The sequence below is a fragment of the Emys orbicularis genome, chromosome 8 (genome assembly GCF_028017835.1).
Source record: "Emys orbicularis isolate rEmyOrb1 chromosome 8, rEmyOrb1.hap1, whole genome shotgun sequence".
Classification (NCBI taxonomy): Eukaryota; Metazoa; Chordata; order Testudines; family Emydidae; genus Emys; species Emys orbicularis.
In genome coordinates this window covers 98,837,363-98,969,526 of record NC_088690.1, presented here as the reverse complement: position 1 = coordinate 98,969,526, position 132,164 = coordinate 98,837,363, and the positions used below count along the sequence as shown (strand labels likewise).

The 132,164-nt window shown below is 45.8% G+C and overlaps 1 protein-coding gene and 1 long non-coding RNA gene across 3 annotated transcripts; one reads left to right on the top strand and one right to left on the bottom strand.

Annotated features, from left to right (window-relative positions):
• The first annotated feature begins 10,805 nt into the window (after positions 1-10,805).
• On the top strand, positions 10,806-88,996 carry LOC135882372 (uncharacterized). Of its 2 annotated transcripts, XR_010561593.1 has the most exons (5): positions 10,806-11,093; positions 58,491-58,593; positions 66,481-66,558; positions 85,306-87,270; positions 88,388-88,996. It is a non-coding gene; the product is annotated as an uncharacterized LOC135882372 (long non-coding RNA). The 2 variants fall into 2 exon arrangements; XR_010561594.1 differs by lacking the exon at positions 66,481-66,558.
• A 29,638-nt stretch (positions 88,997-118,634) lies between these two features.
• On the bottom strand, positions 118,635-128,281 carry IRF1 (interferon regulatory factor 1). Its single transcript, XM_065409218.1, has 10 exons — positions 128,164-128,281; positions 124,973-125,064; positions 123,915-124,014; positions 123,554-123,730; positions 123,033-123,082; positions 122,776-122,911; positions 122,422-122,544; positions 121,420-121,463; positions 120,485-120,614; positions 118,635-119,870 (listed from the first exon to the last, which is right to left on the bottom strand). The coding sequence occupies exons 2-10, from the start codon at positions 125,057-125,059 to the stop codon at positions 119,764-119,766; spliced, it is 954 nt and encodes a 317-aa protein (XP_065265290.1). The 5' UTR covers positions 125,060-125,064; positions 128,164-128,281; the 3' UTR covers positions 118,635-119,763.
• Between the last annotated feature and the right edge of the window lie 3,883 nt (positions 128,282-132,164).

Here is a 132,164-nt window from a genome sequence, read left to right as displayed (position 1 = left end):
GTGGCAGAATCTACCCCTGAATGAGGGGTTGTGCTAAGATGGTAAATTCACTGTAATATTTACACCAGGGTAGCATGCAAAATGGATTCAGACTGTCTTAAATCTACAAAAGCTGGAAAATTCAGAATGGCTCATGCATTCTTTTCCTCATCTGCTAAGAATCGCTGCCTGTATGGTACATAAGATTCCTTGCTGATAGACAACCCCCATCATCGTTATGAGAGACATGGCGTAGTGGTCATGAGCACAGGGCTAGGATCCAGGAACACCCAAGTTCTAATCCTAGCTCTGAGATTGACTCCCTTTATCATTTTGGACACAAGTCACTTTGGGCTTGGTACCTCAATTTCCCAGTATCTCCAGTAAAATGGAGATAATACCACCTCTCAAGGGTGTTGGAATTAATGAATGTTTGTGAAGAGTTATGTAAATGCTCAGGATGATTATCTGCCATTTCTGAGCACTAGTTAGAATTTTTAGCTTTACTTCTGAATCTGGCTATGAATTTACCATTATAATATAGTGTTAATTTTAATTGGTTATTGTTTTGTAGCACCTGCTGCCAGCTGATCTCAGAGCACTTGTGACGTTAGCTTCACCAGTGCTGGTACACCACCCCCTTTCGAACTCCTAAATTACAGATTGGGAAAGAGAGGCACAAAGAGGAGGTGGCCAGGGCCCCATAGAAAGTCTGTTACAGAGCCAGGTGTAGAACCTGGGTTTTCTAGTCCCCAATCCTGTGCTTTCACTCACAAACTCCTTCCCTGGTGAAATGTAAAACTGCACTTTTGAGAGTGCTTCCTTTTGAATGTAGGGCACATTTAAAATTTACGTTAGTCTCACCATGCACTTGGGAGACTATCGTCTTTCAATAGCTTTTCATTTGTTCAGAGGATCCATAATAATACTGCCATGGTGTAGAAGATGTCTTGGAAACTGCTTGCCATTGGTGCGGTAGACGCCTGGCTTGACACCACAGCTGTGCCATTTATGTCCTGGCTCCAAGTGGCTCATCCATTATTATAAATTGCTCTCTAAGGCCCTAAGCCTGCAAGCACTTAAGTAGCTTCACTCACTGGAGTAGTCCTATTGCACTCAGTGAGACTCCTCCTGTGAATAAAGTTGTCTGTGTTACTATTTGTAGGATTGGGGCCCTAAACTTGGACAGCTGGAAATGATTTGATTACAACATGAAATCAGCTTACATACCGTAGTGCCTTGCTTGCAAATACATCCTGGGGCACTTTATGATAGCCTTGTATATAGAAAGCCAAATATTTTCAAAATCAAAGAGTGGTTTCTTCTGGTGAATGTAAATACTCTTTAAGTATAACAAGGTTGATTTAAAATAGTTGATTCTTAAAGCATTTTCCTGTAAAAATTGTGATATGATTATTTGTAATATTCTGAATAAAATCATTCTAAAGAGAACTCCAAATATGAAGTGTTGTCCTGGTGTTCTTTTATGCCTTCATGGTTTTTTTCTTTATTCGTTAGCCAGATGAAATATGGACAGTCCAGTGCCTTTTTGGCCACCCCTCCTCCCTTTTTCAAACCTTCCAGGCCTTATCATGCTTCACCTCACATGGCACAATGCCGTTTCTCATGGATTTCAAGTCAAATTTGCTCTAAGCAAATGTCACGCTTGGGTCTTCACCAAGGGGAGCATTGTCAGTTTCCACAGCCAAATGAGTGCAGGCTGGCAAAGAGGTGACTGGGATGCAAAGGAATTATGTAACTCATGCCTGCTTGGTGTGGTTCTCTGTCCTTCTCTAGTGGCACCTTAAACCATCTAGAGCAGGGGTCAGCAACCTATGGCATGGGTGCCAAACACGGCACGCGAGCCGATTTTGAGTGGCACGCAGCTCCCTGCCACGGTCCCGGCCCCCAGCCCCACTCAGCCCCCCCGCCCACCACTCTCCCCTGCGGGGGCAGGAGGCAGAAGCTTGGTTCTGCGGCAGCCAAGCTTTCCCCCTCCCCCGCTTCTTCCCCCAGCGTGGTGCTTTCCTGCCCCTCCTCCTCTCCGTCCCTGCGCCAATCAGCTGATGGCCCTAGCGAGGGGGAGGGGGAAGAGCGGCAGCGTGCACACAGCTCCGTAGAGGACGCAGAGAGAGGTAGGGACAGAGCCTGGGGGAAGGGGGTGGAACAGGGCATATCCCTTCCAGCCCCCTGCCATGAGCCGCTCAGGGCAGGGGGCTGGGAGCACCCCCACGAGCCGAGCACCCCAGCCTTCTGCCCTGCACCCCCCCCCACACCCCAGCCCTCTGCCCTGAACCCCCCCACCCCAACACACACCCAGCCTTCTGCCCTGCACCCCCACAGCCCCATCCCTCTGCCCTGAACGCCCCCACACACACTCAACCTTCTGCCCTGCACCCCCCCATACCTCCAGCCCTCTGCCCTGAACCCCCCACACCCCAACACACACCCGGCCTTCTGCCCTGCACCCCCCACAGCCCCCAGCCCTCTGCCCTGATCCCTGAACCCCACCCCCACCCCAACCTTCTGCCCTGAACCCCCTCCCCCAGCCCTCTGCCCTGACCCCTGAAACCCCCCCCCCCCGCCTCCCAGGTCTGGGGTCCCGGCCATAGGCCCTGCTCAGCCCGCTGCCGGCCTAGGTGAACAGAACCCCAGGCTGGCAGCGAGCTGAGCAGGCTGGTGGCGTAAGATCAGCATTTTAATTTAATTTTAAATGACACTTCTTAAACATTTTGAAAACCTTGTTTACTTTACATACAATAGTTTAATTATATAATAGAAAGAGACCTTCTAAAAACGTTAAAATGTATTACCGGCACGCGAAACCTTAAATTAGAGTGAATAAATGAAGACTCAGCACTCCACTTCTGAAAGGTTGCCTAATTAATGGACACAAATCTGACATCAGGAATCATAATACTCAAAAACCAGTGGGAGAACACTTTAACCTGTCTGGCCATTCTATGGCAGACCTGCGGGTGGCTATCTTAAAACAGAAAAACTTCAAAAACAGACTCCAACGAGAGACTGCTGAGCTGGAATTGATATGCAAACTAGACACAATCAACTCAGGATTAAATAAAGACTGGGAATGGCTGAGCCATTACAAACATTGAATCTATCTCCCCTTGTAAGGATTTTCACACTTGCTTCTTATCAAACTGTCTGTACTGAGCTATCTTGATTATCACTTCAAAAGTTTTTTTCTCTTACTTAATTGGCCTCTCAGAGTTGGTAAGACAACTCCCACCTGTTCATGCTCTCTGTATGTGTGTATATATATCTCCTCAATATATGTTTCACTCTATATGCATCCGAAGAAGTGGGTTGTAGCCCACGAAAGCTTATGCTCTAATAATTTGTTAGTCTCTAAGGTGCCACAAGAACTCCTGTTCTTTTTGCGGATACAGACTAACACGGCTGCTACGCTGATACCCCTGATCTAGAGATTGATGAGTCTGCTACAGCCTTGGCTAAGAGCCATGTGGCTTTTAGCTCATGCAATAGAGGCTCATACATTAAGCTTCAGAGGTCCCAAGTTTGATCCCACCCACCCGCCAACAACTGTCTGTCAGCGTTACAATAGCAAGAAACTGAACTTTGCCAGGTAACTTCCGTACCAGCCCTTCCTCCACAGATGCTAGTTAGCGAAGAGTATGTCTATGCTTCGAGCCTGGGATGTAATTCCCAAGTCAAGGAGCCCTACCCATGCTAGCTGTGATGGAGCTAGTATGCTCAAAATAGAGTAGTTGGGCTGGTGCAAGAAATGGGAGGGGCTTGTCACTCCAAGTACATGCCTTGTGTCTCAGAAAGGTATGTCCTCCGGGCAGCTAGCCCCTTGTGCCACCGGGGCTGCCCTCTGTTTGTAACATGCTAGCTTGATCTTATCACGCTGCAAATTATACGCTGAGCTTAAAATGCAGACAAACCCTAAAAGAGGAAGGAAGTTTCTTAAGCTAGGGCATCTGGTCAGGTATGTATATTTTCCACCAACAGATGGCACCATTCGCTCAGCTCACTGTGTCTGTAACAGCAGTTGCTGATGTCTATCTCATCCATTCAGACATTCTACATATAGCACCCAATAAATCATTAAGAATTTTACTCAAGATTCACATAAGCGAGTGTACACGAGCCCATCTGTTGGCCTCACTTCCAGAGGTTCTGAGCAGCCAGAAATCCCATTTAAGTCAATGAGAGGGGCAAGTGCTCAGCACCTTTTGAGAATCCGACCATGTAACTCTCTAGTAGGACATAAATGACTCTTTAGAATTGATAAATCTGTATCTCGCGTCACCTGTCTCTCTTGCCTTTCTTTGTCTCCTGCACATACCCTTCCCAACCCCCTTTATTTCCCATTCCCACTGCCAGGTTCCTGAATGGATGCTTCCCCATTAGGCCTTTGCTATTGCCATTTGCAGCAAGAGCATCAGTAATTCTAATTTGCTTACAAACGCCATAGATCTCCTGGAAATCTTGCTCTGAGATGCACTATACAAAGTCTTCTTGAACTGCTACTGCGATAGCCTGTGGCATTAGTTCTCAACCAGGAGTACACAGGAGTCTTCCAGGGGGTACATCAACTCATCTAAATATTTGCCTAGTTTTACAACAGGCTACATAAAAAGCACAAGCGAAGTCAGTACAAACTAAAATTTCATACAGACAATGACTTGTTTATACTGCTCTATATACTAACTATACACTGAAATGTAAGTATATTCATAAGTATATTCCAATTGATTTATTTTATAATGATATGGTAAAAATGAGAGAGTCAGCAATTTTTCAGTATCGTGTGCTGTGACACTTTTGTATTTCTAGGTCTGATTTTGTAAGCAAGTAGTTTTTAAGTGAGGTGAAACTTGGGGGTACTCAAGACAAATCAGACTCCTGAAAGGGGTACAGTAGTCTGGAAAGGGTGAGAGCCACTGGTGTACAGGTCAAAACTAGATAGGTTGTTTCTTGCACAGCCTGAAATAGATGGGTCATGCAAGTTGTTCCACTGAATGGCCAAGATCCCCATCATTTGTCTTTCTGACTCATGCTGTATTATATTGTACAGTTCTTGAAAAGCAGAAATAACTACCAGAAGCAAGGTTAGCTTTTGTTATTGTCTTTCATATAATGGAGGAGACTAGGAGAGGTCAGGAAACTGTGAATAGCATCATAGGTGCTGGAACTAGATGCGCTGCCACATTCCAGGGTTTGAAGTGGTTTCCATCCTACACAGGGTTGACAGTTTGGTTCAATGGCTCTCAGCACCCCCACTATACAAATTTGTTCCAGCACCACTAACTAGCATACACTTTCACCTATATCATCACGTCACATTTGGCCCAGCTTGGTATATGACCAGAAGTTGCAATCTGATGGCTGTTAGGTGACTGCTACCTGGAAAAGGTATCCAAGCAGTTCCTAATAGATAAATGGTGTCTTCACCATTGAGGAAAAGAAAACCACTATTACAATTGATATCTCTGTTGGTAATCTAGTAGAGAGGCCAAAAATTGAAGAGACATGGAAACTGAGCAACTTTTCCCCAGAGAGGAAAAAGACATCAAAATATTAGATTTATTCACCATTAGATTCAGTGTTTTAAAGAGATGTCAGATTTGGGTCCTATAATATTTAAACTAGGGTTGGCTACCAGGTGTGTGCTTAGATGCTATCCTGTTACAACATAATTACTGTACGTTTAAACTAATCTGCATGAGTTTGGACTAAACAGCCATTCATTATTTTGCCCCATAGAGTGTGGCGGTTAATGGATTTATCTCTTTGTTTTCTTTAAATCCCACAGTCTGAATTCTCGGTCTGTTGCTAGAAACCAAGTGGTTCATACTTTTTTTTTTCTTCTGGTTTACCACTGTTTGTGTCTCTGGACCCTACTTCTTTGATCCTTACAGTCACACCACACTTAAGTTTTCTTCTCTCCAAAGTATTAAATCAGCAGATAATTTTTAAACACAGTTACCTTATTTGCCTAAGAAATTTATTTGTGATACTGTAGTTAAGTTTGGTAAACTCCTGTTTAGGTTTGAAGTATCATTATTACTTGTGTTACCATTAGTGACTAGAAGCCTTAGTCATGGGCCAGGATCCCAGTGAACTAGAGCCAGAATCTCCAGTGGTTTGTATCCAAATTAAATTCTGGTTAGAGTTCAGTCTGAGGCCAAATCAAGGCCCATCGTGTGTTATTGTGAGATTTCTGCTATCTTTAAGCAAAATCTCTCAAGAATTTAGTTCATGCAGGCAACTCAGACTATGAGATCTTTCTTCTGAAAAAGTAGAATGTTAATCTAGGCCTTGTTCCATTTTCAAAAGTGACTTAGACTTTTGGAGCCTCACAGAAGTTTCACTGAGATTTTCAGAAGTCTCACTGAGACTTAAGTGCCTAGTGCCTAAGTCGTTTTTGAAAATAGGCCTTAGGCTCCTAAGTCACTTAAGTGCTTTTGAAAATATTATCCCTTGTCTACTATCTTAACCAAAGACCATCCCTCCTCCTTACTTAGCCTGCTAATGATTTACAGTCTTTAAATAGCTTTTTGGATTTATTTTTTAAAACATTTTTCCTCTTGGATTTTATTCTGTGGTTTCAATGTTTATATCCTGACCCTGCTCTGCTCTCTGTGTTTGTACTGGACACATCTGTTGGCTGGGCAACTGTATACAGCAAAATAGCAACATTTATTTTAAAAAGGGAGTCTACAGCAGTTACAAACAGCTGCTGCAGGCAAAGTGTGAGAGCTTCGACCCAAGAGCCATGCTGTTGTAAGAGCTGCATGAACGGGCCAAAGTTGTGACTTGTAGCATTGTGGTCTGGCCCTGAAAAAAAAAAAGCCATGTTTTGGGAAAGTGATGTGGTTGGTCTCAGAACATCAGCTTACCTGCTAGGGGCTGTCTTATTGCTTTGAAATGTGGGTAATTTAAGACCAGTGAGAGGCATTCTGAAAATCCAGGTGAAGATATGATAGCCCACGAGAGAGAGAGGGAGCGAGAACAGCAGAAAACCTGCTCATCTGAGCTAGGCCAGATCCTAGAGATGAATGTACATGTCTCCAGGGAAACCACTTTCTTATCCCCGTGACCTCTTGTGCTAACAATACTTAGCTTGGTCACTTATATCTCTTTGCCTGCATATCTAAAAGCTAGACACAATCTCAGTTTGCTAATATTGTCATTGTCTCTAATTCCTCAAGTATCTTTACTTAGAGACTAGATAGATAATATGACTGATTAACAGGAAGTGCCCAGGGACACTGACTGACTGACTAATCCCTCAGACTAAATAAAATGGTTTTAAAGCACCTAGTCATTAAATGAACTCCCCGGTAATGGCACTGTGCTGCCTGGAGCAGTGCAGGAGAAGTTAAACAAAACACTACTAAGTGTGCGGTTTGCACAGGAGAAGGCTGGGTTATTGCCTAAAGTGCCAGTTTTCTTTTTTCAGACATTCCCAACTTAAGTCCGTGATCTCAGCGAGTGAGGGAGACGTTCTCTTTCTCTCTCTTCCTGCAGTTTTGAACAGTTTGGTTTCTTAAGGGATCTTAATTGCTTCCATCTGGAAATGCAGAATGGTTCTTGACCCTGGGATGAACTTAATTCATTTCCTTCTGACTTACTCATTAACTGTCTTGAACCATGAACAATCTCAAGGCTCTTAACATTGTTCTCTAAGCCACCAGGATTCAGACAGTGTCTTTCCTTCTCTTACAATTGCAGCTCAGGGTAGAAAAAATCCGCTTTTAAGCCCTGAGACTTATTTAGCACATGCTGTCTGTACTACAAGTATCTTCCAGGAGCACCCAAGAGGGACAAGCCCCATGTAGATTTATTTTTTAATTGATTGTCTCTTTAGCGTGGGGTTTGTGCCTCTTTCACTGTAAAGCTGAAAGTAATATGGGAAATTTGGCATTTATATGGCTTGGATAGGAATTAAGTCCTTTTGGTGGCACACCCAGGGTCCCAAATATGTTTTACAATGTTACCTAAGGGCTTCTGCATCATATTGAGTTACTATCTGCAGCTGTATGACATTGTGCAGATTTCAGCCATGTACAGAGCCTCCTGCTCTTGCTTGCAAGATAATTATTCTTTGGATGGGAACTTGTGTAGATGTGTTAATCAAGTTTGCAAGTAAAGAAAGCTTGGTTTTAGGAAATATAATTGGACAACGTAACTTGTGGGGTGGAACCAGAATATTCAGAGCAATCACCAGTAGGTTGCAGCTCCACAGACCTCATTTCATCAGTGTTGCGTACTAGCTTTGCTTTTAACCAGGCTTCACCCTTCGTAGGAGTCATTTTCTTCCACACTCTTTCCCCAGGGTTAGGGTTAGGCCATCGCTTTATATAGGTGTAAACAGACATCTCAGAGGAAGGTTATTGTGTTATAATTTGAAATGCATCCAAGGGTTACCCTGTCCTAAAACCACCAACCAAGATCTAGTAATGGTCTGTCATGGAGGTGATGTAATTTATCTAGCATGTGAGAGCTGGGGGAAGTGTTACACTGTGATAAAAGGTTATTTAATGGTAGCCAAGTTAATACAATTGGTTGTCAAAAAATAAGATAAAGGGGACTTTATTTAAACTGGAATAAACAGAACTGGATTCCACCTACCTCTGACAACATTAAATAGAAAATATGTATCCATAAAAAATTATAACCGTATATATACACACACATACACACACACATAGTTTACTACTAAGTACACTTAACTAAATATAACCCTCTAAATAAAGAATTATGTATATATCTATGTGTGCATAGACTATTATAGGTTGTTGTTGTTATTTATTTTATTTAGTTCAAGGTTTCCCTTTCCCCAGATCCCTCACTGGGTGCTGTCCAATGCCCAAGTCAGTCTTTGAGCCTCAAGCACCTCCCGTGACATCCTGAAGAGATAGACCTGACTCCAGTGGTGCTTGCTTGTGGGGGTGCACATTAGACCAGACCCACTGGATGTAAAGGACCTTTGGTTCTCCTGTTCCAGATCTCTGGGACCACCTGAATCAAGGATAGGAGACGACCAGTCAGGAGCACACCATCAAACATGGACTGACCAGCCAACTTTAAAGGGACTTTCTTCAGCATGTCTGTCTATCCTGCTCAACCTTAGTCTCTCTGCTTACTCTTGGTTTCTCTCAAGTCCCAGTTTCCCTCCGTCTCTCTGGCTATCCTCTCCCCTCCTCTTGTTTCTCTCTCTCTCTCTCTCTCTCTCTGCGGTTCCCCACTGCCTGCCTCTGTCGTCACTTCTCCTCCCTCTGAGGGGAGGGGCTACCTCCTCTGCATAGAAAAATGACAATGCAATTTTTCTCTAGAGCGGATTCAAAAATGGAGGGTTTTCCATAGAAAAAGTTGATTTTTTTCATCAGAAATTTGAAAGTAGAAAAATTTTAATTTTTTGACCAAAAAAAAAAAGTTTTCCAGAGAAAGCAGAGATTTGTAAAAAATTTCATTTAGTTGTGAATCCAATTTTCCATGGAAAAAACAGTTGTGAAGGAAAATGTTTGACCAGCCCTGTTTCTCACTGTTGCTGCCAATGGCGGATGCACTAAGAGAAACAGGGCTCCAGGTAGAGCCAACACAGTGCTTAAAACCCCACTGATAGCCAATTCCATGCCTACACTAGCACTCGCATTGCGGAGGATTCTCTGGCAAGAAGCCTAACGTAGACAGGGCTGTTGTTGATGTACTATTGTGACTCAATGTTTGCTGTTTAGCCATGTCTCCATACACTGGCTCCTCCATAGTTGTGAAGATGATTCTGGGAGGGATGAGCTGTGATAATCCATGATCTTCTTCAGGGCTTAAAATGGCTGCAGAGAAGTGTGGGGTCTGCATTCCTCGGCAGTGCCATGCCTTTAGCTCACAAGGAAATGTTTGGACCCAGACATCACGTATCTGTATTTATAGCACCGGTTTCCCAGTGAACATCTATCTCAGACCCACCTCGGAGGTCTGTTTTATTTTTTGGCCCTGTCCACTTCAAGACGTACTTCTCGCTCCCTGCTTGTCTCTCCCAACTGCTCCCTATCCTCTTCTGTTTTATGCCTTCTCCTTCCTTTCTAACTCATCCCACAGACCACATTTCTGTATGCAACTTGTTGATCCCTAATTTCCATGTGCTCCCAGCCAGCTGGGGGCATCAGAGCAGTTTAACATGCCCGTCCCTAAAAAAAAAAAGTTTGTGCAGTTGCTTTCAGTAATGTTTCTGTGTCATCTGTAAATGAACCGAGTAGTGTGGCAGAAAGATATTTAGAGTTATTAATAAGGACAATAAGAATTTTAATTATTGGGTGGAGATGCTTGTAAAAAAACTCTGCACTTTCTAAATAGAAAGGGAAAAGAGAGTCAGTCTGATTTTCCCAGGCTGGAAACAAGGGCCAGTCATGAGGACAGGAAACCTAGAGATATCAAAGTTGCATCAAAACCAGGCCACTGTGCACGGTGATCAATAAGGTCAAAGGCTTCATGCAACCCATCAAGAAAACATTTCTCTGACTTAGTAGAAGGGATTTTCTTCCACTACCAAGCCTGAAACTCTAATTATACCGTCTTCTACCCCCACAGAATTTGAGTTCCTCCTATCCTGTCCCTCTGACATGCTTTTGGGTTCTTTTCTCTCCTCTCCTGCCCATTCTGCCTGTCTCAGAGTCCGAAAATTGTGAAGTATAATAATCCCTGGGAACGTTCTGTGTACCAGACTGGATTAGATTCTAGGCCTTGCTCCACCTCCCTCCTCTGCACTTTCACTTTCCCTAGCCACAGCTCTCTCTTCCCTCCCCCACCTATATTTTTGGAGGATGCTGCCTAAAGGAAAAGTGAAAGTGACCAGCCTTTGTTTTGGCTGCGGAGAAAAACAGCCCAGTTGGGGTTCACAGCCTGTGGTCCGCACCTCGGGAACACAAGCGACAAGACTCAGCCTCTGAATGGGACAGTGCTAAGAAATGGGATCCTAAACACATCTGGAACTAGCAGTGAATCTGTGGGTGCAGCCTGGACCAGACTAAGAATCTGCCCCTCTGCCTGCTCTGTCCCACCCCCACCCGTTGGCCACAGTGGCTCCCTAAAGATTATGCTGAAAGGAGGAGATGCGTGTGCAGGTAAAGTGTTTCTTTGACTTGATTCCAACTGGGGGCAGCCCTGAGGAGATCTCATGCACCTGAGACAGCTCAGAGTTTGTATCCTCCATCGATCCTACAGGGGAACTGTGACAAGGAAGAAGAGGGTGCTGAGGGAAAGGAGGGGGTAGGAGGGAAGGCTGAGGGAGCAGAGGGAAAGGGTGGGGCTGGGTGGGAAGGGTCAGAGAGAAAGGACAGAGGAGTTGGAGAGGGGGCAGAGGGAAGGGATGGGGTGTGAAGGGAAGCTGGGGGGGCAAAGGAAGGGGAGGCATGGGCGGGGGACCAAAGGGGCACCAAAGAGGGCAGAGGGAAGGGACGTTGGGAGGGGATGCCAAGGGAAGGGAAGGGGCAGAGGGAAAGGAGAGGGGGAAGGGAGAGCGTATGAGGGGGGCCAAAGGGGCAGAGGGATGGGAGGGGAGGCCGAGGGAGCAGAGGGAAGGGATGGGGTGGGAAGGGAAGCTGGGGGGGCACAGGAAAGGGAGGCATGGGAGGGGGACCAAAGGGGCACCAAAGAGGGCAGAGGGAAGGGACGTTGGGAGGGGATGCCGAGGGAAGGGAAGGGGCAGAGGGAAAGGAGAGGGGGAAGGGAGAGCGTATGAGGGGGGCCAAAGGGGCAGAGGGATGGGAGGGGAGGCTGAGGGAGCAGAGGGAAGGGATGGGGTGGGAAGGGAAGCTGGGGGGGCAAAGGAAAGGGAGGGTATGAGGTGGGCCAAAGGGGCAGAGGGAAAGGAGAGGGGGTGGCGGGAGGCTGAGGGAGCAGAGGGAAAGGATGGGTAGGAAAGGAAGCTGAGGGGGCAGAGGAAAGGGAGGGTACAAGGGGGGGCAAAGGGGCAGAGGGAAAGGAGAGGGGGTGGGGAGAGGCTGAGAGAAGGGAGGGGGCGGAGGGAAAGGAGTGGTGGGGATGGTGTGGGGTAGAATTTCTATAGGGCAGCAAGTGTAAGGTGGGTTTTTGTTGTTCCTAGCAAACCGTTCCTGTAGCTAATTTCCATTGTCCATTTGAAGGCCGGGGCTGCTCGTTATTAGCCCGATAGCTTCTGTTTCTCTTCCCATGCCTTGGGCTGATACAGGTGTGGGTGAAGAGGATGTCTAGTTATCATATCACACTGTATTAGAAATCAGGATTCCCGCCCAGGGGCAGGGGTTTTGTGAAGAGAAATGAATTAGTTTGTGAAGCACTTAGGGCTTGTCTAAACGAACTTTTAGTTTGCAGCAAACTAGGGTGTGAATCTACTCTGCACTAGCTTGCCACAGACTTACTGTTCACCTGGACACTGCTGACATGGATCAACGGTTCTTTAGTGTGGGTTGATCTAGTCCTCTTTGAAATGGGACTAATCAAAGCACACTAAGGAACAGTTGATGCCTGTCAGCAGAGTCCTTGTGGACAGTTAATCTGTGGCAGGCTAGTGCAGGGTAGAATTACTCCAGTGTTCCACTTTGCTGCTGCTCAGCGATTTCTCAAGAAGCAGCATAAAACTAGCATCTCTCTCCACTTCCCTCCCCAGGATTTTGAGTAGCGGCAACGAAATTGATCATTTATATTAGTTACACTCTGCTGTTGCTTGGCAGATCTATGACTAGCAGCAGAAGCATGGGAACCAGCTGATTACAGACTCAAGAAAACACCCATTTACACTCCGTTCACATTAGAATGTCTTTGTGACCATAAGAGCCAGTAATGTGCATTTATATATATATAAAAAAAAAAGCCCTTAAATTCTGCATCAGTTTGTGGCCGCCTCCCTCCCCCCACATGAGCCAATTTTCACAATTCCTCATTAACAGGTACATTTCTAAAGCCATACTCATTGTGCGTTTGTAAAACCAGATACATTTTGCTCAGTGCAAGGACTATGGTATCGACTTTTAGGGCTTTAAGGACTGCATCAACAGAAATTAGTGAGAGAAAAGTGCCCATTATTCGATCTCTCTGGCCAGTTCAGGGCTATTGCCTACAGTAGTTTTTCTGGTGCTTTTTGTGACTTTCATTTAGCACTGAACTGTGCTGTGAAATGCATGATGCTTTCATAGGACTCTCTTTTTAAAGTCTCTGGATACACTTAGTTGCTTTGGCCTGGCAGGTTGAACAGGCTGGGCAATCTCTCTTTGAACAAAATAGGAGACCTTCAGTAATCTGGGGAAAGTTGTTGCAAGGCAGCTGGAGGCTCTCTTCCTCCAGCACATGCTTCTGGAAATACTTGTGACATGGTGCAATCTGGTGTTTTCTAAAGGGAAGAGAAAACTTCCGTTCACGAGACGCAGATATGTCATGCTTAGCAGGGTAGATTGGAGAAATCTCCCTGCCTCTGCTGGGGTTTCCCTCAACTCTGTTTCGTTCTCAAAGTCTCTTCAATTCCAAACTTAATAGAATTATAGAGAGCAGTGTCTGCTGGTGCTTGTAAGTTCCAAGCATTTCAGTTGGGGATGGTGGTGTTTTTTATTAACTTGTCTCCAAGCGCAAGGTATCTCTCACCCAGCATCTGTACACATATAACACTCTGTTTCTGTCGCTTACATCACGTCGGTGTTGTATGGATTTTATTTGTAATACACCCCCCCTTGATATAACACTGTCCTTGGGAGCCAAAAAATCTTACCGTGTTATAGGTGAAACCGTGTTATATTGAACTTGCTTTGATCCACCGGAATGTGCAGCCCCGCCCCCCTGGAGCACTGCTTTACCGCGTTATATCCAAATTCGTGTTATATCGGGTGGCGTTATATCGAGGTAGCGGTGTATTTGACATTCACTTTTCTAATAATCTTGCAATGGAATAATATCCCCTCTGCTTCTGCTGTCTCTGCGCCTCCTCTTCCACTGCACTGCTCGGCTTCTTCTCCAGGGAACCTTTTCAGTCGACCTTTTTTCTTCCCTTTCCCATTCCTCTCCCTACACTGTGTGCGCTCTGTCTCTGTCTCTGTCTCTCTCTCTCTCTCTCTCCCCTTCTTTGTGGTGTTCTACCCCCCACTTCCAGCCTCTCATCATGTCACCCCAACAATCTTCCCCTCCTTCCCCTGCCTGCCCCTGTGCCCTAGTTGCTCCTCCCAAATACTTTCCTAAGTAGCCTCTCACTCACTCTATTTCCATTTGTTAGGTATATTACATACCTCTGGGGGATTTCTGTGCCAAAAAATTAAACATTCTGCACCAAGCAATTAAAATTCTGCATATTTTATTTGTCAAAATAGCACAATATAATCACACCCGTTTCAATTATTTTGGTACTTTATTCCAAAATACCTGTCAGCAAGTATGTCTGTAACAATACAGACAACATAAAAGATTCAGGAAATATTTTTTGACAAATAGATTCCTTAATGGGCATATTAATACAGAACTCTGAGTAACAATTCATTTCAACTACAATACAGAACCGTATTTCCCATACCCCTCAGAAGCAGTGCAAAGGCTTGGTGAAGGCGGGGGTAATGGAGGAGCTGAGGGAGAGGGAAGTAATTGCTGGGACGTAGCCTGGGTTTAAACTTGGAGGGTTGTTCAGTATGGGTGGGAAAAGTATGGAACTGGGTGTTTTTGGGGAGAGGGGCAGGTACAGGGAGGGATTGTTAAAGAGCTTCCCCCATGCAGACCCTTGCTGACCCCTAGCCTCTCCCATTCAGTCAGGCACAACTGCCCCTGTCCCCATGTGTCCTTGCACCCCTTGTCCATGTATCCCCCCACCCTCACTCAGACAGCCACTCCCCGCCATTCCCATGTGGCTCTGCACTCCCTCCTCCTGTTCCCATGTGTCCCTGCACCCCCATGTGTCCTTGCACCCCTTGTCCATGTATCCCTCTACCCTCACTCAGACAGCCACTCCCCCCCATTCCCATGTGGCCCTGCACTCCCTCCCCCTGTTCCCATGTGTCTCTGTGCCCCCACTCAGCCATCCCCCGTCCCCATGTCGCCCTGCACCTCCACTCCCATTCAGCCCCTGCCCCAGTGTGTCCTCCCCCACTAGCCCTTATGAGCCCCTGTCTGTGACCCAGCCCCCGCAGCCCCACGCTCTCTGTCTCCCCATATCCCCTGTCTCCTGACCTGGCCCTACAGGCTCTGTGAAGAAGGCACAGTGCCTTCTGGTGGGCAAAAGGCAGAACTGCAACTTTCCAGCAGAAGCTATTTTCTGCACACACACAAAGCATGCACAGCAAATGAATTATGCGCACGCAGTGGCACAGAATTTCCCCAGGAAGAATTACAGTAGCCCCTACAGAGCTTGGCCAATGTTGAGCTTAGTGCTGTATCAACCCAGAGTAACTAAGCAAGACAGACGAAGGAAGAATGATTACCCCCACTTTACAGATGGTGACCTGAGACACAGAGAGGTGACGTGACTTGTCCTAGGTCAGTGGCAGAAACCGAACCCTGTGCTTCTGAACCCTAGTCTAGTACCTCCATCACAAGGCCATTCTTCACGGACTCTGACATGTCACTCACTCATTTAGTCTTTGCAAAGCAAATGAGAGTGCCACAGGAACCGTAGAAGGGCTGTTACCCCGGGCCTGGGTGCATGATGTGTGTATCAGAGAAAGGGAGGCTAATTGCACCACCTGCAGAGCAGAGACAAGACAGGTTGTGGTAGGTGAGATCATGCCAGGTGAGTGCCAAAGGAGGAGTCACTGTCTCTGGAGGCCTCTTTCAACAGCAGAACAGAGAGAGCAGCTCCTGGAGGCTGGGGGAGGCTGCTAACAGGCTAGCTAAGTGCAACAGCACCCTGAGGCAGGAGCACTGATTCAGTACTAAGTTGGTGCCACCTACTGAGTCACTGCCACTGTTAACTGCAGCACACCTCAGTTTTTCTTGGCTGCTTCCCAGCCCTGTCTTGGCCTGGCAAACCCCACTTAGCTGGAGAGCTACAACCAGCATGACAGGACTGTCGATGTCGGGGAGGGGGGCGGAGGGGAAACGGGACCAGGGAAGAGAAATCAATTCATCTGTTTCCCCAAAAACTAGGACTAAGGTGGTTAAGGCTGCATTGCCAACACTGTACACCTGTTTGTCACCTTCTATCACTGCACGGTTAGCTGGCTTCGGGATAGGAGAGAAGCAATAAGACAAACTGAAGCCAGTGGGCTTTCTCCAGGGGCTGGGATGAGCTTGGCTCAATATGTGTCTAATTCTGTATTGATCAGTGCAGTGGGTTACTGTTAGGCTCAAAATACAAACCATTAGGAGAAAACCACTCTTCCTGGCTGTTTCTGACCCCACAGGAGAATTGTATTAAGCTTTAGGGGACTTGGAGTGTTGAATGGTTTGGCTGATCATCCGTGAGCTAATACGAATTTGTCGTATTCCTGATGATGCAAGGGCAAGCTTGGGCCTGTGAGCTGCCACCCAGAGGAAGGAATGATTCAGAGCAGCAGAGTAGCAGGAGGCGGAATGTCTCCTGGAGCGTCCCTGTGTGTAGATGGAGCGTGCCCCCTTCTACGCCCCATTATAGCATGCAGCCTCTCCCAACCTCTGTGGTGTTCCTGTTCCGGGGGCTAGGCTGTGACTCTGCCTCCTCCCCACCCCTTTAGGACATTATGTGAGCCATGAGGAGTACACAAAGCAGCTTCCGCACTGGAGCACAAGAGCTGCAATGATGCATAGTCCCTACAGGGGCTTCATGAGGGAGAAAAGTCTTTGTGCTCTCCCCATCAGTAGACACCTGAGTAAGGGACCTGGCTGACACTCTAGAGGGCTTTTGAAATTGACGTATGTGCTTTCCTGATACGTCTGGACGGTTAACAAGCATCCCATCTGAGTTAGGCCGTTTCTCTCCTGGCTAGAGCAATGGATTGTGAGTCAGAGACCCTGGGTTATCACAACTTAATTTTTCATGCTGGGCCAACTCCAAAAATGGCTGGATGGATTTTCTTCAAATTTTCCAGGAATAAGAAATTTTCTCCGGGGCTTAGACTTACCATGAGGTGAGTCTGCTCAGGAGAGGATTTCTTAAGGAAAGTTATAAGCGACTGAAAATAGGGGTTAAGAGAAGACACACCATCTTGCATGATATGGTTGCAATGAGCTGTAACGTGCTCTTGTGATGACTCTCCTGGAACTGTAGAGGGCAGTAGCACCTGCAAGAATATCCATATTCAAAGGTAAAACAGGTTATGTGAAAGAAACAAAGGGCGGTTATATGAAAGAAACAAAGGGCAGTCAGGAAATATGCACACATTCTTAACTGGCACCGTGGTGTGTGGTAGGCACATGGGGGCTTGCAATGGTCTGAGCTCCAGACAGTAATGTTGGATCTCTTTTACCGGCTTTGTGTTTATTTTCTGGGTGTCCTTAATATTGAAATTGAGTGGAAATCATTGAGTGTCCTTGTTTGTGCCCTTTTTCTAATGTTAGTTTATCGATCGGTTTTCATTGTCTTGCTTTATCAGAGGTGACTTGCAAGGGAATTTTTTTTTCAAAAAACTAGTCATGTTTGTTGTTGCTTGTTTATTCTCAAAGCCTTCTGCAGCGTGCTAGGCACCATCCTGACCTAAAATAGACACAATTCCCTGCCTCAAGGAACCTACTGTCTATGTTAAACAAAACACAGTATTCCAGACTCTGTGTTCCACTGTGGATCCGTGATGCTGTTTTGGCAGCATAAAAGGGCTAACAGAATCAAACCCTGCGGGGGAATACCCTTGTATCAAGGGAATTCCCTGGCTGGTGTAGAGCTCTACACTGCCTCCCTAGCCACCTCTCATACAGGGTATGTTGGGGGGACGATGGGGGGGGGAAGCAGGGATGGGTGAGAACGGGTCTGGGTGGAGACTAGGGCTGTCGATTAATCACAGTTAACTCTCACGATTAACTCAAAAAATTACTTGTGATTAAAAAAATTACTCACGATTAATCGCAGTTTTAATTGCACTGTTAAACAGTATAATACCAATTGAAATGTATTAAATATTTTTGGATGTTTTTCTACATTTTCAAATATATTGATTTCAGTTACAACCCAGAATATAAAGTGTGCAGTGCTAGCTTTATATTATTATTTTTATTGCAAATATTTGCACTGTAAACAGGATATACAAATAGTATTTTTCAGTTCAACTCATACAAGTCCTGTAGTGCAATCTCTTTGTCATGAAAGTGCAACTTACAAATGTAGAATTTTTTTGTTACATAACTGCACGCAAATGCAAAACAATGTAAAACTTTAGAGTCTACAAGTCCACTCAGTCCTACTTCTTGTTTACATTTACAGGAGATAATGCTACCTGCTTCTTATTTACAATGTCATCTGAGAGTGAGAATAGGCATTCGCATGGCACTTTTGTAGCCTGCATTGCAAGGTATTTACATGTCAGATATGCTAAACGAGCATCATGAGCATGGACGCATGTCTTCTGGGATGGTGATTGAGGCATATGAATCTTTAGCACATAAGGCACATAAATATCTTGCAACCCTGGCTACAACAGTGCCATGTGAACTCTTGTTCTCACTTTCAGGTGACATTGTAAACAAGAAGCGGGCAGCATTATCTCCTGCAAATGTAAACAAACTTGTTTGAGCGATTGGCTGGACAAGAAGTAGGACTGAGTGGACTTCTAGGCTCTAAAGTTTTACATTGTTTTATTTTTGAATGCAGTTATTTTTTGTACATAATTCTACATTTATAAGTTCAACTTTCATGATAAAGAGATTGCACTAGACTGCTTGTACTGGGTGAATTGAAAAATACTATTTGTTTTGTTTTTTACAGTGCAAATATTTGTAATCAAAAATAAATATAAAGTGAGCACTGTACACTTTGTATTCTGTGTTGTAATTGAAATCAATATATTTGAAAATGTAGAAAACATCCAAAAATATTTAAATAAATAGTATTCTATTATTGTTTATCAGAGAGATTAATTGCTTTTAATCTTTTTAATCACTTGACAGCCCTTGTGGAGAATGCAGTTTTGAGCCAGTGTAACAGCCACTTAGGGGCTGTTATGAGTCAGCTCCACTTAGAGCAGGCACAAGGCTGCTGTAAGTTGTATCGGCCCCGGATGACTCCAGAAGGGAAGGAACAATGGTGGCTAATGGCCACCATAGCCCCACCACTCCATTCCCACCTGAAGTAAAGCTCAGATGGGATGGAGATTCTGGAGCAGCATGTCTGCCAAACTGTCTAACCAGATCCTGATCACTTACACCAGCGCCAGTATGGAGTGAATCCGTTGAGTTCAGTGGCATTACTTCAGATTTGCCCTCATGTAACCGGAATCAGAATGTGCCCCAGATGGTGATGTCCTCTGAATCTCATCTCCCCTTTCTTATCTGGGGTGCTGCAGCAGGCCCCAGAAGTGCCCCAGAGGGGAGGTTTCCCCGGCCTTTACCTTGTATTAACAGCTGTTTTACATAACAGAAACCAGCACGGCAGATTCAGTTGGGGTTGGGCTTGTCTCTGCAGCTACTGCTTAAACCACTACCAAGTCTGTCCCCACATTAACTCCTTTACCGTGTTGAGCTCTCCCTCCTGCCCTGGGGTCTGAGCATGCTACCTTCACTAGAGCTCAGCACCAGAGAGCCAAACACATTCCTGAGATAATGCCTTTGAAGCCACTGGATTTACATCAGAGATGAATTTGGTCCCAGGACTGGAGCCCAACCCCAGTTCTCCAGTATGGTGGCAAAGACCTACCAGCTAGCCACAGGACTAGCTCCCCCCCACCTCCCGCCTCATATTTCATTTCTAGGTCAAAACTCAGTTGAAATGTGCATGTTGTTTTCTGGAAAATACAATAATGGTTGCATGGTGTGTCATGCCAGGGGGAAAACAGCAAACTGCTTTAGGGCGTATGCCACTGAGAGTTCTGTAACAGCACATTCCAGTGGGTGCAATGTGGGACTGCGTTTCATACGCCGCATGGGGAGATCAGGTGCCTTTTCAGTAACTCTGAGAATTCAGGCGTTTGAGTCTCTCAACTCACATAGTTGCAACTTTTTCTCAAGCTGACACCCCACCCAACCCTTTCCTGTCTCATCACGAGCCTCTGCAGGGGAAAGAAAGCGGTAGCAGCAACACTTATCACTTCACCGCCGCTGTGGACGCTTGCCAGGCACAGGCTCTGTCCCACCGTTCTCTCGTTTGTGGCAGTTTTTCACTGAGCAATAATAGTAATCGAGAAAACATTCAAACGTTTGCTGCTTGGTTGCAAGTAGCAAGGAGAAATCCTCCAGAAAGGATGCTGTGTGTATGCAAGTCCCGTGCTCCACTAACACACAGGAGGGCTGCACTCAAAGCAAGGGAGGTTGTCCTAGGTCTCCACTAGACTCATTTGAGGGCCCATAGGTCTCTTTCTCACCTGTGTTTTCTGGCGGCAGGGCCCTGTTCTCTTTCGACCACGTTTCCCTGGCTGGCTTCATTCCACGCCTCGTGTGCCAGCTGTCAGGTACTCTTGGGAAGCCTTTGCACAAAGATGAGCTCAAATGCAATGGCTGCTGTGGTGTGTTATGGTGAAAAGTGCTCAGCATAGCAGCAGAGTGGCACAGTGTAGCCTGAGAGCCACTCCCCATGGAAAAAGGAATTCCCTGTAGGACAGAGGTGGGGTTGGAGGTGAACTTGCAATGCGGGGGAAGGAAATGGGATGTCATCGGGAAGGGGACGTGATCAGCTGTGGGGATGAGCCCTGACAGTGGAAAGGGGACTTGTTGGGGAGGGGGAGGGGAGGAGTCTTTGACTTTATGGTTGCAAGGGAGGACAAAGGAGACTTTAAGTCTACCTGGGGTCCTTTCCTGTGCCTTATCTCAAGCTCTGTGCATTCTGGCTGACACCTTGTAATGCAGGGAAGAGAGGATAGGCGCTATATCGGATATGAAGCCTTTCATTTCTAGGTCAGTGGTGGTCACTTCCTAGTGGTTGTTCACTGAGCTAATAAAATGAATAGGTTTTGTGGCCAGATCATTACCACAACCATCCCAACTCGCACTCTTGCTGGCATCCTCAACATTGAGGCTGAATGGAAGTCAGATGACCAGCATGGAGACCAAACTACCCTGGAGGTGCTTCCAACAGAGCGGTGGGCTGAGCTGCATTAGTGGGATTGCCCTCCTTCTCACGGCCAGAATCCTTCCTGTTGGGTCTGTATCTCGGCCCGCACACAGGAAGCTCATTGTAGCTGTGGAGATATGTTGCCAGGTTTTGCATCGAGTGTTGTGTCTGGTGCTACTTTGAGCCGGTGGGTCCTAGTCTGTGGGCAGCTTCCTTCTGATTATGAACTTGGCGGGCCTGTTTGAAGGTTTCCTCCAAAGTGGAGGACAGTTTGTATTCTCTGACAGTTCTTACATAGCCAGGAAGAAATCGGTGCTCATTTGACCTCTGGGAAAGCAAATGGGAATATTTTTGTAATATTTCCTGCCATAGAATCACCTGTTTTGTCTTGGCTTAGCATTAGATTTTGGATGAGGTGTACTATTTAATCCCTAATGCGGTCCTTACTTTAACTGAGTTCTCCTGGATCATTTACCACTGACTTTGTCTATGGCAGTAATGTTGGTGTCCATCTTCAGCTATGAAATGTACAGATGCAATGGGGGACAGGTGTTTTTGCTATGGTGGTGTCCTTGCCATATTGTTGTTATGGGCCAGATTCTGCCATCCTTACTCATATTAAGAAATATCTTACCCTGTGAGCTGTCTTCAGTGGGATTAGTTGCTGAGTATAAGGATCTACTCAACATTAGGAAGGGTGGTAGAAGCCAGCCTTGTATTATTTATAAAGTAGGGTTAGATTTAATGCCTTGCTTTCCAGTTAAACATCATATGGTTGCTGTTTGTCCTGCTGGTTCTGTGTCGTTGTCACACTGTACATTGTGCACACTAAATACTTGTGATATCTTTATGATAAGAGACCGCCCCAAAATAAGTGAGTTTATTAGTTTAATTACACTGCCAGCTGTCCTCAAGCCACGTAGTTGTAACCTAAAGTGCATGTAAAGTGCAGCCAAAGCTGCCAGGATGTTCTTTACCTATTCAAGCAGGTTTCCTGGATATATAATAATGGCTGACTTACGCTGGTTAGATAGATTGCACTTCTTAGGAGACTCGAAATCAGACAATAAAACAGGTAGTCAGCCTCTGTCAACTCAGAGAGAAGAGAACAAGAAAAACCTAGAATCATAAGGGCGGACTCAGGCTTTAAAGGTAGAATTAAATGTTTATAGTTCCGCAAGGTAGAGAAAGTATAATAGCCTGCCGTCTAAATCCATCATGGGGGGATGGAGAGAGAGTGAGAGAGAGAGAGATGCCTGCAGATCTATTGATGGAAAACAAAGAAGAGGCACACTGATTTCTTCCATTAGCCTGGGGCAAAAGAGAAAAATCCTGCAATGATATGAAGGCAAGAGCCCTTCTCCATTTGGGAAGCTGTCAAAGTCCCATTTAAAGTCTTTTAGTTATTTTAATGGGAGTTGGGTCAGGTCCCAATTCTTTGCCACCTTGTGCAACCTTTGTATTTATTTAGGTGATGCATTACCCACAATTTCCACCTAAATGGCTGTTCTCGTTCCCTAGGATTAGAAGCCCAAATAGGGAATCTAATGGGGGTCTGCATTCTCAAATGAACACAAGCTACTCAAGGGTGTTGATCTTAGTGGGCATGTCCCAAATAGGAACCTCATATAAGATCATAGCAGTTAGAGATAGAAAAGTCACATTAGGCCATAGAGTTCTTCCTCCAACAAGAAAAGACTTCTTAGCTATTTAAAGTGATACTACACTCCCCTAAACTAAAAGGTCTTGTGGGGGAGGGGCATGTGTTATTAAGTGAACTCTGCTTCAGACGCCTTGCTGTAGTTATATAAGTGTTCTTCCTGTATGAAAATTACTCACAATGAGACATATGATTAACCCGATTAAAGGTCTCTCCATAAGCGCTATAAACACCAGGTTTACTATCCGCCCTGGGCCACCACCAATTAGCACAGGGTAACCTGACCCGAAGTGCTGTAAAACCTATCCTGCCAGCCTGTTACGGGAAAGGTGACAATCTCTAATATGTTTCTCATAAGGCTGAATTATCTGAAAAACAACTGGCCACCCCTGCTGGATTCCATCCAGCTGCTTTGTTTGTTTCATGGTTTTACATGTCAAACAAGCTTTGCCTTTTCATCATGTCATGACTGTTAATATGTTTAGAATGTGAGAGTATTGGAGCAAAAAGCACCTTGAGACTGTGGTTTCTTTTTTCTGCATTTTTATTACTGTTCAGTAATTTGGGTAATTGTATACTGTCCACCTAAAATTTCCTCTGTAGAGGCAACTGAATGTGGTACTCTTCACTTCCTGTCCAAAGCCATTGTGTAGCATTGCTGTCAACTGTTAAAAGCTGCCATGTTTCTCCCCAGAGGTGGCTGTATTTCAGTGGAGCGTAAAGCGATTGTTGTGTGCATGTAAGTTAGAGATGCTCTGAATCTGGCAGATTCTCCCAGGCCAGTGTCCTAACCACCAGGGACTGCATGGATATGTGCGCACACGCCGGTTTCGATCCAAAAACAGGCATTTGACACAATTCTGGTTTGGTGAAAACATTCAAAAGATTAGTTTTTGTTCCAGTGGAAATTTCCACCAGAGGGAATAGTCATTGTCCGATGAGCTCTAGTTTATAGCCCTTCCAAAACTCTTGGTGATGGTGGTGGAGAGGGGAGAGCGTTGTTTGTTTTGTTTGTTTGCTTTTTCATCCTTGCTAGTGTGACTCTATCCATATTAATGTCCAGTCCTGTCTGTCACCAAATTCTGCCCTTGGGTGGACATAGTTCCCGTTGAACTCAATGGGAGGTCACACACACCTGAGTCCAGATCACCACAGAACTGCTAATGCAAATCATGCATTTGTGTGTGCAAATGGATACTTAGCCCCTCTGGCATGGACAATGACACTGAGTCGCCGTGCAACTGCATGTGCTTAAACTTACACAGACCTTAGGCTTCAACCTTCTGAGAAGTGAACTCTGGGCCTGGTCTACACTAACCCCCAAATTCGAACTAAGGTACGCAACTTCAGCTATGTGAATAACGTAGCTGAAGTCGACATACCTTAGTTCGAACTTACCGCGGTTCAGACGCGGTCCACACGCGGCAGGCAGGCTCCCCGTCGACTCCGCGGTACTCCTCTCGCCGAGCTGGAGTACCGCAGTCGACGGCGAGCGCTTCCGGGATCGATTTATCGCGTCCAGACCAGACGCGATAAATCGAACCCGGAAGTTCGATTGCCAGCCGTCGAACTACCGCGGTAGTGTAGACCTGGCCTAAGTATCTGAATGTGGGAAAAGTAGGTATTGTCTAGCTCCATTGACTACGTTCCAACCTGCATGAGGATGAACTTTCAGTTGTAGGGTTAATGATTCCCAGTTGGCGATAAGGATGATAGCTTCCCAAGAGGCTATTCGGTGGAAAGGTTACATTATTGACACTATTATCCCATTGTTTATGGAAGTGCAGTGTGTCTGCCAACTGATTTTCAAAGAATTGCCCTCTGCTCTCTCCATCTTGCACACGGTTTACAATAGATAGTTGAGGCATATATCAACCCTGTTGATTTGAACTTCAATGTACTGCTTTATGTCCTAGAAGAAATGCTGCTTCAGATCGATATTTCTGCAGCTTGCCTCGCACGAATAGACCTGCCTGGATTCGAATGTACTGGGGTTTAATAGTGAATCTGTTGCTAGAGGTCCGTTAGTATCTGTCTTCAACCAATTTTTGAGGGTCCAACTTGGCTATTTGAATTTGCATTTCCCAATTCCTCTTTATCTCATAAATTCTTATTACTGATTTAGAGGAATTTTGTGCTTTGATTTAAATCCATTCCCTTGTTGTGGGTTTAGATTTGATTTAGTTGTGCTGCTGCAATTGAAAACAATGGGTAGTTGTTAAAGGTTATGACCAGGGAGCAGGCCAGTACCAAGTACTGCCCACAAGGCTGGAACTTACGACCTTGCAAGAGGAGGTTGGTCATTGAAGCTATAAAACATAGAAGACCAAATGGTCCCTTACATGGGTTATTTCCATGGACTGGACAATTCTGTTCAATCACTTCCTGGGGGGAAGCAGTGTTACCCCCACTCCATGAAATAAGAAAATGGCTCAGTTACTGATACACAAGGCCATCCCGCCCCCTCCTGTGTCCCAGGGCAGCACAACTCCTGCAAGTTCTCCCCAACTGCTGCTACCCCAAAGCCCTTTGCAGGGGGAGGATGTTTAACTGAGGAGTGGAGGAACCAGCATTTGTTAATGCTGATTGGGTCAGAATTAGCTTATGCCAGAACCCCTGCAGGGAAAGTGCAACAGGGAAGAAATGATGCAGAGGAAAAGGACCGTCCTTTGTTCTTCCCAGAGCTCAGTCCCCATGGAAGGGCTTGCACAGGGTTAGGGACCAGGGGCGTATGCGGCAGTGATGGTTCTCCCTCCCTCTGCTGCTCCACCCAGATACACTACTTTTTGCTCCCCGATGCTTTTACACCTGAGCAGCTAACAAAAGCCACAGACCAGGGGGTTAGCCAACTGAGCAGCCAACATCAGATTTCTGAGCACCTCTTTTCAGAAGCATGTACCATGTAGCTGTTGCATCACCTTCCTCTAAACAAGCATTGCGGTTAATAAAAGTAATATGTGCACAAGTCTGCAATACAGGCATGAATGTGGGAGGCACACCCTGCCCACTCTGCAGGATGGGCTGGGTTACTTCTTCCCCAAAAGATCTCCCATCACCCCTTGAAAAGACTCTTTGCTTACTCCAGAGCTGCAGTGTAGGAATGAATTCTTAGATGCTTGCCTTTTCTCTATGTTAATAAAAACCAGCTTGTGCTGGGTAAAAATGTAACCTATTCAGTCAGTGCCACACACATGGGATGTGTGGCCAGGAATTGCTTTCGCTAAATAGACTTTAAAAGCTGCTTTAGTGGGACGCTCCTGTGTATTTACCTGGATAATAGGAATGGCTGGCAATTGATTTATGCCTGATTTGGAAAGAAAAGCCCAAGGCACTTTTTACACTGCCAGTCTGTGACATTGCTCTTTGAATCCCTTTTTTAATGTTGGGCTGTGTGAATGTTTTATACATAGCAGCTTTCACTATTTTTAAGTTTTGCCAATATATGCTAAAAAGCACACCGTTATAAACTGGTGCATAATTTCTTGTGGCTGTTTTGGTCTATTTTTACTTCCTGGGAGGTATGCAAAATCAGTGTGGGCTTAGGAGCCTAGCTCTAGAAACCTAGCTTTGGAAATGTTAGAATCTCAGCCCCCATCTCAGTTTCTGCAAGGTCACTTTTCCTTTGTTGTCCCTGTGCTGGGACCTACCAGAGTCTGCATCTTAACCCGCCGAATAACTTAACATTACAGCCTCCAAATGCATTCTAGAATGTCACTGGAGAAACTGCTGGGAAATTTTATTCCCAGGGCATGAGCGGAGGCAAGTTGTCTCAGGTCTGCAACATGTACTTCAATGTCAGCAGGCTCTACTTCCTTTTTCAATTTCCCCACTGGAGTCTGGAGCAGTCACAGCACTCTTAGGCAGCATGTTCACCGCACTGGGGCAGGGAGCATTTTAAATCAAGGAGTCCCACCTGCTAATGTGAGGCATTATTGCCACAGCTGAGTTTGGTAGCTCAGGAACGTCTCTCTCATGGAAGGGTATTAGAGCATTCCGTTCCTGGAATCTTTATAGCCTCTGGGACATCCCAGTAATAATATTCTGAGATTCCAAACTGGTTTGAGGCCCAACAAATCTGGAGTGAAATCCTGGCCTCATTGAAGTCTATGGGAGTTTTGACATCAATGGAGCCAGGATTTCTCCCACTGACTTTCATCTAAGTGTACAGTTGAATAACTCTCTATTTGACATTGTGTCCAGTTTTGGGCCCCACACTACAAGAAGGATGTGGAGAAATTGGAGAGAGTCCAGCAGAGGGTAACAAAAATGGTTAGGGGGTGGAGCACATGACTTATGAGGAGAGGCTGAGGGAACTGGGATTGTTTAGTCTGCAGAAGAGAAGAATGAGGGGGGGATTTGATAGCTGCTTTCAACTACCTGAAAGGGGGTTCCAAAGAGGATGGATCTAGACTGTTCTCAGTGGTACCAGATGACACAACAAGGAGGAATGGTCTCAAGTTGCAGTGGGGGAGGTTTAGGTTGGATATTAGGAAAAACTTTTTCACTAGGAGGGTGGTGAAGCACTGGAATGGGTTACCTAGGGAGGTGGTGGAATCTCCTTCCTTAGAGGTTTTTAAGGTCAGGCTTGACAAAGCCCTGGCTGGGATGATTTAGTTGGGAATTGGTCCTGCTTTGAGCAGGGGGTTGGACTAGATGACCTCCTGAGGTCCCTTCCAACCCTGATATTCTATGATTCTATGATCTCTAGGGCTGTTTTTGAGAGCAACAGTATTCTCGTAAATGCTGTTTGAAATAATTAATCTGTATTTACAATCCTAACTTCAGTTTAATGGAAGGTTGTTTTTTTTATTTGTTTTTGCCTGGGGATAGGATTAACCATTGCTCTTTAGGGAATGCTAGGACCAGTCTCCCTCCTATGTGCTCAGTTTGTGACCAGTACATTAGCTATAATTAGCTCAGCCTTTGCTTGGCATGTTTTGAAAAGAAAGAAGAATGTTGTGACCTAAACAGCTCAGCCACAAGTTTAAGCTGGATACTTTTTTAAAGTGTGTGTGTTTCTATTTGCTAAATTCCTTTCCAGTATCCTGCTGGCTTTGTCATGCTACAGCTTGCTATTTATTCCTGTGTAGGGACCTTTGTGCATATGGAGCTAGGGCAATATAGAGCCTCTGTGAGTCTTCGAAAACATGACTTAACTTTGATCTGTGGTTCTCTTACTCAGCAAACTGTATAGATAGGCACCGAGCTGTTCCCAAATCAGAAATGATTGCCACTGCAGCTCGATAGGGTACAGTAACTCCTCACTTAACATTGTAGTTATGTTCCTGAAAAATGCGACTTTAAGTGAAACGAAGTTAAGCGAATCCAATTTCCTCATAAGAATTAATGTAAATGAGGGGGTTAGGTTCCAGAGAAATTTTTTTCACCAGACAAAAGACTATAATATATATATATATTTAGGGTTACCATATGTCCGGATTTTCCCGGACATGTCCAGATTTTTAGATCTTAAATTGCCATCCGGGAGGAATTTTTAAATAGCTCAAAATGTCCGGCATTTTGCCGGGCGGGGAGGAAGATGCAGAACCTACGAACCCGGGCAGCAGCAGGGAGCAGAAGTCTGGAGCTTCTGGGCTGTCTCAGCTGTTGGGAGGGGGATGAGAAGGGGGAGGGGGGTGGAATTCTTGAGCCCACGCTGCCCTGGCTGCAGCCAGCAGGAGCGGAAGCCCCCAGGAGACGCAGGTTGAGGAAGCCCGGGGGGCCGCGGTAGGAGTTTGGGGCAGCAGGAGGACAGGGCTGCAGGGCAGGGCAGGGCAGAAGTCCCCATCCCGGGCTGCCTCGGCTGGGGTGGAAGACTGTCAATTCCCAGCCTAGTCGGAGCCTGGGCTGCCTCGGCCGTTGGGGAGGGGTGCGTGGAATTCCTGAGTCCCAGCTGGAGCAGGGGAGGAAGGATGGAAGTCCCCAGCCTGGGCTGCCCCAACCCCTTGCTGGAGCTGGGAGAGGCCCCAAGCCCAGGCTGCCCTGGCTGCTGCAGTGACTGGGAGCAGAAGTACCTCCTCATTGATCAGCCCCATCCACTGTGCGGCTGCTAAGGTTGCAAGCACCTTGTCCTACTACTGCCCCAATCCCCAGGTGGACTTTCCATCCCTGGGGGGGGCTCCACATCTGGGTCCCCCGGGGCAGAAGCTGCCAGGACCAGGGGATAAATCAAGGCCTGTGTCTGCAGAGTGCTTTGCAGATGAAGCCAGCTAGCCACGAGCGAAAGGTTCTGCTTAACTTCGCTGATTTGAACTTTTGCCTCTGCAACTCCTTGCACTGAAACAAAGAACCAGTTCCCATGTAAGCTGCAACTTCAGCCTGGCTGGGCATTGTCCAGAGCCAGCCCTAAACACCCTCTCCTGTCAGTTAGGGTTACCATACGTCCGGATTTTCCCAGACATGTCCGGCTTTTTGGTCCTCAAATCCCCGTCCGGGAGGAATTTCCAAAAAGCAGGATATGTCTGGGAAAATAGGGAGGCATGGTAAGGGGACCGCCTCCTCCCCGGGCTCCAACTTTCCCAGCTCCCGCCGCTCTCCACCGCGGCGGGGGTCGAAGCAACTTCCCCGCGGGGGCCAGGCTGCGGCTGTTCGTTCTCCCCACCTGGGCAGCCGGACTCGGGAGCAGCCGCTGCTGCAGCTCCCACTGCCGCGGGGGGAAGCGGCCAAGCACGTGGCGCTCGGCAGCTGCGGCTGTGGCGCCCGGGGCGTGAACCCCCTGAGCCCGGGCCTGCTGCGGGGACCCAGCTGGTGCTATCCTGCGGCGGCCCCGGAGTGGGGGCAGCAGGCCCCAGCCCTCCCGTCCCGCTCGGGTCCCGCAGGGGAACGAACGGGGCTGCCGATGCCTCCGCCCCGGGGCTGCCCGCGGGATTGCACCAGCTGGGCAGCCAGCCCAGACGCGACTGGCCAGGGGCTGGGTGCAGCGTGCGCGCTGCTGGGTCCCCGCAGCAGGCCCGGGCTCGGAGGGTTCGGGCCCGGGCGCCAGAGCCGCAGCCGTTGAGCACCACGTGCTTGGCTGCTTCCTCCCCCCGCGGCAGTGGGAGCTGCAGCAGCGGCTGCTCCCAAGTCCGGCAGCCCAGGTGGGGAGAACGAACAGCCGCCACCTGGCCCCGTGAGCCGCCCCCCTACTCTCCCTCCAGGTAACGCCTGAGTCCTGCCTGCACTCGGGGTCAGGCCGGACTCACTCACCCTGGCCCCGCACTCTCCCTGTGTCTCTCGGGCCTCCCTCCAGCACTTGCGGAGGGAGGAGGAATGGGGGGGGTTTGTTTTTTTTTGCTCTGCTCCACCCCCCCACCCCGCATCCCGATATTTGACCTGGGTGGTCTGGTCACCCTAGGGGGCGGGGACTTTGGGGAAGGGGTGGAGTTGGGGCGGGGGGCGGGGCCCATGGAGTGTCCTCTTTTTGCAGTATTGAAATATGGTAACCCTAATATATTACACACACAGTATAAGTTTTAAACAAACAATTTAATACTGGTACACAGTGATGATGATTGTGAAGCTTGGCTGAGGTGGAGGAGTCAGAGGGTGGGATATTTCCCTTACTGCTAAATGATGAACTAGCAATTGGCTGAGCCCTCAAGGGTTAACTGTCTCTCTACACAAGGCAGCAGGAATGGAGGGAGATATGCACATTTCCCTTAAGTACACTGCCTTGTTAATTAGATCAGCTTGCTGAGAGGGCAGCTGCTGCAAGCTCCCTCCATCCTGAGCCCTGCTCTATGGAAGATGGGGTAAGCGGGGTGCAGGAGCAGGAGGGAGGGGGACACCCTGACATTAGCCCCCCTCTTCCTTCCCTCCCTCTGCACAGCAAGCAGGAGTCTCGGGGAGCAGCTCCAAGGCAGAGGGCAGGAGCAGCACATGGCAGTGGTGGGAGGGACAGCTGCAATTGCTAGCCTGGTGGGCAGCTGCTGCACAGGGAACTTAGGGGAGCGGGGAGCTGATAGAGGGAGCTGATATGGGGGCTGCCGGTCCACCCTGGTTCCAAGCCCCCACCAGCTAGCTGCAACGGGCTGCTCTTCCTGCAAGCAGTGGACAAAGCAGGCGGCTGCCAAACGACGTTAGAAGGGAGCATTGCACAATTTTAAACGAGCATGTTCCCTAATTGATCAGCAATGTAACAATGAAACAATCTTAACCGGGATGACTTTAAGTGAGGAGTTACTGTACAAATAAAATCAACCTGCTCAATGGCGATCCAGATCTTCAGAGAGAAGCTGCTGGAGTGAGTGGGCCTACAGACACTGAGAAAAGGCTGGTTTGCATTGGGAAACATATGGGTTGGTGGTAACCAGGGCCGGCTCCAGGCACCAGCCCAGCAAGCAGATGCTTGGGGTGGCCAAGGGGAAGGGGCGGCACGTCGGGCTGTTCAGCGGCAATTCGGCGGCGGGTCCCTCTCGGAGGGAAGCACTTGCCACCGAATTCCTGCCGAAGAAGAAAGCGGTGCGGTGGAGCTGCCGCCGGAGTGCCGCCGATCGCAATTGCGATCGCGGCTTTTTTTTTTTTTTTTTTTTTTTTTCCCGCTGCTTGGGGTGGCAAAAACCCTGGTGGTAACAAATGGGGCTCAGCCCAGGTCAGCTTGGAGCAGGTATTAACCACAGTTACTGAAATGATGGTGAAGTCAGTTTGTCCCCAGCTGTGTTCACTGAGACTGCAAGCTCTTTGGGACAGGCATCGTCTTTCTGTTCCGTGTGTGTACAGGGCCTAGCATAACAGGGCCCCGATCCCTGCCTCTTGGTGCTGGCGCAAAACAAATAGCAATACAAAACAATACAAACCTCCGGCGCACTGGAGAACAAATTGTTTGTGCTGCTGCCATGGCTGTCAGGCCATTTTGAACTTGGGATTGGGGTGAGAGCCAGAGCGCTGCTGTGTTACGTGTCTGGCATAGAGGAAGGATCATGGCCTCCAGAGAGCACAGCTGATTGCTGCTTCTCAACTCTTGAGCTGAGTTCTGTTTGGTTTGGCTTTTATGTTGTGAACTCGCTTGGTTTCCTTTACTGGCGACCGTTTCTGAGAGCAGCTTCCATGAGAACAGGGAGATGAAGCCATAATAAGTGAATCAACCATAGAAAAGGTTCTGACTGGTGGCAGCTCTAATGTTTGGAATAATAGCTGTTTGAGAAACACTTAGTGATTGAAACACACTGTGTCCTCCAAATACAGGCCAAAGTGTGGCTGTTTGGCTACTTTTTGCTGCTAGTGCGGGGACACACGTTTCCCTAAGAGGACCTCCCAGGGCTGATGCTCCTGACCTGAGTGTGTGCCCTCAGCTGTGATGACCACAGGCCAAAGTAGCCCGTTAGGCCCTTCAAAAATGTGCAGCACCAAGCACATCTAAGCCCTGCCTGTGAGCATGCTCAGTACAAGTGTATACGTGGCTGTGGCCCCGCTCTCCTCTCCTGCCTTGAGGAGACTGACTATACTCTTGGTGGTTGTCCGTGAGCAGGCAGCCTGCCCTTGCACTACTCAAGCCAATGGGAGTTTTGTTGCTAGCTTCAGTGGGAGGAGGAGTGGCCCTGGGAAGTGTGAGGACTATAACTGTGACTAGCCCCTGACAAGGGAGGAAAGCTACAGAGTACTAGTCAAACCAGCCCTACGGGATTGGGGGGGGGGCAGGAGTGGGGAGAGAGTGAGTGTGTGTAGACGGACAGATATGTTGGGCCAGACCCTATCCCTTGTAAAGGCAGTAGTGCAGAATAGCTTAAAGCCAGCTTAACTAGCCAGGTGGGGAATTGCCCTGGTGTGGCGCTATGACATAATGGGATGCAATCCGATCAGTGAGGAGCTGTGTCACCCCCTGCCCTGCAATCTTGGGTGTCTCCCACCTGGGCTGCTCGCAAACAGCCTGCTAGCTCTCCGGTCACACTCTGGCTTCCCAGCCTTGGTGACCATATGCACGGTGACCCCAATGCACTCTCAGTCTCCGATTCTCCTGAAAAACGAGTTTAGCCCTGTCCAGCTCTCTTAGTCCAGATATATTAAATCCGTTGCCCCGCTAAGGGAATCAAGGTACTACAGCGTGCCACCTCAAATGGAATTACTCAAACAATTCACAATAGTGGATTAGTTTTGATTAAACAGTAGAACAAGTTTATTTAAATACAAAGAGATTTTAAATGAGTACAAGGCATTAAAGTCAGAAATGGTTACAAGCAAATGAAAATAAAATACTTCCTAGTACTAAACTTAACAAACTAGATTTGGTTTAAGCTGATGTTCTTACCACAGGTTTTCAGGACAATGCCGACCAAATTCTCAGGCCAGGATCTGCTCAACAGCTATTTTTTTTCGGTTGTCTTAGTAGAAAAGAGAAGGAGAGATAACTTGGGGGTTTTTTGCCCTCACTTTTATAGTTCAATCACCCTTTGAAATGCGTTGTTCTGAGAGTGACCTCTAGATAAAGTTCTTTCCAGCTGAGAGCAAGGAGACATGAAGTCTAATGAGGAAGAAGTGTTATGCTGTTTCTTTTCACCTGTGTGTGCTGAAATGCAAATATTTTTTGTCTTCTTTCTTCGTGCTCTTGCTGTTTGAGGATTCATTTCAGCTTATTTGCCAATTAAGGTAAACACACATCCCTTTGTTTAAGACAGGTTTGTTTGACCGGTTCTACCTAATTGGGGCTACATGAGTTTGAACACGCCTTTAACATCAGACATGGGCGATTTCATAACTTTACACACTATATTGCTATGTACAATGATATTCAAATGTGTTTTCATGCAGAAGTGGGATGAATAGTAGAAATATCAATCTTTGTTTTCTTTTGGAATGGAAAGTTCAGAAAAACTATGATACAGCAATGTCAAAACGTTTCATTTCGGCTTGGTTCAGTATTAATCTATGTCACCTTGAGCTGCTGTGGTTCCCCATGGGAGTTGTAGGTCAGGTGCCACATATCCCCATTCTCCTCTGTGGTCTAGACCAGTGGTTCTCAAACTAGGGCTGCCGCTTGTTCAGGGAAAACCCCTGGCGGGCCGGGCCGGTTTGTTTACCTGCCGCATCCACAGGTTTGGCCGATCGCGGCTCCCACTGGCCGCAGTTCGCTGCTCCGGGCCAATGGGGGCTGCGGGAAGCGGCGTGGACCGAGGGATGTGCTGGCTGCCCTTCCAACAGCCCCCATTGGCCTGGAGCAGTGAACCGCGGCCAGTGGGAGCCGCAATCGGCCGAACCTGCAGACGCGGCAGGTAAACAAACCGGCCCGGCCCGCCAGGGGCTTTCCTTGAACATGCGGCTCACCGGCTTTGAGAACCACTGGTCTAGACTGTACGTCTTCCATGATGCACCATGGTCCTGGGACTCCCATGAGGTCCACAGCTGTGCCCATGGAAAATGTTGATTTTGTGGAAATTGCATTTCCTGTTCAAAACGCATTTTGATGGAGAATTCCTGACCAGCTCTAATATCTATCTATGCATATGGCCCCATCTCCATAGACCAGCGGTTCTCAAACTGTGGGTTGGGACCCCAAAGTGGGTCACAACCCCATTTTAATGGGGTTGCTAGGGCTGGTGTTGGACTTGCTGAAGCCCCCCGTGCCCCACCACCCAGGGCTGAACCTTGAGCTTCAGCCCTGGGTGGAGGGGCTCAGGTTACAGGCCCCCCGCCTGGGGCTGAAGCCCTTGGGCTTCGGCTTTGGGCCCCCCCCACACTCCTGGGGTCATGTAGCAATTTCTGTTGTCAGAAGGGGGTTGTGGTGCAATGAAGTTTGGAAACCCCCGCCATAGACTCATGGTGATGAGTATCTGAGCCCTGCACAAATACCAGTGAATTTATCCCACAACACTTCTCTGAGGAAGGACAGTATTATCACCCCCACTTTACAGGCAGGGGACTGATGCACAGGAGTAGATGACTTGTCTAAGCCACTCAAGCTACCTGTTGCAGACCTAGATTTCCCAAGCCTCCTGCTTTCTCGTGTGTCCAAATGCTGCCATTGCCTTTGTCTCAAAATGCATCATCACACTGGACTCCTGCCTGGAAACAGAAATAGGAGTAATATTTAGGACTTATTTACACACATTTCTCTTTGCAACACCCTGGGTAGGCAGGCAAGAATTATTATCCCCATTTTACAGATGAATAAGCTGAGGCACACCATTGGTGACTGGCCCAAGACAACAGAACAAGCTGGTGACAATGCTGGGATTAGAACATTAGTGTTCTTGGTTCCTATTCCCAGGATAAAGCCACTTGCCCATACTATTCCTGAAATAGCTAATAATGCCACGGAGCTTTCTTTAATTATAACTTTGAAGAAATATAACTGTGACAATGGCCATGTGGAAAAATAAGCATCTTAAAATAATAACTATGAGTGGATGTGTGGCGCTCTCTCTCTCTCTCTCATACAAACGCTCTCCCTCTCTCTCTTCTGAGTTTGGCAGTATCTGGTAGAACCATGCTCCTAGTAGCTCTCTTTTTTATAACCATGACTACATGAACTTAGATAACGTGAATAAAACAGTAACTTGACACCCTGACAGCAAATCATGTGATTTCAAAGAACAAACTCAACTGTGGTGAGGCAGCAGGCAGTGACATAGTTGGCTGCCGTGAAAGGCCTTATAAAAGAAAAGTGTTTGCTGTTCCTTTAAATGTGTAAGTTAAACATTAAATTATATAGTATCGTGTTATCTTTGGAGTCAGGTAGGCTGGGTCACCTAGCCATAGATCTCCTGTAAATTTTGTATTATCAGGCTGGCAAACATAGTTTATGTTTCCAGGAAATCACAGGAAAGCAGAAAATTGGAAGGCAGAGCTAAACTACAGACCAGCTAAAGAGTTTGCCTTGGGTAGACAAGGCAAATAATTCCTGGGTTAATGAAGCTGAACATAAAAGCCCTATCCCAAACCCATAAGAGCAGTACAATTATCTGACGTGACTCCGGATGTTCTCCTGGGCTTGGCTCATCGTCCATGAACAGAGGCACATTGGTTTCAGGCTACAGCCCTGTCTGATTGGACCGCTGTTACACATCAGACTAGTTTTCTGGCCTGTATCAGCAGAATTTCCTGAGCACTCTCTAGCAGATGCAACACAGATATTCCCAAACCAGAATATAACCAGCCTCCCCAGCTGCAGTTGGCTGTGCTCTAGCTTGCTTTCTGCGTGATGCAAATGTGGCGGGCATTGAGAAGGAGTTTCAATAGGCTCTCAGTTTCTAATGGGGTTGGGGTCTCGTATTGTAAAATTTCAGAGCAGCGTGGGATTTTAACTATGTGCTTTCCATTGACTGTAGTGGGCTTCTTGCAGCCAAAACCTATACATGCAACTTATGGCCAACTAGTCTTCATGCCATTGTTCCAACTGCTTTTTCATCCAAAGGCCAAACGCTCTGCTGACACAAATGGGTGCAACTCCAAATGTGGCCCCAGGATTCTAGCTTTGTCCTGTTTCCAAACAATCGCAGCACAGAGCTGGTCAACTTAATTGGAGTTTTATTGTTGAAAAATGGCTTATTAAATAAAAATAAAATTCAGGGTTTCAACTTTTTCTATTAACATTTTTCTCAGAATTTTTCATTTATCATTGTTGAGTGTTTGGTTTTGCCTCCTTTGTTTTTCCATTTTCATCTTTCCTTTTGGGTTTTCCCCCATCATTTTTGAAAAGTTGAGGGGAAATTTCCGTTTTCAAAAAGTGACTTGAAAAATATTTCATGAGCGTTTTTTGAAAATATAAAAAACAAAGGCAGAACACACACACCTTTAAACTTTTGAAATTGAGAAATTATTATTTTATTTTTCAACCAGCCTTTTTGCCAGCCTTACAAAAGCCGTGCAAAGGTTTGTACGTCTCCATTATTTTTCGTTCCCATCCCTTTGGAAAAACTACAGATTCTGATATCATTGCTCCACTACAGTTCTCTGAGTCATCGCTCTGAGCAGGTCTAGACCACACAGTGGAAAAAGCACCTGTACCCAGTCTGTACTAACAATGGAGCTACACCAGTGGCGGGAGAGAATTCGCCAAAATTCTCAGTGTAGACATGGGAGGGCTGGCAATGGTTTAACTCTCAATGTCAGTGGATTTTGGTCAGTCTGGATTTGCGTTCCATCTTGGATGAATACCCCTAATGGTCCCAAATTTTGGACAGCTCCATTCACTGATCTGCTATTCTGAACTGAAAGAGACTGGTTAAAAAGAGGCACAAATATGGAACAACTGCAAAGCCATACAGTACATGGTCATTTAACTATGTTGGTCCCCCAGGTCTAGGTGGTGAAGAACAGAGTGCAACTCAAGATGTATATTAGGGTTACCATATTTTAAAAAAACAAAAAGAGGACACTCCACGGGGCCCCGCCCCCGCCCCAACGCCACCCCCAGCCCTGCCCCAACTCCGCCCCTTCCCCGCCCTGGCCCCACCCCAACTCCGCCCCTTCCCCAAAGTCCCCGCCCCAACTCCGCCCCCTCCCCTGAATGCTCCATCCCCTGCTCCTCCCCCTCCCCTGCTTCCCGCGAATCAAATGTTCGCGGGAAGCCTGAAACAGGCAGGCAGCAGGTAAGCTGGGGCTGGGGTGGGGGGGCGCAAGGAGGCGTGGCCCAGTCCGGCCCCACCGGCCGAGCGGCTCTGGCCCCGGTGTCTCCGGCCCGGCCTGGCTCGGCTCAGGCCCTGGGGCGCCGGCCCCAGTTCCGGCCGAGCGGCTCTGGCTCGCCCCGGCCCCGGCGACTCCAGCCAGTGACCCGGCGGCCGAGCACCCCCAGCCCCAGTCCCAGCGGCTCCGACCTGGCTTGGCTCGGCCCCCGGTTCCAGCTGAGCGGCTCTGGCCCAGCCCCGGCCCTGGGCGAGTGGCGCCGGCCAAGCACCCGCAGCCCCGGTCCCAGCGGCTCCAGCCCAGCTCAGCTCGGGCCCCGGTTCCGGCCGAGTGGCTCCGGCCTGGCCCCGGCCAAGCGGTGCCGGCTGAGCACCCTCAGCTCTGGTCCCAGCGGCTCCGGCCCGGCTCAGGCCCCGGTTCCGGCCGAGCGTCTCTGGCCCGGCCCTGGCCGAGCGGCGCTGGCCGGCAGCCAAGCACCGCCGGCCCCAGCGTCTCTGGCTCTGGCCCCAGCAGCTCCAGCCCGGATCCAAGCCCCACGACCCCTCCCTATTTTCCCGGACATGCCCGGCTTTTTGGAATTTCCTCCCGGACGGGGATTTGAGGACCAAAAAGCCGGACATGTCCGGGAAAATCCGGACGTATGGTAACCCTAATGTATATAGCTTCCTACCAGTGATGTAGCTACGAATGGAGACTTAGGTGGGCCCCAACCTATGTTGGATGGGCAATGACCTATTGTCTGACATCTCAGTAAATCATTTATATTGTAAATGATTAAAAACAATTAAAACTCCAAATACATTGAATATCACCCCTGTACATCCCTTTAATAAGTATTTATTTTTAAAACAGGCGGTTAACAAATTTATATACTTAAACAGTGGATGTAGCCCAGGCCCCACTGTGGCTACACCCTGCTTCCTACCTGGATGGCTATATAATGTGGATATAGAGAATCCTAAATTGTTACTTTCATGCTTAGCTGTAGCTCCTCTCAAAGACCTCATAGGTGATCACCCATTTAAAAATGGCTTTTGCAGACTCGAGGGGAAGATCAAAGACCATATGAAGTTCAAAGATTATTGCTGCTTACTATATGATCGCTGAATTCGCAGTCTTGTGATAGTTTGTTTGCTTTCTTTGAACAAGGACTGAAGGTCACACGAAATTCAGTCACTTTAATTCTGTCTAAATGTATCAGAGTTTGCACTAGGCAAGCTGAAAGGGGTTAAAGAGGAAAATTCCGTATCTCAGATTTTAGGGCCCATTCAGTTTAAAGAGCCATTCACCTCCAGGGCAAAAGGAAGCTGCAGTAGAAGACAGGCAATTGCTTATTTTTGTCCTGTAGATCTCTCTCCTCAGAATACCTAGTTGGCAGTGACTTGTCTGCCTCGTGTTGCATTGCAAATTTGTAATCCGGGATTTGTTCCTCTGACCTTTAGTTGAAAAGCCTGTTGGTTGGATTACTTGGATACTATTATTATTTGAACAGCCGTCTCAGGAGTTTAACCTATTAAAAATATATAGTATACATTACTGTAATAAAATGGGGGGCTTTGGGGAAGGGGTTGGAATGGGGGTGGGGGAGGGGCGGAGTTTGGGCGGGGACTTTGGGGAAGGGGTTGGAATGGGGGTGGGGGAGGGGCGGAGTTTGGGCGGGGACTTTGGGGAAGGGGTTGGAATGGGGGTGGGGGAGGGGCGGAGTTTGGGCGGGGACTTTGGGGAAGGGGTTGGAATGGGGGTGGGGGAGGGGCGGAGTTTGGGCGGGGACTTTGGGGAAGGGGTTGGAATGGGGGTGGGGGAGGGGCGGAGTTTGGGCGGGGACTTTGGGGAAGGGGTTGGAATGGGGGTGGGGGAGGGGCGGAGTTTGGGCGGGGACTTTGGGGAAGGGGTTGGAATGGGGGCGGGGAAAGGGCGGGGGTCCCCGTAGAGTGTCCTCTTTTTTCAATGTTCAAATATGGTAATCCTAGTTAAGTTGCTGTGCATTACTTAATTAAAATTGTTTCATACATAAATGATTTTCATAGTATTTTAAATACAGTAGAACCTCAGAGTTATGAACACCTTGGGAATGGAGGTTGTTCATAACCCTGAAATGTTCAGAACTCTGAACAGAATGTTATGGTTGTTCTTTAAAAAGTTTACAACTGAACGTTGCCTTTATACAGTTTTGAAACTTTACTATGCAGAAGAAAAATGTTGCATTTAATCATCTTAATTTAAATGAAACAAGTACAGAAACAATTTCCTTACCTTGTCAAATCTTTTTTTAAACTTTCCTGTTATATTTTTAGTAGTTTATGTTTCACACAGCACTGTTCTATATTTGCTTTTTTTTTTTGGTGTGTCTCTGCTGCTGCCTGATTGCATCTCTCTGATTCCAAATAAGGAGTGTGGTTGACCAGTCAGTTTGTAACTCTGAGGTTCTACCGTATGAATTTCTAGCACTGATGATATTGTTCATTTAGTGTTCTGCAGCTTTTGGCTACTTATGAAAATAACGTGTGAGGAACTGGGAGTCCCACGGTCTGCATATTTCATAGACATTCATACTACAGCTGCTGAGAAAATGTTTTATTTTCCTGAATTTTTTTTTTGACAAAAACTTTAAAAAAAAACAAAAAAACCCTGTCTTTTTTTAAATATTGAGATATACCTATCTCATAGAACTGGAAGGGACCTCGAAAGGTCATTGAGTCCAGCCCCCTGCCTTCACTAGCAGGACCAAGTACTGATTTTTGCCCCAGATCCCTAAGTGGCCCCCTCAAGGATTGAACTCACAACCCTGGGTTTAGCAGGCCAATACTCAAACCATTGAGCTATCCCTCCCCCCATCCTTAACTGTCAATATTGTATTGCAGAAAATTTCAACATTTAATTGAAAAAATATTTTGGATGAAAAGTGAAAATTTCCTTGGAAAGCAGAAACTTGCCTCAAAAAAAATTTTTTTTTAATTAAAACCTCAGTTTTCTCAGGAAAGGCAGTTTTGATGGAAAGTTTTTGACCAGCCCTAGCCCACAGCAAAGAGCAATTTTAAGAGCTATAGAGCCCAATAGCTTCCCATTCTTGGGCCCACAAAAAATGGCAGGCACAGTTAATTGGAGGCTAATAGCACTTAGCTGTTGAATGCTTGACTACATCTCTGAAAACTACTTAGATGTCTATGTGCTATAAAATACACCCAAAAATGGAGTTGAGATCTTTCCTGAATTGGACCATGTTGCTAAATCAAACCCACTTTAAGAAGCATACAAAGTTGTGAACACTATTGAAGTGGGAAGTGTTTGAATTAGAAGGGGCTATTTGCCACAGCTTTCTTAACTTGGTGCTTTATGCTTCTACTTTTTTGCTACAGCAGATATTTGCACAACTTTATTTACTATGATTTAGTTTCATTTCCCCTTTATTTATACTGATCCTGAAATGGCCTTTTTTTGTGCCTAGACTCTCTCTTCTCTTCTCTTCTCTTCTCTTCTCTTCTCTCTCAGACTCTACTAGTGTGTGTAACATTAACATGAGTGAATGTGACTCTCAGGCAGTGATGGGAAAACAGAGCCCTCCAGTTACATCACTATACAGCGCTGTAACACAGTAAACAGCAGTATATGTATTTAGTTGGGCAACCTTAAGAGTGATTAGCTGCTGCTTCCTTCCTTTTCGTGTTAATGGAACACTTGTTTCTTAAGTTGAACACTTTACCCTTCCAGTTCAAGTATGTTTCAAGTATCTGTTTAAAAGAAGGTCACACCATGAACCTTTGAGATGTGCTATGAACCTGAAAGGTGCATTGCCTACAAGGGAATCCTGCAAATAATCCTGACGGTAGCACTAGAATTAGAGCTCCGTATGATTCCCTAGTGTGTCTTTCTGTTCTAAATTGCTTATAATCTTTATTTTTTATTGTTGCATAGCTGAGGCTGCTTTTGTCTGAGGCGCTCAAGGTACTCTATAAATGGTAATGGTAAGTACAACCCTGTGAAATAGGCGAGTATTAATATTCCCATTTTACAGAGAAGGAAAGTACAGAACAGAGAAGTTAAGTGAATTGTGGCAGATTTCCTATTACCCTGTGCTTTAACCACTGCAGAAAGTTTCCTTTTCCTTCATCATTTTTAAAAATTCTTTTTCCTTTTATGCTTGCTTATTTACCCACAATAGTGCCCCCGGAAGGCAGAAGTCTTGGTCATATCTGGGATGGGCACACAGACCTCACACTGACCAGGAAGGGGTTAATGAGAGGGTGTGGTCCCAATCAGCCCCACCCTGGCCATTACACCTGTGCAAGTTGTCATGTTGGGAGAGAGATAAATGAAGAAAAGCCCAGCTCAGCCATGGCTGGTAGGAAGAGTGACTAGTTCTATGAAGGGAAGTCTGGCCCAGGCTAGAGCCTCACCAGAGACTGTCTTGATGCTGCCTGGAAGGAAGGATCAGCTGGAGCTAGAACCTAAATAGAGACGACTCAGTGTTGGAGCCTCCTTGGGGCAGTTAGGTCTGGGACAGGAGCTTTTTAGTGTCTCATAACTAGTTTGGCTCCCCTTTATTTTGGGACTGGCAGAGGAGTCAGCCAGGGCAGAGAGTGTGAGACAGGCCTAGCTGCAGGCTATGGTAAGAAGCAGCCCTGGGACACAGCTCGGGGGTCTGAACAAACAGACCTCCTCTGTTCCATGCAGGGTCCCTGGGCTGGAACCCAGAGCAGAGGGCTGGCCTGGGTTCCCCTACCGGCCCACCTAGGGTGGAGATAGGAAGACCCTAGAGCCAAGGACTGATGGGCACCAAATCCTTGAAGTTGGGACAAACCTCGGGTGTGATGCTGCCAGGCCATTGATGTGCTGGACTTGGGTTTCCCCAGAAGGGGCAGCATTAAAAGTGACCTGGCTGGTGTGGGCCAAATCACAGGAAGAGCTGGAGTGGGTGTTGGCAGGGAGCGCCATGGAGCCGGAGTGGGTGTTGGCAGGGAGCGCCAAAGGAGGAGGAGGCGGGGAGCTGCTACACCACACCTCACCACGAGGGAGAAGACTCTTTCACAGCATCATTGACTCATGAGACTGGCCTCACTGGCATCTATGTATCTAGCCGTTCAAGTGGCATAAATTGATTGCATGTTTTTTCCTCACTTTTTTTGTGTAGTTATCAGAATAACTCTAATCCTAACACATGGGATAATAAGGTGTCTGATATTAAGCAATAGCCTTCGCAAAGTCTCAGGAAACAGAATAAATGACATGTCCTGTAGGGAAAGTAGACGCTTGAGCCTTTTTGCAGAGACAGCCCTATCTCCACATTTTTCTGGATTTTCATTGAGTCTCAAAGCTATGGTTTTCAGTTGCCTTTCATCAGTTGTGTGTTGCATTGTTCTTATATGCTCTTGTGGGTGGAATTCACCCCGGGGCAGAGTTTACAAGATCTATGAACCACTTACATCCTCAAAATGAGACTTAAGAGGTGTATAAGCTTTATGTTCGTCCATGGCACAGTGGTACATTTCAGCCCTTATGTAAACCACTCCTGGAATAATGGCATTTCTAGAACTTCTGAAGCAATTCTGGCATGGTTAAAATCTTCTATTTAGACAGTCTTCCCAGAATCCGGAATGAATCCAGACTTAACAAACGGCATCCCTTTAAAAAATACAGTGATGGTAGGAATGTGTGGGTAAGGAGTATCCATTAACTATATAAAAGGAGGGACACCGTGGCCAAAGCAATGAGAACTGAAATACTAAATCCTTGGCTATTAATAGAGAACTAGATTATGGATCCTTTACTCATGGGGTGAGCACAGTGGGACTACTTTTGAGAGTAAGTACTGGCCAGGCAGGATGTTATGTAACATTGCAAAAGACACATGTATATATTGGGGGGGTGGGGGGGGGGAAGATGGATACTTAAGCATCTATCCAATTTATCTTGCAATGTGGGAATTGCCAGGCTGGATCAGAATAATGATCCTTCTTGTCCAGTATCCTATCTGTAGCAGCCAGTACCAGCTGCTTCAGGGGAAGGGGCAGGAAACCCTGCAGTAGGCAGTTATGAAATATCCTGCCTATAAGGAAAGTTTCTTCCTGACCCTTATTAGCTAGTGGTTGGCTTGTACCCTGAAGCAGGAGGGTTTCATATCCTCTAAGGGCTAGATTCCCAGAGGAACTGAGGCGCAGTGACGCTGGGCCTTGGCATGCCTAACTTTTAGGTGCTTAGAAAATCACTGTGATTCACAAAGCCTATAGCATAAATGGGGAGAGAGAGGTGCTTCTGAATGGGATTCACAAAAGCCAGCATGCTAGGCAGCTCCTCGCCTAAACCAGCCAATGGGAGAAGCCAAGTTGAGGGGGTTGTGCTAAGACCCACCCCTCTCAGAGATAGGTGCCTATCTCAGGTGTGCAGGGAGGCACCTCCCTGTGCTTGGGATTCTCAGCTGCAAACCTTCTCTTGGTGTTAAGATGCCTATGCTGTTTTAGGAAGGGGGGGGGAGGGACCCTCCTAGCTTTTAGCTCAGTGGTTAGGGTGCTCACTGTTGTCAGATGCTACCGGTGTGGTGCTCTGCTTTCTCCTATGTTGATATCACTCGGCTGCGTGCGTGTGTTCCCTCTGTGTGCTGCCCCAGCTCTGCAGCAGACCCGAAGAGAACCCCCAATAACCACAGAGTCTAGTAAGATGCAAAGTCACATCGACTAGGTTTATTGCGATCTTGGACACAATAGCAGTTCCCTGTAGGTTTCTTAGCCTAACTCAGGGCATACTACGAGAAAGTGCCTCTTGGCAGTGGACCCGGCTCAGTCAGTGGCGGGACTTTCCACTGCCCCCTCGGCCGGACAAAGATATCCACTCAGGGATGCATTCTTATACACAGATACAAACAAGTTACACATCACTCCTGACGTATTGAGGTGCAACCCCTCTACGCAGCAAGGTACAACCCCTCTACGTAGTAAGGTGCCACCTCTCAACTTGTACATGTTGGTTTGAACAAAACAACACTATCCATCATATTCCCCTTTTGTCCCTGTCATTGGGATGGGTCAGCCTGTTCCTTGTTGTGTGTGGAATGGACAAGTATGCGAATGTTCTGATATCTGGTGTCCAGTACCTTTTAGGTATGTCTCTTTTTGCAGCGTCAGCCCTTTCCTTGCCAGCTTCTGTGAGCAGGGCCTGCCTCTGGCTCACAGCTTAACTTCGCTTTATGTTAGCAAAGTCTTGACCATTACTTTAGTTCAGGCCTTAGGCCTCATACCGGGCCTCTGATACCAAGGTTTAAATCTCAGGGCCTCCTCTTACTACACTCACCTGGAATGCAGGACACCTGAGGGGGAGAAGGGATTTGAAGTGGTATCTGCCACCTCTCCGATGTGTGCCCTAATCACGGGACTACAGGATATTCTAAGGTGGGGCTTCCTCATTCTCTCCTGTGTATGCTGTTACACTGAATAAATAATTTTTAAAAGTCATTGGAACAGAGGGACTGGGTCCTGGACCACCCAGGTGAGTGCTCTAATCACCAGGTTCCAGAGTCATTATCATGCTTTCTCGCTCCCTCTGGCCTAATAATTCTTTCATTCTTTATCCAAAGTAGTTTCAACAGGAGAGACTGAGGGAGCCCCACAGAATAACCCATAGCTCAGTGTTTAGGGCACTCACCGGAGAGGTGGCAGATCCCGGGTCAAATTCCTTCTTCCCTTTGCGGGGGAGGGATAGACACTTGAACGGGTGTCTCCTGTATCCCAGGTGAGAACTAGGGTTGCCAAGTTTCTAATTCCAGAAACCAAACACCCTATCCCCGTTCACTGCCCCGCCCCTTCCCTGAGACCCTGCCCCTGCTCACTCCATCCCCCTTCCCTCCATCACTTGCTCTCCCCCACCCTCTCTTACGTGCTCATTTTCACTGCAAGGCCCAAATGGGCATATTTATTGTTTTGACAGATGTATTATGCTAAGTTCAGGTTTTATTTGTTACAGGATGCTAGAGCTGGCAGCAAAATAGCCAAAAAAAAAATATGAAATTTCACAAAGGTTTCCATGATTCTTTCCCACCCCTCTTCCCATTTTTCGTGACCAGCTCCATGTTTTTTGTTCACTAAAGTTACTGTAATTTTATGTGTGGAATTAGGATGACACATTATCACAGCTGCAATGGGTCCATTAAAGGCCCACTCTTGAAGCCTAAATACAAATCCATAGAGCACAACCTCAGAAATGCACACCTGTCCAGATATATCTGCTCTACAGCCAAAATGCTTCTGAAATAAATGTAGTCAAACTTTACTAATTCTGGGTCACTGAGAACGAAAATGATGCTTAAAATTGTTGATTGGCTCTAGTTTTCAAGATATGCTATTGGGTCAGTATATACGACCCTTGACTTGGGAATGGCGGAGGATAAGTGAGTTATAAAGGGAAGGGATCTCAATTTAAACCAGAAATGACTAAAATACATCTTTGACTGGATCTATGAATAAATCTATGACTGGGTTTGGACAGTACTTGCTTTTGAGGCAAAACAATGAATGATGCAATCTGAAGCTGATATTGCGTCATACATGATATGAATTGCATCCTGTTATTCCTAGAAGTCATGGATGATGCAATCATAACGAAGCTTACATCACTCTGCTGAACAAATTGCCCTATATCAGCTCTAGAAATCATACAGTGTCGTGCTCTCTTATTTGTCAGTGTTTGATTTTGCAAAGGGACACATTTCTGTTTAGCCAAAGTGAGCAGAGATGCCTCGTACTTGTGTGAACAGTGCAGATAACTTCTGCTATGTTTGTTGTGAAGTGACTTTTGCATCTTAAAAGTGCAGTATAACCACTATGGTTAAGAAAGCCTATCACCTTTATTTTGGCTGCAAAATTGGAGATCAGGACAAGAGGTGGGCCCCACACATATGCTGCAACACTTGTGCAACAAATCTTCGCCAGTGGTTGAACAGGGAAAGGAAATCTATGCCTTTTGCAGTGCCAATGATTTGGAGAGAGCCAACAGATCATACCAGCAATTGTTACTTCTGCATGGTGCCTCCAGTTGGGAAAGGTGTGTCAAAGAAGAAAAAGTGGACTGGGCATTATCCAAACATTCCATCAGCTATACGCCCAGTACCCCACGGAGAAGGACTGCCGGTTCCTGATGCACCAGAATCATTCTCACTTGAGTCAGACGAGGAAGAGGATGAAACTTCTGGTCCTGAACCATCAATGTCACAGGACCCACATTTTCTCCCATCCTCCTCCTCTGAACCACACCTCATAACACAAGGTGAACTGAATGACCTTGTCAGGGATTTGGAACTACCCAAGAGTAAGGCAGAGCTGTTGGGCTTCAGACTACAGCAGTGGAATCTCCTGGCAGGTGATGTTAGGGTTTCCATGTTCCGTGACCGTCAAAAGGATCTTGTCCCATTCTTCTTCATGGAAGGTGATCTTGTAGCCTGCAACAACATCGATGGTGTGATGGCAGCCCTCAACATCGTTCACGATCCAGATGAGTGGAGACTGTTCATTGATTCATCGAAGACGAGTCTTAAAGCTGTTTTACTGCATAATGGCAATGTTTTGCCATCAATTCCAGTTGGTCATGCAGTCCATATGAAGGAAACCTATGACAACATGAAACAACTTTTGAGGTGCATAAACTATGACCAACATCAGTGGCAGCTTTGTGGCGATTTGAAGGTTGTTGCTCTCTTGCTTGGTCTGCAGACTGGATACACAAAGTACTGCTGTTTTCTCTGTGAATGGGATAGTCGTGCAAGAGATTCCCACTACATCAAGAAAGATTGGCCACTCCGACAGTCATTGGAGCCTGGGAGGAAAAGTGTTCAGCATCCACCACTTGTTGAACCAAGGAAGATTTTGTTACCACCCTTACACATCAAGCTGGGTCTGATGAAGAACTTTGTCAAGGCCATTGACAAAACACAAGCAGCTTTCAAGTACCTCCGTGGAAAATTTCCATGCTTAAGTGAAGCTAAGATAAAGGAAGGTGTCTTTGTTGGTCCTCAGATTCGTGAACTTCTTCGAGATGATGCATTTGACCATGCACTGCGTGGCAAGGAAAAGACGGCATGGAAAGCCTTCCAGTTAGTGGCAATACATTTTCTCGGAAACAACAAGGCAGACAACTACAGGTTGTTGGTGGAAAACCTCCTCAAGGCATACAAAAGCCTTGGTTGCAACATGTCACTAAAGATACATTTTTTGCACTCTCATCTAGATTTTTTTCCACCGAACTGCGGAGCAGTGAGCGACGAGCACGGCGAGCGATTTCACCAGGACATTGCAACAATGGAGAAACGCTATCAGGGCAAATGGAGCCCATCAATGCTTGCAGACTATTGCTGGACAGTGACAAGAGATGCTCCATTTAATGAATACAAGAGACAAGCCAAGAAGCGCTGAGTAGACACTGAGTAGGACTAAACTATGTACATAATAGTTTTTTGCCTTTTGTTTCATAATAAATTTTATTTATATAACCCTTTTGCTGATTTTTAAAGTGTTACATAAACAGGACAGGTGAAATATTATCATGTAAAGCAACCATAAACACATGAAAAGACCTAGGTTTACAATTTATGATTAAAACTCTACTATCTACACAATATACATAGACATAAAATGTAAAAACTTAAATATCTTAGAAACAGTAGCCAATCAGTTGTTTTAATTGTCATATTTGAATTCAGCACATCAAAATACATAATAAATAGCACATTTTATCTCTGAAGCAGACGACTTCTCAAAAATTGTAGACCAGTGATACCTATATAAATAAATCTGTAGAAACAGTCTCCCACACCTATGTGCAGATACACACATGTATTCATGTGTACACATCTAGCATGCACTAACACATATATTTCAACATTATTTAATATTACAATTGTTGTTTAGTGCCTAGAGACCCCAACTAAGATCAGGGCTCGAGGGTGGTGGGTGCTGGACATACACATAAAAAGAAAGAGTCTGCCACAAAGAGTTTATAAGGTAGCTAGACAAAGGTGGGGAGAAATGTGTGATATATTGGCCCTTCTGCAATTCCTAGTCAACAACATTCACTGTTTAAGAAATAATACATTTCTTTTAGAGTTCCCTTCTCTTTTAAAAACTTGTTATGAAATGAATACACACATATTTTATGTCATCAATTTTTGTGTGTGCAAGCCAGCAAAAGGAGTAAAAGTCAGAGTTAGATGGCAAATTTTATTCACACAGGTATACACACATGCAGCAATACACACATCTCCCTACACAAAGATACACAGTCTCTTACACATATACAGTGCATGCATGCACACACTTGCCTACACTTTTTCATACACTTTTCCAGGGGCTGCTGTGGTCTGGAGGGGAAAAGATGGGGTGGGAGTGAAGGAGAGAGGATGGGGAGGGAAAGAGGCCAAGGACGAGAGCAGGGTGGGGGTGGGAGGGGGCAGTGAAGGAGAGAGGAGAGGGTTTGGGGGGGTATGTGGGGTGGATGGGGATGCAGGGGGAGGCAGAAGGCTACAGATGCATGAGGATGTGGGGGGCAAAGGAGTGTATAGGGACATAATGGGAGTGCAGCAGTGTATGGAGGTGAATGGGTGCAGGGCTGTGAGGTGAGGGACATCGGGGTGGCGGCTCTGAGAGGTGGAGAGGATGGGTGGGAGAGCGCTGTAAGGTGTACAGGGCTGGGATGGGTAGGTGTGGGGGGCAGGACAGGATGGAGGAGGGATGCAGTGAGGGGGATGGGAGTGCAGGGGGTTTGGGACAGGGAGGGATGCAATGATGGGGTGATGGGAGTGTGGGGGGGTGGGATGGGGAGGGATGCAGTGAGGGGGATGGGGATGTGGGGGGATTGGGACAGGGAGGAATGCAATGACGGGATGGGAGTGCGGGGGGATTGGGACAGGGAGGGATGCAGTGACAGGGGATGGAGGGTGGGATGGAGAGGGATGCAGTGAGGGGGATGGGAGTGCAGGGGGGTTGGGACAGGGAGGGATGCAGTGATGGGGCAATGGGAGTGTGGGGGGTGGGATGGGGAGACCCCCCTGGCCACCCCTAAGGCTACGAGCCGGACATGCAGGCTGCTTCCTGACCCGGGAGCAGCGCGGTGGCTAGCAGGGAGCCTGCCAGCCCCGCTGCACGGATTGACAGCGCCGCCAACCAGACTGTCAATGGCCCGGTCAGCAGTGCTGACAGAGCCGCCAGGATCCCTTTTTGACCAGGTGTTCCAGTCCACAACCAGACACCTGGTCACCCTAGTGAGAACCTTAACAACTGGGCTACAAGTTTGAGGGAGGGCCTCCTACTCCTCTATCTCCTTCAGCTGTTTTGTGTAAGTTCCCCTCTTGGGGCTAGATCTAGTAGGTGAGCTCTGAGCACGCCTATGGGATTGGGCCCTGCAGGTGAATTAGGTGGAGTAACTCCTATCTTCCCCCCGTTTGTGCATCACACTTGGTATGCCTATATATGATGGTAGTGCTTGTTGTGTGACAGACCTATCAGCTAGGATGATTCCCTATAATAACCACAGCAAAATGTGTTCATGTACCATTGCTATGAGAAACATCTTTAGTTCTTCACAAGAAGAATCTCTCTCTCTCTCTCCCTCCCTCCCCTGATAGGTGTAACTGTTGCTAGGTTATCAGTAAAACTGGCTGTGTGTGAAAACAAGTGGAACTAGTGTCATGAACTTGCACTTGTTAGGGGAAGTGCTGATGTAATACTTTGCACAGATGTGCCAGGCAGGTAGCCAGATTTCACTTCAACTGCTGCAAAAGCCTAAAAGTGGGATTTCCTAGGTGAGAAGTTGGCTGCTGAAGTGGCCTGTGTGTTGTGGCACGACTCCCTCAGTCTGTTTCTGTATTTGAAGTGATCCTGCCATATTCATGAAATGGACTCTGTCCCAGGAATGTGTTTATCTAAGGAGTGCTGCTGGCACTGTACAAATGCCTGTGTGTTCATAAACTTCAAATGTGTTTTCAACAGAATCTGGGGATTTGAAAACCTTCACACTACTTAGTTTGCAATCAGTCCCGCTTTGATCCAAATATAAGAAACTACAAATACTAGAGTCAGCAATGTATGCTCTATCATAGCTGAGTGGCATGTCATTATCTCCACAGTAATATGCATTCACTGTATTCAAGGGAATCTTGCAGGACACAAAAAGAATCTGCATTTTGCTCACGCCCTTTGCATGTTATGATAGATGCGCTTCATCTGCTTCCAGTGCTACATAGCTTAGGAATTAGCATAGGTTCTCTTCTTACCTGAATCAGGTTAGGGAGTTGCTTTGGGTTGCTTATTCCCCAAGTCTGGGGGATGAGAGTTGGAAGTGGAAGGTCACAAGGTGACTGCTGCTTACTGCTAAAATAATAATAAAAATACTTTTCAATTGTATAGTATGTCCCGTATGATGATATCAACCCCCCTTTTAAAAACATGAATGATTTTGGGGGAGTTCTATGTCCCGTGTTATACAGGAGGTCAGACTGGGTGATCACAATGGTCCCTTCTGGCCTTGGTATCTGTGAATGAATTGTGTCTCTCAGCACTCCTGCAAGGTCCAATATATAATAATTTCATCTTTCTGAATGAGGGAGCTGAGACACAGGGGGGTTAGAGTTTCATCAGTAGTTTTTGGTGTCAGTGTTTTTAGGTGCCTCACTTAAGACACCCCACTTCCATTCAGAAGTGCTGATCACCCACAGCGCCAGTTGAAGACAGTAAGCTATTTGTGTTCAGGCCTTCTGAAAATAAGGTCTTGGGGCCAACATTTTCAAACATGGGTGCTTCATCTCAAGCACCTAAATCCCTACTTAGGCCCTGTACAAGAGTTTGCTGGGGCTCGACCCTCTCCGGGGCGACGGGGAGCCACACCGACTCCCTACCCACCGGGGCTGGGCACTCTGTCTGGGGGCAGGGTTTCCCCGGCGGTCCTTGCTGTCCTGAGGGGCACGATAAGCCCGACCCTAGCTTCGGGCGGACACCAACGTTATGTCAGGGCTCAGACCCTCAGTTGGGGCTGAGCAACAGTAAAAGGTATTTCAGCCCGGGCCCTCGGTCAGGGTGGGGCAACAAACGCTGGGACAGGCGCTCCGGCCCTCAGTCAGGGCTGAGCAACAGTATAAAGTATTTAGGCCCAGGCCCTAGGTCAGGGCGGGGCAACAAACGCTGGGACAGGCGCTCAGGCCCTCAGTCAGGGCTGAGCAACAGTATAACCTAAGCCACGACAGGCCTGGGAGAGGGGGAGACTGCCATCCACGGGTTGGGTGGCAGGGGGGGACGCAGGCCCTCCCACTCCACTGCGCCCCAGCCCGGGGCCCTAGCAGCGGCAGAAGGCCCGCTGCTTAGTCAGTGGGGATCCTGGCCGCAACACACTGACATAGGCTCCGGTAATGCTGCAGCCAGACTGGGGTTGGCTGCCCCTGGGCTACTTCCAGACTCCCCCTCTGGGCCTAGCTGGGGGCTGGTGTCAGCCTCGGGGTGGGGGTCCTGGACCATGGGTTCGTCCAGCCAGGCGTCGTTCGGCAAGTCCGGCAACTCCTCCGGGTAGTGGGTGTAGGGCAAGCCCGGCGGCTCCTCGGGATAGTAGGCGCAGGGCAGGCTCGGCGGCTTCACCGGGTGGTGGGTGCAGGGCAGGACCGGCAGCTCCTCGGGGTAGTGGGCGCAGGGCAGGCCCGGCGGCTCTTGGCGGCCGCCCCGGCTCGCGGAGGTTTCCCCGCCCCGAGCTAGGCTGGAGGCGTCTGGTTTCTTCGGCGGTTGGGGCCTGACTGAGTTCTGAGGGCCAGCCTTTATGCTTCCGGGTCGCCGCCTGACCCTCTGAGAGGCGGGCTCAGGGCTCCCTGGCTCCACCCACTGCGGCCTCCGGATGGGCTCTTCCCTCTCTGGGGCGACGGGGAGCCATACCGACTCACTACAGGCCCGTAAACAAGTGGCCTGATTTCAGAACTGCTGAGCAGCTTCTGTTAACTTCAGCAGGGCTGTGAGTATTCAATAGCACCAATAATCAGGCCACTTATTTAGGTGGCTAAAGATGGGTGTGGGTGACTAACGTTAGGCACCTATGTCTGAATATTTTAGCCTTAGGGTATGTCTACAGTACAGCGGCACAGCTGTAGCACCATCGTGTAGAAGCTTCCTACATTGACGGAAGGGGTTTTTCTGTTGATGTAGTTAATCCACCTCTCTCAGAGACAGTAGCTAGGTCGATGGAAGAATTCTGCATCTATACGGTGGGTTAGGTCGACCTTGCTGCATCACTCAGGGCTGTGAATTTTTTTTACCAGCCTTGAGTGAGGTAGCTGTTGTGACGGGTTGGACCCCGCTTCTGGAATGCCACCTGATGTACTGGGATTTCACTGAGCCTCTCCTGCTCCACCAGCCTGGGTTCCCACTCCCTGTTTTGCTGAATTAGGCTCTCCGGCCTCTTGCAGCACACACACACAGGCAGGGCCACACCCAGCTGCAGCCATAGACTGAAGTCAGCTCTGTGTGAGGGGACTCCCCCAGCACTCACGTGCACACCCCTTTTGGGAGACAAACCCAAAATAATACTGTCTTGCACTGTATAGAAAAATCTGCATAGCGCAAGCTGATAAAAATCCGCCCTCTTCCTCAGTGTGAAGAGAGATATGCATGACTCCTTCCCCCCAGTTAGAAATTACATAAACTGGGTTTAATAATGAACAAAATAAGTTTATTAACTACGAAAGATAGATTTTAAGTGGTTAAAGGGATAGCAAACAGAACAAAGCACATTGCCTTAGTAAATAAACAAAAGCCGCAAACTGACACACTAGATCGGTAGGATACAAATTAACAAATTCTCATCCTGACTGATAAACAGGCTGGCAGATTCTTAAGGCACAAGTTGCCTTGGCTTTCCCAGGTTTTCTTACACAAGCTAAAAATCCTTCCAGCCTGGGACGATCACTTCCTACAGTTCAGTCTTTGTTCCTCAGGTGATTTCAGGTGTGTTGTTGTGGGGAGAGTGATGACCCCATGTTGTCATTGTTCCTTCTTTTATATCTTCCCCCCATTTGCTGGAAAGCTCTTTTGCTGTGACTTGGGTCAAACAGTTCCCACTGTGTAGAGCTATCTCTGAGAGGTGTCTATTGCACACAGTTCCTGGGGTAATCCTTATGCTTGTGTGCATTTCTTCAATAAGCCACTAACATTGTTTGGCCTCATCCAACGTAGCACATTTGAAATACAGAGACATGGTCAATATTTCCCGCTTCAGATACTAAAATGATACATGCATACACATTGGATAAACACATTCAGTAAATTATAACCTTTCCAATGATACCTCACAAGACCCATCTTACATAAAGTATTTCTTAGTTATACCATATTCATATCATAACCATATTTCCATGAAGAATATGGGGTGTAACATCACAGCTATGTCAGTCTAATTTTTAAATGTAGACCAGGCCTAAGCATTTAAATACGGGCCCCCAAAATCTAAGGCAATTTTTAAAACTTTGCCCAAGGTCACACAAGATGTCTACGGCAACGCTAGAAATAAAAGTTAAGTCTCCTGACTTCAGTGGGTTATTCTCAAGACCATCAGTCCCCAGCAAGAGCACTTGCTGCTGGCTGAGCCATGGAATAACATTGGTATCTACACTCTTGGTGAGTGTTGCACTTGTGGTTGGTGTAGGGAGATAACTTAGAAAAAAAGAGAAGGGGAATCCTAAGGGCTGGGTGTTGTGGTGGGCTGCAGGGAGGTTTGGAGAACAATCACACTAAAAGTTAAGGAAAGTGTGAGTTTCTAATGTGCTCTGTCCAATGACAGGCAAGGAGAGGAAAGTGTGCCAGGAATGCTTAGAACTATTGCCTCCACTGGAAATCCTAACAAAGGCAAACGTTGCTTGCCCTTAACATTGCATTTGGAGAGCATCTCCTCCAGAACATGGGTTTGTGGGTTCTTTGCGAAATTTATTATGATTGTTGGTTTTCATGCTTTTCCTGAGCCTGCATCTGGAGATACTTATCTTTGTATTGTAAACTGCTGAATCACTGTAAAAAAGCTACTTCTGAAAACAGGAACTTGAGGTGTTTTTCAAATTAATTGCTAAAAAGTTTATATTCTCCATCTGCTTCCACAGTTCAACTCCCTCTGGCCAAAAAAAACTTGCTAGCTACCTTGAGTTTATAAAATGGACATGTACATGAAGGAAACAAAGCAATTTTTACAGAACATGGCTCGAATATTTGGATTATTTAAGGTCTGGGGATTAAGGGTAACATTTCCAAAAATGCCTAAGTGACTTAGAAGCTTACATCTCATTTTCAGAAGTGACTTGGACAATTAGGCACCTAAGTGCCATTGACTTTTTATGAGACTTTATTCCTAAGGCCCAGTCCTTAAAGCAGTTTTGGCTTCTAACTTTTATTGAAATCAGTAGAAGTTAGGTGTCTATATGCCTTTTGATGATCTGGGCCTTGATTTCAATGGGTGTTCGGTGTTCGGTGCCTAGATGCTTTTGAAAATTGCACGAGGTGCCTAAATACCCCTAAAAACCTGGCCCTAATACCTTCGTCACTTTTGAAAATGGGACTATGGCCTGGTCTACACTTAAGTTAGGTAGACTTAGGCTAGGTCTACACTAAGGGGGGGGGTCGATTTAAGATACGCAAATTCAGCTACGCGAATAGCGTAGCTGAATTCAGCGTATCCTATTCGACTTACCCCGCTGTGAGGACGGCGGCAAATCGACCGCCGCGGCTCCCCCATTGACGGTGCTTACTCCTCCTGACGAGGTGGGAGTAAGCGTGTCGATTCGGGGATCAATTTATCCATCTAGATGAGACGCGATAAATCGATCCCCGAGAGATCGATTTCTACCCGCCGATCCGGGCGGGTAGTGTAGACTAGCCCATAGTTACAGCCCCTTCACTGTCATAGCTATGCTGACCTAACCCGCAGTGTAGACGCAGCAATGTCAATGGAAGAATGCTTCTGTCAACCTACCTACTGTTGTTTGGGAAGGTGATGTTCCAATGGCTGCGTCTACACTACGGGGTTTTGCTGGCATAGCTGTGGTGACGTACCTATGCAGGCATAGTCTCTGTAGAGGACACATACCCTTAGGCCTGGTCTACATCTAAACATTGGATGGACCAAGCTACATCGCTCAGGGATTTGGAAAATGTTGTGCCCTGTATGTTGTCGTTAGGTCAACTTAATCCCCACTGCAGATGCAACTAGGTGGACAGAAGAGGTGAATTAACTACTTTGACAGGAAAAACCCCTTCCATTGATGTAGGAAGCATCAGCGCTACAGTGTCACCGCTGTAGCACCATAGCTGTGCCTCTGTAACCGGTGTAGCATAGACGTCCCCTTAGGCTTGTAAGTAACTTAAACACTTTTGAAAAGCTTACCCTTGAACTCATTAGCACCTTGAAGACCCTGAAGGAATCAGTTTAAAAAAATCCTTCCCCATTGCTTCAGGCTGCGCTTCAGAATTCTTCCTCTACGCCCAAATACAATTTCCGTCCTGAAAAATCTGTTTGATCTCTCATTACTCACGAGAGCTTGTTGGAATTCTGCACATTTCAATTGTTCTTTTCATTTTCAATTTTGATTTCAGATGGCGAGAGGGGGAGGGACTCAAAAGTAATTCAATTAAATTTTCATAAGGATTTATTTTTTTTAAAGTTTTTGACCAGCTGCAGAGCTGGTTGGAACATTTCAATTTTCAAAAATAATTGATAAAATTTTGAAAAACTACTAATGAATTGCAAAAATGTTGCCACGTTTTCAACTATAAAAAATATGATAGGGGTAGCCCACCTTCAAATTCATTTCTAGCGGGCTAGTTAGTTCAGACAATTCCTGACCATAGGATTAGCATTAAACTAAACTTTTAAAAAAAATTACAGATCTTCAGTGGGGAAAATGTCCTTTTTAGTATTAGCACTGAATAATGTCAGTTATATTTGGTATTGAAGGAAGTGCTTCTTCACACAACGCACAGTCAATCTGTGGAAGTCAGTGCCTTGGGATGTTGTGAAGGCCAAAAGTATAACTGTGTTCATGGAGGATAGGTGCATCAACCAAGGGCTTGGCTACACTTACGCGGTAGTTCGGCGGCTGGCAATCGAACTTCCGGGTTCGATTTATCGCGTCTTGTCTGGACACGATAAATCGAACCCAGAAGTGCTCGCCGTCGACTCCGGTAATCCTGCTCAGCGAGAGCAGTACGCGGAGTCGACGGGGGAGCCTGCCTGCCGCGTCTGGACCGCGGTAAGTTCGAACTAAGGTACGTCGACTTCAGCTACGTTATTCACGTAGCTGAAGTTGCGTACCTTAGTTCGAATTGGGGGGTTAGTGTAGACCAGGCCCAAGATAGTCAGGGATGCATCCCTGTGCTCTGGATGTCCCTAAAACTCCAACTGACAGAAGCTGGGAGGAGACAAGAGGAGATGGATCACTTGAAATTGCCCTGTTTTGTTCATTCCCTCTAAGGCCTCTGGCATTGGCCACTGTCTGAAGACAGGATACTGGGCTAGATGGACCATTGTTCTTATGTTCTTATCTTTGACTTATTTATATGGCCTTTCTAATAAATTGTTCTCTGTCTACACAATATTTATCTGTGTGTTGATAGCAAAACCCTTGAATTTGCCTTGAAAGGCTCCAGCTGGCTGAAGGCCAGAGGAGAGAAGAGGAAAAGGGAGAGATGCTAAATAGTATTTTCCTTGATTTACAAGAGAGGGGGAGTTTATTTTAAAGCAGATTTAACCTTCTGTGTCACTCTGGAAGGGGTCTGTTGTGATTACTCTGGTAGACAATGTATTAAAATCCCACTTTAAAAAAAAAAGTGTGTCAGTAAAAAGGAGTTGGAATCTGTCCAAAGCTGGGAATTGCCCCAGTGCATCCTGGTCGGACCTCAACTACCCTCTTCCCACACACACAGACACACCTCTTGGAGTAGGGGGCATGTCAGGAGCTGTAGAGGGGGTCCACCAATTTTCAGCTGGTGTAGTCATCCCTTAGGGAGCAAACTAAGCTGACATAAGCTACAGCTGCTGGAGCTGCAGCCAGTGGAGGTCAGTCTGTAGAAACGAGGAGCTATAACCAATTGTCCAATGGCCCCTTTCTCCCTTCTCTCCTCTCCCCGCACACCAAGATCCTGCACTCCTATGCTGTGTGGATCTCGGTGCAGGAAGGACCTGACCCAAAGTTTATTTAGAGAGGCTAAGATGAGCACTTGTTGGTGGAGCAGCATACACTGCACTACGTATTGATCACTGTTAAAAGATAAATAGTTACCAATGGCTGTCACTGAGAGACTGCAGCGTATTTCCTATTCCGTGGGTGGTAATATACATAGTATCAAGTTGATAACTGGTGGTAAAGGTGTCAGTGAGCAACGCTGGGTTCACTTCACCCACCACTGAAGCCAGCTCTGGGGTGAAACACAATAGATATTAACACGCAGCAGCTGTTGTCAGGTGCTTAGGCTAGTAAGATCACAAACTGAAACTGCAAGGGAATGCAGGCGGCAGGCCAGAATATAATTACTCAAGCTGGAAGTTAGCCTTGGCACTAAGACCTTGTCTATGCTAGGGAACTTTATGAAAAACAGCAGTTGAGTTAAATTGATGTTAGCAATGCTAACAATGAAAGCCCAGTGCAGACAGAGTTGTAATGCTGTGTTATCACGGCTGTGTCAGCTAACACTTTTGGAGGAAATCTAATCAACGTGATGCTGAAAACCTGTCATCAGCTGAAACTCCATCTACATTAGGGAAGGGATCTTAACATTGCTAATCCTGGAAGTTTGGACCAAAAGCCTCAATGTAAACAGAGGCTCAGGCCCCTGCTTTTTGGGGGGGAAAAGGGCTATATGGATTTGCAGTGACCAACAGAGGTGAAAACCTCAGTTCTGCGTCTCATTCAAAAATCACACTTCCAGCAGCTGTGTTGCCTAATGCCACTTTTATGTGATTTGTTCCGTTTAGCCCGAAAGGAGATCAATGTCATCACCCCCCTTTTACAGATGGGGAAACTGAGGCATGTGAAGTGACTTGCCCAGGGTCACCTAGAGACAGGGATAGAACCCATGTCCTTTGGACCCTGGTTCAGGGCGCTAACAAGTAGGTTACACTTAGGAACCCTCCTGATGTTGTCACTGCTAGAGGGAGTCTTTCTGTGTTGACATGTCCTTGCAATCTCAAAGACTCCACTGATGAGTAACATTTTTCTTGTTGCAGAACAGAGAAATTTAGCATGAATAGGAAAGTCTGGGGCTTCCCTGCCTCAACCACTGTTTAGTGTGTCTTGGGTTTTCCAACTCTGCTGCTACACAGTTGCCTGGTAAGTATCACTACAAAGCTGCATCAGAAATGGGTGTGTGTGTGTGTGTGTGACTTGACCCCACCTTCAGCGGTCGAGTTTGCTGTCTAACAGACACTGGATGGGAGGGAGATGTTTGTACAGTGGCAGTACAAATACTGAGCGGTTGGGTGAGTCTTGTATTGTAGCAATACAAATAGCAATAATATGACTTGAGCATTCTGGTCTCAATTCAGAGATGGCTTAAAGGAGAGTGTACGCAGCTGTTTGTGGGTGCAAATTAGTGTAGCACACATGCTGAAAGGATGGGAAAGTGAGGTTGTGGCAGACGTGACGTTTTCCTGTTGGTTGCTAAGATAAAGTATGGAGGTTCTGGTTTATCTCACACCTTCTTACACTCTCATTTGTTGTTTTTCCTGCTATCGTCCCTACCCTTCCTCTCCCGGGGCATATAACTTAAACACGTACACACACCAGGCATGTAATTTACCTCCACACCCCTTAATGTTGGGTATTTTACATCACCTCTGAGTTTGGCTCTCTGCAGCCAGCTTGACTGTGAGTCCATGCATTAATGTGGCCTGCCAGCATCCAGGGTTGTTTTATGGGTGACAATGAGCTGTGTTTGTGTGTAATGTAGTACGGTTACGCACATATTTGCGACTCCAGTGGTGCAAGTGTGGAGGGAGAGGTGAAAGAGACAAAAAATCAGTGGTGCAAGGAAGGAGTAGGATAAAATAAATCGGGGAGATGTGGTCAAAGGGGGGAGATGCCTCACAGCTGTTTGCTGTTAGAAGGCTACCTTCTGGGACGGGTTTAAGCCAACTGGATTGCCTCAGTTAAGAAGAAAGGCAAGGCTCACAAGCAAGATGAGAACAAGACTCCATCCCGGGGGGTGATATTTCAGTGTGTATTGGTTATAGGGTGAGCTGCGCTCCAGACTCCTCTTTGTCCCTCATAAGCGCACTCCTTGGGTGACAGGCCATGGCTTCCTACACTTCCCTCAGGATAGAATCCTGTGGGTCCAACCACTCTTGAACTGGATCTCTGGGTGGCCGCATTCCCTATTTCCCAACCAGGTTAACCCAACAGGCCCAACTGAGTTTGGCCCCTAAAGGCCTTTACCTCCAGAGATTTGTGACAGCACCTGCGTAAAGTGACTCAGAAACAGCTTCTTCACAACAAGGCAGGATTTATTCTTTCACCCAAAGGTACATCGTACGCAGAGCAAAGGGGTTAAACAATAAAGTTCTATACACACTTCCCCTTACCTACACGTAGACCTGTCCTGCACTACAGAGTTAGGTCCACGTAAGGCAGCTTATGTAGACCTAACTCCATAAGCATCTACACTAAAATGTCACTCCCACCGATGTAACTCGCCCACTACACCGACTTAATAACTCCACCTCTGCGAGGGGTGTAGCGCTTAGGTTGATGTATTTAGGTGAAGTCAGTGTCAGTGCAGACACTGCATTGCTTACCTCGACTGTTGCTGCCTTTCAGAAGCCGTCCCACAATGCCTCATGACGACGGTTAAATCAGTGCAAGCGCTCCTGGTGAGGACGCGCCCGCCGACACAAGGAACATCGTGTGCACGTGCAAAAGCCATTTAATTGCTATGGTGGCTGCATGTCGATGTAACTTAGTCAACTTAATTTTGTAGTGTAGACTTGCCCCAAGTCTTTTCTTGAATTCGGTTGTAAGTTTCCCCTCATCCCAGTTCACCCTCATCTCTGGCTGGGTTGAGCGACTGTCCTGTTTGCAGCATGGCCTCTTTGTGGGTCTCCTTGCCAGTTGGGTGCTCTTGCTGATGCTCCCTGGGCACCTCCACCCCTCCTTCCCGAGGCCAGCTGCTTTAAGGCTTAGGTTCCCCTTTGATCCTAGACTTTCAGAGGTTTTAGGGAAGAGTAAACCATGCCAGCCTAGTGGGAGCCAAGCTCAGGCTCTCCCCATTGCTCCTTTAAGGAGCCTTATCTTTGCCATTTTGTCTTTTCCTGTTTGCTTCCTCCTTTAACAGCCTCTTGATTTAACCTGTCTGACTGCCAGGCAAATGGAACCTGAGGGATATATGGTATTTATTAAAATATACTACACTTAACTCCCTCGTTCTCCACCCAGGGACCTAGGTTCTGTTAGCCTTAGCCCACCTGGCAGAAAGAAGTGAGGGGAGAGAGAGGGAGAGACATGGATAAATTATTTTTGAAAAGAGGTACGTTCATGGCAGGCCAGGAATGTGCTCCTAGTGTGCTGGGAGCTGTGCAGCATTGCTTGCCAGTTTCTCATATCCACAGCCCGTGTTGGAAGGGATGCCAGAGAGTGCTGCTTGGCATTGTAGCAGATGTAGTTTTATTCTTGGCTCCTCTTGGTTTATTCTGGCTTATTGCTAGGGAGTCTGCTTCACGTCTCCCTTGGTTTGAATCCATGTTGCTTTGTTTTCCCTTGCACTAGGTATTGGTTGTATGACCAGTGGCCATACAGAAGGGTGTCATCATCATTCCCCGCAAGTGGCTACTCCTTAAGCTTCTAGTCATAATTATGCCATGACTGTGCTTAGGCATTAGTATGGTCACTACAGAATGTGCTCTAGTGGTCTGGCCCTGAGTAGAGGACTGGGAAACAGGAACCACAAAGTTCTAACATGCCCTAACAATGACTCCTGCCCTTGCACTGGACAAGTCACGTAACACTCCTGCTTCAGTTTCCCCATCTGTAAAATGGAGATAATAATACTTCCCTACTCCCATGGTGGTGTTGGTTGATTACATATAATAAGGGGTAAATAGTAATAGCAGTATCTTGGGTGCCCTGAAGATTGTTGGTGGTGTTAAAGCTGGGCCAGATATCTGCAACAAACAAGCATTGGTGGTGTGATATGAGGAAAGAGAATCCAATCATCTGCACATGTCTCTCCTCAGTGCTCGCTTCCTATTTCTTATTCCCCACCCAGAGTGTCTTACAAATGCACCAAACCCTCCAGCGTCTAAAGGTTCAAATGGGTGACAAATAGGGAAGGGAGAAGGGCAAATAAGGGATTTTAAAACCATCTGTATCGGAAGAGCCAAGAGGTGAGAGTGGGCACGCTGTAAAGCAATGAAGGTTTATGAGAACTGTGGCCAAGGGCAAGACTGTGTGAATGAGCCAGTCTCTGCACTGCTGAGCTGGAAAGTGTGTGTGTGTGTGTGTTTGGTTTTGTGTGTGTGCTGGGTAGCCCTTTGGGGAATAACTGTTAGATATTTTAGTCAAGTAAGGACACATTGCTTGCAGCTGGCAAACTGATTAATGTGCATGTGAAGCAGGCAGCGCTGTTAACTGAACTGAGAGCTCTGGACACTTTCACCACCTACCTCAAAAACAAGAAGCCACATCCGGCTCTATGAGGCCTGTGGGTGTTCTGCACTGGGGGAAGAAGCAGAGCAGGCCAAGGGTTGGCCAGGTTAGTGGATTTCCAGGGCGTACTCTCTTGTGCTTGAATGTAATTAGTAGCAGATGATAAAGGATACAGCACCTAGCGAATGTGGGTGGATTTGTATCCAGTACCTATCTTTGAAAAGTGGTTTCTTACCTTCAGGGTCATCAGCCCAGCAGTGGAGGAGTGAGCTGTCCAGCATCTACCTGTTGAGTGGGGGTTGGGACAGTTTAAAAGCTTATGGATAATTTTGCTATGAGACTCCCCTGACCTAGAAACAGGAATGTGTTAAACTAAAATTGAAATGTAAAAGAAATGGGATGAGTCAGGGAATCAACGCAGTATTCAAAAAAGAAAAGAAGTAGGCAGAGAGTTTTAAAAAAGTAAAATGATTAATAGTGTTTGGGCATTCAGGTTATGCCCCTCCTAGTCTGATTTAACTGCGTGCTCTCATGATTCTTCCCTCACTCCTCCTATTGTTTGTTATATTAATTACCACTTACCTTAAACTAAACAGCAAGGTTTTCAGGGCAGGGATCCAAAACTAACAAATAAGCACATCAATTCTACATTTCCCCTAAACTGATCAGCAGTGAAATAATGTGGCCATTTGAATTGTTCATCTCTGGGCTACAGAGAAGGACCCCATAGAGATGAACCAGAACATTTGACTGCAAACATGTGTCTGGGTACATTGGGTTCCTATTTTGAAGGTTTTCTTCGCCATCTAAAGGGCTAGAGAATTAAAGGGTCCGATTGTTATCTGGTGTAAGTTCTCAGACAATAGCTGCACTCAAGTGAAGAAAGCCACCTTAATTTGCAGCTGAGGATCTGTGCAAAATTATGTAATAGTTTAAAAATAATCCAATTACATGACCATTTGTGCAGCTGCATAAGCTCATAATTCACAGAGCCCTGAGGCAGTTCTCCGCTGGTTGTGGTACTTCAGTAGTGGCAGTATTTTCCAGGGACTCCTGAAGTAACCTTATCTAGATTGTAGTATCTAGTTTTCTAACAGTCTTTTAATCATGATCACTGCAAAGCAAGGCAAACCGGGGAGGCATTGCTCAATGCTGGCTCGTATGTAAGGAGCCTCAACAACCTCTTTATTAGAGTCGGTCTAAACAATTATGGGAGAGCTTTAGCCTCCATCCCTCTCATCCCAGCTTCTCCTGATGCAGAGCTGGGTAACTCCAAAGAGAGTGCTGCCCACCAGCCCATTACGAAGGTGGGTGTATGAGAAAATGGAGGAGTGCTGGCATCTTATGGCATGACAGAGGTGCTGGTTGGCAGCTAGTCACTGATCACAGGCATTACTCAGGCATGTCAAATTTCAGGAAGTACTATAAGTGAATGTGATGCTCTTTAAAAGTGTATTTATACAACCTAGAGACCCCTTCTGACAGCGCAGGTGGCAGCCAGCTTCCTTCATGCTGCTGCCACAAAGCTGTCCTGGAAGCACCATGTCAGGGTAAGAGGCTACTTCAGTCTCCATGGCCCATTTAGTTCTTGGCCTAACTGATGAACTATTGGTGACAAGTGTATTCTATTTACCTACAACAATTTTTAGGCTTAGGGCATGTCTACACTTACCAGGGATCGATGCACCCAGGGTCGATTTAGCGGGTCTAGTGAAGGCCTGCTAAATCGACCACAGATCACTCTACAGTCGACTCCGGTACTCCACCGAAACAGGATGAGTAAAGGAAGTCGACAGGAGAGTGTCTCCCATCGACCCAGCGCGGTGTAGACACTGCAGTAAGTCAACCTAAGCTACATAGACTCCAGCTACATTATTCATGTTATTCATGAGTTGCTTAACTTAAGTCGACTTACCCCCATAGTGTAGACAAGACCTTACTCTATAAAGGTACGTATGTGATAGCCTCCATCACCATGGTATCTAAACACCTCACAAGCATTAGTGAATTTCTCCTCGCAGTACCCCTGTGAGGTATGGAATAATTATCTCCATTGTACAGACTGGGAAATCCAGGCACAGAGCAATCAAGTGAGTTGCCCAAGGTCACATAGGAAATCCTGTTGCAGAGGTGGGACTTGAACCCACAGTCCGATACCAGTACCTTAGCAACACAAACTTTCTGTGTTCAAATATTACATTACTACCTCCATTGTTCTTTAAAGATCTTTTATTATTATTATTATTTTATTATGGTACAATGATAAACGAAGAATGGGATTTAATTCCCAGGGTTTACATAAACATTTTTGCCTCTCCAGTGATACCCATCATTGTAGAGGCAGAAAAATCTCTGCCCATTTAGCTGCTTAAGGATCTGAATCTGATGTAAAGAGAGAATTTTTGACAGTCTCTAAGCAAGTAATCCAGAAAAAAACCCTTCCTTAACACTTTATGTGAGATGGTGCCTTTTCTAGAAACCTTCTGCAACTGGGCTGGACAGATAGGCTTGGTGCCAGAAATAAGATGCCTAGTCACTGACCTAGGAACTGCAGAACTGCTGGGCCTGGCGTGGAACAAGAACTACTTGAAAGTGTTAAACCACATAAACATGTCTCAGAACATGACTCGCACACAGAGGCGGAGGTACTGAAAATAGCTGAGAAACTGAGCAGCCATTGTCTCCTTTGTAGGAAGCATATTTTTATCAGGGGTCACTGCAACTTTTTCCTCATTCTAGGAGGCAATAAATAAAGAAACTGGCAGGTTTTGCCACACTTCATTTTTAAAAAAAACACTATATGGTTTAATAGCTGAGGTACCTTAGAAGTCTGATTTCAGTACCTTGCAGGTTCAGACTGCAATATGGCGGTCAGCACACTCACTGCCTCTTGAAGCCAGTGGGAGATAAAGATGCTCAGTACTTGACAAGATCTAGCTGCAGCATTTCTAATGCTTAATGTATGGGCTAAGCAAAGAATTGGCCCAGGAGATGAGTACGTTATTCCAATCCACCATCTCTGACAACTGCCCAAAATGATTGACTGTAGCACATTCAATACTTCACTTTAGAGCTGCATTGATCAGGTTGTTCGTGTATTCAGTTGTTCATCAACATTTTGGAAAAAAAAAAAAAGACCCACATAAAAAGTTTTGACAAAATTATTGTTCTTTTCTTTTTTTACTTTTCAGCCTCCTCTACTTGTTAATATTGGGTCCTAGTTAGATAACCGTAGGCTACAACTTTTTTTTTTTGCTTGTCTTATAAACGTTACATTTACATGGGAACAAAGAAATTCATGTAGATAAAGGTGAATGTTGCAGAACAGTAAGGGAGCATTAAAAGCGCAGTTCTCAGTAGATCTAGTTGATTGATCAGTCAGAAAATATTGCATATGGCTCTCTCTGGTGTATAATGCACTCCTAGCTGGCTGTGATCTGTTGTGGAATTCCTTTGGTAGCTTGACACTTTGTCCTGTTTAGAGCTCAGCATGAATTGGAATTTCCATCCCATGGGAAATTCCAGTACTTTGACATTTTTCATCCCAAATCAGGACTAAAAGTAGAGAAAATAAAATGTTTTGTGGAACAAAAAGTTGTGAAAAGAAATTTTTCAGAATGTTTTGTTTCAACACCTTTTTTATTGAATTGAAAATTTGTTACATTCCCAAATCAAAACATTGCATTTTGGCTCAGTTTGACATTGAACAGCATCTGCCTAAGCTGCTGCATTGCTTCATGGGAGTTGTAGTTCAGGTGCTGCATGCCCATATTCTCCTCTATGGGTGAGGCTCCCTGGCCAGACTAGATGCACCATGGCCATCAGACTCCTATGATGGCTCAGCCAGAAGTGAGACGGGAGTGCATTATGAAAGATGTTGTCTTGTCAGGGAAGCTGGCCAACAGATGAATAGGGTCATAAGGCACTTGAATTACAACTCCCATGAGGCAATATGATAACTCAGGGGGACCCAGATTAATGTCTAACTGACCTGACACAAAACATTTAAATACAGTTGAACCAACCAAACTGTTTCAAGTTGGGAAACAAAACATTTCCTTTTGATTTTTCTCAATGGCAAATCAAAAAATTTCATCAAAATCAAAAATTACCCCCAGAAAATTTTGATTGTGTGGAAACCACATAAAAAAAGATTGAGAGATATTTCCCAATTAGTTCTAAACCAAGCATTTGTTCTAGACAATCAGGGGTGTGGGGCTGGTAATGCAAATGATACTTGGAATGCACCGGCATTGGTTTTGGTCTTAACTGTATCTGAATAACCCTGTTGTATTTGCATATATTTGGTGGTGTGAGTTGCCTTAGCTGGAGCATGAAGGCCTGGTTTACTGTCAATCCCTGCAATTTAGTCCCTCTAAATTCCCCCAGGTGTCCCCTGTGTTCTGTCTGTGTCAGCTGATGGAAGAAATCAGAGCTGTGACAGTTTACATGACTCTCCATTAGCTGCATAAACAAGGAGAAACCCACCAGCCATTAGTACTGTGTAAGATAACTCAGCCCAAACATAATTTGATACCCAATAAATAACCAATATAAATACAACTGTCTTCCCCACAGGTTTCATGGTTCAATCCCAATCAAATACAAGTGGTTTGAATTGAGATCAAGCTTCCAAAAGCGCCTGTCCTGCAGTATGTAAGTTGGTACTACCTTACGGTGGGGGTAACTGTGTCTTTGGTTTCTGGCAAAGGCATTCAACAATTAAGCACCACTAATGCGAAGCATCAATTTCATCATCATTTTAAACTCTCTATTAACCTCTTCCCCAGCACAGATCATCCATTCCCAATACACACAGGAAGCAACTACTTGAACAAAAATGAGCCAAGAAATAAAATTAATATAAACTTTTGCTTTTATAACTGTTTACCTTGAACTTGAGGGACATGATTATTTGCAGTAACGTTAATCTTATCTTCTCTTCCGTCTCAAAGTACTAACCCATGAAGTACAGCCAGCGTGGGGGTGGAAGGTGGCAGCCTTCACGATAGTAGATGGGAAAAGAAATCTTGGCAAAGGGAAAACACAGGCTTTATGGGATCTTCTGTTCCCCAGCCTCCCACCCCAGCGGCAGATATGTATGATGCTGTGATGAAAGTGTGCCCAAAGCTTTGGATTTTAACATTCTGCCCATCATAGGTTCCTGCAAAGAATGAAGGGCTGATTCAGCATTGCTGGTGTTTGAATCTGCTGAATTGGGATAAAGCAGCCTCCATGATCAGTTAGCTCTACTGTTCTGGGAAACACCCAGTGAACTACAGGGGTCCTTGGACTGGGCTCATGGTCTAACTCCTGGCTATTACTATCTTGGCTATCTTCTCACAGTCCTTCCAGTCCTGTCCTACATTTCTGTGGTGAAACCAATCACGCTGAGTGTTGGGAATAGGGTGACCAGATGTCCCGATTTTATAGGGACAGTCCAAATTTTTGGGTCTTTTTCTTATATAGGCTCCTATTATCCCCCACCCCCTGTCCCGATTTTTCACACTTGCTTTCTGTTCACCCTAGTTGGGAAATGCTTTCACAATGTAGAAGACACAAGATAACAGTGGTGCATCAGTAAGGGGACCACCCCTTTTCCTGGTTTACCGGTGAGAGGTAGAGCTCGTCGGAAAATAGCAATTATTTTTCATAGGATTTTTTTTGTGGGGAGGAGAATTATTTTCTTTCCTTTTCCCCATGAAAATATTTTAGGTTTTTTTTTTTAAAACTAAAAATGTTTTGATTTTCAAAAAACTGTTTTTGGATTTTGGGTTTCAGTAAAAATTTTCAATTTTTGAAAAGTGTTTTTGATCCAAAAAATTTTCTTTTGGGAAAATGTCAAAAAGCAATTTTTCCACATTTTTTTGTTTTGTTGTTCACAATAAGCCATTTTTCATCTAAATTAGTTTTTGATTAAAATATTTCCACCAAGATCTAGTTAGAGGAGTCCTGCCCCCAGCATGAGGATAAAATATTTCTCCCATTAGACTGAATTGACACAGCACTGAATTTCTTTGAGCTGATCTTAATGGCAGACATGGCCAGTGCAAAGTTTCAGCTCCCAGTGTGCCACTATCAGCAAAACAGAATGAATGAAACTGTTTCCACGCTGTTCTGCCTGAGGTAAACTGGGACCGAGGCCAAGAAGCCGAGTCCTGGCTGTGAGATTTGATGCAGAGCAAGGTTTTGCCCTTCTGTGCCGTTCACCTCTCAGATTGTCCCAACATCACTGCCTGCGGATGTTGCAGGAAGTTGTTCTTTCTTTACCTACAAGGTTTTGTGTGGCGGGTGTCGCTTTTTAATGTTGCTGAATGAATTTTCCATCGGTTGAAGGACGTGTTGAGTGTTAGAGTAACTGGGTCAGTGTGACCATTGCCAGGATAGCTTCAGGTTTTGCCTTGTTAACTGAAACAGGGCACATTCATCCAAAGAGTGAGGCTGGGCTGGATAAAACAAAACCCCCAAACTGGTACCAAATCCAAGAGTTGTGGAGGCTCACAGTAGGTTTATTCCCGCCCCCCTCCCCAAACCTATTATTTGTCATAGCCACGTCCCTCTCCATATCTTGGTTCCGGCGAGGGTAGGGAGTGGAAATGCCAGAATACCCCAAGAGAGGTGGTTCTTGGGAGATTTCAGCTCAGTTTTTCAGCCTCAAGTTAAAAATTCAGATAACCCTAGAAATTGGAGATGGTCTAGGTCTTGTGACATCTAGTACATCCTCTAGGCCAGTGCTGGATTGTTCCTTGCAGTGCATTTTACTGTGCAGTGTCTGGCTCAGTTTTAAATGTAAACTTCAGAGCTTTGCTTACCTAAGCTCAAATTCTGATCTTTTGGCATTTTGCTTGTTCTTATAAAAAAAAAAAAAAACGATGGGGAAACTCTGAGTCTCAGAGGAAGCTCTGTATCTCACTAGTATGTCTCCTGAGTTGGCTCATGCCTTTGACAACCAGCAAGTCATTTTCTTGAAAAGCCTTCACACTCTGGTGACTCAGAACCCCAAAAATGCCTGTTGTGGGATTTTCTTTTGTGAAACCAAACCCTGACCAGTGAGGTTTTGCCAAAACCAAATCAGAGCTCCTGAACTGAGTCTAAAGGTATGTCTACACTACGAAATTAGGTCGAATTTATAGAAGTGGATTTTTAGGAAGCGATTTTATACAGTCGATTGTGTGTGTCCCCACTAAGCACATTAAGTCGGCGAAGTGCGTCCACAGTACCGTGGCTAGCATCAACTTTCGGAGCGTTGCTTTGTGGGTAGCTATCCCACAGTTCCTGCAGTCTCCGCTGCCCATTGGAATTCTGGGTTGAGCTCCCAATGCCTGATGGGGCAAAAACATTGTCGTGGGTGGTTTTGGGTACATGTCATCAGTCGCCCCTCCCTCCATGAAAGCAATGGCAGACAATCGTTTCATACCTTTTTTCCGTGCAGACGCCATACTGCTTTCAGCAGACGGTGCAGTAGGACTGCTAACCGTCGTCATCCAACCACGGCTTCCGCTGCAACTCTGCTCTCCTGCTCTCCTGGTGCGATGAATCTACCTCGCAGGTCCTCTCATCGTTCGGTATAAACATCTATTCTCATAGCATCCGTCGTCATCCACCGCTTCTGCTGCAACTCTGCTCTCCTGCTCTCCTGCAGACGCCATACCATGGCAAGCATGGAGCCCACTCAGCTCACCGCTGCTGTTGTGAGCATTGTAAACACCTCGCGCATTATCCTGCAGTATGTTCAGAACCAGAACCTGCAAAAGCAGGCGAGGAGGCGACGACAGCGCGATCACGACAGTGATGAGGACATGGACACAGACTTCTCTCAAAGCACGGGCCCTGGCAATTTGGACATCATGGTGGTAATGGGGCAGGTTCATGCCATGGAACGCCAATTCTGGGCCCGGGAAACAAGCACAGACTGGTGGGACCGCATAGTGTTGCAGGTCTGGGATGAGTCCCAGTGGCTGCAAAATTTTCGCATGCGTAAGGGCACTTTCATGGAACTTTGTGACTTGCTTTCCCCTGCTCTGAAGCACAAGAATACCAAGATGAGAGCAGCCCTCACAGTTCACAAGCGAGTGGCGATAGCCCTCTGGAAGCTTGCAATGCCAGACAGCTACCGGTCAGTCGGGAATCAATTTGGAGTGGGTAAATCTACCGTGGGGACTGCTGTGATCCAAGTAGCCAACGCAATCACTGAGCTGCTGCTATCAAGGGTAGTGACTCTGGGAAATGTGCAGGTCATAGTGGATGGCTTTGTTGCAATGGGATTCCCTAACTGTGGTGGGGCGATAGACGGAACGCATATCCCTATCTTGGGACCAGACCACCTTGGCAGCCAGTACATAAACCGCAAGGGGTACTTTTCAATGGTGCTGCAAGCACTGGTGGATCACAAGAGACATTTCACAGACATCAATGTGGGATGGCTGGGAAAGGTACATGACGCTCGCATCTTCAGGAACTCTGCTCTGTTTGAACAGCTGCAGGAAGGGACTTACTTCCCAGACCAGAAAATAACTGTTGGGGACTTGAAATGCCTATAGTTATCCTTGGGGACCCAGCCTACCCCTTAATGCCATGGCTCATGAAGCCATACACAGGCACCCTGAACAGTAGTAAGGAGCTGTTCAACTATAGGCTGAGCAAGTGCAGAATGGTGGTAGAATGTGCATTTGGACATTTAAAAGCGCGCTGGCGCAGTTTACTGACTCAATTAGACCTCAGTGAAACCAATATTCCAATTGTTATTGCCGCTTGCTGTGTGCTCCACAATATCTGTGAGAGTAAGGGGGAGACGTTTATGGCGGGGTGGGAGGTTGAGACAAATTGCCTGGCCACTGATTACGCGCAGCCAGACACCAGGGCGATTAGAAGAGCACAGCAGGGCGCGCTGCACATCAGAGAAGCTTTGAAAACCAGTTTCATGGCTGGCCAGGCTATGGTGTGACAGTTCTGTTTGTTTCTCCTTGATGAAAACCCGCCCCCTTGGTTCACTCTACTTCCCTGTAAGCCAACTGCCCTCCCCCCTTTGGTCACCGCTTGCAGAGGCAATAAACTCATTATTGTTTCAAAATCATGCATTCTTTATTAATTCATCACACAAATAGGGGGATAACTGCCAAGGTAGCCCGGGAGGGGTGGGGGAGGAGGGAAGCACCAGGTGGGGTGGTGGATGAGGGGAGGAGGGAAGGACAAGGCCACACTGCACTTCAAAACTTATTGAATGCCAGCCTTCTGTTGCTTGGGCAGTCCTCTGGGGTGGAGTGGTTGGGGGCCCGGAGCTTCCTCCCCCCACCCCCCTGCGTTCTTGCGCATCTGGGTGAGAAGACTATGGAACTTGGGGAGGAGGGCGGGCGGTTACACAGGGGCAGCAGCGGCGTCCTGTGCTCCTGCTGCCTTTCCTGCAGCTCCACCAGACACTGGAGCATATCCGTTTGATTCCCCAGTAGCCTCAGCATTGCATCCGGCCTCCTCTCATCGCACTGCCACCACCTCTCATCTTGCTCCCGCCACCTCTCATCTCTCTCGTCCCTTCTGTCCTCGCATTCATTTTCTGCTTTCCTGGACTCTGACATTGTTTGCCTCCATGCATTCTGCTGAGCTCTTTCAGTGCTGGAGGACTGCGTGAGCTCACAGAACATTTAATCGCGAGTGCGTTTTTTTCGCCTTCTTATCTGCGCCAACCTCTGGGACAGAGATGATAGGGGGAGCGTTGAAACATTTGCAGCAGCGGGAGGAAAAAAAGGGAGAGTAGTATTTAAAAAGACACATTTTAGAGAACAATGGGTAGACTCTTTCATGGTGAACCAAGCTCTTAACATTAAATAGCACATGTGCTTTCGGTACAAGGTCGTATTTTGCCTCTTATATTGAGGGCCTGCTGGTTTGGTGTGAGAGATCACACACGCAGGGCCGGGAAAGAGAATTTGGCTTCCACGCAGCCATGGTAAGCCACAGTCTTTTGGCTTCTTCAACCTTCATAACTTGTGGGAATGGTTTCAAACAGCAGCGCCCTCCTTTCCCATACCAAGCACCCGTTGGGTTGGCCATTTAAAAGGAGGGGCTGTACTGGCTGCGAATGCATCCCAAGTCTTCAGGGCAAATTAATCATTAAACACACTTGCTTTTAAACCATGCATTATATTTACAAAGGTACACTCACCAGAGGTGCCTTCTCCAGCTTCATGGTCTGTGAGCCCGCCTTGGGAGGGTTTGGAGGGTATTGGCTCCAGGGTGATAAACAGTTCTTGGCTGTCGGGGAGAATGGTTTCTCCGCTTGCGTGCTGTGCACTATCCTCATCCTCCTCCACCTCCTCATCTTCCTCGTTCCCAAAATCCTCATCCCTGTTGCATGAGACTCCCCCCTTGCAGGTGTCCACGGACGGGGTGGGGTAGTGGTAGGGGCCCCCCCTAGAATTGCATGCAGCTCATCATAGAAGCGGCATGTCTGGGGCTCTGACCCGGAGCAGCCATTTGCCTCTTTGGTTTTTTGGTAGGCTTGCCTGAGCTCCTTAATTTTCACGCGGCACTGCTGCGGGTCCCTGCTGTAGCCTCTGTCCATCATGCCCTTGGAGATTTTTTCAAATATTTTGGCATTTCGTCTTGTGGAATGGAGTTTTGATAGCATGGATTCGTCTCCCCAAACAGCGATCAGATCCAGTACCTCCCATTCGGTCCATGCTGGAGCTCTTTTGCGATTCTGGGACTGCATGGTCACCTGTGCTGATGAGCTCGCCATGCTGGCCAAACAGGAAACGAAATTCAAAAGTTCCTGGGGCTTTTGCTGTGTACCTGGCTAGTGCATCTGAGTTGAAAGTGCTGTCCAGAGTGCAATGGAGCACTCTGGGATAGCTCCCGGAGGCCAATACCATTGAATTGCATCCACACTACCCCAAATTCGACCCGGCAATGTAGATTTCAGCACTAATCCCCTCAGTGGGGAGGAGTACAGAAATCGATTTTAAGAGCCCTTTAAGTCAACAAAAATGGCTTCGTCGTGTGGACGGGTGCAGGGTTAAATCAATCTAATGCTGCTAAATTCGACCTAAACTCATAGTGTAGACCAGGACTGAGAGTGAGCAGTTTGGGGTTTAATGAAGGCAAGCAAGGTGCTTCATCTCATTCAGCTATCTTTGTTATGCCAAAAGACCCCCTATTCAGGAGATTGCACAGACATAAGACTTCCACACCAGTAAGTATTTTAAAGCAACTTCTGCACTGACTACAGTATGAACTATAGGACACATTTCATTTCTTCCAGGAAGTGCCTGGGCATGTGGTGTAGTGGACTGTTGATGGTTTCTAGAGCACATACCGTTGAACTGTTTTGAGAAGCCTAAGGGCTGGTCCACACTAACCCCCAAATTCGAACTAAGGTACGCAACTTCAGCTACGTGAATAATGTAGCTGAAGTCGACATACCTTAGTTCGAACTTACCGCGGTTCAGACGTGGTCCACACGCGGCAGGCAGGCTCCCCGTCGACTCCGCGGTACTCCTCTCGCCGAGCTGGAGTACCGCAGTCGACGGCGAGCGCTTCCGGGATCGATATATCGCGTCCAGACCAGACGCGATAAATCGAACCCGGAAGTTCGATTGCCAGCTGTCGAACTACCGCGGTAGTGTAGACCTGGCCTAATTTTACAGACCCATAGGCCATAGCTTTCATATTTCTTTGGAATCACAGGCAATTCTGTTTTCCCAGTGACTCAGTTAATTCTGTCTTTGTAAGAGATTGGGAACATGGTCAAACTGTCAAGTTTGCTTTCCCCACACAAATATGTAAGAGATACAGTCATGTAAGTGGCCCCAGTGTTCAAATTCCATTCTCCTTTTAGGGTCAAATTGTGCCCTCAGTCCCACTCATGAGATTCACATTGAAGGTAATGTGAACCTCTTAATGTAATGTCTCATTGCCCACAGCCAGTCTGTGGTTTTCAGTACTCTTCACACGTAGCAGCCCTCCCATATGCTGTCTAAGCCTTTCTAATTGTGCAAGATTTGTCCCATCAAACACTCCTCCTTCCACCCTAATATTAAAAGCACCAAAAAGACACCTTGCTTTACTGAATATATAAAAAAAACACATGACTTTCTTTTCCTCAGTTGCTTGATACCAAACCCTCATGAGAAGAAGGTTAGCATTAAATCCTATAAGGAAGGCTTTGTTGCAGGAGATTTATGCTTCTTTAACTGTGCAGTTGGCCCAGCAGCTGTTACAAAGCTGGTTAACCATTCTGAGGGGATAGTTAAGACATGTTTCGTCAGCCCTGTCGGTCTGTACTGTAGCTTCCTGAATTTACGGCGGAGTGCTAGAGCAAATGCTAGGATTTTGGAACAAGCTGAAAGCATCTCTCTGGATATCTCCCAACTTGTTCTCCCACCATGGAACTCTTGTCCTATGCTAGCGGGTTCTCATTAATGAAGAAAAAATATTTTAGTTTCCTAAAAGCACCAGACTTCTCTTACAGAGCACATAGAGTTTAGGCAAGTCAGCTAAGAATAAGGTGAGAGAAGCATCGCTATTGTATACTGCTTTCCCACTGATCTTTAATTCTTTCTTTGTTCAGTTACAGCTCTTCATATCTGAATAGTTTTCTTGCTATATTTCACACACCAGTTCTTTGAAGTATGAGACTTTTCTTATGCAACAGAAGAGCTCCATGGCTTGGCTTTCTTCAACAGAGTTTAGAAGTTTTGCACTAGGAAAATGTGCTTCCATTGGTCATCAGTCATCACAGGAATGGATATGAAATGCTGAGTGACAAGGGAACTCTGACCTGTTCTGATTCACTTCCACTGGGCTTACACCAGTGGAACATCGTTGACATCAGTGGAATTATTCCTGATTTGCACCCGCGTAAATGAGGACAGAAGTATGCCCATTGTATTTTTCTGCAGACTGAAATGATGCTTTAATTGCTTAGTTTGGTCAATTAGGAATGCTCAGAACTGCATCAATCCACTTTAATATGCTGGTACTGAGATCTGAAAGGATCTGATTTGCTGGCCTGATTCTTTGGCTACAGCACCATGAGATGTGACATAGGAGACCAGAGGCTGAGACTGATCATGGGCTTTTCATTTTTTGGGCTGGAGTAGTGCAGGTATAGTTAGCAGCTGGTGTGTGAATGTGAATGTGTTTGTGTTTGAGACAGCAGTGGCTGCTCAACACCTAGAGTTTCCTGGGAACTGGTCTCAGAGTAGCATCAGAATCTTGGTATCTTTCTGAGAGCAGACTGCTCCCAGCTGCAGCAAAAAAGCACAATGACCTCTTTTGGAGGTGCAGTGCTTGAACGATGGTGTTAGGCCATACAAATGTTAGGGTAGTGCACACCTCATTAATATTGTATCACAAAGAGCATGCAGGCAGTTATGTGAACCAAGTTGTATTATGTCTTTCCCACAATACTGTTCACTTCTGCTCAGGCTCAGCTCAGGGCTGGCCTTAACATGAGGTGAACTGAGGCGCCCACCTCAGGTGCCAGACTTTGGGGGGGCGCCACTAGGACCCAGAGTGTAGAAAATTGTGTCTGCTGCTGGTGCATATGTATTCTCTCTGCTCTAGATGCACAGAGATGGTGGAGTGCTGTACTGGAGGAAGGAGGGCACAAGAGACATAACAGGCAGGTAGGAGAAAAGGTGAGAGGGATAACAGAAAGCAGCAGGAGCTGCAGGGAGAGAGAGGAGGAGGAGACTCTTATGTACCTCTTTAGCACCCCCAGGAGCCTGGACTGATTAACACCAGCTTCTCAGGGAGCTTCCTGTTTCCTGCTGCTTCCATGAACCCACTTGAGGAGAACAGGCAGTCAACTGAAGTAGTAGGAGCCGGTTAGGCCCTTAAGACGCTGATATCTTCCCTCACTCAGGCCCTGCTACCAGCCTGCTTATTGTCCCCTTCAACTGAATGTTGAGAGCCACTACAGCTGGCACAGAACAGCAGTCATGAGTGAAAGAAGAAAATACCCCTCTGGGGCAGCATTCAGAAAAAGAAAGAAAGCAAAGGAAGCTTTTCTATCTAAGCAGGAAGGAGCTCTCCTGAGATACATAGACACAAATGTTCACGGTGAGCCTTCCGGCCCCAGTGAGGATGTGTGTGGTGAGGAGATGCCTGATCTTCCAGTTAGTCAGAGTGCAGGTGTCCTGGCAGCTACTGCAGCATCCATATCTCCATCTCAAATGGATGTAACCATGCACATTCCTGAAGAAAAGTGTAGCTCAGAGAAGAGTGTGGTGGAGGCGCAAGAAACAGCTGCTGCTGAGTTAAGTTCCTGAAGTCTAGATGATCCAGGACTGAGGACCCACTTGAGCAGTAGCCTAAGGGACTTCCTTGTACTCCATGGGCCACAGCAAGTGAAAAACTTCATGTTCCCCAAAGACAATGAAAATAGAAGTTTCCATCCAACACATTACTGGCATGAAATCCCCAATGGTGACAAAATGGAGAGGCCATGGCTTACGTATTCAAAAACCCAGAATGCTGCATACTGTTTTTGTTGCAAACTCTTCCAGTCTAATGTTCCAGCCACATTGGGTTCTACAGGAACAAACTGGAAAAATCTGGCTAGAAATCTGGCATGCCATGCGAAGGCAGCAAATCACCAGAGAGCATTCCATAGGTGGAAAGAGCTTGAGATGAGACTAAGGTTAAAGGCCACAATAGATGATCACCATCAAGAGAAGATTACATCAGAGTCTCTTTACTGGCAAAATGTTCTGAAAAGGCTCATTGCCATTGTGAGAATGCTTGCTACCCAAAACCTAGCACTGTGTGGCACTTCAGATCAGCTGTATGTGCCAAACAATGGAAACTTCCTTAAAATTGTGGAGCTGATGGCTGAGTTTGATGCTGTACTCCAGGAGCATCTAAAAAGAGGCACCACCCAAGAAATGTACACACACCACTACCTTGGAAAAACAATTCAAAATGAGATCATACAGTTACTGGCAACAAAGTCAAACACACCTGACATCGGCCATACAGAACAAATGACTTTAATGGTGTGTTTTGTAACAACAACAGAACCTAGTGAAAATGTCCCTGCAATGGTGACTGTCAGAGAGCATTTTCTAGAATTTATTGACATTGATGATACTACAGGAGCTGGTATGACAAATAGAACAGGAGTACTTGTGGCACCTTAGAGACTAACAAATTTATTTGAGCATAAGCTTTCATGGGCTACAGCCCATTTCATCAGATACTATCTGTTCCATTCTGTGCATCTGATGAAGTGGGCTGTAGCCCATGAAAGCTTATGCTCAAATAAATTTGTTAGTCTCTAAGGTGCCACAAGTACTCCTGTTCTTTTTGCGGATACAGACTAACATGGCTGCTACTCTGAAATCTGTCGGTATGACAAATGTGCTTCTTAAAAAGCTGGAAGATACGGAAATTGCGATAGCTGACATGAGAGGTCAGGGCTACGATAATGGTGCCAACATGAGAGGAAAGAACAGAGGAGTGCAGACACGGATCCGAGAGTTAAACTCTTGAGCTGTTTTTGTCCCATGCAGTTCTCATTCATTGAACTTGGTGTCAGTGATGCAGCATCAGCTTCTAGTGAGGCTGCTGAAAATTTTAATGTAATTCAAAGCATCTATGTATTTTTCTCTGCATCAACTCATCGATGGCCAATTTTGAAGCAACAACTGGGAACATCCTCTCTGACACTGAAACCACTGAGTGCCACACGATGGGAAAGTCAAGTGGAGGCGATAAAGCCTATCAAACACCAAATTGGGAAGATAGATAATGCCATCGTTGTCATTATGGAGGATAATGCTATGACAGGAACTGTTCGTGGGAGAACAGTGGCAGAGGGAAATGGAATCACCAGAAACATACATAACTTCAAATTTCTGTGTGGCTTAGTGTTGTGGCATGACATACTGTTTGAAATAAATGTTGTAAGCAAGAGACTCCAAGGTGTTGACCTTGATATATCTGGAGCAATGGAACAACTGGACAAAGCAAAGTCATACTTACAGTCTTACCGGTCAGATGAGGGATTTCAAAACGTTCTGAAGAGTGCACAGAAGTTGGCAGAGGAACTTCACACTGAAGCTATTTTCCCACCCATTCAAGAATACAAGAGTCACCGAAAAAGAAGACATTTTGATTACGAGGCACAGGATAATCCCATAAGAGATCCCAAACAACAATTCAAAGTTGAATTCTTTAACCAGGTGCTAGATTGTGCAATACAGTCAGTTGAAGAACGTTTCATGCAGCTCAAGGAACACAGCAGTATATTTGGGATGTTGTATGATATTCCAAAACTCCTCACTGTACCTGAAGAAGACCTACACCAGCAATGCAGGGCACTAGAGACAGTGTTGACACATGATGACATGCGCGATATTTATGCGAGTGATTTAGGTGATGAACTGAAAGCCCTTTCAAGATACATTTCAGCAGGATCAACTCCAAAGGCTGTTCTGGAATATATGTGCACAAATAAGATGACCACCCTCTTTCCAAATGCTTTTGTTGCTCTGTGCATACTTCTAACACTTCCTGTAACAGTTGCCAGTGGAGAACGCAGCTTCTCCAAGCTGAAGTTAATAAAACCACATCTACGCTCCACAATGACACAGGAGAGGCTGGTCGACCTTGCAACCATCTCAATAGAGCATGAGCTGGCCCAGACTGTGGACCTTCAGCAGGAAGCAGTTCAAATCTTTGCAACCAAGAAGGCACGGAAAGCACCACTTTCATTATTCAAACAGATAAAAATGCCAGTGTTTACTATGCAGACAAGAAAAGTTACATTTGCTGTTCGGGCGTTTGAAAGTTACGTGTTACTTACAATTTTTGAACAAGGCATTTTAAGTTGTTAGTTCTCCTTTATTGGGGTAGGTAGCAGAGCAGTACCGTAAGAGGAGCAGAACAGGAAGAAGACAGAATTGAGACCTTTCAAAGTTTTGGCCCAAGCGAGGGGGCATGAGGGCTTCATTTGAGCTCCTCGCCTCAGGTGCCAAGATGTTGTGGGCCCTGGCTCAGATAACACCCATAACACTTTGTAAAGCTGAAGTCAGGATTCATAAGGTCTCTAAGGTCTGCTGGACTCCAGCAGATTCAAAGGAAAGATGCATGAAAGATGTGTCCTGTTACAGATTGGGATGTACCTCCATGGCCCAATTGGTACTTGGAATGTAGTATCCAAAACAAAAGATAAGCTTGATACAAGAAAAGCAAGACCAAAAGTTGATTGATCGATTTTAATCTTGGCTGACATGTAGTATGCTCTCTAACCATACTATAAATAGTTTAAGTGCATATTTTCAGAGCACACCTGTGTAAAGTGAACTGGACGCTGCCAGATTTCCTTCCCAGAAGGACTGATGAAGTATGAACTCTTTACTTTCTGTATTATGCTCCTTTGTCTTTGACAAATAAAAGTTGGCTAAGCTTGGTTAACTGGTCTCTCAAACATTCTTAATAACATCCCACAACTGTAGTCAAGCAATTGGCTATATCTTTAAGGAATAGGGGTGAAGTAATGTGGAACCCCATGGAGCTCCATGTGAACTAGGTTGGGTCAGATCAGAGACAGAGCACCTGTGGAAAAAAACTCACTGTAGGGGTATGATGGGGTGGACTAGGCCCAAAGACCCCCTGCTGGAGGCCTCAGGGTTCGGCCACACCCATCCCAGGGAAGGAGCAGTTGAGAGGTCCTCTAAGCAGGCTAGAGTGGCTGTAGGGGAAGCAGCTAATCAGGGCCTAGGAGGGCCATATAAAAGGAGCTGCAGAGCAGAGCAGTAGTCAGTTGTTGCTTGGAGCAGGAGAAGAAAGGACTGTAGGGCTGGCTGTCTGGAAGAGCAGCAGGGCCCGGGGCAACATTGAGGGAGCTCCAGGCTGGTTGCTAGGACTGGGGAGGGCTGCAGCCCAAATGAGGGCTGGATTACTAAAGACCAAAGCCCAGGGAGGGCTAGAGAGAGACACCACCAGAGGGGTACTGAGATATGCCCCGGTGGACCGTATACCCTGGAAGGGGTTTGTGCTGGTTAACATGCAGACAGTGTGACTTGGCCAGAACACTGTGTCACTGACAAACCTGCCTGAGAATCACTGAAAAGGGTCACTAGAACTAAATAACACAGGCACGCCCAACCAGAAGGGGGCACTCGTGAGAGGTTGGTGCCAACCCCATTACAAGGGGGGGCGGGGAAAAACCTAGGGGCCTACTCTGTAACTGTATGAAGTGATGGCTATTCCAAAGTGGGTGAGGAGGCCTTTGTCCATTCTCCTCTGGTAGTGCAGTGTTCCCAGCACATCCAGATTAGTCGCAATGTTTTTTCCATGCAGGAGTCAAGATGAAGGAGTGGTAACAGTGGCACTGTGTACCGCATGTCAACAAACACAGAAACGTATCAGAATTTACATGGCCTGTGATTTATGGAATAACTTTTAACATCTTCATATCTGAGTTTCAAAGACTTGAGCTCTGCAATGAACATAAAGGACGAAGTGCAAGTTAGTGTTTTACACAAAAAAGGCTTCCGATTGTCTGAGCAGTAGTGAAATCAGGCTAGTTGCCAAAAATATTTACCCTCAGAGATAGATGGCCAAAGGGAGCTGTTTGAAATCTGAACCCAGAGCTGGAGGTTGAATGTTGCATCTTGAGCCCATTTATTAAATGGTCACTTTTGGGGCATAAGCAAACATCGAATGGTTCGGAGGCTTGGAATGGATATAGACATTAAAGATCAGATGCTTATCTGAGCCCTCAGCATCTCTGGTCTGTAAAACAAGGATGGGAGTTTTGGGTATTTACTGTCTATTTAGGCTGGAACTGGGACTAATGGGGGGTGGGGATAGTATTTCTTAGCGACTTTTCTGGTCAGGACCAGGAGAACAGAGGTGCGTCTCTAATGCACAGTTTCCAACTTTCACGTGGGTAAATAAGCACCCCGACTTTCACAATAAGACAAGAATCAAGCTAATCCCATTTCAAAACAAACCAATCCCTAAGAACCCGAACACTCTGTGACTAGATCCCCCCAGCCTGCAGTCTGGGACTGTGGTGGGCCCGCTGTGCACCCCTGACTCTCTCTCTCCCTCCCCTTGCCCCTTCTTGCCGGGAGCCGATCAAAAAGAAGAAGCAACAAGCTACAAGCCAAAACAAGCCCAATTTCTGTGTTTTTTTCGCGGGTTAGGCATGTCTGCTGTAATGTCTCTCTTTGTTGTGTCCCCATACAGGTTCAATGAAAGGTTAGTTGAGGTCTGGGGAAGGTTTGGATCATTTTTATCCAAATCATTTCACCCATCCTTTGTGTAATATTTTGGGAGGCATTGTGTATGGAAGAGCTGGTTATTGTGGTTAAGATCAAAGTTATAGTATCAATTGAGTTTCTGGTACAAGCGCTCATGGACTATATCCTGCTTTTGGTGTGAAAGGATTCAGTGACCTAGCAGGCCTTTTGCATTTCTAACCGATTCTAATTTTTCTTTGGAAGATTCAGCAACATCAAGAAGAAGTGTGGCTTATGCTGATCGTCTGTATTTTTAAAAAACGTTTTGTTTCAAAATTTACCTTCAATAGGTAATTCCCGGTTTGAGAGAGTTGTGGTCTAGTAGTTGGAGCAGGAATGAGGAATGCCCAAATTTTAATCTGTGACACTGTCATCCCAGTTTTAAGATCAGACACTGTAACATAAATGTTAAACTGGCCAACATATATGTTATTATTTTAATCGCCTTTATATAACTCAAGGACTCTCAGGGAAAGTACAGACTTGAACTTCAGTTACTAGTATTTCACTCTGGGCTCCACAGTCATTCTAGTGGCCCAAGGATCAGCGATCCAAAAGTAATGGGTGTTTCAGGAAGGATACTTTTAGCTTCTAGCAGGCAGAGATGAGAGGACATCATTAGTTTTCACTGCTTGCTAGAACCACCTATTCTCTCGCTGTAGCAGCTGTAGCATCTCCGAGTAGGGGTGAGTGTGTTGATTGTTGGGTTATTGTTAGTCAATTAATAATCAGTTGTTGCACATCAGTCTTTTCTGATTATATTTGGGATGGAGCATGGCTCAGACATCAAACATTGCTGCAGTCTTTGATGTAGGATTTTCCAAATGGGTCATTGTCTTGGTTGGTTAATTTTTTTGGCCGATTAGCTATCCTGTATCTCCACATTATTTTTGCATAATTTTTGCATATTGTGTGGTTCATCATGGACCGATCAGAGTTAAAACCATTCAGACTGTAAGCTCCTCGGAGCAACGATTTGATCTGTGTTCCCCAAAAAGTACTTTGCAGTAGGGCTGGCTGGAAAAAAAATTCCAATGGAGAACTGAATTTTAAACTAAACTATTTTTTTGTGTGGAAACTGTTTTGCTTTCCATGATTTATTTTTATTGGCTTTTCTTAAATTTTTTCAGTTTTCAGCAAACAAAAACTTTAAAAAAATTGTTTATTTGTTTTTTTTATTGTTAAAATTTTCCACTAAAAATTGACACAAACAAATTGATTTTGTTGAGGTTTTTTTCCCCCCCAACCAGCTCTGCATGGCAGGCTTGCAAGTAACATAAACAGATAAGTAATAACAACAACGTAGAACTGTTCGCTTTGGATGGATTCAGAGTTACTACTCTTCAGGGACATACTATTTTTGTCCTTTTTGCTCCTACAACAGATTTGTTAGGGTGCTCTGGGCTCCTGAAGATGCACTTTTTTCTTAATTTGGGATGTTTATTCAAGCTTAGTGTTCTCTTCTGGCTGTATGTACCGTTATCAGATTGGTAATGACTTGTAGAGACCGGAAATATGAGCTGAGTCGTCAGGCGATCTTGGTTGTGTTCCCGGTTCTACCACAGACTGACATCCTGTGACTTTGGCCAAGTTGCTGAACCTCTCTGCATTTCGATTACACATCCCATCAGGATTATCTGGGATAATAATAGACACCGAATTCATGGTGTGTGGTGAAGGGAATGTGATAGTTCTGTGGTGGGTTGAAAGCGGAAGCTGAACTCTGCGCAGGCTGTTAATTGAAGGGCTCCTCGAGATGCTTGTGGGAAAGGTGTGAGCAGCTAGAGAATCGCTCTTGTTGCCGAAGAGCTGCAGCAGCCTCGGTAGAAGGTTAGAGGTGGGAGTTCCTGCAATGTACAACTGCAAGAAACCGCCAGAGTTATTGAGAGGAAGGCTTCAGACAGCCCCATCGTGTGTTGTTTTCCTGCCAGATGAGGTTTCCTGTGTGGGAGTCAGGACCTAGGATATACCTTCCTCTCATAATGCGACATCCTGTCACGCTGGCGCCTTCTGTTTGAAATGTGCTTTTGTACTGGTACCGTCTAGTAAAGAATCTGGGCAATTGCATCTGAGCAAGCGCTGACACAGATGCAGTCAGAGGCCTAAATTTATCCCTGCACCAGGGCAGAGCCTGGTTCAGGGTGGCAACGTGCCTCCCCTAGCCTGGAGCTGGTTCAGCCTTTGGCATTGGTGAAAGTAGCTCTGAGAGCTACTCTGACTTGTGCTCCTGCTGCAGCAGGTCATTAGGGCTGAGATACAGGCATAGTCCCTCTGGCCCCTAGAATGGCTCCTACATCAGGGCCCTTACAGGCAGGGAGGGAGGGGTTGAAAAGCTGTCAGAGGCCCCTTATGTCAGGGGGACTGCCCCAGCTGGGAGTGGGGATGCCAGTGCAGCTTCTCTCTGGCTCAGATCTTAAGAAAGTGAAGAATTCCCCCTAGTGGGTTCATGTTCCCCTTGACATAGAAATGCATGGGCTTCATGGCCTACATCACTCTAGATCAGAGGTGGGAAAACTACGGCCCGCAGGCCACATCTGACCCACGGGACCCTCCTGCCCGACCCCTGAGCTCCTGGCCTGGGAGGCTAGCCCCTGGCCCCTCCCCTGCTGTTCCCCCTCCCCTGCAGCTTCAGTTCGCCCCACCACTGGCGCAATGCTCTGGGTGGTGGGGCTGCGAGCTCCTGGGGCAGCGCAGCTGCAGAGCCCGGCCTGACCTGGTGCTTTGTGCTGTGCAGCGTGGCTGGCTCCAGCCAGGCGGCGCGGCTGTAGTGCCACCAGCAACCGGTGCTCCAGGCAGCGCGGTAAGGGAGCAGGGAGCGGGGGGGCGGGGGGTTGGATAGAGGGCAGGGGAGTTCAGGGTGGTGGTCAGGGGGCGGGGATGTGGATAGGGGTCGTGGAGGTCAGAGGGCAGGGAACATGGGGGCAGGGGTCCCGGGGGGGCAGTCAGGAAGGAGAGGAGGGGTTGAATGGGGCGGCGGGGGGCAGTCAGGGGTGGGGGTTCTGGGGGCTGTCAGGGGACAGGCAACAGGGGGGTTGGATGGGGTAGGAGTCTGGGGGGAGCATTGGGGCGAGAAGCAGAGGGGGCTGGATAGGGGGCGGGGGCCAGGCCACGCCTGGCTGTTTGGGGAGGCACAGCCTCCCCTACCCGGCCCTCCATACAATTTCCGAAACCCGATGTGGCCCTCAGGCCAAAAAGTTTGCCCGCCCCTGCTGTAGATGGAAGCGGTACTTGTAAAGCCAGGCTCTGGTGCTTCAGACACCTCCCCCGCTCCATTGAACTCTCCATTAATCACCTCATGACACTCCAAGCTGTTAGCCGGGACAAGCTTGGTGGGAAGCGGAGGAGATAGAGTCTGACGCTGCTGGCTGGTTTTTATTTACAAGCTAGACAGTGTTTGAAACTCCTCCATTTCTTTTCTGTATTTGAAACCTTATCACAGGGAAAGCAAATCTCCTTTGACAGCTGAATATGGGGAGCTGTAGAAAGCTCTGGGAGCTGCTATCTGAATACTCATGATCCCTGCCCTATTGCTGGGGGTCATAGGCAGTTCAGACCATAGGGCTGCTCTCCCACAGACTTCAGCCTCCAGCTGGGGTGGGGAGAGGGAAGACTGTGTTGCTTTAGAAAACCTGTTCAGTGTAGTGCCATTTGAAAAGTGCTAGCCCCCACCTGAGTAGCCTGCCATCCAAGGCTATTCAGATCCAATCTGCAACATGCTCCTTGCTGTACATACTCTCCCATGGGATTTTTGACTCTTGGAGACAATAGAACTGGCCTCCCTCAGCAGGATGGTGTCAGAATGAATGTATTAATCTTGGGGAGGCACTCAGCCCAGATCCTCAAAGGTATGTAGGTGCCTAATGCCCACTGATTTCAGTTATTATAGGAATTGGAGGGGTATAGAAGTACCTAGGCAGAAACATGAAACGTACCCAAGATGATTAATAAACCCAGAGCTCTCATCTACAGTACAGAAAACAAATGGGGCTGCATCTGTACTGTGCGGGGAGAACAGAAACCAGCATGTGAAGAAGTGAATGCATCATAACAGAGAGAGAAATAGCAAGAGTATTGTTTTCACTGGAGGAGCTGGAAACAGTACAATTTCCTGGGTGGCATTAGACACTAACTTTGTCTCATTTTCTTACAGTGCTCAGTACAAAATTCAAGTATATCCAGAAGAGTAAACAGGGGGAGACGGAGGCCTGAGAATTTGCCCTCGTGGGACCACGGATGCAGAGCACATTTGCAATGGAGCTGAATAATTCACAGGTTGGGAGCTATAAGGGAAAATATGACCCCTCCCCCCTTCTGCTCCTGTATTTCTAAACTCCCACGTGTCAATCATCTAGAACAACCCTTATGCTGGAAACTGGATGAATCAGTTTGGCTCAGGCTCTCACTTGGATAACTACAATTAAAAACTAGATACAGAGGGCAAACAAACATCTGTTGGGCACCTTATCTACAGGGGGCCCTCGACTTTGTCTTGACAATTAGCACTCTGTGGTGAATTATAATCTCCACTAATTCACCCAAGTGGTATTTATCTCTTCAGACCTGGTAAAGATCCCATGTGCTTATTGTTGCCATGACTTTGTGCCTTCTCCAGCCAAAGAATAACCAGGCTTCCATACTATGCTTTGAACAAAAGGTTTGACTGGAAACTGACAGGCTAATGCCAGGGTGTCATGGATTTGTTAGGTTGCATGCTGTGATGAATGATTTCTGAACAACCTGGTATAGACCCCTGTAAGCAGCTAAATTACAAAAGAGCTGAAAAAGTTTCTTCACCTTGGACCTTCTGACATCATCGGTTTTAACTCGCTGGCATGCTTGTTCCTATGACTTCATTAACAGCCAAATCCTGATACATCAAAACCAATGTAAGAACTTCTTGTGACTTCAGGGTTATGCTGAATTTGCTTGTCTGGTACTGAGTGCTTAGGCACTACAAAGTTAGTTCAATGCAAGTCATCTTGGATCAGCCTATTTGCGCATGTGTCTACACTCAAATTTGTCACTGGCTGATGTAAGTGCCCCACTACAGCGACACAGTAAAAACACCTGCCCGAACTGCGGAGAGCCATGGTTGACCTACTGAGGTCAATGCAGAGCGAGTGTAGCCACTGCATGACATGTGTCAATTCCAACAACCTCCACCAGCTGTCCCAATGGACAGTGACCACCCTGGTTATATTTTTAAATTGTGCTGCCTACGGGTCACAGAGACTGGAAACCCCTCCCCCCCCCTCCACACACACACACCAGGGCCGGCTCCAGGCACCAGCGCAGCAAGCAAGTGGTTGGGGCGGCCAACGGGAAGGGGCGGCACGTCCAGCTCTTTGGCGGCAATTCGGCGGCGAATCCCTCAGTCCCTCTCGGAGGGAAGGACCTGCCGCCGAAGAATGAAGCGGCGTGGTAAAGCTGCTGCTGATCGTGATCGCGGCTTTTTTTTTTTTTTCCCCCCCGCCGCTTGGGGTGGCAAAAATCCTGGAGCTGGCCCTGCTCCCCACTTAACTCCCCCTGCGTGCTTTTGAAATGCTTCTTCCTGATTGCCCAGCTTGGCGAGCACACACAGCTCACCTTTGTTACATGCAATTGCCTTGCCTAACTGACCATGCCAGCTCCATGCACACAGACGTACTAGACACAGTCCTGCCTGGAGTAGACAGAAAGTATTGGATTTCCTGGGCACGGACCAGCTGTAGAAACGTGGACATCCCTGAGCAGATTGCATGGGGGGTGCAGGGAAAGGGTTATGACAGGGATCAGCAGCACTGCTGTGTGAACGTGAAGGAACTTTGCCAGGGATATCACAAGGCCAGGGAGGCCAATGATGGATCTGGTGCTGCGCCACAGACCTACCACTTCTACAAGGAACTGCATGCCATCCATGGTAGAGACCTCACCAGCAACCCACAGACCACTGTGGATACCTCATGGGAGCCCAAGACCCCAGCTGTGAATGGCGAGAAGGAGGATGGGATGGGGGAGACATAGCAGGGGACTCCAGCCATGCTGTGAGCCAGGAGCTGTTTGAGGCTCCACCAAAGTCTAGCAAGTCCTACCAGGCGAGCACAGATGAGCCTAATGAAGGGGGAAGAGAACTCAGGTAAGTGTATGCATACATTTTTTCCCCTTACAATGTTTATTTTTAAAGATGGCACCTGGCCAGGCCCCAAGTGAACAAGACAAAGGTATCGACTTTTCATTGTTTTACTCGTATAAGAAGAGACAGAGGTACAACAGAGGTAGAGTTGGCATCTGCTTTTCATTTCCTTGTTGGGTTAGGTGGAGAGAGGGGACATGCAGAGCACTGTGTTTATGTACATAGGGATGTCTCTTTTATCCTCCTGAGAGATACTCTGCAATCCTCTTCCATAAGTTTCTAGTGATGGCAGCCTTATTTCTTCCCCCATGGTAAGAGACTCTCCCACACCATGTGTGATGAGCTTAGCTGGCACCATTGCAGTAAACAGACTAGCATCATATGGTCCATCAGCAGCTGTGTTCTCTGTGCCTTTGTGACCCTCGGGAGTTGGATATTAGCTAGAATCCCCACAGCCTGTGGAAAACTGCCAATCAATACTCACTGCACTGCTGGGTGCCAACGGCAGGCCGTGCTCAGGCATAGGAGATGAGTGTCAGTCATGACAGAGAAGCACAGAGGCAAGAGGGTTAGAGAAAAGACAGTTACCTTTTCCGTAACTGGTGTTCTTCGAGATGTGTTGCTCATGTCCATTCCACAACCCGCCCTCCTTCCCCACTGTTGGAGTTTCCGGCAAGACGGAACTGAGGGTGGGGAGAGCCGGCGGTGCCCCTTATACCGTGCTACGTGGGCACCACTCCAGAGGGCGCCAGAGCTGGTCCCCTACGGATACTGCGGAGGGAAAAACTTCCGGTACGAGTGCATGTGGCGAGCGCACACACCTAATATGGAATGGACATGAGCAACACATCTTGAAGAACACCAGTTATGGAAAAAAGTAAGTGTCTTTTTTATACCTTAAGGACACATAAAATCCTTCCTCTCCTCCAGCCCCCGCATCCCTGACAGGCTGTACTCACCACGTCTGGGACTGGAGAGCAGTGCTGTGCAGAGGCACTCCAAAGCTGAAGTGTCGAGTAGCATAGCTTATTAAAAGTGTATATGGGAAGAGTTTTGAAATTTATCTTTCCCTTTCTCTTGTGACCGTAAATCCAATGGCACATCTGTCTGTTTTTATCAGCAGCTTTCGGCAGGGTGGCCTTGAGGGATGCCCCCTCCTTGCCAGCAGAACACCTGACCCTGAAGAGGAGGAGAAAGAAGAGAATGAGAGAGGCTAATAATCTATGATTCTATGATTCTATGACATGATTTGCGAGATCCTGCAAGCCAGTGAGGCATCAGACCATGAACAAAGGGCTTGGAGAGCCAGCATGACGAACAGCATGGAGAAGGAAAGAGAGAACAAGTAAAAGGCCCCAGGAGTTGCAGCAGGAAATGTAGCAGAATGTAGTAGGTCTTCTCAGTCAGCAAATTCAAGTGCTGCAGGCCCTGATTGACCTACGGGTCCAGAAATCCCAGACCTGCCCACCTTTTGCAGTCCTTGGAGAATTCCATGGTCGCTGCTCCTTGCAACTCCTAATATACCACATGGCATCACAGGGCACATCCTTACTCCTTCCACTCCATGCCAGGGACAGTAAGGAAAACCACAGCTTTACATACACTGACCTGTGAGAACCACGGCAGGTGTATGTGTAGCCACACTGGACTATGCTTGTTTCCTCAACAGGACACACATGTTTATAATTTTAACTTTCACCCCGTTATGTTAAAAACTTGTGTAACAGGGCCTATGTGTTTTCTGGTTTTTGCACATTGATTTTCTGCAGCATTGTTTCTTTTTTCCCACTCAACTTGCGTTTTTTGGAGAATCAAATCACCTCTATTAGTTCACAACAAACATTGCAGAATGCATAGTGGTACACAAAGCAGACAGTATTTGTAAATACACGCCAAGCATCATAGAATTCATAGCTACAGAAAAACACCCAGTTATATTCATAAATGTACAGTAAGCACTTCAAGCAACCCGTAAAGATCTAGGCCCACAGACCAGTACTGTGGCTGACAGTTCAAGTGCTGTTTCGAAGCTTCCCTCAACTGCATATTTCCATAGTGGGGTCTTGTAATGAACCATGAGTCTGGCTGTTCAGAGTCAGTCAGCAGCTGCTTCACGTCTGCTCTCCACCCTGGTGGCAGCTTTCCCCCTGTGGCCTCATAGATATTATGCAGGACACAAGAGGCAGCTATAACAATTGGGATATTTTTCTCACTGAGCTCCAAACTAGTGAGTAGACACTGCCAGCATCCCTTCAATCTACCAAAAGCACATTCAACTGTCATTCTGCACCTGCTGAGCTGGTAATTGAATCTTTCCTTGGTGCTGTCCAGGTAGCCAGTGTATAGCTTCAAGAGCAAGGGTTAGGCTGGGTCCTCTAGCATCATTACTGGCATTTCAATATCACCAGTGGTAATTCACTGGCCAGGAAAGAATGTCCCTACTTGCAGATTTCTGAACAGCCATGTGTTCTTAAAGATATGAGTGTCATGCATCTTCTCTGACCAACCAACACTGATGTCGGTGAAGCCACCCCAGTGATTCACCTACATGTGCATAACCATAGAAAAGTTTCCTTTTCTGTTGTACTCTGTGGCAAGATAGGCTGGTGCCAGAATAGAGAGTTGCATGCTGTCTATCGCCCCACCACTGTTCAGGAACGCTCATTGCTGCAAATCACCCACTTTGTCCTGCACATTGCCAAGAGTTACAGGCCTGCATAGCAGGAGATAATTAATGGTTCTATGCACTTGCACAACAATGGCCCCACTGTGTATTTTCCAACTCTAAAATGATTTCTCACTGACCAGTAGCAATCTGGTATTGCAAGCTTCCAGAGTGTGATCACCACTCGCTTCTCCATTGCTGATGCAGCTCTCATTCTGCTGTCCATGCACTGAAGGGCTGGGGAGAACTCAGTGCACAGATCCAGTCATATGGCCTTGTGCTGCCAAAAGTTCTACCGCCACTGTGCATTGTCCCAAACCTGCATTATGATACGATTCTGCCAGTCAGTGCTTTTTGCTCGGGTCCAGAAGCAGCACTCCATCATCTGCAGCTGGTCTGTGAATGTCACCAACAACCTTGAATTGTTTTTCACTATGTCCCTCAGCAAACTGTCCTCAAAGAAATTATCATGTTCCTGGTTATTGTACTTCCTGGAGGTCTTCAAATACAGGCAGGAGCGCCACCGGCTTTTCTTCCGCCCTAGGCAGCGGAAGGTCCCGGCCCGAAATGCCACCCCCCACAGAGGCAGCGGAAGGTCCCGCCGCCGAAATACCGCCGCGGTTGCCGCCTCCCAAATTGTAGTGCCCTAGGCGACCGCCTAGGTCGCCTAATGGGTTGCGCCGGCCCTGAATACAGGAGAAGTGTGCGTCCTGTATTTGCAACATTCACAAGAACAGTATAGAGCTCTGCGGACTCTGGGCTTCAGCCAGAGATGGCAGAGACTGAAAAGTGTCATGCAAGTTTGGGAGGGGGGCGTTTAAAAAGGTTTGAAAATTATGGGCTCTGGATGGCATGATGGGATGGAGAAAGTTATCTGCTGGGAACTTAACCCCTAGCTCCCAGAGATCCCCGGATGAGTCATTACTATCTCACAACACATTGCAAAAATGGCCAATATGGCATGGTGCCAGATGGCAGAGCATAGCACTTTGGAATATGCTCCCGTAGTGCACTGCACTTTGCATCAACACAAGCATGCCTGGTGAGTAGTCGCAGTGCTGACACAAGTAGCCATGTGACCGAGCAATATACAAACTTTGGCGGCTGTATGCCGACGTAACTTTGTAGTGTGTAGATTTGACCTTAGGAAAGCGTTGGCAAAAGCAATGGCACTTAGCAAGGCCTTTCCCTGCCCAAAACAAAGTAAAGACCTGTGCTAAATTAAATATTCCCATGTTCGTTCTTCTATGGAATGGCTTTTGCCTTCAGTGATCCACCTTGTTAATGAGACACCTGGCTGTCGGGTGAATGCAAACCATAGAAAGAAGAGCTCCCCATAGTGACTTTAGGTAATTCTTGTAGATGTAGATATAACTGGCCAGATCCCCATATCATGCAAATCGATGCAGCTCTATTAACTGTAATGGAGCTATGCTAATTTATACCATCTGAGGATCTAGCTCATAATGGTAACGGTAGCCACAGTGGTCCCTGACCTGTTTGGTATGATTAGGCCTAGGAAATAAAGTTAATTATCTTACAAACACTCCTTTGTGAGTGTGGGCTCATCTCTGTTTGTGTCTTGCACTGTCACGAGATTATGAGATTATTACAATCCCAGGGATAGACCCCACAGGGGTTAAAACACTGGGGGACCATCACTCCCACAAGACCTTAACCACTGAGAGAAATGTTAGGGGACACAGAACAACTTGAGAGACTTCCCAACACCTTGCTACTGCCATCAAAGCTTGACGAAGCCTTCCTTTTAGCTACACATTGAGGGCCAGGTCTTCAGGTGGTGTCAATCACCTCCAGTTTATACCAGCTAAGGTTACAGCCCAGACTGAGCTTAGCAGGGACATGGAAAAGCCCTAAAATGCTCTGGCAATAATATGTTTGCAAAGCTCCCAGGCTCCTGCTCCTTTTCTGAGTTTCCTTTCCTAGTGATCACTAGTGTGTTTTTGTGTAACAAGGTGAAAGGCTGGTTGAAAGGAGACCTTTTTAATCACACTTGGGTGACAGCCTGTTAAAGTGGGCCACTCGCTCACCCAGGTTCTATTCGGTTGTTTCCCTTGCGAGGATTCTAGAACAGAACACATTGCAGCATGAACAATGGAAGTGGATTTGGGAATATGGGGATTTGTAAAACATTGATTCTCAGCTTTTTGTTTTTCACTTGAAATGTGTTTTGGAAAACAATGTAAGCTGTTTTAGGTCCTAAATTGTTAATAGAATGAGTATGAAATTCCTCAATAATATTGTAATCCTTTGAATTTATATAGCGCCTTCCTACTGGATCCCACGATTATTACAAACAATGATGATTTACTCCACACCACCGTCTAGTGATTTAAGGAAGTATTATCCCCAGTTGACAAAGGGGGAAGCTGAGATCACACAGGAACTCTGCCCCAGAACTGATGGTGAAACCCAAATCTGAAGCTTAGGATATACCAGAGCACGTACAGCGGCGTACCTGAACCGATGCAGCTGCACTGATGTAAATTCTCCAGTGGAGCCACTCTAAACCGATGGGAGAGAACTCTCCTGTCAACAATTAATCCACCCCCAACGAGCAACGGCAGCTATGTCAGTAGGAGAAGCCTAGGTCGGTGTAACTTATGTCTCTCAGGGTGACCTATTCACACCCCTGAGCGACATACGTTATACCGACATAAGTGGTAGTGTAGACGTAGCCCTAACCAATAGACTATGCTTCTTCATAATTAGCTAATGTTCGCAAAGCACTTGGTAGATGAAAACTGCTATATGAGTGTATAAAAATATGACAACTCCATTTTAAAGGTGAAACTAGACATGCTAATTAGAATTTGACAACAAATTCCACAAATTTTTTCCCCATGTTTTTTCCCATGTTTTTTTCACTGAAGTTTTGAACTCTTCAAAAATGTTCTGACCATCTGTCATGTTAAAACTGCTGGGATGGATTTATTCGTCCCTTGCACATTGGATTCATTCACATTATCTGAGAGCTCCCCTGGATCTAAATATCACATAGGAATGAACAAAAGGCCTAACTAACAAGCTGTGAACGTGGAGGGAGATTATATTTCAATCTGTATTAAAATGCACCTTTGAGCTTTTCACTTCTTCTTTTCTGTAATGTAATAAGCTCAAATAAAATGACATGACTGCTGATGAGAGAGGTTGTGGCTTTAGAGATGTACACTTCATGTTTGTGGTTAGCATTTCCCAGGCTTCTCAAAGGTGAATATAAGTTCAGTGATCTTGTCATTTCTTCTGTAGATTTTGCTAACATGTTTAAATGATTCGGGTGTGAGAAAGGGGCCTGCAGTCGTTTGGAAGATCTGTGTTATGGAAGACTGTAGGGATGGGAAGACACAAAGGGTCGTCCAAGCCAGTGATTTCCAAACAGTGTGTTGCAGGAAGGTTCTACAGGGTCCTGGTCCCAGTGCAGAGAGGAGGCCATGGGATGCTGGATGGAGAGTGAGCCACCTCTTCCTCATGATAGAGAGGCAGCTGGGCCAAATTTGAATGAGTAGCATTGCAGTCTGGTGCATGGGGGTCACAGCACCACTCAGGTCTGGCCACTCACTCAAATTGGGCATGGAACAGCTAGGCCAAACCCGTGAGGCACTGCGACCCTGTGCAGTGGGTCCTAACACCTGAAGCAGGGAACCAGGCCCAGCCCTGCAGGACAGTAGCCATTGATGTGAGGTCAGCGTGGGGCGGGCTTGCTCTCCAACTCACCCACCCCTGGGACTCCCCTGCACACCAGGCTGGGATCAGAGTTGTAGTGCCAGGGGAGAGGGTGCTGCTGCAGGGATCAGAGGAGAGGGAGGTGAAGGATGCTGGCCTATGATTTTGCCCCTCCCACAAATTTGAACCTTACATGAGTTGCAGAAAATGACAAAATGCAGTTGGTGGGTCGTCTTAGGCCAGTGTGTCCCAATTTTTTTACTAAGTTTTAACCTGCATTAGAGCCTGTCTCTGTACTGGTAGTGGATTTAGTTCTAAACGATCGCAGTAGACACCCAAAATCCCTGTGCATTCTGGCTATTGCTGCTGCAATAGACTGAAAATAATTGCTACAGATTAATTGTGCAGCGGTGACATTTCCAGTCACTTAGGTTTTTTCCCTTTAAACTAGATATTTTTCCAGAGAACTAGTAATCCTGGAACACACCAGGCTATAACACCTGGTCACACTGACATCCTCTAGTCAGCCCCAGGATACTACTAATGCCGGTTTCTTCACCCTGCCCTACCAATGTGCATCTCCCATGGAGACTCGTAGGTAAGTCAGCCTCTGTGCCCATTTGGACCTGTCACCTTTCTTCTGAGGCAAACAGCAAGGGTGCTAACCAAGGCTATTTGTGATGGTAGCTTCTGCGCTGTGGACAGACTGAACTGAGATGAACAAATCATTTCATGCAGTCAGAGCTATTAGACGGAAATTGTTTTCTTTCTCTGCCGACTTGAGGTGGAGTTGAATCGGTAAAATAGAGATCAACATCCCCATCTCTCGTTTCCAATCCCCTGACCCACGCAGCCCTCTCTGTTAATTTAACTATTGCTTTTAAAAATACAAAGTGTATTTCCACCTCCCTTCCCTCGTGCCTCTCAGAACTGGCCAAACCATTTTACACAAGTTTCACAAACACACACACAAAATCACCATTGGGCTGAGATGCAGCATGTGCTAAAGAACACGTTTAAAATTACCGTGAAAGGAATGTTTAGGATGAAAGGGCCTTCTCTATGTTAACTAGTACATTTAAGAATATGAATCTCCTTGACCTTGGGCAGGAAGGATAGAAAGAGAAGTTTCCCAGAAATCATGATAGGAGCTAAACCAGAGACAAAGCCTTCTCCGAGCATGCTAGCTGGTTGTGTGTTGTTGGTCATTACACTTAGAACATGTATATGGATTTGATTGGCGTGTAGATACACAGAACCAGAAATAGTCATTCTAGTGTGCTGAACTGAGTTCCCCTAAAAACCCCATACCCCGAAACTGTGACATGGGTAATCCCCACTTTTACAACACACTTAAATCCAAAATGCTTGAGCTGTTTCCTCCAGCTTGATATTAGGCTGCTGTATTACAAATCCCTGATATTTTACTAGTTTGGGATGTGTCCTGAGGGCCAGGGTTACTGTTCCTCTAGTTTTAGAAAACTGTCTCCATGTGAAAGCCAAGGCATATATGTACAAATACCCCAAAGCAACTTCATCACCCATTTAGTTCACTATAATATCTCTGGGTGATTCTTGGGACAAGGAGCTAAGCTGTTGGGAATTGACTTCAATGTTAGGTGTTAGCCTGCTTAGGTACTTTTGAAAATCCTGACAGGCACCTATCTGCATCTTTAGGTGCCCAAATACCTTTGTAAGTATGTCCTAGCAACACTCTTCCAAGTGTGTTGTGCTGCCTTGAAGCACGGTATTCAGCCACAGCACTACACAAAGCAATGAACGTAATCCATGGAACAATTTAGAAGTAAAGAACTTTTCATGTGTAGTGTTTTCTTCCCAGTGTAAGACATGATAACACAACATACTGTAACCCTGGCTTTGTGACTAAAAGGATTGCTTTCCAACTGCAGCACATTGCCTGAGAAGAGGAATAACGGCTTAAAAATATAACCCCACAGTGTCCATCACCACACAGCGCTGTGGGCTCCCCAGTGTTACTGGGCTGCTCCCTGGCCTTGGCAGGACCTGCCTCTGATCTTATGCCAGCAGGAATCAGGGAATAGCTGTGCTGAAGTCAGCAGAGCTATGCTGATTCAAATTTGGCTAAGAAACATCAGAATCAGGCCCAGGGACTTCTCTATTCCCAACAACGGTGGTTGCTTCAGTTCTCTTTTCCTGGCACTGGCTGTTTCAGCTCATCCTCTCTCTCTCTCACTCGCTTGCTTGTCACTTGCTTTCTGATCACTGGACTGAAGTGCATTTCAGTCGTTTTAACTGCAGTCCTTCCATTCTTGGTTAAGCTCCATCCCGGCTTCAAGTGGGCAGTTTATTTTTGACAAGCGCTGTATCAGCTGTACAAACATTAGACCGAGGGAGATAGTTACACCCGGATATTACAGTTGTGTCTCTCCAGCAAGGCAAATAAAACCCCACCTTTCTCCCTACATGGCCAGGCCCCACCCCCCATTTTTGTGCTCTGTCTCTGCTGTCAGCACCCTCTCTCTGCTCTTTCTGTCCTGCCTCGGAGGCTCTTGTGTCTCTCCTCCCACCCTCTGTTTAAAGTTAGGCTGTGATGGCGCCTCCCACCCCAAACAGCCAGTACAAACTGTAAGTCCCAGAGAATTAGAAAACTGTTCAGAGACTGGCAATAAAATTAATTCGGAGTTCAAGGGAGCTATGCCTTTGATTATACTATTGCAGCATCACCCTCTCTGCCTGTTATTGCCCAAGCACATGGCTTGTCAGATGGTTTCAGTTATACTGGTCTACAATACACAACTATCGGCCTGATTTTCCATAAATGAAGATGCCAAATAATTCAGGAATACAGTGCTGCTGAACACAAGGAAAATGTGTGTCTTGACTTGAACTCATTGCATTTGCTAGATCTGAGTATCCCTTCAGTGGAGTACCACTTCCACTGACTGGTAAGAGACTGGGGGGTTGGACTGAAAGCTGTTTGGGACACAGACCACATCTAACCCTGTGTTTGTCCAGCACCTAACACAATGGGGTCTTGATTCTGGTTGGGGCCTTTGGGCTCTACCTTAACATAAATATTAAAAAATAGTTAGAAGAAAGAGTTTGGTTGTTCCCAAGCAGTCCCTTTCTGGGCACTACCATGTCGACACTCAAGCATGACTGAAGGTCATGTTTCTTTTTCTTTTAAAGTTGCAAGGAAGAGGAGGCTGTCACTAGAGGGAGAATGCTATGAGAAAGTCTTACCTGGGGCCAGAGCACTGTGTGTTAAAATATGTTGCTGTTTATGCTAGAGTTTTCCTTCTCTCCCTTCCTATATGAATGATGTAATCAGTGGATGTGTGAGTCTCTTTACCTTCAGTGTTAATCCAGCACACTCTCACTAGCTACAGATTCTGTATGTTTTGGTAATGGAGAGTCCCCAGGGGCTTTTGTTTCTTATCATCAGTAGGGGCTTCAGTTTGATGCTTCATAGCACTAGGTAGGGATAGGCATGAACCAGCAGTTTGAGTTAGCCTAATGCAGGGGATTCTGGGATAGCTAAGCCAGCTATATAAGGCCACAGCAATAAAGCTATTCAGTTTGGTGAGAGCTTGTCCTTGCTGTGTATGGCAAAAAAACAACAGTTTACCCTCTTGGATTTTTGTATTTCCTTAATAATCTATGTACTACTCCCTTGAGAGATTACTGAGAAACACTCTCTTGGGATTTTGATGGCGGCCTCTACAAAGACAGACCTGAAGGGCCTGTGTGCTCCAGTTCACGGCAAGTACTCTGACATCACTTAAATGTTGAATGTGTTACATAATTACCTGCTCACTGAGGATACAAACTGTCGCATATAACTAGAAATGTAACCTTGGTGTACTGAATGCACTATAGAAGTGTTTCCCATGCTTGGGGGGGGGGGGGGGTGAGGGGCACAGGGGAGGCAAGAGCAGTAAAGGGGTAGGGGAAATTTCAAGACCCTGGGTCAGAAATGTTTCTTCCTGCAAGTTGCTACTTCAAGATTTGTCCCTTGGTTTTCCATCACCTACAGGCAGAAAAACACTCACCTGGTTATGTCTCAGCCCTGGTTTCAGAGTGACAGTTGATTCTGTTGTTTGTTTTTTAATTGGCTATGTTGGTGTTTTTATAACATGGTGTCTAGTAAATGTTCATATTTTTAATTATAATTGTCTGTAGTTTAAATTACCAATAACATTGCAATGTGGGTTTAATTCTGCTTTCCTGAGTAGCAGTTACAGATAACTAGTAAATCGCAGATGTATGGGCGTGGTAGGAAACAGCCTGTAGCAATAGCTGTCTGGCAGAATAGTGGCTGACCATAGAGCACCGACTGATAAGCTGAAGTGCTATGAAATACTGTGCTGTTAACCATTCAGGGAGGAGAGTTTTATGAAGTGCCTTGCGCAAGAGAGAGGGGTAAAAACTGCATAAGGTAGCTGTACCCTGTGGTGTGTCTTTCCCATGCAAAACATTGCATTGTAACATAGCCAGGGGAAGAAGCTGCCTTTTACCTCCTCCCAGTGCTATGTGAGGCCTTGCACAGAGGTGCCCAATGCTTGCCAGAGCTGGTGTTTGCTCTGCTGTTTCTCTGCAGGCTACTTTTTCAGGCCTGGGCCTTGGTTTTCCACCCCTTATGCTGCACTTAGTGCCCATCCCCCTACAAGCCTATTTCTCTTATGTGTGTTGGGCCCCTTGTTGCATTGCCCTGAATGGTGGCAGAGCAATGGAGGCTGGTGACATCTGACAGACAAGGCAAAAAAAAAATCCTATTAACTTTTTAATTTTTTAAAATATATATACAGAAAAAACAAACTATATGTAAATGTCTCAAAATACATAAACTTTTCCTATATTAACCATTTGCTAACTAAACTTAGCTGTACTTGAAACCTAATGTGAATAGTTAAATACAAATAATGTATTTATATGAAACAATTTACAGACAAAATTTTTTATAAAAATCCAACTGTTTAAAAATATTAAAATAAGATAAAGAATAGAAGCAAAATTCAGAGGAGGGGAATAGAGAAAAGGAGGGAAGGAACTGGGTAAAGAGGAGGAGAGGGTAATGGGGGCCCCAGTATTCAATAAGATCATTCAGATACTTCCAGGAAGGCATTGCATATTTCTGAGAGCTTTTCTTGGGCATTTCTGTTACGGTATACAGCTTCTTTCCATGGTGGCCAAGCTAACAATGTCTGTGCTCCAGTCTTCAATTTTTGGTTGCTGTTTGGATTTCTGTATTTGTAGTACTAATCTTTTACCAGTTATTAGTGCTGCCGAGCCATAGATTTTCAGATTTATTCAGCTTTTAATTAACCACCATTAGGTTTAAAATTACATGTTTGGCTTGTAACACAATTTGATCTGATAGGAAAAAATGAACTCTGCAATTAAGTTCTGCTGCGGGTAGGCAAAGCCAATGTACGCAAATGGACAGAGAGTATGCCGGCCCTGAATGTCTCCCCATTTCTCCACTTCCACATGTTGATTGTCTTCAACTCCCATAGATTTCAATGGGAACTGAAGACACTGAGAACCTTGGAGGATTAGGCCCCTTTATCTGGCTCAAAATAGGCAAGATGGGTCTGTACACAAGACCCACGTTCAGCACCCTCCAGCTGCAGACAGCACATTTTCTTCTCAACTTTAATTTTCTGGTATCTGGGTCATTTAACTCTTAGGGTTTCTGCTTCAGAAAACCTGTGCTTAGCGAGCGGGTGCACTGCAAATACAGCCCAAATGCATTAGATGTATTAATAAGTAGAGGCTGCAACGTGGCAAAATCTCTAGCTGTACCTTCCCCAAACACACGTGCCGATAACAGGGAAATTTCAATTTCAATTGACAGTCTTATTCCTCTACATTCTCTGAGCAGTATTGGAGAAGGTAAACCCATAACTGAGACATTGCTTGCGATTTATGGGGAACTACCACCTTGGAATGTCCTAACCAGAGGGAAGATGTGGACTCCTGTTAATGCGGCTGCATCTTTCATTGACTTTTTGGATGATGGATTTGGAGTTTTCTTTTGCATGATACTTGATAACAACAACACGTGTCACGTTTAAAATAGTGTCTCTGTTTCATAAACGCCTTAGCTAAGCATGAAAGCTTTTGCTAGAAAAGCTGTTTGTCTGAAAACCAGCAATGACTCACATCAGTTGTTATAACTTATACAGGTGGTTTCGTATGGGCCCCAGAGGCTCCCTCAAAACCAAACTCACGCCTCAATGTAATGTCTTGTTCTATTTCAAAATTTGTACTGTTATGTGCTTTGCAACAGCGATGTTTTGCGTTTGGCTTATGCATCCCACAGGGAACAAATTCCTGTTGATAAATATAGCCCTTGGATATTAAAATGTGAGGAGACAGGAGAGGCCTTGCCCAGCTTTTGCTCAAAATAAAATCAAGGTTTTACAAGGAAATGGCTCCCTCTTCTACACCATCTTTGATGTAGAAGCCAACCTCAAAAGATGATAACACTGTAACCAAGAAGAGAAAGCAGGATAGTTTCTCATGAACCACTTTACCTGTGGTAATTTCCCCACTGTAACTGGAAGAATGCAGTAGAATGTCTTCTAGAAGTCTTCATGCTGGGTTCTGAAGAGATTAGTCCTGTTCTCTTTAGTTCACGCTTGTTAATGAGTTCTGCTGAAAGGTGTTCTGAGAACAGGACCAGGACAAAGGAAGTTTTGAATTCTAGGGTAAAATCTTGGACCCATTGAAGTCAATTGCAAAACTCACATTGACTTCAATGGGGCCAGGATTTCACCCCTAATCTGTATTTTCCACTCCATACATCTGATGAAGTGGATTCTAGCCCACGAAAGCTTATGCCCAAATAAATTTGTTAATCTCTAAGGTGCCACAAGGACTCCTTGTTGTTTTTATTCTGACGCTGACTCCCTCTGAGGTGTTGAGCAGTTGACTCAATTAAGCTTTCTGCCATACTTCCTGTAAAGTACCAGTGCCCTACCTCACAAAGCTGTAGTGGGAATTAATCAATGAATAGCTGTGAAGCGTTTTGGAGGATTACAAGGGATCTACATATATTATTGCTGTGTTGTGGTAGTATCAGGAGCTCTGTAGAAAAAAGGGTTATTCGTCCCTGGGCATTGCCAGATGATTAAAAAAAATTTTTTTCCTGCTCTTTCATAAAGTCTAAACACATTCTTATCAACTTAACATCTATTTTAACAATGTTAACACACAGGTGAGCCAGACTAGTTTCCAGCTATGCATTTGTCAGTGTTCATTGAGGCCTAGGGGCATAGGCACTGACTCCACGGGTGCTCCAGGGCTGGAGCACCTACAGAAAAAAATTAGTGGGTGCTCAGCACCCACTGGCTCCCCCCTCCCACCAGCACTTGCCGCCTGCCTGCTGCCCCACCAATCAGTGCCTCCCCCTCCCTCCCAGTGCCTACTGGGGACTTGGGGGAAGGGATAGAGTGGGGGCAGAACCCGGGGCGGAGCAGAGGTGGAGGCATGGGGGAAAGGGGTCGGGAGGAGTCAGGGCCTGGGGTGGAGTGGGGAGCTGAGCACCCCCAGGGTCTGGAGGAAGATGGCACCTATGCCTAGGGGCCCTGGCATGAGCTGGCACCTAAGCACCAGCATCACAACCTCACAAGAGGTAGGGAAGAGGAGGAGGCCACTGCAGACAGTTTGTTAGCTGATTCTTAATTAGGTGATTCTTAATTCTGTATTTAGGGTCTGATCCAATGCCCATTGGAGTCACGGGAAAGACTCCCGCTGGCTTCAAGCCCCTTGAGCCTAGATACCATGGTAATGGCCACACTAGAAATGCCTAGGTAGGAAATAGGTTAAAAAGGGATTAGACAAACCCATAGTGGAGTAAAACTCCTTGAACATCCCTCCTTAAGTGATAACAAGGATCATGCACTGGCAAACAGATACATAGGTGCTCCCTGATTTATACAGTAAATACCAGGAAACGATCACTGTTCTGTTCGTTACCAGTGACGGTTGCTCTGCTGTGCCTATGTCAAGTATTTTATGCTTCACACCTCAGCTCAGGAAACACTGTGGTTTGCTCAGCAGAGGTACAGAAGGCAGTAAGTGTTCTCAAAAGTCACACTGGCCTTCTCATGACTCCTCCACCATTTGCTAAGTCTGTCTCCTCCAAAGCAAAGAGCTGTGCTGGGATCGGCAGGGAGACACTGAGGGGAACACGATCCTTGTGACGAGGAAACTTCCGGTTCACAAAAGTCTGATATTAGAGGAAATGCTAAGAAATCTGAATGGAATCCCATCTGTCACATACTTTACTCAGAGCTAGAAAGATCTATAAGGAGGTGAACTTCTAGTTAAAGTTTCTTCTATTTTTATTGTTATGGAGGTGGATAAACTGAGTACTGCAAACAGCCTGGCTTAGGCACTCATTAATTATGTCTTGGTGAATTAAATCACCTGGGGGTTCTTATTCCTCTTTATGAAGCATGAGGTGCCTGTAATGTGAGAGTGGCAAACCACAACTAATTCATTGTGAAACAGTGGTGAAAACCTAACTCCAGCTGACTGACTAGCTTCAGGTTGAAGGAAACTTCCTTTCAGACAGTTACTGGAAAATCAGATGAAGCAGGTGACTGCAGGCTATGGGTAGTGGAGAGACCTATTTAGGGCTTGAGCCCACATGTTTCTTGGCCAGGTATTGTGGCTTGCTAGCTGATATAATAGTCTGGTTTCTCGGCTGCTAACATTAAAGTTACGTGTTTCTTACCTGATTACGTCACTGCTGGGAAAACTGAGAAACACTTGTCAGAACCTGAATTTGGGGTGCGGTGGTGTACGTCTACAATGCCATAAAAGAAGCATGGAACCAAGTCTCGGAGCCCAGGTCAACTGACTTCGGATTGCAGGGCTAAAAATAGCTGTGTAGATATTCGGGCTTGGGCTGGAGCCCCGGCTCTGAAACCCTCCACCCTCCTGGGGTTTCAGAGCTGGGGCTCTGGCCCAAGCCTGAACATCTAAACTGCTCTTTTTCGCCCTGCTGCCCAAGCCCCACACAAGCCCGGGTCAGTTGACTCAGGCTCCGAGACTTGGTGCCACAGGACTTTTATGGCAGTGTAGACATGCCCAAAGTCTCTTCCCGTGCTGCTTCCCCACTTAACAAAAGAGAGACACTCCTTCCTCCTCCACCTGCTTTGTTAGGGGTCCCATGAGACTGAGGACATCTGATCATCCAGCAGATGCAGTGCCAGCTTCCCACATGTGCTGCCCCCTGGTGTGCCCCTGCTGTTTAAAAACTACCTCTCATTCAGGTCAGGCCTTATTCTCTCTGCTGAGACTGCCCAACGGAGCCAATGAGTTATGCACTTGCTCGTTTCTATGACTGTGCCTATGGGTTTGGTGAACGTTTTGAGATTTATCTGGTATTTGGTGTGTGTGTTGCACTGGCCAGTTTCTTTCTTTGAAACCTCAATCTAGATGGGGTGGGACTTCATCTGACAATGCTTGTCTTGGTGTGACGATTACCCGGCGTGCAACATCCTGCACTCTTTGGGGAGAGCACATCACAACTAGAAACTTTAGTGTAGCCCACAAATTCATCTGACATAGGCCACAACTGAGCTATTTCTGGCAGCGTGATCTGGAAGAATGAGCGCAGAGAGGAGACTCAGTAGTTCAAGAGTTCTAATCCAGGCCCTGCCGCTGCCTTGCTGGGTGCCCTTGAGTAAATAACTTCTCCTGTCTGTGCCATGCTTTTCCTATCTATAGAACATGCCTCCTTCATAGGGAGTCACAAGAGTTAAGTGCCCAGTGTCTCTACAGTGCTCTAAAAATGTCCAGCACTTTATAAAAGAAGGAGATACATATTTACACTCCATGTGTTACAGATGTTTAAACCTAGTGGGTGCTTTCCCTGAGCTATCACAGCAGATATCTCCTGTTATCAGTTGTTACCTCTTCACTAACCACCCAAGATTCCCTCACTGTTTCCTTTGCCAAGAAGGTATTACTTCATGTGCCGCTCCGACTTATGGGAAATCTTGATAGGACAGAGAGGAAGTTAGTTTTTCTCAGGCTGGGAAATTCAGAGGCAGTTTCTTCAAAGAATCGTACTCAAAAACGTGGACTGACTCTCGTTAAATGAACACTTCCTTCAAGGGCAGCATGCTCTAGAGAAGAGGTTCTCAAACTGTGGCCTGTTGGGAGCTGAGTTCTCTTCCTTGTTTTCAGCTGCCAAAACGCATTAAGAGAAGCTAAAACACATTACTTTCCTAACACTATTCTTCCATGTTTCCATGTAAACAGTTGGCTCAAGGGTATTAGGTCATCACGAATGGCTGGGACTTTGTCCATGAGACATGATCCAGTTGGTAAAAGAATGAGAGCCTCTGAACTAGAGAAGTGAGGTGGTAACTATAATTTTGCTCTTCAATTTCACTGTGCCACCTTAAACAAGTCACTTTAAAAGTGACCTCTGGTTTTTAGGTGTCTCAGTTCTTAGGAGCTAAACTTGGGGCCTGATTTTTCACAGGTGCTGATCACTTGCAACTCCCACTGACTTCAGCTGGGGCTATGGATGCATTTCTGAAAACCAGGCCCAAAGTGTGTCTAGGTGGCTACCCAAAGCCTCAGAGCACTTATCCTGCTTCCACTGAAATCAATGGGAATTTTGCCTTTGATTTTACTTGTCTCAGATTCTAAAAACCTATCACGCAGAATGCTATTAATAACGAACAGCATGGCAAGCCAACCTGTAAAAGGTGATGATTGGGGGTGGAGGGTGGAAATAAAAACCACAAACAATCAAAAAACTCTGAGTCATTGCTTACTCCACGATGAGTTGCATTCAGATTAATTGACAGCTCCACACCTGGTTTTACTCAGACAGAATGCGGAGGAAATCGCTGCAAAAATATGTTATAGTTCGAACCCCACATTCACACCTGGCTTCCAGGACCAGTAACTGCACTTCACCAGCTCCAGTACAGAACTCCATCTGATTGGAATGGTGACCAAGAGGAAATCTTCCCAGCATGCAGCCGGCTGGCCAGAGCTGATACCAAAGTTCTGGTGTATCTCCAATGTGAAGTCTGCAAAGAATGTGATTTTTGGACCGAGAACAGAATTTAAAGTTACTTCTACAGTGAAGATGCCCCCTAAAGGAAGTGGGAGCAGGTTCTAGTGGCTTGATCCAAAGTCTATTAAAGGCCAATTAAAAGATTCCCATTGACTTCAGTGGACTCTGGTTCAGATCACAGGTGAAGATAACACTTAATCAGCTAAGAAAGGATGTTACAAGTCCCAGCAGTGGCCTCTAAATAAAGGGACATCATCAATTTGAAATCTTTTCTATCAGGGCCGGGTCTATCTTTTTTGCTGCCCCAAGCAAAAAAAAAAAAAAAAAGCCGGCCAACGAACTGCCGTCCCCTGAATAGCCGGAATGCCGCCCCTTAGAATGTGCCGCCCCAGGCACCTGCTTCCTTGGTTGGTGCCTGGACCCGGCCCTGTTTTCTATTGCAAGAACTTATTTTCTTGCCTCTGTTATGGAGTGAAAGATACACACATACAGAGCAAGGGAAATGGACTGACTATATAAGGGAAACCACTGAAACTGATTATACACAGTGTGCTGTTGAATGTCAAAGTAAACAAACCAAATTAAAAAGAATGTGATGCACTGAAACTTGTGGGCTGTCACTTTAAATGCTTAGAGGAGTTTCCTGGTCCTGCTTGCAGACTAGGGTGCTCTGCCGGGAAGCGTGCTGCGATCTGGGTCTGCTAGCAGTCAGTCTGCACACAGCCAGTCTAGAGTAAGGTGGTGGAGTGAGATGTGCCTCTCTGTTTTAGGAAGTAGCCTGCTCTTTTTCTCTCTCTCTCTGTTTTGGGGTTCTTGTGTGTTTATTCTTCTGAATTGAAGAAATAGAGTTATGTTGCAACCTTCCAACAAGAGTACTTTGTTTTATCTAACTTCTCTGTTTGTATGCTGTGAAACGTAACACAGAGACTCTTTCCCCCCCCCCTTAATTTGTTTCATTTATAGTAATTCTTCTGTGTTACACGCAAACAATTGTCCATTTAAAAAAAAGCAAGTCAGACAGATTAGGGCCTTTTCTGCTGACAACATTTCTTTAAGGTTTGTGTCCTGCAAAGATGCCCTGTGATGTGCGCATTGCATGCAACTCCAGTATGCCTCCCTGGGTACCTCTTGCTATCAGAAGGTGGTGAGCAGCTGGGGAGAGTGCGTTCAGCTCCCACTGAAGCCAGTAGAGCCACACTGACTGATGGGAAGTAAGGACCTGGTGCAGTTGACGTCAGTAGCAGTAGGGGGCTTTCAGCACACTGTAGGATCAAGCCCATAAGAGCCATTGTCGCTATGTAGCAGGGATGGTTCCTAGATATTTTTAAAACAAAGTATTTCTTTTTTTCTCTCTCTCTGTCCCTCCAAAGTCTCTTGGAGTATGTCTACACAGCAAAGACAACCCTGCCCATGGGGGACTTGGGGTCCTGGGGCTCGGGCTGTGGGGCTGTGTCATTGCTGTGTAGACTCCTGGGCTCAGGGACCCTGCGAGGCGGGATGGACTCAGAGCCTGGCTGCAGCATGAGCCCGGAAGTCTACACAGCAATGAAAGTCCCACAGCCGAGCCCTGTGAGCCTGAGTCAGCTGGTACGGGCCAGCCGCCTGTGCAGACATACCCCTGGGTCAATGGAGTTGAATAATGGCATGTACAACATGATACTACAAAGTAAGTGTAGTCCAGGGCAGTGACCTTGCTCCCTCATTGTCTTAACTCGATGATTTTGGGAATCCGTATTTCCTGATCTGAACAACTCATGTGTGCACACATGGAGGGGATCTTACTACACTTGCAAAACACCCATTCAAGCTGTAGTGGTTTGGACCACTGCTGCCAAATAATGTGGGACCGTTTTGCAAGGGGTCCTCTATGTTTCTGGCATTAGTGGCTGTCATGAAGCATTAACACTCCCCGTTTTATAAGTAATATTCTGTAGGCAACATTTAAGATGCTTTTCCCTCGATCTAAACACAGTTTTGTAGTGCTATCTGAGCCCTTCGTCTTACTCCCTCTCTTCTACAGGGCTCACTTGGAGTGGGTTTTGAAGGGGGCTTTCTCAGAAAAGGCTAAGCACACTGGAAATAAACACTGAGAGGAAATTCCTTTTCCTTCACACACTAGCTGGAACTTGTATTCACTGTAGGATACACAGCAAGTTACAGTGCACAATGCGAGACCTGCTGCAGTGCTGTGCGCTTTGTAATGAGAGCTGGGTGAGTCATTGTATCGTGGCAAACAACTTTGTTTAGGTCATTGTACTGTTTGCCTTGTCAGACAGTAATTACAGTCTGCGATGCTCAGGATGAGCAAAGTATCCTCCTGGAATGGGAAGGGTTAATACAGAAGATACTCTATAGATTCATGATGAGTAAACCAAGAATGATAAAACCTGGAGGAGAAAGTGGTTGGGTCAATTATTACACTGGGTCAAATCCAACCCTGGTGTAAAACTATTGAAGCAAATGGACTTACATTAGGGAGGGATGAATGTGACCCAAAGCTCTGCTAGTTGTTGAGTGTTAACCTGATTGCTCACAACAGAGCAGTAAAGCCAATTTATAGTAACGTGCCTATAGTCTACAGAAGGTTAATGTTTGTGCAGAGCTTTGAAGAGGAAACGAACAGTGCGGCGTAAATGCTACATAGTCTAATGGCACTAAAATAATGTATTTTTTTTTAAAGGTCTAAATGAACATTTATGTGGGGCTGAGCTTCTTGATTCCAGGTGGACTATGATATGTAGACTTGCAAATATGGTTTGTTTGCCAGTCTCAATATCTGTCATCTACAAATTGATACTGATATGTAAATTCTTTCCCTCTCCCCGTCCCCTCCATGGATGATGTATATTAAAATAATTTTAATTTGTTTTTTATTTGAAAAATTCTATCTTAAACAACCAGCTGTTCTGAGACTCACAGCAGCTGTCTGTGAGACTGTGGGCCTGGTCTGCACTGGGGGGGATCGATCTAAGATACGCAACTTCAGCTACGAGAATAGTGTAGCTGAAGTCGACTTATCTTAGATCGAATTAAAATTACTTACTTTGCGTCCTCGCGGCGCGCCGCGGCTCCCCCATCAACTTTGCTTCCGCCTCTCACCGAGCTGGAGTTCAGCAGTCGACGGGAGAGCGATCAGGGATCGATTTATCGCGTCTACACTACATGCAATAAATCGATCCCCAATAGATCGATCGCTACCCGCTGATCCGGCGGGCAGTGTAGACGTATCCGGGAGTAGGCCTCTGTATAGCTATTCTGTGGTAGCTCCATTCCTGTCTGTTCCCTGGTGCTGTTTTCAGACAGTTGTCCTGCCCACAGTATAAACAAAAAACATCTTGGAACACAGTTGCCCCCTGACTGGGCTTGATAATTGAGCTGACACGTAGCCCCCTACACACTGTGCTATTAAAAAGATTAAGGATTCTGTGGATTAAGGACCTTGATAGTCAGAGGTGAAAGTAAGCCGGTACAGGCTGGTACACAGCCAACATTAAAGCGCTGTCACGACTGCGCTTTAAGGACCGTACTGGCAGGGCCGCTGATGGGCGGGGGTGAAAGGGGCAGCTGCCCTGGGGCTCTGCGATTTTAAAAGGGCCCAGGGCTCCTGGCAGCGGTCGGAGTCCCAGGCCCTTTAAATCACCGTCGGAACCCTGGGCGGCATGGGCCGGGCAGTGCTGAAGAGCTGGCTGGGGGCGTCTGGCCCCAGCCCCGCCCCTTCCGCTTGAGGCCCCGCCCCTTCTGGGGCCCCAGAGATGCTTCCCCCCCCCCTTGCCCAGGAGCCCGGCTGCCTTGCATACCGGTAAGTCCTTTAAGTTACTTTCACCCCAGTTGATAGTATCCATTGGTGGTTGACAGAACGAACAGAATGAAATATACCTTTGTCATTATCTGCATGGTGGAACCCGGGAAGTTCAAATCCTCAGGTTTCTATAAAACAACGGGACTCCTGCTGAGCACACCGGCTTGCAAGTAACCTTGTGAGATGCTGGTTGTTGAACTTTGACTGATGGCCGGACTCAGCCTGCTCTTTGCCCAGTCTTGTCTCCCACGCTGTGTCCTTTGGAGAAATATCATTTGACTTGAAATGAGCAACAGCTCTGTCTTCTCCTGTTGCTCAAATTCAAAGCTATACAGCCACTTATAGCCTCTTTTTTTTTTTTTTTTTTAGCACTGAAACTCACACTCTGACCACTGACTCACATGTTCTCTCACAGGATAAGTTGCAATAAAGGAAGCAAAGGCTGTCGTTATCAGCAGTAGTAGAAGCAGCAGCAGCAGCCTCTGATCAAACAGTTATATGAAAACATCTGGATTTCCCCTAAAATCCCTAAGGGGAGGTGCATATTTCATGGCTTGCTACCAAGGTTCTGTGCATATGGCAATGTATAGCCTGTCACTTATGACAGATTAATAATTTCTTGAATGAACAAATACTGAACACAATGCATTGGAGACAGACAATAGGGATGTAGGATTTGCCATACCAGAGCAGGTTGTTGGTCCGTATAATCCAATATGCTGCCTGCAGAGGTTAATAACTGATGCTTTATACTGTATCAATATCGGCAGAGATTCTTTGATTGTTTTTTGGTAATTTTTTTTGGGGGGGGGGGGGAGGGAAGCCCTTTTGAAACTAATTCCATCCCACTGGTGCAGAATCCAAAAACTATGGTATTGATAGTTGAGACACACATCAGGGGCATGTGAAAAGTGCCCTGCCTGTAATTTCTTCGAACAAGTGTTCCTATAACTAAAAAAGACAGCTAGTGGAGACTCTGGACTTCTGAGGCCAAATTCTTTGCTGGTGTAACTCCACGCTGCAGTGCCCGGCTGTTTAACTCCACTGGAGCTTTCCTCAAAGGACGGGCATGCAGGTTAGTTAAGCTGGGATGTGCGGATGCCATTGGCTGCCCTGACTTTGTGCCAGGGTGCTGATTTTTTGTGGGTTTCCTTAAGTTTCATAAAGAAGTTTCTCTATGAATCATGAGTGAAATGAAGAGCGTGTATCAGCACATTTCACCCTTCTTCTGGGAGGAGACTGCCTAGAGCAAGCCTGGCTGTCAGGGTGAAGATAGGCCCATCTTTTTCAGTTACTTTTCTTAGCTCTCAGGTATGTCTACCACTGCAATTAAACACCTGCAGCTGGCCCATGCCAGCTGACTCAGTCTTGTGGGGCTTGGGCTAAGGAGCTGTTTAACTGAGGTGTAGACATTTGGGCTCGGGCTGCAGCCTGAGCTCTGGGACCTTCCCAACTCGCAGGGTCCTAGAGCCAGGGCTCCAGCCTGAGCCCGAATGTCTATGCCGCAGTTAAACAGCCCATTAACCTGAGCCCTGCAACCCTGAGTCAACTGGCATGGACCAGCCCTGGGTGTTTAACTGCAGTGTAGACATACCCAGGATTCTGAAAGGAAAATCTCTACCAAGGCAGTTCATGTTGTTTTCTGTCTTTGCTTTAAGCACATTTCACCCTAGTTCCTGCGGAATGGGAGGAGGCGAGAAGGACAGTGCGTGCCAGCAGAACTTGTCATTTTTCGAGAGAAACTCCTATTCATCTCTCCACTGCATGTGGGCAGCATAAAAATGGTTTCAACCTGGGTATTTCACTGGCACTTATGCAGCAAAAGTCTGGGTAAGGGATCGTTATCAGCTCACTTTGTAGTCATTGGTCCCTGTGATTCATACCCCCCAAATCCCGTAGTGGTAGAGGTTTTTAGATGGTTATTGCTGGTGACAAGCACTACATTGACAAGATCAGTTGTTTAGTTGTCTGCACTTCCCCAGCTATCCCATGGCACAGTGTAACTTTCAGTCGTCGTCACTCTTTGTCCACATAGCTAAGGGTCAGCTTTGTTGCACACACCAAACGTTAGATCATTTGGAATTGTGTTTTCACCGTCATCGCGGATGCCTTTGATAGGGGAGTGAGCACAGCTGATTGCTAGTAGTTGTACACATTTATGGGTGCCAACCACTATCTGGCATCTGCATACACCAATTAGGGAATGGGCATGCCTCCTGCCAACAGTTAGAAATGACTCTGAAACACTTAGTGCAGTGGTTTTCAAACCGGGTCGCAGAATGGAAGGCACTGGGTCACGGCGGCTCTGGTCAGCACTGCCGACCAGGCTGTTAAAAGTCCCATCAGCGGTGCTGCCTGGCTAAAGCAGGCTAGTCCCTACCTGTTCTGACACCGCGCTGTGCCCTGGAAGTGGCCAGCAGCAGGTCCAGCTCCTAGGCAGGGGGGTCACGGGGCTCCGTGCGCTGCCCCCGCCCCGAGCACCGGCTCCGCACTCCCGTTGGCTGGGAACCGGCTAATGGGAGCTGGAGGGGGGTGGTGCCTGCGGGCGAGAGCCACGCAGAGCTGCTTGCACGCCTCTGCCTAGGAGCTAGACCTGCTGCTGGCTGCTTCTGGGGCGCAGCGCGGTCCGCGGTGCCAGGACAGGCAGGAAGCTTGCCTTAGCACCCCCGCTGTGTCGCTGACTGAAAGCTGCTCCAATCCCCTGCCCGAGCCCTGAGCTCCCCCCAAACCCGAAGCCCCTTCCTGCACCCCAAACCCCTCATCCCTGGCCCCACCCCAGAGCCTGACCTCTCCTGCACCCCAGCCCCCTGCCCCAGCCCAGAGCCCCATCACACACCCTAAACCCCTCATTCCCGGCCCCACCCCACAGCCCTCACCCCCGCACCCCATCCCTCTGCTCCAGCCCTGAGCCCTTCCCACACCCCAAACCCTCATCCCCAGCTCCGTTCAGTCGTGGGCATCAACAATTTTCTTCAACTGGGTCGCCAGAATAAAAGTTTGAAAACCACTGATTTAGGGCATTCTGGGATTCAGTGACTTGGCAGTCATGAGGTTTGGCAGGGGACGAACTCTTTGTTTGCTTGCTGGATGCTTTATGGTTTCAGTCTTCTTGGGTTTATTTTTTGGTCTGTTAAAGCCAAGTTTAACTACAGTGAAGCCAGAGAGCAGATATTCTGACCTGCAGTTGGAAATGGGAGCTATGCTTTTAGGATCCCCCACCCCCGTTTTATTGTTTGTATTACGGTAGTCCCGAAGGACCCAACCAAGATCACGACCCCATTGTGCTAGACACTGTACAAACTTAGAGCCCACATGAGCTTGCTAGCAAAACAGAAAAGACAGACCAAGGTTGCGAAAGGGATATAACATACAAGCAGAGTGAACAGCGTGATGATCGCAAATGTCAGGCTAGCTCCACTATCTTTTGTTGTTGGCTTGTTTCTTTTCTGTTTGTTTGGGTGAAGTCTTGTTGGGAAGGAATTAGCAAAGCTGACAAAGGAAAAGAGTGGGACGTTGAAGGGAAGAAAGGACTGAAAAAGGGAGAAGGCACCGGAGGGTGGAAGGCAGGTGTGAAGTGAGGCTGAGGTGAAGGGACTGTGAAGAAGGGGATGGGAGGGAGGTGGAGCAAACAGCCAATCAGCAGAGAAGGGATGCATCTATTTTGTGTATATGCCCATATTTCCCCAGCCCAATCCCGTGTTTGTGCGCACAGGCTGAGTATGCACATGGATGGGCTTTCTCAGCAAAGAGGCACAGAAAACATCAGCCTCCTAAGTACATAATGGTGAAGTCGTGAAGTTGGGACTAAATCATTTTGGCGGAAATCACAGCTTGTTCAGCTCTGTAACCTGAAAGCTCATTAAGAAGTGCTTCGCCTCCCCATACTTGGAATAAAGCATGAAGAATCGTTTCTAAAATAAAATTGTTTTTATTCTGTTTTTATCTGAACTCACCTCAAATGGTAGGATTTATATTTGGGGATTGGTCCTGCTTTGAGCAGGGGCTGGACTAGATGACCTCCTGAGGTCCCTTCCAATCCTAATATTCTATGATTCTATAGCAATGGTGTATTCCTCTGGCATGAATGTACAAACGCCATGAACCTGTCCTGGAATGTAACTAAAAATAATCCCTAAAGCAAAATCATTGGAATTTAGGAAAAGTTTGAATCCAGATCCTGATCCAAACTTTACAGTTTGGACTCCTCTCTGTCATGTGCTGTGGGACTTGTATCTTGTATTGTGGGTCTCTTGGAGATGGGATCCCAGGTAGATATTACGGCACCGTGGCAGCCTTATTTCTCAGCTTCTTTGCTTGCTTGAATGTAACCATTATGGTGACATGAATGGTCAGATCTTCAGTGGGTTTAAATGGCAAAGCTATACCAATTAAAGCTGGTCAGAAATTTTCCAACAGACCGTTTTTCCTGTCAAAAACGCTGAGTCATCAAAATCGAAATGTTTGGTGGAAACACCAATTTTGATGAAATTCCACTATGGAAAAAAATCAGAACAAAATGTTCCCATCAAATCAAAACATTCCATTTTGACCTTTTTCCAAATGGAATGTTTCGTTCGTTCCGAAGCAACTTTTTGTTTTAATTTTTTAATTTTGATAAAACATTTATACTATACAAGTCAAAATTGGAATGAAATGATTTGACTTTATCAGAACAAAACTTTTCAGTTGATCCAAAATCATTTTTTTCAGAATTTTGTTACATGGGAAATGTCAAAACTTTTAGGTTTTGTTCAATTTTGGAATGGGGGAAAAAAATTCAAAATGGTGGTATTTCCCACAAAACAGAAAATCCAGCCCCCGCTCAGCTTGAATGCCGGACTTACACAAGCTGGGGATCTTGCCTGCAATATGAATGTGATTTAACATAACTTATCACAGCTGAATAACTTTGTCAAGTGCTTGCAGTTACAATGAATTTGTCCCATACAGTTCATTTCATCAGAGTAGCTATGACATGGTGCTTATGGGAACTTGCCCCGTACTCTGAAATTATTTGTAATAGTAAAAAAAAAACCTATTACTTCTATAGCACTTTGGAGACAACTAATTAGTATTTTTAGACTATTAATTTTATAGCCCACCACAACACTCCTGTGAAGGGAGTTAATATTATCCCCATTTTGCAGGTGGATAAACTGAGGCAGAATGAGTCAGAGACAGCACTTTGATTGGAATCCAGGAGTTCTAGCGCCTCCCTATCCTCACGCTGTTCTGCCCATCACTTTCTTCTGCGAAATTAATGATTAATATCCAGACAGTTGATGCACTTAAAAATCCAACCATTGGGAATCTGATCGAACTAATATTGTGGTTTCTCTTTGCATTGGTCAGGAGATGTTGAATGAGACTTCTGTATAAAGTGGCTTTATTTAAAATAAATCTCTGTAATCCACTTTGCAGAATTCTATTTTACACATTATGTATTTATTTTTATTATGACGCCTCTGGCATGGACCAGGACCTGATTGTGCTAGGTGCTGTACACAGAACCAAAAACTGGTCCCTGTCCCAAAGAGCTTCCAATCTAAGTAACTAAGGCATAAAGGCATTTAAGTTGGTTTCCCTGGTGAAAGCAGTAACACATAGGAACATAGGGTATCATTCTGGAGAAGGAGCAAAAAGCAATGAAAACATTGATTCACTACAAAATTATCAGATTACATCAGCGGGGGGAGGAGGGATATGTCCACCACTGTAAAGAAAATCAGTGTTTGCCCTCTTATTCAACACGTTGCTATTTAAATCTCTTGTCTTGCAGCTCCAAGTTAAAATATGCCCCTTTTGTTTTCCCCATTGTACATTTACACCTTTAGTCTGAAGAATCATAAGCCATTATAGGATCTGATATGGCAAGTCACGTGATTAACTGGAAAAGCATTCAGGATTCAGGATACTGCAAACAGAGTTATTTATAGGCTCTGAGTCTCTACTGCCTGGTGCAGTTACTCCTATGCAAAGTGGGTGGTAACACTTTCCACTCCTTTTGCATAGGCGTAACTGAGTGCCCAAGGGGCCGGGCAGGGGAGGATCAGTCTCATAGGCTGTACAATTCTCACCAAACCCTTCTGATTAACAAGGCTTCACATAGAGTGAAGGGAGGGAAATGCACATGCCATTTTTTTAATTACGGCAGGTACAGTTGTGTGAGCAGCTTGGATTAAAACACAGGGAAAATCAGCACCCTTTACTGTGTTATTTTACAGGTATCTCTAGAAAATGCAATAATATCCAAAGGCGGTTCTCTAAAATCTTTGCATGGCAGTGTATCCTCAGCAACGAAAACCTTTGGATATAATGCCCCAGAAATTCTGCCTTTAAAGTCACAAAGTCGCTGTAGTCCCTGCAACAAGGTGTGTATGTTTGTTGTTCAACGTTATGTCATGAGGCGTCATGTTGTGGGACTATCTATGGGAGTCCATCGGAATTTGTTTCCAGTAGATTTTGTCGTTCCTTCTCCAGCAAATGAACTGATTGGGGAGAGGAGGGGAACTATAGTAAACACCTGAATAAAAACAACTGCAGATGAAGATGAACGTAACTGCAAAGAGAGGGCCTGATTCTGCTCCCATAGAAGGCAGTGGCAAAACTCCCATTGATTACAGTGGGGCAGTTGGTACCAAACACTTTAGACACTGATTTATCCTTTGGGGAAAAGGGGGAGGGAAGGGGTTCTGTTTATTTTAAACGGCGACATTATTGGGGAACAAAGAGAGCAAACTCCACTGCTGCAAACTATGCAAAATGAGAGGGAGGTATTCTCATGTCATCCAAAGATGTCCATCTAGCTACTTCGGCTGAGATCAGAGCAGAATTGGATTCACTGCAACGATGTGCTCCCCTTTTTATGTGGGAATTTCCCCATGCCAAATATATGCACAGTGCAAACTCCTATGACAACTTCACAGCCACAAAATGGCTCTCATTTAGTTAGGGCAAGTCACGTGGAGGCTTATTAGATTGCAAACTCCTTGGGGCAGGGACCATCTTTTTGTTCTGTTTTTATACATCTCCTAGCACAGTGGGTCCATGTCTGAACCTCTTAGGCTCTACTGCAATACAAATAATATTAAATATTTTAATGCACACTTTGTATAGATCTAATCTTCAGGCGAGGCAAGTTCTGCATTTATCTTTCAGGAGTGCAGCTTCTGAGCCTTGCCAGCTGCTCCAAGGGTCAAGCTTCTTGAATTAATGTCATTTTATATTAGTGGCATGAAGTTTGTCCAAAGCAAAGGGCTCAGGATGCTTCTCAAGGCCCAAGCAGCAAGGGATCTTTCCTAAAAATGTACTGGGAAGAAACTGGTGACATCAAAGGAAATGTTTTCCAGGAGAGATCTGCTAAAGACCCAGGAAGGGCAGTGAAATACTGGAAATGATGGCCTAGCTAAACAAGTGGCATAGCAGTCCATGGCACCCTCCGGAGGGTTCAGTTCCTGCGGCACTGTTCTAGGGTTCTATTTTAATACTACTCCAGCCAGAGCTGTTCTCCAACATAGCCTCCTCTGAGGTCAGAGCTCAGTTTATTTCCATCCGAGGTTATTGCCCGAAAATATTCCCAGTTTCATAGTCACCACATCCAATTCCAGCTCTTTTACATACAAGCTGATTTGACTGGCAAAACAGCACCTAAAAAAGCTGCACTGAACTATATTATACCGTAATTTAGAAAGTCACTAAGGAAGGTGGGGGCTGGTTAGAGACAATCACAGGATATTTTAGAAGGTCTTTTTTGTGACTCACAGCTGCAAGGTAGTGTCCCCCTTTCAGCCTTGCCCACTTTGTCCCCAAATCTATGTCTCCAGCCTGTAATCTCCAAAAAATTTTCCCAAGCGCCCATCCTCCTATATCATAGTGTAACCTGTAGAAACTTTCTCTCCTTTAATGTGTAGATGAAGTTACCCAACTGAATAAACTATTATGGGCTGAAGAAAATCTGCATTAATATAGTTCATTTTCCCTGCTACATAAGAAATTGTAATGAGGCTTTTAGGTTTTTAAACAAAGTTGATTTCCTTCCGCTGCTACACGCTGAAGCCTAATCGCTCTCTAGGTTTATATCGATGCTGCGCTACACTTAGCAAAAATGTTTTCCTCACTTCCAGTCCTACTTGTGATCTAAGCCAGAGGGCAGCCAGCATGTTCCATGAAGGTGGCTTCCATGAAGATTCCGTAGTGCGCCTTGTGGGAGTGCTTCGTTACCATGCAAGTGGGAATAGCCCCTTTCGTGGGGAACGTCGGAGAACACAATGTCTTAGTCACCAATATCTATTTAGTAGATACAGTTCACATCAGGCAGGTAAGCTATCTGCTATGAGCAGCAACGGCATGTAAGACCATGTAAATGAATCCAGTACTTAAAGGACATGTACTCTGCATCTGAGCAAAACCCTTGACATGGATCAACTGATTCCACCTAACTACTGAACATCCATTCAAATTCTTACCTTTACTACTGGGCACCAGCAAGCACAGAGGCTGATCGCCATAATGGGTTAACAGCAATATCCCCTCCTGCAGCTACACCACAAGCAATGCCAGGATGATGGGGAAAGCCTTTTGCAACATTTTTGATACTTAGCTGGGGGAAAGGTGCTTTTCTCCACTGCCCACAGTTGTCTGCCACTTTGAGTTGCATAAAAGTTAATGTATGGGTTGGTGATAATGAAATAATCTTCTTTACCCCTTCATTCCCTGTGCTTCCAGATGCCATCAATCTTGCACAAATATGCTAGTTTTCAGTAAACCCCTAATTTTTATGGCCTCACTTTTATTTCTCTATTTTCCTTTGTATCCCCATTAGTGGTGAGTTACATGACCCACTTTTGACCATTGGGGTACACTTCCCCACGTTGCTTTACATTCTGTTTCACGCCCAATAAGGGCCTGAGCCAAACTCCACTGAAGTCAATAGGAATCTTTCCATTGACCTCAGTAGGCTTTGGATCAGGCCCTGAGTGTTTAGATCTTGGTCTTTCTTAGCCTGAACTTCCTATCCTGGTGTTTCTTTAAGGGCTTGATGCTGCAGTATTATTATTATTATTTTTTAAGCAAAACTTCCCATTTGAGTCCAAAAGGATCTTGCCTGAGTAAGCAAGGCATGAAGCATCAAGTCTTAGCAAGGGAGTAATTTCTCTAAATGTTCTGATATTTGTTCAGCATTTTCCATGACCTTAGTCCCACTGCATATCAAGGCCAGTTGCCATGGGATAGAAGCATTATTTACTGGTTGTGTCTGTGTGTGCATCCTTGCCAACTGTCTTCTGACTTCTCCAATCTCTTTTCTCACTTCAGGCTAAGGGTGTTATTCCTCAAACATGTCACTGACCCCAGAGACTGATCTGATCCAGCGTCTTCCTCAGCTGGAGCTTGAATTTGCATTGTCCCAAACTTGGCTGCACCCCCGTGCTGTAAGCAATAGTACCACACACCATGTTGTAAGCAGTATCGGATTTCAGTGTCTCTAACTCAGGCCACGTGTGCTGCCCCATCCGCCCCTTCTCTCCACCCACCCCAGAAGGAGTGTTTTCTAATGCAGCATAGCGCTTACTGCAATCCAGCATGTGGAAAAACAAAACCAAGTACAAAGTTACGCTTCTTTTTTGCAGCTAAATGTCTATTTGCTTTTCTTCTTCAAGTAGTCTAGCCTGTCCAGCTATATCTACAGTCAGGACACTTCTAAAAACGTCTCATCTTCACTGATACCAGCTTGACTCCACTGGAATTAGCAATATTGGGAGCCAGAGCACAGACAGGCCACTGGTGCTTTTAAGTACCATGCCCTCAAGTGCTGCTCAGAGCAGGTCTAAATGGCATATTACTTAAAGCATCAGTGACAGCAAGTGGCCCACCTAAAAAAGGGTTTCTCAATGTTGCTAATCCTGGTAAAGATAATCCTCTGGTTCCAATGATGGGGAATTTTTAAAAATGTCTCCAATGCAGACCAGGCCTATGGCTCCGAGTTGACTCTCGTTGAAAGTGATGGAAGGAATCCCATTTAAGTCAATGAGTGTTCTGTTGGGTACCAAATAGGATCACAACAGACCCCATATTTAAACATGGTGACACTAGGAGTATTTCTGCCAGCAAGCTGACTCTCAGGAAATGCCCAAACAACCCAGAATACATTTTCTCATTAGCTTTCAAATAAATCAAATACATTTCATATATAAAACACTTTTATTAAAACAAATGTACAACACTTTTTATATACACAACTATGTACAGGAAAATGCTCAGTTACAATTAGTGATTTGATGTATTTCCAGACACTTAGGCATAAATCAAAAAGACCTCCCTCCTTTTTGTACTTTGTACTGCTCTGCATAGGCTTATATCTTTTGGTTCTCTAAAGATCTTCTCTACACAGTTCATTGGGTATACACTGTACGTGGTAGTCTATGTTCTCTATTGCAGTGAAGAGCATTACGTTGGCTGCCATAAAAGGCACTGTATAAATAAAGTGTTATGCCCATCAGTGCAAAAAAGTATGGGTCCCAAAGTGTGGTAACTCTTTCATAATTATTAAATGGAAAATTGGTATATGTCATGCATAATGACAACAGAATAGAATGTCCTATGAGCAGATCTTCTGAATAACTGTAATACGTAGAAGCAAAGCATGTAGCTGATTTTCACATTTTCTTGGCCTAAACATATTTACAAACATGAGGAATTTGATTTGTCGGTCAAATGTTTGCTGGAACGATCAAAGGAAAGAGGGTCAATTAGTGCAATTTTTGTTGAATCCAAAAATCTGTAATGATTGTCATCAAGCTCAGAAGTACTTCACCAGGTATGCATCAACCAGAGCTAACATGAATAGGCAAATTTGCCCTGTGTGCCCTAAGCACCGGATTGGTAAAGGAGAGTAAATGAAACTGTAGATGATCTCCTCCAAAAGCCGTGCTTTTAAGTTATAATATAAAAGACATGAGAGAGAAATGGGGATCCTAGCCCAGCTTTTACTGACCCACAGCACCTGTCACTTGTATCCCAACAAAAAGGTCAGAACCCCATTTCACATTAATGTAGGAACAGCTTCACATCGGAAGCAATTTTAAGTTTTATAGGACAATGGCTTAGTCAACCAACTTCAATGCACACAGTTCTGCTAAGAAGGTTTTTTAATAATGGAGTTTCGATGGCTCAATCTCTTCAGTCCCAGAAGCTAAACGGAAAGTACAGGTTCTTTCTTCTCACACAGTCAGTAACAAACAATGCCTCCCACTCTGTTCACTTCCATGAGGAACAGGAGAAGTAAAGCAGTTCACAGTCTGAGGAAGCAAGAGAGGTTTACAAGCTACATGGAATGGCTTGTATACCAGTAGATCGAACTGTGTCCAGCCAAGAGAATTCTAGACTGCTTTTCAGATCAGTACAAAATCTGAACTCTATTTCCCCTAAAAAAAAAAAAAAAAAAAAATAGAAATGAAAAGAAATGTACCATGTGCGGCAGCAGCAGCAAAATAGTTAATGTATACTAATAATACTATAGTGAAATGTAAACGTTATTCAAATGATCTCTGACTAAAATTGAATATATCAGCAAGATTTTTATCTTAAAAATGCTTTAAATTTGCTGAAATCCTTATTACAACTTCCATTTTTTTTAAACGTTCTCACTGGTGCTACAGCTAGGTAACTTTAACTCTGGAAACTGACACAGATTAAAAGTAATCTGTAAGGCTAAAATGGAAATTGAGTTAAGCACATATTTCTGTGCTGAATTCCCACTAATAAGGCCAAGGCTGCATATAAATATAACTTTTAAACACAAATCTGTGGTACATTTTCTAGTACAAATTGTCTTTTAAAAAAATCCCCAACAAACTCCTTCAATTTGAAATTAATGGCCAGAAATCTAAAATAACGCACAGTAATGCATGAACTGCTCTATTCTTTTTGGGTTTTCACCCGACTTAAAGCCATTTTGCATAAAGAGCTTAATCTGCTTCTCCCGCTGCCTCTGGTTGTATTCTAAGTAACTTTGCTTCAGAAATTAAGGGATTTGTACCTGAGGTTGTATCTATTTCAGAATCTTGCTCCTTGTAGCTGAAGTTGCTGCAAATGTTTTGTGTGCCGGGCTCATTGGTAAGATATCCTTTCCCACCGACACTGGTTGCATGCCAGTCTTGTTCAAACAGCTGTAAGAGACAAAGGGGAAGGTTTGAAATGTGTGGGCCTTACAATGTTCAAGAGAACAAATCAAACCTCATTGGACAAACAGATCAGCAACAATAATATTTCCTACATAGGGCTGATGATGCCAGCTGGCATTGCAGTTAAATCTAAGGGCAGATTTCATCATGATGTAGATAACTAACTATGAATACACATCATAAAACCACCTCACAATTTGCTGGGATTGTCAGTTTTCAGTGGACTAGCATAAGTACTGCAGATCAGTACTGAGGACCCCTGTAGGGAAGCTTGCACAAAGCCTATCCACACTATGCTTACTGCTAATAGTCCCTCACTTTCATAAATGCTAAACTCACTTCCCTCCTTGCTCATATATGTAAAATTCCTATTAATTTAAGTAGGGATCAAGCTAATGCAGAACACATGCCAAGAGAACACCCCAAGAAGGAAGGTGCTTATAAATGTGTTACGTGCCTAGATGTATAGCTAAATCGATTTAAATGCACCACATTAGTTGGGGGTATAGAAGAGATTCCTTCTAGAGTGTAAATGTCTTCTCAGTCTCTGATCCATCACTCAGCTTTTCAGTGTTTGTCTCTAAAATGGTACATGTGCACTCAAAGTGACAGAAGAATATTAAGTATTTCCACCTGTGTGTGTTCTCCATATCCTAGCTGTACATAGGATTTTTATTTACAAGTTCTCAGTGCACCTAACTCTGTTTATATGTTTTGTTTTCTCCTCCTCCCTTGATACAAATAGCAACTTAGTCAATATTATTCTGAAAAGAAGAGATCATCTTTTTACCTTGTAAAGTTGCTCTTTCATTTCTTCTGCATCATCATCTGTTACTGTTAGGTTTTATAAAGACATAGGGAAAAGAAAAAAACATGTTTCCGTTAACTCGGTGTCCTCATTGGCAAAAATCACAGATCAGCTTCCCTGCTTTTCCATTCCGTTATCACCAGAGACTACTTCACGTTTTCTAGTGACATAATAGCACTAAAACATCTTATAAGCCAGCAGATTCAGGGTCACTTCTGCCACCTCTATGGGTAACAAGAAGCCCTAGGAATTTCTGCAGGCTATAGAGGTCACCACTCTAGGAAACTCTGAGCCCCTTGTGTACCCCTCCTCCTGCAGTGACATGACATGGTTTTTGGGGGTAGATCACACCAGAGGAGTGGACAGTTGATCCACAACTAGATGCTTCCATCACTCTCAAGCTTCCCCTGTCCTCTTATAAACCCAGTTACTGTTAGAGGTCATGAACTTCAGTGACAATTGTAGGCTGGTTGTGCATCTGCTGTACACCCTCCCAGCCGGTTGGGGGAAGAACTCTTTTCCCCTGGAACTCTCAAGTACAAAGCACTGTGCAACAATGCATCAAGATCAGAGATCTCTTCCTTACCCCTGAGGGTGACACTTTTATACCTGGAAGTGAGGAGTCTGAGACATGTAATATCCCAGCACAGTTCAGGCAGCTAATGAAAATATTTTTCATCCGAACCTTCAGTCCTTGTGCATGCAAAACTGCCAATGACTTCAGCAGGCGTTTTGCACATATAAGAGCTGCAACATAAGGCCCCTCAACTTTAACAAACGAAAGCTTTTTGTTTTTGTAATAAATTTGACTACAGATGAGTAGATCCCATTAACCCTGGAACGCATGCTAGATCTTGCCATTTGTACTTGAAGGGCCTATTGTTTTTTCTGGCACCCCATGCAGCTGCATGTCCCCCTGAAACCAGCAGTGGTAGGATTATTTCCATCTGGCTGACCTGAGGTTTAAACCAATAAAATACCAACCTTCAGAAGATGAAGCCAAAGGTGACACTTGAAGCTGGTAAAGGTCATTTGTGCTGTCAGCCATTGCTATTTCCATTGGACTCCTCCAATCTGTCAGTGCGTTCATATCACACGGTGAGAGATCTGTGGAATGCACAGAAAGGAAGAGTTAGAATTTTTAGGAAATGCAAAGGCTTTCTGATTCAGAATAGCCTCCAATCCCTCACCGTCCATTGCACATTGCATATATCTCATTATATAGATGCCCAGGAAAAGCCACTGTTTCCTCTGCTTATAATGCTGAGATCTCATATACTGGGGTTTGGTAAGTGCAGCACATTCTGCTAAGTTTGAAGAACTAAAATTGAATCTCACCTAGGGTGATGGAGGCGTTCTCAATCTCCACTTCCTGTTCTGCATAGCTGTGAACTGTATAACCACTGTGGTCATCTGGTAGACTGCTGCTGTTCAGTGCTTCTACTGCCTCATCCATCCTCTGGTCTTCATATGACTATAAAGACATATGCATTGAATGAAAGATCTATTAGACCAAGATGCGATCTGTTTGTTCCCATATGTCAAAACTTCAAAGAAAACCTCTGATTCCTTTAGCTGCTAGAGTTAATACATACCTTTCTCTTACTCCTATTTTTTGACTCTCTAGATGACTTTGACTTCCTTTCTGTGAAAGCAAAAACAAGGTGACAGTGAGAAAAAGCTGCAGCCACTTCTGATGGCTCCAGTCTTACGTGACCGCAATTGCTCTGTGTAGTGTAGCTTTGCGCTGCAAGGGCATGATCATACTCTGGGAGTTTTGCCATTCATTTCAGTGACAGCAGTGACTGCTGTATTCTTCCCACCCCTGAGGGGAGCGCACTTCTGTGCCTGATGAAGTGATCCCATTACGGGTATTGTGAGAATGAATTAATTTTCAAAAAATTGCTATGAGATCTTGGGATGAAAGGAGCTACACACCCGAAGTAATATTTAGCAATAGTAATAATACTGCCTATTCACAGCAATACTTTACTTCTATCAAGGAATTTATACTGTACCTAATCACAAGCAGAACAGGAAACGTAAACAGACTATTAACTGCACTAATGGTCCCCTTAAGGCAAATTATGTTGAGGATAGGCCGTAATACACCTACCTTTTTTCTGAAGCTTTGTTAAGGGTGGTAGCATCCTGTAAACCCGGACTGCGCTGCAGCCTTTGTTGATACTTTTGTCCTTCACTTCCTCAATATCAGGCAGTGAATTCATGGCACAGCGGAAATTTGCCTTCCAAGTTTTGGGGTCCGGCTCTTTCTCGCCTACCTTGTATCTCCCTATAAATAAGAGATGGTGCGTAAGTATTCAGAGATTCTGCAGAGATCGTTCCCAAAAGAACTAATTTGTGTTCCATTCTTCATTCATATAAGGCAGTCAATATAGTCACATGGGATGTAGATTAGGGCAGAATTAGGCTCTACCTGTTTATGTGACAGACAGAATTTTAAAACCAGCACGTACCAGTATGAATGGCCCAGCTTCGGAAAAGGCAGGCATCTTTATCTATATCCCAGCCATGTTTAGCTGCATGTTTCCATGGGATCTGGAACATCATCTTATCCTGTAGTTAAACAATGCAGTTTTGAATACAGGGAATATAACATACACCCATTCGTGACTAAATATGGACTTAATCCAAGATAACTCAGCCACACCAAGGGAACTCTGCATTAAGGCTGCCACCAGATTCCTTATGTAGCATTCACTTAGTACCATCTATGTTCTACATCCCATGTAACGTTCCCCAGGGGTTCTGAGTTTCAGAGAGCTGTATAACAAAATATAATAGATATGAGGGACACTGCCAGCCTCATCTCAGAACTACCTTGGTCTGTTGGTTTGTCTCTGATCCTTATGTTTATCATAAAATTCTTAGGTGTCTTTCTCGGTCTGCACAGAATCTTTTTAAAAATTAACAATAAGGACCTATGCACACCATAAGAAAAATATTTCTTACAGTGCAACATTAATTTAGCTCAGATAGCTCCTTTCATACGCACTTCAAGACACTTTACAGTTTAAAATATTCAATGAGCAAAAAATCCTGAATCAATCAGGATAAACCTAAATAATCTTATTGTGGGTGAGTTTCATATGGTTGTAATTCTCAGTGAAGTGATGGGAATACAGTATTGAAGTCAATGGTTCAGATGCTCAGTATCTCTCAAGATTTGGCCTAAAGTCCCATTCAGTGGTTGAGACTGTAACACTGATTCCTTGACCCAAGTTAGAGGCAGACCTCAGATGTTCTTGGCTCCCAATGTTATGGTCTGACTGCTCTCATTTTTTTTTTTTCCTTCCTAGTACTTCCCCCAATAAAAGTCAGGTCTACTCCATTTATCATGATCAATTACAGCTACTATTTTCTGAAAACAAAAAATGCTGTTTTATGTAGTGTGTATAAACTCTTTCCATTTTCTTTTAATCTATTGATGTGACCTTGATTTTTATATAACATCAGCTAAGAATACAAGGATGAGGATGATTAAAGATACAAAAGTAATGACAAAGAAACCCACCTTGTTGATCCACACCAATCCTGGTATTTGATTGGAATTAATCTGCAACTCCAGCCAAGGCCTCATGCGCATTCTTGTTACTGGCATATTGTCTGTGAAAGGAAAATAATAAATATAGGTAAGCAAAAGAGTAAATATTCTGGTATGCTGGTCATTTTGTAATGACATCCCTCGCTGCTTACTCTTAACACTACTACTCATGGGCAGTATGCTTTCAACAAAACCCAAACTTGGTCCAGAATCAATAAACAATTTCTCTTCCAACATCTTGGCAGTTTCTGAATGGCAATTTTTGTTCTAATTTGGCTACATTATCCCTCAAATAGAGAAGTAAAATTATAGAATTTGGGAAACTGGATGGCTCTGGAGGTTGGTACTGGGATGCAGAGCTCTTCCCACCCACGATACCATTCAGAACTCAGCCCTGTAGTGAGAGAGAAGTCTTACTGTCAGGTGCAGTTTGGTGGCTTACGTGAAAAGAGTTTGGTCTCAGACCTTTACCCAGTGAGCAAAATTGCCACATCTCATGAGCCACCAACACCTCTGGTACTCTGCATCCCAGGCTTGGTGCAGAAGGCAAGAAGTCAAAGGTTCATGGACTCTGAACTTTCTCTTTGCACCCACAATGTTAGTCACTCCCGGTTGTGGCCAAGGCACACTGGCAGGGCAGTGTGAACTGCTAAGTCCTGTGTTGAACTTAGGCTCACCAGATAGCAAGTGTGAAAAATCGGGACAGGGGGTGGGGGGTAATAGGCACCTATATAAGCAAAAGCCCCAAATATCGGGACTGTCCCTATAAAATCAGGACATCTGGTCACCCTAGTTGAACTTGTCCTGTGCCATACCAAAGGATGGATGTCAGTCTCCAGGGCTATCACGCCCATGCGGCTCATGAACACTAAATTTTAAAAAATTCTTAAAATCTTTGTAAGTGACTGAGGGGGCGTGTGTGTGTGTGAAGCGTGAGTGTTAGGCTCCAGAGGAATTACAGACTAGCAAAAAAATTCTTTCTGAGGGAGTGTCTTTGTTACTTGTCTTTTCATTGCCACTTATTTCAGTGCCAAGTTTCCCCTATCATTAATGTTTACCTTTTTTAAAAAAACCTGTGCAGTAGATTAGTCTATAAATGTTGCACTCTGCTACAAAGTTTTCCTTGCACTAAGACCTACTGGCATAAATATATTTCTTGCCTTGTTTTTTATATGGAAATATCAGCATTTCCAAAACAACAGAATTCAGCGTTTTACAAAACAGCTTCAGTGGGCTGGCAGTAGGGTTAGGCTTACATAACCCAACCCCCCTTTATAATGGGAGAGGAGATCAATTACTTTCTCCAAGTTAACATGCAGCTTTTCTACTGGGCTCCTTCTCTTTTCCTGTAACACATTCCTGCCTGTATGGCCTCCATGTGGACATTAGCATTTAGCTTTGGTGCTAGGATAGGCTTAAAGAAGGGCTGCAAAACTGAACTCAAAGAATGATGCTTGGAGTCCTATTGTAAAACACAGTTAATTAGACAATTTCAAGCTAGCAGTGGTTCTTGACTTTGACTAAAAAAGCCTCAATTGACATTATTTTCAGCTTTATGTAGCTCCTTCATACTTAATGACAAGTATATAAACTGAAACAGGAATGCAATGTTTGTGACTGAGAATAGCATTACCAAACACTGGCAAGCAATCCTGAACAGCAAATTATATTTATGAGGTAGTGTGTCTGATAATAGCATCCAGAGGCCCCAATCACAATCAGGCCCTGTGCACACATATACAGAAAGGCATGGGTCCTGCCACTGTATGCTTACTGTTCCTCATGGATGTATTGACACAATAGATTATGCTAACATGAAGAAATGTTCTGCAACGATTTTGATTCCTAAGCAGCCAATACACTAAGGTTTCTGACTTCCACTCTCACTACCTCACCCTGTTGGGCAAATTCTAATACAGAATGTTATACTTTTCTCCAAGACCCTTATGTTGCTCAGATTCAGGTGGGTGACTTAAGCACGCATGCGTTCACCATTTCCTTGCACTGTTAGGTGTAAAGTTAGAGTTTTGCCGTTAATTTTGCAGTTTGTGAGAGTTCATTTTACTCACTATTGCTTTTGTGAGACTAAAACGATGCCATCAACTGTGCTAGCTCCAAAATTTTTGTTGTGATTTTTTTGTTTAAAGTTGTATTGATATGCATATTTATACAATATATATTTCCAAAGTACAAAATACTTTTCAAAATACATCCCGTGATCTTATATTTCTCTAGCTAATAAGTATACACCTGAATTTCACATACTTAAATGTTAATTTGCAACATGGCTCATCTGAACAAATAATCCTCAAATTCACAAAATCATAAAATACAGCAATCACCTCCTTTGTGGTCAGTTCTGCAAATGCCTGAAGATTTGACTTTTTATTGGTTGGTCCCACCGATCTTTCCCCATAAACCTTGACTATTTTCAGCTTTTCCCAACCTCATCTGCATTCAAATGCTTTAATTCTCTCTGTTGCCTATGAACGCTGCTCTCCGGTGTTGAAGCCAAAAGCATGACTTTATTTTCAGCCTTTACTTCCTGTGTATCAGCGAGCAGCAACAGCACCCTTTGTTGTCACACAGTTGCTCGTATTTGTCTTACTCTCTTCCCCCACCATCACCTCAGAGAGCAATCTGATGCCCAAGCACAGAATCAGAGGTGCTACTTACTGTGTCTTTGCATTACACATAATTGTACATACAAGTTAAAACAACAACAAACCCTTTCCTCCCTAACAAGATAAATTCTGTCACCAGAATGTGACTGAACCTCTAACGTGCACAGCAGCTTAAGTTTCTGCACATTCACTAAACTCCTCGTTTACCAGTTCAGAAGTTGATTTGCAGGGCTAAGGCCATTTATTGCATCCTACCTGCCGTGCAAACTTCCTGCGACTGGTCTTTGCTCTCTGTCCCCTGGCTCACACGACTAAATACTCATTGCATCCCTTGTCTTGCCAAGCCTCCGTACACAAGCTGCTTTCCTATTATTTCCTTGTTGGCCTCCCTGGTTACAGGACCGAATGCTGTTTGCTAAGAGTCCTGCAAAGTCCTGCAACTCCAGTTCCGAAGCTGTCCTGCACCGAGTGCTCTTGGCAGGAGGCGGAAGCAGACCTCTGACTCGGCGGCTGCTAGCTGCACCAGGCGTGACCCACCTTGTTCTCCGGTCCCCAGCGCACAGCCTTGCAAAGGTGCCCAGTGACCCGGCAGATCCGCCTCCGGTGAACGAGCCGCGACTTCTGCAGGCTGCGAAGCGCGGTGGTCTCGGTATATCCTTACACTAGTCGGGATTCCCCACTTGCCTAGATGAACGTCTCGTGCCGACCAATCAGCATTCGCCCACAGGCCGGGCTATGCTCCGCCCTCGCTCATTGGCTGGCTGGCGAGCATCATTTCGGGGAAATCAGGCTGTTGTAGCACTAGCGGCTGAAGGGGAAGTACGGCTCCCCCTCCCCCCCCCGTCTCCCTGCTGCTCCCTGGGTGTGGGAGCGGAGGGATGGGGTGAGGGGGAGAAGTGAGAGGCTCCTTGGGAGCCCTCTGAAACTGCCTCCCCACCCACCGTGCACCCACCAGTGTCACAGGAGCAGGTGACCCCTGGGTCCTGTCCCATTGCAGCTGAGTCCCAGCCCCCGCTCCATCCCTGGGGGGCAGGCATGGTCTGGGTCCCACTGTCCCAGTTTCTCTAACTGGTCAGATCTATCCCTGTACTTCCGAGGGGCTTGAATCCAACTATGGATCTGGGTGCTGTGTCCCGCTGTCAGTTCTGGGCCCCTTTTGCATGGTCTTTGGGGCAGGGATCTTGTCTCTTGCGCACCTTTATGCAGTGCAAGGTGTGTTGGCATTACTAGTGATACTCGGTGCTCTGGGTGCCTTCCATCTGAGGATCTCCAAGCACTCCATGAACACTAATGAACTAAGCCTCATAACCTCTGTGTGGCAGGTATTATGTCCATTTTACAGAGAGAGAAATCAAGGCATAAAAGGTTAGATGACTTGTGCAAGGTCAGAGAGGCACAGCTAGAAATCAAGAGAACTTGGCTCCTAGTCCCATGCCCAGACCACTAGACCAGCTCCCTCTGCATAAAATCTTGCATGCTAATAATTACCTTTCATTCTAACGGCTCCTAAAGTGCTTAACAGACCGACTAGGATGCTACACACAAAGATTGTTGAATCCACCCCTGAAATATGGCAGTGGGGGTGGCAGGGGAGAGCAGCAGCTTGTCTGAAAGCACATAACAACACTAACAATTTAGAACAGGAAATGAATGAAAATACTGCATGCAGCTGAAATGGCAAAAAACCCTATTTGGCCAGGACTTCAGGGTTAACATTCCGAACTCTTGCAGAAAAGGGTTGTGGGACCATAACCAACTGGCAAGGATTGATGCTGTTTTAACATCTAATTGAACAGATTGCCCCTTAACACTGTTCTAGGGCATCAGTTTAGTACAAACTAGAAAGAAAGACTCACTGATAACACAGTTCATGAGTCCTAAGGTGAACCTTGCAACCACGAATATATTTAGTCGATATTAGAGTTACATAAGAAAGTATGTAGCAGCACCTGGAATAAAAAGCAGCTATGATGACCCGGAAATCAAGCCAGAGGAAAACAGCAGGAAAAAGGAATGTGTGGGGAATGTTCCTGATTTCCTTTTTTCTTTTTAAACTTTTGCAGCATGTAGTGATAGTTAAGAGCCTGTTTGCTCAGTTTCTTGAGTCAAAGTAATGTGAAGTTACTGGTGTGTCTTTAAAATGACAAGCAGATACATCAATCCATCTCTATATGCATCCGAAGAAGTGGGCTGTAGCCCACGAAAGCTTATGCTCTAATAAATTTGTTAGTCTCTAAGGTGCCACAAGTACTCCTGTTCTTTTTGCGGATACAGACTAACACGGCTGCTACTCTGAAAACAATCCATCTTAGTAAGGGTCTGATCCTGCACTAACTGAGAACTCAAAATCTAGCAGGGTTGAATGTTCGGGGAATGCACATTTGGGTCTAAAAGAAGCAGGTAGGGGCCTCTGTGAATGCAGGCGCCAAACAAGTCTCTGTGTACACTATAAAAATAATTAAGTCAGGGGAGCTGCTGATAACATAGTCCCCATCTGGTTTCACTGTGGTGAAAAGTGGTAGTGTAGACAAAACTTGACCATGCCCTGTGGCCAGGTTAAAAACCTGGACAATCTTAATTGGGTCCTTTAATTTAATTATAGTTGTAGCATAGATGGGGGTCTTACTTTGGTGTCTCTGTTCATAAAACTCTCAGTTGAGATCTGGTCTCAGTCTCTCACTCCCATACGGTTATAGAACATTGCTTAGTTCTCCAGTGAGTCCCAAGACACTTTTTACTTCCACAGCATCCATCTGCCAGGTGGTACGTACAGTTGCTTGTAGCAGCAATTTTAAAATTCATCCTATGTATCTGCCCTCCAAAGCTATCACTATGGAGGAGAGGGAACTGGGAAACAAGGACACTTTGCAAACACTGGGAAAGAAAGCATCCCCCAGTCTCTCCAGCTTCGGCAGTGTGTCAGGGACGTGTTGCTTTGAAATAACTATCCTAAAGAAAGAAGGGTAACCATTTTTTGTCCTCCTGTATGCCTCTGGGCAGGCACAGGGGTAGGCGAGGGCTTGATCCACACCACTGAAGTCAACAGAAAGACTCCCAATTATTTTGAGAGAATTGGATTGGGCCCTGAGAGCAGAACTGGATACTGCTGTTTTTACTGGTGACTTGATTCTAGCAAAGAGTGAGGTAATTTTGAAATGTCATTAGTCATTTCATGCTAGCATTTGAATGGTCCTCAAGTAAGGTATGAAGTTCACATCTAAGAGGAAGGTAGGTTTGGGTTTTTTTTGCAAATCTAGGTTAACAGCATCTGCCTGCTGTTTTCATGATGAAAAACACAAACATACTCTTTAAAAAAGTAAAGCTTAGATTCTAAAGAAAGAAGCAAAAATCAGAAATCTCTCAATGTTTCTTAATTTTTTAGCCTATAATTTTATTAGTATATATTGTTTAACATTTATGATATGGTAGAACTTTCATCAGAGCCTGTTGTGCAAAGTGCTGTACAAACACACAGAAAATGACAGTCCCTGCTCCAACGAGCTTACAGTCTAAAAGACCAGGCCTAACCGGTAGATGAGACAAATAAGCAGGTCAGTATGGAGACAGGGAGACAAGGCAGCAAAAATGAGAGGTTAGGTGCAATTCTTCCCCAATCAGGGTCAACAAACACATTTTCCACTTCCAGACAATGAGCTACAATTGATCTGAAACGCTGTAACATTCAATTCTAAAGGTGACCTGCAAGGAGGAGGAAGTTTAGTTACCTTTATTCACTGACTTGTGTTATGTAAAGCTGGCCTGAAAGATTTGTTTGTTTTATTCTAAAGCCCTGTTTTCTGCTCGCTTGTAAACTTTAGAAGTTCCAGAATGTGGAGTATGACCTTCTCTGGCTTTGTTGGAGGTGTTGGAGGTCTTGAGAGAGATCATGAGTTTTAGGTATATAGGAATTGACATTCTAGATTAAGACAGTATCCTATCACCACTGATAGTGGCCAGTACCATCTGCTTCAGAGGAGGTTACAAGAAACCTAGAGGCGGTAGTTATGCAATAATCTGCCCACAGGGAAAATTTCTTCCTAAAGGTTGCATTAGAGCAGTGGTTCTCAATCTTTTTCTCATTTGCAGACCCCTAAAAATTTTTGAATGGAAATGCAGACCCCTTTGGAAAATTTAGAATTAGAATATGTCTACACTACCCGCCGGATCGGCGGGCAGCGATCGATCCAGCGGGGATCGATTTATTGCGTCTAGTCTAGACACGATAAATCGACCCCTGAGCCCTCTCCCGTCGACTCCTGTACTCCAGCGCCACGAGAGGCGCAGGCGGAGTCAACGGAGGAGCGGCATCAGTCGACTCACTGCGGTAAAGACACCACGGTAAGTCGATCTAAGTACGTCGACATCAGCTACGTTATTCATGTAGCTGAAGTTGCGTAACTTAGATCGATTCTCCCCTGCCCCAGTGCAGACCAGGGCTTAATCTGCAGACTCCCAGTGGTTCACAGACCACAGGTTGAGAACTACTGCATTCGAGGTTTGGTTTTTGCCTTGAAGCATGAACGCTTATATTGCTTCCA

Bases quoted from the DNA above. Each gene is read 5' to 3' on its own strand.
- IRF1 (XM_065409218.1), bottom strand. From the start codon at position 125,059: ATGCCAGTAACAAGAATGCGCATGAGGCCTTGGCTGGAGTTGCAGATT. The intron at 124,015-124,972 runs GTGGGTTTCTTT...GTTTAACTACAG, and splicing joins GATTGGTGTGGATCAACAAG to GATAAGATGATGTTCCAGAT. The intron at 119,871-120,484 runs GTACAAATCCCT...TTTTTTTTTTAG, and splicing joins TGAAATAGATACAACCTCAG to GGGAAATAGAGTTCAGATTT.